Raw genomic sequence first — 143,802 nt, 5'->3', positions numbered from 1 at the left:
AAATACACACACACACACACACACACACACACACACACACACACACACACACACACACACACACACACACACACACACACACACACACACAAACATTCCTACTCTCACCTATGGTCTAGAGTCCAAAAGAATGAGATCGCTAATAAAAGCAGCTGAAATGAGGAGTTGTCTCTGCAGGATGTCCAGGCTTGACTTTAGAAATATGGTGAGTTCAGTTATCCGGGAGAAACTCGGAGTAGAACCACTGCTCCTCTATGTACAGAGAAGCAGGCGGCGCTGGAACAGGTGGCGCTGGAACTGGCGGTGGAGACCCCGTCCGGGACGCAGGAACAGGCGGCGCTGTAACTGGCTGTGGCAACCCCCTCCAGGGCGCTGGATCAGGCGGTGGCGACCCTCTCCGGGGTGCTGGAACTGGCAAATGAGCCCTTCTTGCCTCCAGTGTTATGTAAATGAGGCGTGTGTCAGGTGTGGGTGGTTGCTGCTTACACACCTTTCCTTTCACACCTTGGCTGCCTGCCACATGAGACAAACTCATGCAAGCTCTCTTGCTAGAAGTCTCCTAAAAAGTGGGTAGACTGTTCCTCACACCATGTTATCAAAATGATAGCAACGAAATCCACACGTGTATGCACATGGATATCGGCCTTTAACAGTTTTAACTGTGAATAAGAAGAAAACAGTAAAACTCTCCAGCGAAGTATAAACTTTACTCAAATTGGTGCCTTAGTGCCCTGGTGCCATAGTGCAATATGCACTGATGGGGATTTAAGTTCTGGTGGTAGACGTTAATTTGGGTTAGTTCTGCAAGGCAAATGGACACAGTGGAGTGTTTTAACTGCTGCCAGAATAGAGGAGGAAGCAAAAAGAATTGTTGCCACATTATCTTGCCTGTCATGTCAGAGTTTGATCAGTCTTCTTTCGTGACAACATCTGATTGGCTGGGCTGTTGTGATAAATTCACTGTAACACGGGTTCCTATTTCATTTTGACAGGGAAACAACTGCTCATCCATTTTGATTTAATTTTTTCTGCATCATGAAGTCTAATCCTGATCCAACATCGGCGATTATAATGATGCCAGATGAGCAGGCTACAGAAAATACTGCACCCAACACAGAAGAATGTCTTTATTTATTTCAGGCTTGCCTGAACGCAGTGGGAAATTTTGTAAGGGCACTGTGGCCAACAAATCGCCAACTCAATGCCTTGTTGCAGATATTTGAGGCTGTTTTCAATCTTTATATTGTGTTTAGATAGAATCACTGCTCCTCTATGTAACGCGGTGGGAGTCAGGGTTGGACACAATCGCGGTAAAGAGTGGACTGCTACCTTAACGGAGCTAGTCTCCTTTAAATGAACCGCGCCCACATGGAGAGTGCATGACTTATGAGGCATACCGAACACAACTGAAACACTAACGAGTGAATACAATGGACCACAGCGACTATTAAAGGAAAATATGTTTATGTAAATAAGAATGCTGAAATAATACCAGGCACAGAGAAAACACAGCAGGAACTAAAGTAAATGAGAGAATACAAAACCACAACACAACGACCAATAACGCCACTAAGTACTTATACACAAGGGAAAACCATAGGGAACTAGAACCAGCACCGCCTCCGGTGGTGGCGACCCCCTCCGGGGTGCTGGAACTGGCGGTGGCGACCCCCTCCGGGGTGCTGGAACTGGCGGTGGCGACCCCCTCCGGGGTGCTGGAACTGGCGGTGGCGACCCCCTCTGGGGTGCTGGAACTGGCAGTGGCGACCCCTCCGGGGCGCAGGAACAGGCGTCGCCGAAAGACCTTCAAAAAACAATTCTAGAAAATTACCGTTGGAGCTCATATTTCTTTGGAAAACTAATTCCCGCTGATGTCCAGAGCCAGGCAAATGAGCCCTTCTTGCCTCCAGTCTTATGTAAATGAGTAAATCCTTTACATGTTGCATGTTTCTGTTGTTTATAAACTAATGTGTGATAAACAGGCTAATGCGCTGTATTTTTTGAACATATGGGAGGACTCAGGTCATTGGAAAATACAATTATGCTTGTAACAGTTGAATCAAGAGGAGGTGGATATGATCTGAGCATTCATGAACAAACATTGAAGACGTCTGTGTAACGTTGTGCGAGGGACGTGGCAGCAAAGACAGAAAGAGCATCTTTTAACTTTAGGTTTCATGAAGCAAACAAAGAACAAAACGTGACACAAACTGAAGTATGAGTCATGACAACTGAGAAAAGAGTCACACAACGTTACATGTTGAAATGTAGTGAAGGAGAGTACTTAAACTGCTGCCAGAATAGAGGAGGAAGCAAAAAGAATTGTTGCCACATTATCTTGCCTGTCATGTCAGAGTCTGATCAGTCTTCTTTCGTGACAACATCTGATTGCCTGGGCTGTTGTGATAAATTCACTGTAAATTCACAGAAAATACTGCACCCAACACAGAAGAATGTCTTTATTTATTTCAGGCTTGCCTGAACTCAGTGGGAAATTTTGTAAGGGCACTGTGGCCAACAAATAGCCGACTCAGTGCCATGTTGCAGATATTTGAGGCTGTTGTCAATCTTTATATTGTGTTTAGATTTGGCTAGAAGTTCACTTGCTGGACAAATTTTGTGCTAAATACACACACACACACACACACACACACAAACACACACACATTCCTACTCTCACCTATGGTCTAAAGTCCAAAAGAATGAGATCGCTAATAAAAGCAGCTGAAATGAGGAGTTGTCTCTGCAGGATGTCCAGGCTTGACTTTAGAAATATGGTGAGTTCAGTTATCCGGGAGAAACTCGGAGTAGAACCACTGCTCCTCTATGTACAGAGAAGCAGGCGGCGCAGGAACAGGTGGCGCTGGAACTGGCGGTGGAGACCCCGTCCGGGGCGCAGGAACAGGCGGCGCTGTAACTGGCTGTGGCAACCCCCTCCAGGGCGCTGGATCAGGCGGTGGCGACCCTCTCCGGGGTGCTGGAACTGGCAAATGAGCCCTTCTTGCCTCCAGTGTTATGTAAACGAGGCGTGTGTCAGGTGTGGGTGGTTGCTGCTTACACACCTTTCCTTTCACACCTTGGCTGCCTGCCACATGAGACAAGCTCATGCAAGCTCTCTTGCTAGAAGTCTCCTCAAAAAGTGGGTAGACTGTTCCTCACACCATGTTATCAAAATGATAGCAACGAAATCCACACGTGTATGCACATGGATATCGGCCTTTAACAGTTTTAACTGTGAATAAGAAGAAAACAGTAAAACTCTCCAGCGAAGTATAAACTTTACTCAAATTGGTGCCTTAGTGCCCTGGTGCCATAGTGCAATATGCACTGATGGGGATTTAAGTTCTGGTGGTAGACGTTAATTTGGGTTAGTTCTGCAAGGCAAATGGACACAGTGGAGTGTTTTAACTGCTGCCAGAATAGAGGAGGAAGCAAAAAGAATTGTTGCCACATTATCTTGCCTGTCATGTCAGAGTTTGATCAGTCTTCTTTCGTGACAACATCTGATTGGCTGGGCTGTTGTGATAAATTCACTGTAACACGGGTTCCTATTTCATTTTGACAGGGAAACAACTGCTCATCCATTTTGATTTAATTTTTTCTGCATCATGAAGTCTAATCCTGATCCAACATCGGCGATTATAATGATGCCAGATGAGCAGGCTACAGAAAATACTGCACCCAACACAGAAGAATGTCTTTATTTATTTCAGGCTTGCCTGAACGCAGTGGGAAATTTTGTAAGGGCACTGTGGCCAACAAATCGCCAACTCAATGCCTTGTTGCAGATATTTGAGGCTGTTTTCAATCTTTATATTGTGTTTAGATAGAATCACTGCTCCTCTATGTAACGCGGTGGGAGTCAGGGTTGGACACAATCGCGGTAAAGAGTGGACTACTACCTTAACGGAGCTAGTCTCCTTTAAATGAACCGCGCCCACATGGAGAGTGCATGACTTATGAGGCATACCGAACACAACTGAAACACTAACGAGTGAATACAATGGACCACAGCGACTATTAAAGGAAAATATGTTTATGTAAATAAGAATGCTGAAATAATACCAGGCACAGAGAAAACACAGCAGGAACTAAAGTAAATGAGAGAATACAAAACCACAACACAACGACCAATAACGCCACTAAGTACTTATACACAAGGGAAAACCATAGGGAACTAGAACCAGCACCGCCTCCGGTGGTGGCGACCCCCTCCGGGGCGCTGGAACTGGCGGTGGCGACCCCCTCCGGGGCGCTGGAACTGGCGGTGGCGACCCCCTCTGGGGTGCTGGAACTGGCGGTGGCGACCCCTCCGGGGCGCAGGAACAGGCGTCGCCGAAAGACCTTCAAAAAACAATTCTAGAAAATTACCGTTGGAGCTCATATTTCTTTGGAAAACTAATTCCCGCTGATGTCCAGAGCCAGGCAAATGAGCCCTTCTTGCCTCCAGTCTTATGTAAATGAGTAAATCCTTTACATGTTGCATGTTTCTGTTGTTTATAAACTAATGTGTGATAAACAGGCTAATGCGCTGTATTTTTTGAACATATGGGAGGACTCAGGTCATTGGAAAATACAATTATGCTTGTAACAGTTGAATCAAGAGGAGGTGGATATGATCAGAGCAATCATGAACAAACCTTGAAGACGTCTGTGTAACGTTGTGCGAGGGACGTGGCAGCAAAGACAGAAAGAGCATCTTTTAACTTTAGGTTTCATGAAGCAAACAAAGAACAAAACGTGACACAAACTGAAGTATGAGTCATGACAACTGAGAAAAGAGGCACACAACGTTACATGTTGAAATGTAGTGAAGGAGAGTACTTAAACTGCTGCCAGAATAGAGGAGGAAGCAAAAAGAATTGCTGCCACATTATCTTGCCTGTCATGTCAGAGTCTGATCAGTCTTCTTTCGTGACAACATCTGATTGCCTGGGCTGTTGTGATAAATTCACTGTAAATTCACAGAAAATACTGCACCCAACACAGAAGAATGTCTTTATTTATTTCAGGCTTGCCTGAACTCAGTGGGAAATTTTGTAAGGGCACTGTGGCCAACAAATAGCCGACTCAGTGCCATGTTGCAGATATTTGAGGCTGTTGTCAATCTTTATATTGTGTTTAGATTTGGCTAGAAGTTCACTTGCTGGACAAATTTTGTGCTAAATACACACACACACACACACACACACACACACACACACACACACACACACAAACACACACACATTCCTACTCTCACCTATGGTCTAAAGTCCAAAAGAATGAGATCGCTAATAAAAGCAGCTGAAATGAGGAGTTGTCTCTGCAGGATGTCCAGGCTTGACTTTAGAAATATGGTGAGTTCAGTTATCCGGGAGAAACTCGGAGTAGAACCACTGCTCCTCTATGTACAGAGAAGCAGGCGGCGCAGGAACAGGTGGCGCTGGAACTGGCGGTGGAGACCCCGTCCGGGGCGCAGGAACAGGCGGCGCTGTAACTGGCTGTGGCAACCCCCTCCAGGGCGCTGGATCAGGCGGTGGCGACCCTCTCCGGGGTGCTGGAACTGGCAAATGAGCCCTTCTTGCCTCCAGTGTTATGTAAACGAGGCGTGTGTCAGGTGTGGGTGGTTGCTGCTTACACACCTTTCCTTTCACACCTTGGCTGCCTGCCACATGAGACAAGCTCATGCAAGCTCTCTTGCTAGAAGTCTCCTCAAAAAGTGGGTAGACTGTTCCTCACACCATGTTATCAAAATGATAGCAACGAAATCCACACGTGTATGCACATGGATATCGGCCTTTAACAGTTTTAACTGTGAATAAGAAGAAAACAGTAAAACTCTCCAGCGAAGTATAAACTTTACTCAAATTGGTGCCTTAGTGCCCTGGTGCCATAGTGCAATATGCACTGATGGGGATTTAAGTTCTGGTGGTAGACGTTAATTTGGGTTAGTTCTGCAAGGCAAATGGACACAGTGGAGTGTTTTAACTGCTGCCAGAATAGAGGAGGAAGCAAAAAGAATTGTTGCCACATTATCTTGCCTGTCATGTCAGAGTTTGATCAGTCTTCTTTCGTGACAACATCTGATTGGCTGGGCTGTTGTGATAAATTCACTGTAACACGGGTTCCTATTTCATTTTGACAGGGAAACAACTGCTCATCCATTTTGATTTAATTTTTTCTGCATCATGAAGTCTAATCCTGATCCAACATCGGCGATTATAATGATGCCAGATGAGCAGGCTACAGAAAATACTGCACCCAACACAGAAGAATGTCTTTATTTATTTCAGGCTTGCCTGAACGCAGTGGGAAATTTTGTAAGGGCACTGTGGCCAACAAATCGCCAACTCAATGCCTTGTTGCAGATATTTGAGGCTGTTTTCAATCTTTATATTGTGTTTAGATAGAATCACTGCTCCTCTATGTAACGCGGTGGGAGTCAGGGTTGGACACAATCGCGGTAAAGAGTGGACTGCTACCTTAACGGAGCTAGTCTCCTTTAAATGAACCGCGCCCACATGGAGAGTGCATGACTTATGAGGCATACCGAACACAACTGAAACACTAACGAGTGAATACAATGGACCACAGCGACTATTAAAGGAAAATATGTTTATGTAAATAAGAATGCTGAAATAATACCAGGCACAGAGAAAACACAGCAGGAACTAAAGTAAATGAGAGAATACAAAACCACAACACAACGACCAATAACGCCACTAAGTACTTATACACAAGGGAAAACCATAGGGAACTAGAACCAGCACCGCCTCCGGTGGTGGCGACCCCCTCCGGGGCGCTGGAACTGGCGGTGGCGACCCCCTCCGGGGCGCTGGAACTGGCGGTGGCGACCCCCTCTGGGGTGCTGGAACTGGCGGTGGCGACCCCCTCTGGGGTGCTGGAACTGGCAGTGGCGACCCCCTCTGGGGTGCTGGAACTGGCAGTGGCGACCCCTCCGGGGCGCAGGAACAGGCATCGCCGAAAGACCTTCAAAAAACAATTCTAGAAAATTACCGTTGGAGCTCATATTTCTTTGGAAAACTAATTCCCGCTGATGTCCAGAGCCAGGCAAATGAGCCCTTCTTGCCTCCAGTCTTATGTAAATGAGTAAATCCTTTACATGTTGCATGTTTCTGTTGTTTATAAACTAATGTGTGATAAACAGGCTAATGCGCTGTATTTTTTGAACATATGGGAGGACTCAGGTCATTGGAAAATACAATTATGCTTGTAACAGTTGAATCAAGAGGAGGTGGATATGATCTGAGCATTCATGAACAAACATTGAAGACGTCTGTGTAACGTTGTGCGAGGGACGTGGCAGCAAAGACAGAAAGAGCATCTTTTAACTTTAGGTTTCATGAAGCAAACAAAGAACAAAACGTGACACAAACTGAAGTATGAGTCATGACAACTGAGAAAAGAGTCACACAACGTTACATGTTGAAATGTAGTGAAGGAGAGTACTTAAACTGCTGCCAGAATAGAGGAGGAAGCAAAAAGAATTGTTGCCACATTATCTTGCCTGTCATGTCAGAGTCTGATCAGTCTTCTTTCGTGACAACATCTGATTGCCTGGGCTGTTGTGATAAATTCACTGTAAATTCACAGAAAATACTGCACCCAACACAGAAGAATGTCTTTATTTATTTCAGGCTTGCCTGAACTCAGTGGGAAATTTTGTAAGGGCACTGTGGCCAACAAATAGCCGACTCAGTGCCATGTTGCAGATATTTGAGGCTGTTGTCAATCTTTATATTGTGTCTATATTTGGCTAGAAGTTCACTTGCTGGACAAATTTTGTGTTAAATACACACACACACACACACACACACACACACACACACACACACACACACACACACACACACACACACACACACAAACATTCCTACTCTCACCTATGGTCTAGAGTCCAAAAGAATGAGATCGCTAATAAAAGCAGCTGAAATGAGAAGTTGTCTCTGCAGGATGTCCAGGCTTGACTTTAGAAATATGGTGAGTTCAGTTATCCGGGAGAAACTCGGAGTAGAACCACTGCTCCTCTATGTACAGAGAAGCAGGCGGCGCTGGAACAGGTGGCACTGGAACTGGCGGTGGAGACCCCGTCCGGGATGCAGGAACAGGCGGCGCTGTAACTGGCTGTGGCAACCCCCTCCAGGGCGCTGGATCAGGCGGTGGCGACCCTCTCCGGGGTGCTGGAACTGGCAAATGAGCCCTTCTTGCCTCCAGTGTTATGTAAACGAGGCGTGTGTCAGGTGTGGGTGGTTGCTGCTTACACACCTTTCCTTTCACACCTTGGCTGCCTGCCACATGAGACAAACTCATGCAAGCTCTCTTGCTAGAAGTCTCCTAAAAAGTGGGTAGACTGTTCCTCACACCATGTTATCAAAATGATAGCAACGAAATCCACACGTGTATGCACATGGATATCGGCCTTTAACAGTTTTAACTGTGAATAAGAAGAAAACAGTAAAACTCTCCAGCGAAGTATAAACTTTACTCAAATTGGTGCCTTAGTGCCCTGGTGCCATAGTGCAATATGCACTGATGGGGATTTAAGTTCTGGTGGTAGACGTTAATTTGGGTTAGTTCTGCAAGGCAAATGGACACAGTGGAGTGTTTTAACTGCTGCCAGAATAGAGGAGGAAGCAAAAAGAATTGTTGCCACATTATCTTGCCTGTCATGTCAGAGTTTGATCAGTCTTCTTTCGTGACAACATCTGATTGGCTGGGCTGTTGTGATAAATTCACTGTAACACGGGTTCCTATTTCATTTTGACAGGGAAACAACTGCTCATCCATTTTGATTTAATTTTTTCTGCATCATGAAGTCTAATCCTGATCCAACATCGGCGATTATAATGATGCCAGATGAGCAGGCTACAGAAAATACTGCACCCAACACAGAAGAATGTCTTTATTTATTTCAGGCTTGCCTGAACGCAGTGGGAAATTTTGTAAGGGCACTGTGGCCAACAAATCGCCAACTCAATGCCTTGTTGCAGATATTTGAGGCTGTTTTCAATCTTTATATTGTGTTTAGATAGAATCACTGCTCCTCTATGTAACGCGGTGGGAGTCAGGGTTGGACACAATCGCGGTAAAGAGTGGACTGCTACCTTAACGGAGCTAGTCTCCTTTAAATGAACCGCGCCCACATGGAGAGTGCATGACTTATGAGGCATACCGAACACAACTGAAACACTAACGAGTGAATACAATGGACCACAGCGACTATTAAAGGAAAATATGTTTATGTAAATAAGAATGCTGAAATAATACCAGGCACAGAGAAAACACAGCAGGAACTAAAGTAAATGAGAGAATACAAAACCACAACACAACGACCAATAACGCCACTAAGTACTTATACACAAGGGAAAACCATAGGGAACTAGAACCAGCACCGCCTCCGGTGGTGGCGACCCCCTCCGGGGCGCTGGAACTGGAGGTGGCGACCCCCTCCGGGGCGCTGGAACTGGCGGTGGCGACCCCCTCCGGGGTGCTGGAACTGGCGGTGGCGACCCCCTCTGGGGTGCTGGAACTGGCAGTGGCGACCCCTCCGGGGCGCAGGAACAGGCGTCGCCGAAAGACCTTCAAAAAACAATTCTAGAAAATTACCGTTGGAGCTCATATTTCTTTGGAAAACTAATTCCCGCTGATGTCCAGAGCCAGGCAAATGAGCCCTTCTTGCCTCCAGTCTTATGTAAATGAGTAAATCCTTTACATGTTGCATGTTTCTGTTGTTTATAAACTAATGTGTGATAAACAGGCTAATGCGCTGTATTTTTTGAACATATGGGAGGACTCAGGTCATTGGAAAATACAATTATGCTTGTAACAGTTGAATCAAGAGGAGGTGGATATGATCTGAGCATTCATGAACAAACATTGAAGACGTCTGTGTAACGTTGTGCGAGGGACGTGGCAGCAAAGACAGAAAGAGCATCTTTTAACTTTAGGTTTCATGAAGCAAACAAAGAACAAAACGTGACACAAACTGAAGTATGAGTCATGACAACTGAGAAAAGAGTCACACAACGTTACATGTTGAAATGTAGTGAAGGAGAGTACTTAAACTGCTGCCAGAATAGAGGAGGAAGCAAAAAGAATTGTTGCCACATTATCTTGCCTGTCATGTCAGAGTCTGATCAGTCTTCTTTCGTGACAACATCTGATTGCCTGGGCTGTTGTGATAAATTCACTGTAAATTCACAGAAAATACTGCACCCAACACAGAAGAATGTCTTTATTTATTTCAGGCTTGCCTGAACTCAGTGGGAAATTTTGTAAGGGCACTGTGGCCAACAAATAGCCGACTCAGTGCCATGTTGCAGATATTTGAGGCTGTTGTCAATCTTTATATTGTGTCTATATTTGGCTAGAAGTTCACTTGCTGGACAAATTTTGTGTTAAATACACACACACACACACACACACACACACACACACACACACACACACACACACACACACACACACACACACACACACACACACACACACAAACATTCCTACTCTCACCTATGGTCTAGAGTCCAAAAGAATGAGATCGCTAATAAAAGCAGCTGAAATGAGAAGTTGTCTCTGCAGGATGTCCAGGCTTGACTTTAGAAATATGGTGAGTTCAGTTATCCGGGAGAAACTCGGAGTAGAACCACTGCTCCTCTATGTACAGAGAAGCAGGCGGCGCTGGAACAGGTGGCACTGGAACTGGCGGTGGAGACCCCGTCCGGGATGCAGGAACAGGCGGCGCTGTAACTGGCTGTGGCAACCCCCTCCAGGGCGCTGGATCAGGCGGTGGCGACCCTCTCCGGGGTGCTGGAACTGGCAAATGAGCCCTTCTTGCCTCCAGTGTTATGTAAACGAGGCGTGTGTCAGGTGTGGGTGGTTGCTGCTTACACACCTTTCCTTTCACACCTTGGCTGCCTGCCACATGAGACAAACTCATGCAAGCTCTCTTGCTAGAAGTCTCCTAAAAAGTGGGTAGACTGTTCCTCACACCATGTTATCAAAATGATAGCAACGAAATCCACACGTGTATGCACATGGATATCGGCCTTTAACAGTTTTAACTGTGAATAAGAAGAAAACAGTAAAACTCTCCAGCGAAGTATAAACTTTACTCAAATTGGTGCCTTAGTGCCCTGGTGCCATAGTGCAATATGCACTGATGGGGATTTAAGTTCTGGTGGTAGACGTTAATTTGGGTTAGTTCTGCAAGGCAAATGGACACAGTGGAGTGTTTTAACTGCTGCCAGAATAGAGGAGGAAGCAAAAAGAATTGTTGCCACATTATCTTGCCTGTCATGTCAGAGTTTGATCAGTCTTCTTTCGTGACAACATCTGATTGGCTGGGCTGTTGTGATAAATTCACTGTAACACGGGTTCCTATTTCATTTTGACAGGGAAACAACTGCTCATCCATTTTGATTTAATTTTTTCTGCATCATGAAGTCTAATCCTGATCCAACATCGGCGATTATAATGATGCCAGATGAGCAGGCTACAGAAAATACTGCACCCAACACAGAAGAATGTCTTTATTTATTTCAGGCTTGCCTGAACGCAGTGGGAAATTTTGTAAGGGCACTGTGGCCAACAAATCGCCAACTCAATGCCTTGTTGCAGATATTTGAGGCTGTTTTCAATCTTTATATTGTGTTTAGATAGAATCACTGCTCCTCTATGTAACGCGGTGGGAGTCAGGGTTGGACACAATCGCGGTAAAGAGTGGACTGCTACCTTAACGGAGCTAGTCTCCTTTAAATGAACCGCGCCCACATGGAGAGTGCATGACTTATGAGGCATACCGAACACAACTGAAACACTAACGAGTGAATACAATGGACCACAGCGACTATTAAAGGAAAATATGTTTATGTAAATAAGAATGCTGAAATAATACCAGGCACAGAGAAAACACAGCAGGAACTAAAGTAAATGAGAGAATACAAAACCACAACACAATGACCAATAACGCCACTAAGTACTTATACACAAGGGAAAACCATAGGGAACTAGAACCAGCACCGCCTCCGGTGGTGGCGACCCCCTCCGGGGCGCTGGAACTGGCGGTGGCGACCCCCTCCGGGGCGCTGGAACTGGCGGTGGCGACCCCCTCCGGGGTGCTGGAACTGGCGGTGGCGACCCCCTCTGGGGTGCTGGAACTGGCAGTGGCGACCCCTCCGGGGCGCAGGAACAGGCGTCGCCGAAAGACCTTCAAAAAACAATTCTAGAAAATTACCGTTGGAGCTCATATTTCTTTGGAAAACTAATTCCCACTGATGTCCAGAGCCAGGCAAATGAGCCCTTCTTGCCTCCAGTCTTATGTAAATGAGTAAATCCTTTACATGTTGCATGTTTCTGTTGTTTATAAACTAATGTGTGATAAACAGGCTAATGCGCTGTATTTTTTGAACATATGGGAGGACTCAGGTCATTGGAAAATACAATTATGCTTGTAACAGTTGAATCAAGAGGAGGTGGATATGATCTGAGCATTCATGAACAAACATTGAAGACGTCTGTGTAACGTTGTGCGAGGGACGTGGCAGCAAAGACAGAAAGAGCATCTTTTAACTTTAGGTTTCATGAAGCAAACAAAGAACAAAACGTGACACAAACTGAAGTATGAGTCATGACAACTGAGAAAAGAGTCACACAACGTTACATGTTGAAATGTAGTGAAGGAGAGTACTTAAACTGCTGCCAGAATAGAGGAGGAAGCAAAAAGAATTGTTGCCACATTATCTTGCCTGTCATGTCAGAGTCTGATCAGTCTTCTTTCGTGACAACATCTGATTGCCTGGGCTGTTGTGATAAATTCACTGTAAATTCACAGAAAATACTGCACCCAACACAGAAGAATGTCTTTATTTATTTCAGGCTTGCCTGAACTCAGTGGGAAATTTTGTAAGGGCACTGTGGCCAACAAATAGCCGACTCAGTGCCATGTTGCAGATATTTGAGGCTGTTGTCAATCTTTATATTGTGTTTAGATTTGGCTAGAAGTTCACTTGCTGGACAAATTTTGTGCTAAATACACACACACACACACACACACACACACACACACACACACACACACACACACACACACACACACACACATTCCTACTCTCACCTATGGTCTAGAGTCCAAAAGAATGAGATCGCTAACAAAAGCAGCTGAAATGAGGAGTTGTCTCTGCAGGATGTCCAGGCTTGACTTTAGAAATATGGTGAGTTCAGTTATCCGGGAGAAACTCGGAGTAGAACCACTGCTCCTCTATGTACAGAGAAGCAGGCGGCGCTGGAACAGGTGGCGCTGGAACTGGCGGTGGAGACCCCGTCCGGGACGCAGGAACAGGCGGCGCTGTAACTGGCTGTGGCAACCCCCTCCAGGGCGCTGGATCAGGCGGTGGCGACCCTCTCCGGGGTGCTGGAACTGGCAAATGAGCCCTTCTTGCCTCCAGTGTTATGTAAACGAGGCGTGTGTCAGGTGTGGGTGGTTGCTGCTTACACACCTTTCCTTTCACACCTTGGCTGCCTGACACATGAGACAAACTCATGCAAGCTCTCTTGCTAGAAGTCTCCTAAAAAGTGGGTAGACTGTTCCTCACACCGTGTTATCAAAATGATAGCAATGAAATCCACACATGTGTAAGCACATGGATATCGGCCTTTAACAGTTTTAACTGTGAATAAGAAGAAAGCAGTAAAACTCTCCAGCGAAGTATAAACTTTACTCAAATTGGTGCCTTAGTGCCCTGGTGCCATAGTGCAATATGCACTGATGGGGATTTAAGTTCTGGTGGTAGACGTTAATTTGGGTTAGTTCTGCAAGGCAAATGGACACAGTGGAGTGTTTTAACTGCTGCCAGAATAGAGGAGGAAGCAAAAAGAATTGTTGCCACATTATCTTGCCTGTCATGTCAGAGTCTGATCAGTCTTCTTTCGTGACAACATCTGATTGCCTGGGCTGTTGTGATAAATTCACTGTAGCACGGGTTCCTATTTCATTTTGACGGGGAAACAACGGCTCATCCATTTTGATTAACTTTTTTCTGCATCATGAATTCTAATTCTGATCCAACAACGGAGATTATAATAATGCCAGATGAGCAGGCTACAGATAATACTGCGCCCAACACAGAACAACGTCTTGATTTATTTCAGTCTTGCCTGAACACAGTGGGAAATTTGCTAAGGGCACTGTGGCCAACAAATCGCCAACTCAGTGCCATGTTGCAGATATTTGAGGCTGTTTTCAATCTTTATTATGTGTTTAGATTTGGCTAGAAGTTCACTTGCTGGACGAATTTTTTTGTGTCAAATATACACGCACACACACACACACAAAATGTTACTCTCACCTATGGTCTTGCATCCGAAAGAATGAGATCGTTAATAAAAGCAGCTGAAATTAGAAGTTTTTTCCGCAGGGTGTCCAAGCTTGACACTAGAAATATGCGGAGGAGTTCAATCATCCGAGAGAAACTCGGATGAACCACTGCTCCTCTATGTACAGAGGAGCCAGTTGAGGTGGTTTGGGCATCGGGTCCGGATGCCCATTGGGCATTTTCATGCATGAATTTGACAAAAAATACAATTCTACAGGAAACTTTCTTTACAACACTATAGCAAGACTCTGAAGATGATCGATCAGATTTTCCAGGATCTGACCAGGATTTCATGGCTGGATCTGATACAGACATATAACTACAAGGATCCATATCATTCTCCAGAAACAACAACTCTAAACCAAGAATCTGCACATCAAGAGCTAAAGACCTTCAAAAGCCAATTCTAGAAAATTAAACAACTCTAAACCAAGAATCTACACATCAAGAACTAAAGGCTTGATTACAGTGGCCTATAAAAGAAATGAAACCTTCTGCTTAATTAAATCCCTGTAACGCAGCATGCGCTGCGGAGCGAAGAGACGGACACAAATGCTGAGGAGAGCGAGATTTATTAAATGGAATTCCAAAGACGTGGTCGTAATGGCAGGCATGGGTCATATCGAGTAGGCAGTCCGAACGGGATAGGTAAACAGGCATGATAAACAAAACAGGCAGGGAACCAGAATGGGAGGAACAAACAGAACAAACTCACCGAACAACACAATACAAAAACTCACAAGGGCACGAATGAACACTATACAAGGAAACGTAAACAGATTAAAGACACAAAACAACCGATAACTGACATGGGAAACACAGGGACTATAAATACATTGAACTAAACTAGACACAGGTGAAGACAATGACGACACGGGCGTGGCAGACAGAGGGAAACAGGGCAACAGACAAGCAGGGCGGGATAACCGAGCAAGGAATAACACTGACACGAGGAACAGGGACACCGGGGTGAATGCTAAGAGAGGGGGGCGTAGCCCTACGTGACAATCCGGATTGATTAAATTTGATTAATTTAAGAAGATGTTTGAAATTGAAACAATAAATAATATTTCTATTTCTATTATTTCTATCATTTCTAGTGTTGTATTTGTTTTGCTTGATTTCCCCCTCAGTGTTCCAGACAGAAAGTGACTTTGCATTCCCCACCTCAGAAGAAGGGGATATCACCCATATCACCCAAACATATTTGCGATCGTGATTTGTTGCATTTGTTGATTGGGGTGGGGGTGGCGGACGTAATTTGTTGACCGGGAGAGCCGGTACAAATTTACACTAGTGGGGCACCCCCCACACTTTGAGAAACGCTGCCTTAGAACAAACCCGTCACATTACCTGCAGTTTCAGGATTTCTAGATGAACACTGCCCCCTTCTGGAGGGTTTACTGAATTACTGTGTATCAGGAGGTAATGTTTATCGTCACACAGCTCCCAATGAATTAATAGTAACAACAACTATTTCCACCACTGCTAAATGACCACTGATCTGATCATTCAAAAATCACATAAACACAGGGATGCTCCACATGTCACATAAGTCTTGTGTTTAGTCTTTTGTGTGTAATCGTGGTCTTCTGTGTCTGTAATATTAGCCTGTTTGTACTCCCTGTTCATTTGTATTCTCTTTTAGTAGTACTTGGTGTGATTTTGGTTTCTCTAGTTGTTTGCTTGTTAATGTCTTTCCTTTTCTTTAGCCATGTAACCATGGAAGACCTTAAGGGTAAAAGAGTATGGTGTTTAATCTATATTATAACCTACAATAAGATAAAGTACTTCCAAAAAAATTTTGATTCTTTTAGAATGGTTGTTATGATGGTAATTTGCATACTGCGTAAGTGTAAGCAGGGCTAAAGCCCCTACACTTCATGTGAGTGACCTCAAACATTTCAGGCCGATACCTTTGTTTGGTCTGATGTTTGCTTTACATTTTGTATGGGATATCTGTGTAGTGGGAGGTTTCTGTACAGTGTATCTGTGTAGTAAGAGGTTTTTGTACAGTGTATCTGGGTTTCTTGTCACTGTGGGCGCCAGGGCACAGTAGTACAGAGCAGAGTCTGATACTGCAGCAGAGGAGATCTTCAGATCCACACGACTTTGGTCTTTATCAAGTGCTGCAGACATACCAGAAATCTCGGACTCTCTGGTGCTTTCACTTTGGAAGATAAAAACTATAAACTCTGGTGTAGATGTGGGATACTGGCGATACCACTGAAGAGCATAACTGAAACCACTCGTATTGTAACTGCAGGAGAGAGTAACAGTATCCCCCTCTGACACATGCTTTACTGTATCAATTGAATCAATTTTCTGTGCTGTACACTTCCCTAGAACAAAAAAAAAGTAAAAATAAAATACATTTGTTTATCTTGAATGGTGAAACAACTGCACTCATATAAGAACAACAAATATTACATCAAATACTTGCGTTATGTATTATGGGACAAATGTGATTATCATGAAGATAAACTCACCTAGCTGTGTGATTAGGAGAGAAAGTGTAAAGAGCAGCATGATAATGGAGATGTGAAGTGAATTAAAGCCAAAGCTAAATGGGATTCATGTAGTTTTATACTGAGATACAGAGTTCCACCCTTACGCCACTTCACACTGCTCCACCCTTACACCACCTCACACTGCTCCACCCTTACACCACTTCACACTGCTCCACCCTTACACCACATCACACTGCTCCACCCTTACACCACATCACACTGCTCCACCTCTACACCACCTCACACTGCTCCACCCTTACACCACCTCACACTGCTCCAAACACTGATAAACATGATAATCCCACTGCTGTAGGTTCTCATGTAGTTTCAAATTCTTCCCTTCTGCTTCCTCTTTAAAATTGCATTTCAAGATCAATGCAAATCTACCTAAAATCTGCCCTCTTCTGTCAGACTGGTGTCTTTACAATGTGTTGATATAAACATCGTCCAGTTCTAATTCACCTTCTAAATGTGCAGTCCAGTTTCAGTACAAATGCAAGTCTTCAGAAAGTCTGCCCTCCTGTGGTAGATTGTAGTCACAGTGTTTTGAAAGTGGAATAATGTTTTGTGTCGATGCATCAAAATGTTCATGATGTCGGTTATTTTCTCTTTTTTTTGTTAAAGTAACTTTTGCATATCTAACTTTATTACATAGACAATTTTGTCAATTAATGAAAGAAATCCAGCTGTTAAATAGACACAGAGAATAAGATGCATAGATGTTACACACATATAATCAGACCATTATGATTCTAAATAATAAAACACAAGATGATCCCATTACTATATATCAAGAGATAATAATACTTTTACTACAGGTCACCCAGCTATCTGACTAGACATTCATTTTACACTAGCCAGACCTCCGTCTTCTGAAAATATCACACCTATTTAACCATGTTTGTAGTAGGAAGTTTTTGTACAGTGTGTCTGGGTTTCCTGTCACTGTGGGCACCAGGGCACAGTAGTACAGAGCAGAGTCTGATACTGCAGCAGAGGAGATCATCAGATCCACACGTTTAAGATTCTGATCAACATCAGCAGACATACGATGTGGGAGAGGTTCACTTTTAATTCCACTTGGATAGATGTAGAGGAGGAATTCAGGTTTGGATTGTGGATACTGTTGGTACCAGTGGAGATTATCCACAGCACCGCTAAACTGTTTGTAGCTGCAGGACAGGTTAACATTATCACCCTGAAGCACAGCATTATGGGATAAAAGTGGTTCTATTGGATCTGGCATAGAGTCACCTGTCATAGAGAAGAGAAGATAAAGTTAACAGGATCATGGCAGAGTTACATAAGTCTACACTCTACACTTTAAAAAAAATCCAATCTTTCAATAACCAAACCACTCAAATTCTGCAAACATACTGATCTCATTAAATAACAAACAAAATTCAGTTTAAACTCACCCACTGAAAACCACAGACACAGGAGAGTAATCGTGAACATGGTGGAATATTCTAAGAGTTTTCTCTACTCTACTATCATTTTAGCTTCCTGACACTTTATGAAGCTCCTCCCCACAACACAGTGTCATTTGTCAAACAATTTCAATTTATTGGTGCACTAAATTACTAAATTACCAACAGAAAACAGGAAACTAATTATCATCTTCCATTTGTCAAAAAAACCCACAGTTTCAGTTCACAATTACAGGTGATTGTTCTAATAAAAACGTGGATTTGTCATGGAAATTCTCCATCACAACTGAGGTCTGTAAGGATAGTTGCAATCGCTCTGAGAGTGTCAGTGAAAATAAAACGAGCAAACAGGTCATGATGCCACCAAACTAATTTATTTCACATTTTGCCAGTCCTTAAATGTGTTGACGGCTGGACCATTTACATACAGAACAGACATTCGTTAATATCAACATGCCTACATAAGCACAATCTTCTTATTATCTACAGGGGAAATTTAGTTTCTGTCAACCTAAACAAACCTCCAGCAGCAGAGCAGGGGGAAGTCCACATACAGCAGCAGGAGATATAAAGTCCTCAGAATTTGTAACAAGGAGAAAAACAATGAGAGACCAGGAATAAGCCGCAGCTCATGTGCGCACAGTGGCTCCCACCGGAACTCGTTGACGCCAATGATGCATTTAGCAGTGTGAATAGGACAAAAAAGAAATATGGAAAGAAAAACATTTATCGGCTATAGGCCTATATGTTATAAATCTAGTATAGAAGGTAGCACTAATACAGAAGGTAACACTATTTTTAGAAGGCAACACTAGTACAGAAGGTAACACTAGTACAGAAGGTAACACTAGGGTTATCGCTACATTTAGGGCATATCTAAGATACTCAGGCAGTATAATGACTAAATGTTCACTCTCTTTGTTCGGATCAAGTACCAGCAGATTATGCTTCTGTTGTTGATATGACACAGTCAGTAACGCACTTGGATGTCATAATAACAGTAACTATCTTTTAGCATCAATTATTATGATTTAATAATATTAATTATAGTTCTTATTACATTTAGTACAACTAAACTGCCTACAGTATAAATGGGATGTAGAATTGTTTTAATCGGACACATTTAGATCATGACGGTTTTAGTCCTCTGCAACATACGGAGAATACGACCCTTCCTTTCACAGGAAGCTACTCAAGTGCTTGTGCAGTCTCTAGTAATCTCTAAGCTGGACTACTGCAATTCTCTACTTGCAGGTCTTCCTCTACGGAGGTCATCAGACCTCTACAACTAATTCAGAATGCTGCAGCACGACTGGTCTTCAATCTACCCAAGTTCTCACATGTGACTCCTCTGCTACGCTCTCTTCACTGGCTTCCAGTAGCGGCACGCATCAGATATAAAACCTTGATGCTTGCTTACAAAGCCAAAAATGGACTGGCCCCTCCCTACATGATGTCCATGGTCAAAAGCTGATCTGTACAGCGAACACTTAGAACCTCAAGCTTGGCTTGACTTGAACCTCCATGCTTAAAGTCTCAAGGAAGACAAAGCTCCAGACTATTCTCCGTCCTGGCTCCAAGATGATGGAACGATCTTCCATTAGCTGCTAGGACTGCAGAGTCTATTGCTATCTTCAAGCGTAGACTGAAGACTCACCTGTTTGTTGAGTTCTTACCAGAGCAATAACTCAGCTGATACCACTTGCCGTGTTCTTAAATTGTATGTCTGTCTATGGTTATTTGTGCTTCTTGGCAAATGCCTAACTTGCAAAACACTAGGTAATGATATTGACTCCTGTAGTTTAGTAGTAGTCTGACTCAATGGTGTCTTGAATTCTGGCCTATCTGTACTATTTCCTAGGATGTATTCTGTGATCAGAAGCAAAGCACTTTGTAAGTCGCTCTGGATAAGAGCATCTGCTAAATGCCGTAAATGTAAATGTAGTGGCTTAGGACAGATTCCTGAAAGGAATCAATTCACTTTTGTGCTATAAATCCATTGCTATACAGCTAAAAAAATATTTAAAATAAGTGATTAGGCAGAAAATCAATTTTGCAAGTTGATGATTTTAGATATTATCATGTTTCTTCAAGACTTTTCTGGATAATGGCAATGAATTGGGACATGGTATTACAATCTTACTGAGAAGGAATTCAAGTTGTCTGGTGTTTTAACAGAGTCGTAATGGACATAAAAAGTGGACCACAAGATGCTGGTTAGAGACTGCAGGTCTGACACAATGACTGAACTGCAGACTCAGTTTGTGATACAGGTTCTTATTTCCTTCATCTTCCCTTAGAACAACCCAGTGTCACATCACCTGCAGTTTCAGGATTTCTAGATGAACTCTGCCCCCTTCTGGAGGGATTACAGAATTACTGTGTATCAGGAGGAAACATTTATCTCTTTACACAGCTACACTAATTGTAGCATCACCTATTTCTATCAGCACCAACTGATCATTGAATTGTTAATTAAGAATCACCAACATACACTACCGTTCAAAAGTTTGGGGTCACCTAGACAATTTTGTGTTTTCCCTGAAATCTCATACTTTTATTTATCAAATGAGTTGCAAAATGAATAGAAATATAGTCCAGACATTGACAAGGTAGAAATAATGTTTTTTTTTTATTTGAAATAATTTTCTACTTTAAACTTTGCTTTCGTCAAAGAATGCTCCCTTAGCAGCAATTACAGCATTGCAGACCTTTGGCATTCTAGCTGTTAATTTGCTGAGGTAATCTGGAGAAATTTCACCCCATGCTTCCAGAAGCCGCTCCCACAAGTTTGATTGGGTTGATGGGCACTTTTTTCGTACCATACGGTCAAGCTGCTCCCACAACAGCTCAATGGGGTTGAGATCTGGTGACTGCGCTGGCCACTTCATTACCGATAAAACACCAGCTGCCTGCTTCTTCTCTAAATAGTTTGTGCATAATTTGGAGGTGTGCTTTGGGTCATTGTCCTGTTGCAGGATGAAATTGGCTCCAATCAAGCACTGTCCACAGGGTATGGCATGGTGTTGCAAAATGGAGTGATTAGCCCTCCTTATTCAAAATCCCTTTTACCTTGTTCATATCTCCCACTTTACCAGCACCAAAGCAACCCCAGACCATCACATTACCTCCACCATGTTTGACAGATGGTGTCAGGCACTCTTCCAGCATCTTTTCAGTTGTTCTGCATCTCACAAATGTTCGTCTGTGTGATCCAAACACCTCAAACTTTGATTAATCTGTCCATAACACTTTTTTCCAATCTTCCTCTGTCCAATGTCTGTGTTCTTTTGCCCATATTAATCTTTTTCTTTTATTAGCCAGATATGGCTTTTTCTTTGCCACTCTGCCCTGAAGGCCAGCATCCCGGAGTCGCCTCTTCACTGTAGACGTTGACACTGGCGTTTTGCGGGTACTATTTAATGAAGCTGCCAATTGAGGACCTGTGAGGCGTCGATTTCTCAAACTGGAGACTCTAATGTACTTGTCTTCTTGCTCAGTTGTGCAGTGGGGTCTTCCACTTCTCCTTCTACTCTGGTTAGAGCCTGTCTGTGCTCTCCTCTGAAGGGAGTTGTACACACCATTGTAGGAAATCTTCAGTTTCTTGGCAATGTCTCGCATGGAATAGACTTCATTTCTCAACAAGAGTAGACTGTGGAGTTTCAATTGAAAGTTGTTTTTTTCTGGCCATTTTGTGAGTTTAATCGAACCAACAATTGTAAAGCTCCAGATTCTCAACTAGGAAGGTCAGTTTTATAGCTTCTCTAATCAGCAAAACTGTTTTCAGCTGTGCTAACCTACTTGCACAAGGGTTTTCAAGGGTTTTCTAAATATACAATAGCCTCCTTACACAGTTAGAAAACACAATGTACCATTAGAAGACTGGAGTGATGGTTGTTGGAAATGGGTCTCCATACATCTATGTAGATATTGCATTAAAAACCAGATGTTTACAGCTAGAATGGTCATTTACCACATTAATAATGTATAGAGTGTATTTTTATGCATTTAAAGTTAGCTAAATTGAAAAAAAACTGCTTTTCTTTCAAAAATAAGAACATTTCTAAGTGACCCCAAAGTTTCGAACGGTAGTGTATGTGTTAAAAAGAATTTTTACATCGTATGGTTGAAGAGATTCAAATTTTCATCATCATTTGTTTTATTTACGAAGGGGCTTTAAGATACTTAGTGTCTCTTTTGTAACAAAGTATCTAACAAAAGCTAAACATTTTGGCTTGCCTATATAGTAGGAGGTTTTTGTACAGTGTATCTATGTTTCCTGTCACTGTGGGCTGCAGGGCACAGTAGTACAGAGCAGAGTCTGATACTGCAGCAGAGGAGATCAGCAGATTCACACGACTTTGGTCTTTGTGATTTTTTGCAGACATACCAGGAATATCAGACTGCTGGCTAGTTTGGCTTGGATAAATAAAAACTATAAACTGTGGTGTAGATGTGGGATACTGGCGATACCACTGAAGAGCATCATTCCCACCACTCGTACTGTAACTGCAGGAGAGAGTAACAGGATCCCCCTCTGACACATGCTTTACTGTATCAAGTGTTGTAATTTCCTTTGTTAAGATTGACCCTGGAAAAGCAAAAATGAGATATTCAGTATTGTAATAGTTAACAGATATGTGCAACCTGTTAGCCACACTTTTACATTGAACAATTTTTTTTATTTATCATGTTTTATTGTAAAATATGATATGATAATATGAAGATAAACTCACCTAAAAGTGTGAGTAGGAGAGAAAGTGTAAAGAGCAGCATGATGATGGAGATGTGAAGTGAGTGAAAGTCAAAGCTGAATGGGATTCATGTAGTTTTATACTGAAATACAGAGCTCCACCCTTACACCACCTCACACTGCTCCACCCTTACACCACCTCACACTGCTCCACCCTTACACATCTTGTCCCAAGTGTGTTTTATATTCTCAAATAGATTAGACTTCTTATCCCATTTAAGCAATTATGCATTTATTTTGCAAATCACTATGACCATTGACATATTCATTATTTCTTTAATTATTGTAACACATTCTTCAGAAATTACTCAAAATCTTGATTGTTTGATATTTGATTCAGATCTTTCATTCTGCCTGTTTGCAGTATTGATAGAACCACATTCATCCACTTGTATAATGTTGCCATATTGTGAAGATGTTGTCCTTAAATTATGCTGAGCAGCTGGATTGTGCTGGGATTATTATTAATAATTTTGTGACATGTTGAAGATGCTCTCCTCTACACACATATACCTTCTTCTCTGTGACCAATCTGTTTTCTGTTATTACACCAGACTGAACTCAGACACTCATAATCCCTGTGTGGTGGGAGAAGACAGTGAGATGAAGATGAGGGTGGGAGATTTTATTTATTTTAATTTTTTATTTAACCCTTGTTTAACCAGGAAAAGTCCCATTGAGCCACAATGGCTCTTCTTCCAGGGAGTCCTGGCTAAGAGTGGCAGGCAGCAAGTTAAACGTTTAAAATAAAAATACAAAGACACAGGACAGAACTGCAAGAGGACTGAAGACAAAAATCAAACTACAAAATCAAATAAAGAAATAAAATATGAATGAAACTAAAACATGCAACATACACTAAGGAAAAAGAAAACTACTAAAACAAGACAATTCTCAAAAACACAACTGACAATACATTTAGAGAAATAGACTCATGGACATCATATTTAAAAACAATGGCAATGCTCTGTAAGAGTAGATTTTAAGAGGTTTTTAAAAATATTGACAGGAGGAAGTGTCTCTAAATGCAATGTGTTCTGGAGTTCATTCCAGGCATATGCCGCATAGTGTGAAAAGGATGTCTTGCCCAAATCAGTCCTTATTGAGGGTACAATTAATAATAACTTATTTGTTGACCATAAACTGTATGTACTAGTGTGTAAAAAAAGCAATGTTGAGATATATTATGGCAGGTTACCCAATAATGCTTTCAAAGTAAAAGTCAGAAAGTGAAACTTTCTTCTAAAAGAGAGAGAGGACCATTGCACCATATCATATAGCAAGCAGTGATGAGTCCTATTTGCTGTTCCTGTAATAAAACGCAGAGCAGAGTGATATAAAACATCCAGCTTTTTCAATAGCAATTGTGAAGAATGCATATAAATTATATCACCATAGTCTAATACTGATAAGAATGTGCTCTCTACTAACCTTTTTCTTGCTTTGTATGGGAAACACTTTCTTTGTCTAAAATAAAATCCTAGTTTAGGTCTAAGTTTTTTTAAGAGGCATTCAATATGTGTATTAAAAGAACATTTTTCATCCAGCCATACTCCTAGATATTTATAAGAGGATACCCTTTCTAACTGTGTTCCATTTGTGGTAAAAATAGACCCATTACATTGTTTGTGTGAACGTGTAAAGACCATGAATTTAGTCTTTTTTGTATTTAGAACCAGCTTAAGCCCTACAAGGGAATTTTGTACCAGATTAAAAGCAGACTGTAAGCAAATCACAGCCTCTTCTACTGATGATGCAGAGGTGTATAAAATTGTGTCATCAGCATAAAGATGTACTTTTGTGGGACTTAAACCCACACCTAAGTTATTTATATAAATAGAAAACAAAATAGGGCCTAGAATTGATCCTTGGGGCACACCCATTTTAACTTCTAAAGAGGATGAGGTGCAGTTATCAATGGTTACACATTGAGATCTACCACTCAAATAATTAGAAAACCAGTTAACGACAGGGGGGCTAAAACCTACACTTTTCAATCTTTGCAATAAAAGATCATGACAGACTGTATCGAATGCTTTAGACAAATCAATAAAAAGAGCAGCACATAAGTTTTTGTTGTCTAAAGCAGAAATAATATCATTTGTCACTGATGTTATCGCAGTAATTGTACTGTGTCCTTGCCTAAAACCAGACTGCATAGGACTTAAAATGCTATGGCTAGCCAAGAAATGTTTTATTTGTTCATTAATAAGTGATTCAAATAATTTAGCCATAACAGATAGACTGGAGATAGGACGATAATTGTCCAAATTAGTAGGGTCACCATCCTTTAACAGTGGGAGGACAAGGGCAGATTTCCAGGAATTTGGAATAGAGCCGCTGATCAAACTAAGATTTAAAATAGCAGAAATGGGGTCAGCTATCAATCTTGCAGCTAGTTTAAGAAAATATGGCTCAATATGATCTGACCCAGCAGACTTTTTACAGTTTAAGTTTAAAAGCAGATATGCATGAAAAATTAAAAGCATCCAAAAGGTTAGTAGAGACAGTTGAGGATTCACTGTCCACATTAGAGGTTGAGAGGGTCGCCTGTGTCACCATTCCTGCCATAATAAAATGCCTATTAAACACCTCTACTAAATTTTGTTTACCCCTCACTTCTCCTTGTTCTGTTTTAACAGCTTCAGGTATGCTGGGGGGTGGCATATCCCTGGAGGTAGATTTAACTAATTTCCAGAATGTTTTAGGGTCATTTAGATTTTCTTGTATTAGGTTTAAATAATGCTCATTTTTTGTATTTTTTATTAATCTTGTACATATATTTCTTAAAGCCCTGTAGATTAACCAGTGTTTATCATCATTAAACCATTTAGCTTTAACCCAAGCCTAATTTCTTTCTCTAATGGCTCCTGCAAGTGTTTCGTTAAACCATGGGAGATGAAGATGAGGGTGGGAGACGCACATCTGTAATACCCCTAGCACACAATAAAATATAAGCAAATGCTGGCAGTGGAAGAAGAGTTCAAAGTGCAGTGTCAGTGAAAACAAATAGCAATACTCAAAGTCTCTGGAGAGCAGTGGTGTAGAGCAGTTGCACACGCAGGTTTGAGAGAAACAGGAACCATCACAGCACTGGACCTGTGTTTTTCTGTATGTTTTGTTCTTGCTGTGGTGTCCACTATCAACCGGAGCATTATGGGTTTGCCTTTGATCCTCAAAGCTTATTTAAACTCTCAAAGATCTTCTGGTACAAGGGTTAAACCATGGGTTAAAGTTCTCCGTCACTACGACGGATTTCCGTCATTTGATTTTTTGGGGGAAAAAATCCGTCAAATCATAATAAACAACACGCACGTGCTATCTGTTTTGTGGCCGAAATATGATTCTCACTGGCGCTCATCAGCGCTAGATGGATGACGGCGGTGTCATTTGATTGACTTGCGGTTCATTCCGCCTTCAGATTTGCGGATGTTACGTAGAAAAGTTTTTACCCCCCTCCTGCCTGGCATGACCGTAGCTCGCGACTCTGTACACCTGCGCGAACGGCGGAGGCTACTTGCTGCGTCACATTCTTTTTTCAGTGTTGTCCGAAGCAATATGATATGTGGTAGTATAAAGAAACACCCCTCAAAAACAGGGGAATGAACATTTACCTGACCAATTGTAATGTTGCATTAGTGATGGAATTTAGGCTAAAGTGCTTGAAAATGTAACTACTACGTTTCACAACAAATATCTGTCTGACTGAACAGTTCTCTTTACGTTAACAAATACGAGCCTCTTGTAATTCCAGGATGAAACATGAGAGAACGTGAAGTCGTTAAGATTGGGCGTTTTGAAAATAAACCACCATTAAATAATGTGATAAAGAGAATTATTTCGAATCATTTCGAGTATATGTATAAATATTTAACTTAATTAAATTTAACGTTGAGAACGCGTTGAAATGGACCTTGAAAGTACAAGTGCTTTAATTCCACCTTATAAAGGTGTATGAACCCGGCAAACATGACTTGGTTCACTGCGCTGAAGCGCGAAGTTACAAAATTCGAGAGGTGCATGACTGCGAGGCTCTCGCGCACGGGTGGAGCCACCGCGATTACGTCATTTTCGGCGTGCGGACCCTCGCGCTGCTCAAGCATAAAGGCTTAAACCAGGCTTTACATGGATGGTGTTGTTCTGTTTGTATTTAAAAGCTCTATCCAGTGGTGTTAATTTTTTTGTAACATACCTACTTAAAGCATGTAATCTTACGGCTTATGTTTATGCGATGGTGAATCTGATAAAAACAAGAGAGCTTCATACCTTTTAAAACTCACCAGGATTCACTAAATTTGACTTGATCTTTAAATAATTTTCTGGAAGAGGACCCCCAGATAACTCCCATTAAATACACATTCATGTACATTTATTGCTCAGGTGTTCATTCTCTCTTCTCTCCTTACACAGGCTGTTTAGATAAATATACTTTATAAATGTGTTTATTGTGTAGAATTAGGCAAAAGAGGCCGTGTCCCAACTACACCACATTTTCAGTAATTGCTGGCATTGTCTTTTGCCAGGAAAAATTTTTCAGTCAAATGAAAATTTCTTGCTTTAACCCATGGGTTAAACCCATACTAGTGGCCAGTGAGTGTTGGTGTAGGGTGGGTGTTTGTAATAAGCGGTATGGTGAATGAATGAATAAATTCTATATTATCTATAATACTTAAAGTCTATGTCTATTTAATTATTTTGGTGTTGTGCTTCTCCTTGTGTCTACTGCTGCCAGTGACTTCACTGATGCAAATTTTTGAAGCAATAAACATTTGTCATTCAAAAACACTTCAAAGTTCAAAGATATTTTAATCTTGTTTAACCCCAAACCACCAGAACCCCTCTTCCAGGTGTTACTACATTCTGTATCAACACTGTCGTTTAGATGCTCCTCAGGTTCAAAGTAAATATTACGTGTATCAGTTTTTGTAAAGCCTCTCAGAGCCTTTGTACCACTGGGTGTGAAGATTGCGAAGAGCACAATAGTAGAGAGCTGTGTCTGCCAGAGTGAGTCCAGCAATAATGAGCTGAGTGGATGTGTGAGTGGTCACTGATGAAAAAAGTTCACCTGATGTTTGCCCACCACCTTGGAATGGCGAACCTTTATATAGTAAATACTGTGGTGCTTGGTTAGGATACTGTCTGTACCAGTAAAGATAAAGATATTGGCTACTTGAGTCATATGAACATTCCAGTGTAACAGACTGTCCCTCGTTGTGAAAAACCTCAGTATCCTGATTCTGGTTTGGACCAATCTGATCAGCACAAAACACACCTGTAAGAAAATACAATAAACATAATAAAGTTGAATTTAGAATCTCTGGTTCTTAAACAGATATTTCAACCAAATTCACATCCAGTACCTGATATCATAATGTAAATCAGGAGGAAGTGTGTCTCCATTGTGAATGTTATCAAACTGAATCAGTAGTGAGTTTAAGATGTTGCTCAGATGTTGATCATTGTCATTGCACCAGAGTTTTGCATCACTGACAGTGTGATTTACAAATACTGGGCGTGTCCAACATCAGCCAATGCACTTCAAACCATAATGTAACACAATCTACAAATAATCCTCACCAAAATATTAAATGTGTCACGGTGGGTCGCTGAGGTTTTCAGCACAACCAAGACAACACAGCTTCCACCACATTGCCCATGGGACAGCATATCACCCTCAATGACAGGACCACACCCCTGAAGGGTATAGAGTCTATCCTCTCTCTCAGGAAGAGGAGAAGGTCATGAGCCAGTACGTCAGGGAGGCTTTAGCGCAGAGCTACATCACTCCATCCACCTCGCCTGCCTCAGCCAGCGTCTTCTTTGTAAAGAAGGATGGTGGTCTGAGGTCTTGCGTAGATTATCGAGGACTCAATTCCCTCTTGGTGAATTATTCCTACCCGCTTCCTCTGGTGCCGTCAGCACTAGAGCAGTTGTGGGCAGTGAAGGTGTTCACCAACCTCGATCTGTGCAGCGCCTACTGTACAATCTCATCCTCATCCGGGAAGGGGATGAGTGGAAAACAGCGTTTAGTACGTCCACTGGACACTACGAGTACCGGGTCTTGCCGTACGGCTTGGCTTCGGCTCCATCGTTTTTCCAGGCGTTTATCAATGAGGTCTTACAGGAGTACTTGAATAGATGCGTCGTCGCTTACATCAACATCCTAATCTATTCGCTCTCCCTTGACCAACATGTGCATGATGTGCGTGCGATCCTGGGCACTCTCCTGCGCAATAAGCTCTACTGCAAGCTCGATCTCTCTCTGAGGTGAACTTCCTTGGTTACATCATTAGGCCAGGCTCCGTGCATATGCAACCAGGCAAGGTGGAGGCTGTGGCAGGATGGAATCATCCTCACACACGATACGAGCTTCAGCGTTTCCTGGGCTTCGCGAACTTTTATAGCCGTTTCATCCGGTCCTACAGCCATATCGCTAAGCCTCTTACTGACCTGCTGTGCAGGAGGGGCAGATGCTGAGGCTGAAGAGGCTTTCAGGAGGTTGAAGCAGGCTTTCGTTTCCACCCCCATTTTACATCAACCCGATCTGAGTAAGCCGTTTTAGTGGATGTAGATGTATTGCACGTGGGAGTGGGAGCAGTTCTATCTCAGCGTTTCAAAAAACACAGCTCAACGAAACTGATAGCCTTCTATTAAAAGAAACTAAGCCCGGCTGAACGCAATTATGGAGTAGGTGACCGCGAGCTGCTAGCCATGCGACTGGCCATTGAGGAGTGGAGGCATTGGCTAGAGGGAGCAAAGCACCCGTTTGCTGTCATTACAGATCACAAGAATCTGGAATATCTGAAGTCGACCAAAAGGATGAACGCGCGTCAGGCATGGTGGTCTTTGCTCTTCTCCAGATTTCGCTTTCAGGTCACCTATCGTCCCAGTGAGAAGGACACACCTGCGGATGCTCTCTCTCGCTCATTTCCCAAGAGCAAGGAATCCACGGAGGAAGAGCCGATTCTCCCAGCGGACTGCTTCCTCAGTGCTGTGGAATGGGAGATCAACAGGGCGATCTCCGCAGCCAATCCGCATCCCCAGTGCCCTCCTCACCGCAGGTACGTTCCCCCGGCTCAGCGTACTCCTAATCAGCTGGGCGCATACGTCTCTAGGCACAGGACATCCAGGCTCTACACGGACATCGCAAGTGCTGGGAAGCGCGCTACTGATAGCCGGGAATGCACCACACATGCGATTTCTCACGCCGAAAAAAAAAATCTAGTTTATTTACCTCTGATCCACATCTATGATTCAATGAGTTACTAGTTCGCTCTGGCGCCAACTACTGGCGATCGATCAATTGCGATATAATACTTAATTTGTGTCCATTTTACCCCCAGTCAACAATTTACATTCGCCAACACCTCCAGGTTCAAATCTCACTCCAAGTGATCTTGAAAAGTTGGCAGCCCTGCCACCATACTCACGGTTATAGACAGGTTTTCCAAGATAGTGCACTCCGTAGCTCTACCAGGGTTGCCTACAGCCTGGGAGACGGTGGAAGTGCTGTTCCGGGAAGTGTTCCAGCAGTTCGATTTACCGGAGGACATCGTCTCTGATCGAGGGCCCCAATTTACATCACGGGTATGGAGAGAGTTTTTAGCTAAGCTCAATATAACTGTCAGTCTTTCTTTTGTTTACCACCCGCAAGAGAATGGGCAGGTGGAATTCGTTAATCAGGAACTGGGGAAATTTTTACATGTGCTTCCGGGAGACTTGGGATGTCTGTGTGAGGGATTCCAGTGAGGCGACCATCAGACTGGGAAGGATTCCAGGTTGAGAGAGCATCGTCCAGGAGCCTCGCGGGAGCTCTGGGTCTTCGACGAGTTTATCCTTTATTTGATTTTGTATTGACTTTTAAGTAAACTGGTAAAAAAATAAATAAATAAATAAAATGAATCAGGAAATGTTGAGATGTTTGATGGACATTCACTAGTGGATGAGGATCGCCATGAACATGACGATGAACATGACAATGGAAACGAACAAGCTGATGTGTTACATGTGTTTTTTTTTCTAAATGTTATGTTTTTTCTAAAATGGATAATAAAGCCTTTCGCTTACAGCCTCTGTTTCCTGCTGCCTCTGTCCCCACATCACAAAATGGGTATGATTTGTAGATTGAGTATGGGCTACTTCTTACATTGATGTGTGCACAATCAATGTGCATTCAAAAAATTCATATGAACTGGTCTGCATCTGTATTTAATCTTCTGAATTACATGGTCATGTATAGAGAAGAGTTTGGGTCTGCAGAGCAAATCAATATGTTCAGGCCTACAACTGAATGAGCATGTTACAATGAATAACTTTGTTGTTAAATAAGGTTTTGTTCAGGTTGTTGAGATTTAACTAATTCAGATGTTTTTGTATAGATCTTAGTTTCATGGCACTGTGGGCTGCAGGGCACAGTAGTACAGAGCAGAGTCTGGAACTGCAGCAGAAGAGATCAGCAGATCCACACGACAAAAGGAGGAATATTTTATACAATAATTTGGTTTAGTAACTATAAACTCTTTATTATATAAAACCTTCTCCAGTTCACTAAATATGTTGTATGTTCATCCAGTGCAGAATGTTTATTTCTGTTCTTGTAATGTCCAGTAATCATGTGCATCTTACCTAAAATGAGAAACAGAAGCCAGTGTCCACTAATACATGCCATGACTGAACTGCAGATTCAGTTTCTGATACAGATTCTCCTTTTCTTCATCTTCCCTTAGAACAGTGGCTCTCAAACTTTTTCTATCATTCCCCACCTCAGAAGAAGGGGAAATACCACGCCCACCTGTCCCATATCACCCAAACAAAATGGAAATAAAATACAAATGGGGGGTGCCGATCGTGATTTGTTGATTTGTTGTAAACATCCGGGGCTTATGCAAAACGAACAGGCATTAAAAAGGTCAATTTCTTCCAATTGCTTGCATCCCACCTGCGCCCCACCTGCGCCCCACACTTTGAGAAAAGCTGCCTTAGAACAACACAATGTTACATTACTTGAAGTTTCAGGATTTCTAGATGAACGCTGCCCACTTCTGGATGAATGACTGAATTTATCGTCACACAGTTCACAATGAATTAATAGTAGCAACAACTATTTCCACCACTGCTAACTGTCCACTGATAATTCAAAAATCATGTAAACACAGGGATGCTCCACATGTGTGCGTGTTCACAGTCTGAGAGCTCTTAAAATTAAAGTCAAAATCAAAATCACCACAAATGTGCTAAACTGATTCTGGAATGAAAAATAGTTTCATCTGACATTTGCCACAAACCAGCAGCAGATGATAGTGCTTCTAGTAAATGCATGCCATACAACACAATTACTAAACTTTTAAAATAAAACTACTACACTTTTTCGTGCAGTAGATTAAATAACCACTAAATACACAGTGCTGTATTTTTTTTTCTAGAATTTTATATTAATTTCATCAATTTTTCAACAATATTTCATAGATTAATCAAAATCTTAGTTGAGTACCTGCATTAGTTCATTCTACAAAAGCTCTCATTTTGTTGAAACACATTTTTGTACAGTGTATCTGTGTAGTAGGAGGTTTTTGTACAGTGTCTCTGGGTTTCCTGTCACTGTGGGCTGCAAGGCACAGTAGTACAGAGCAGAGTCTGATACTGCAGCAGAGGAGATGTTCAGATCCACTTTCTTCAGATTTTTATGATGTTCGATGGATATTCCAGGAACTGAAGGATCAGCTTCAGTAATTTGTCCATAATACTCCAGTATGAGGAACTGTGGAGGAGATCCTGGATACTGCCAATACCAGTGGAGACTATTATCTGTTCCACTGTAGTTACAGGAAAGTTCAACACTTTGACCTTCCACAGCAAAAACTAATTCTGTATTTGGAGTGATGGGATCTTCAGCTCTGGTACCTACACAATGTTAGAAAAAACTGCATGAATAAATTAAGCAGTGACATGTAATCATTTTAAATGTTGGTAATGAAAATCATCAAACATGTTACAGTGCTGTGATCAGTTCCTGTTTGTTCCAGTGATATTTGTAGTTTTGGTCTACAGTTAGTGTCACTGTTACCTGTAAGAGCTGAGAGCAGCAGTAGAGTGAACATGATCATGGTGCTACAGGGAGGAGAGTCACACTGAGTTCAGCTCCTCAGAATGGGCTCCTGGAGAACCATCAGCTCTGTTCTCCATACACACTCAGCTCCTCCTCCTAAATGGAGAACTGCTCCAGGGGTTCAACCAATCAGACAAGAGGAGCCTGGAGAAACACGTTATACAGCAGAAACTTTGCTCTGTAAAACTGCTATTTTTATTACATCAAAGTTGAATGTTGAATATGTAAAATAAGCTAATAGCTACTAAAATAATTTCTATAATAAAATTTCCATCCTTTTAAATTAGATGTTATGGTGGTGATTTACATGCTGGATAAGTGTAAGCAGACTCAACCCTATACACTTCATTTGAGTGACATCACACGTCTCAGGCTGAGAACTTTATTTGGTCTGATATTTGCATGACGTTTTTTGTACTGTGATACAATGAACAGAGCAAGAAAGCAAGGGACTCACGTACAATGACAGACACAGAGGAGTGAAACAGAGGGGTTGATATACACTGAAACAGGGGAGTGAAAACGAGACACAGGTGCGAGTACTGAGGACAGGGGCATGACAGACAGAGGGGAAACGGGGAAAACTAGGTGGAACCAGGGAGGAAGGAGGAGCTGGACGTGACACTCTAATTTATTATCATGAACTATCTTCATTATTCTCTTGATGTGAATGGTGCATATCTAATAATGTCAAACAAAATAAATTGTTACCAAATTAAAGCTCTGTGGAAGTGAGGAACAGGGTAAATGGATTTTGTATAGATGTAGACGTCCTGTAACTTCCACACTACAGGTAGCAGAGCTTGCTGTAGAAATTCAGCATGTGTGTATTATTTAAAATTCTCAGATAAGAAAACAGATTAATTACACCACAAGCCTTTTACCTCCCCACAGAGTTTTTGTAAAGCATTGCTGGGTTTCTTGTCACTGTGGGCCAGAGATGCTCACAAGTCATTTTTTTGCAAGTCCAAGTCAAGTCCAAAATATTTGAGTGACACTGTAGTCGCAAATCACTTTATAGTTGTAATGGTCTGTTATGACACTTATGATGTATAATAGCCTAAACTGGTAAACAGTGTTGCGAATAACGCCGTAAAAAAAAAAACATACCTGCGTGGTCAGAGGGTGGCGCCATCCCCAGGTGCAGAGGTGTTAGAAAGTGTTAGAAAGTACAAAATCCTTTTGCGCACTTTTGGGACAGAGACGGTTGGTGTGAGTGAGTTAGGCTACCTGAACCAATGTTCAAGAAACTCGGTAAGACGTTTCGAGTGTAAGTTATTGAGCGAGGGGGGGGGGGGGGGTGGCAAGGGAATGACTCTTTGCAGAGAACAGGCCAATATCAGAACCCTCTCTGTTTTCTCTCTCTCCTTCACACTCGCGATTATAGAAAAAAAAGTCTGTCGCCTGTGTGAGCGTTTGTGTGGGTCACTCGTTCTGAATTCCGGGAGATTACATGTGACTCGCGGGTATCAGGGAGCCACTACCGAAATGCAGGAGCAAATCATTGAGCGTGCTATAGGCCAATGCCCAATAGTTGACCTAAAACTTAGTGGCGTACCAGCCCATTGTTTACTTGATACTGGCAGTCAAGTTAGTACCATAACAGACAAGTTTTTCAAAGACCACATTGGTGACAGTGAGAGAAACTGGCTGGCTCTGTGACGGGCAGGGAGTGCGAAATAAAATGGAAGTGATCACGCCAAGTCTCAGGGAAAGAGGATGGTTTAATTGAAAGTGCGCAAACCAAAAACCCGTGACATAGATCCAAATTAAGGATATAATGACCAGCGGTCAACTGGTACAAAGACAAGACATATATAGGCAAACAAACGACCCTCAGGTGAGACAGATCACAGGCTCCGCCCACCTGAGGGACGCATACAACGCAACCAAACAACAACAACAACAACAGCCACTGTGGACGGAGGGGACCGGTAGGGGGCCGGTAGGGGGAAAAGGTGAAGCACGAGATTAAGTTGGTTGATGATATCCCTGTCACACAACCATATCGTCGCATACCTCCTAATCAGTACCAAGAAGTACAAGAACACATCTCTAAACTTTTGAGGAAAGGGATCATACAGGAAAGTGAAAGTGCTTACGCCTCACCCATTGTGGTAGTCCGCAAGAGTGATGGTAGCATACGTTTATGCGTAGACTACCGTAAACTGAATCTTAAGACTAAGAAAGATTTCCGTTCCGCATTTCCGTTGCCTCGCATCGATGAGAGTTTTGATGCCTTAAAAGGCGCAAAATACTTCTCCACAGTAGATTTAGCAAGTGGGTATCATCAAGTGGCCATGGATGAGAGAGATAGGCATAAGACTGCCTTCACCACGCCTTTTGGGCTGTTTGAGTATGTTCGCATGCCCATGGGAGTGTGTAATGGCCCTGCGACGTTTCAAAGACTGATGCAGGCAACCATGAACGATTTGATATTTGACATCATGTTGGTCTATCTTGATGATATACTGGTGTATTCACCATCATTTGAGTCTCACTTGGAAAGGCTAGACATTGTCCTTAAACGTTTGAGATACACAGGGCTAAAAGTGAAGTGTGAAAAATGTCACTTTTTGCAGAAGGAAGTTAAATTCCTTGGGCACCAAATTTCTGCAGAGGGCATTGCAACTGATCCCTCTAAGATAGCTGCAGTCAAGGAGTGGTCTAAGCCCACTGCTGTTAAAGAGCTTCAGTCATTTCTAGGTTTATGCAGCTACTACAGAAGGTATGTTGAAGGGTTTTCTAAGATAGCAGCCCCACTGCATAACCTTGTAAATCAATGTCATGGTGCTGTTAGTACAGCCAAGTCTAGTCAAAAACTGAGTGCACTGTGGGATGCTAACAGACAGGATGCATTTGACACACTGAAAGAAAAGCTTGTTACTACACCTGTTCTGGGATATGCAGATTTCACTTGCCCATTCATCTTAGAGACTGATGCGAGTGGTCAGGGCTTAGGAGCTATTCTATGTCAGCAGCAAGGTGACAAGAAATGTGTCATAGCATATGCAAGTAGACGGCTAAGAAATGCAGAGAGAAATGACAAAAACTACAGCAGCATGAAACTGGAGCTAGTTGCCCTTAAGTGAGCAATAGTGGAAAAGTTTCGAGGTTATTTGCTAGGCTCAAATTTCACGGTTATTACAGATAATAACCCCTTATGTCATCTCAAAAATGCAAAACTTGGAGCTATTGAACAAAGATGGGTAGCGCAGTTAGCTGCTTTTGACTTTGATGTGCAGTACCGCCCAGGTCGGTGCAACCCTGCAACTGATGCACTGTCACGGCACCCGTTAGCAGGGGAGCCAGAGCCACATGATGATGAGGAGTTTGATGATTGCATCGCAATTTGCAACCTGACCAGTAGAGGTACCACTCTTGACCCTGAGTTGGTCCCAGCAGGAGTCAAATGTTGTCAGCTAAACCAGATTAGGGCTACAGAAGCTGATCAGTGTGGGTCCCATTCTAAAAAGGCAACACCAACCCTTCCAGGCTATTCCAAGGAACAACTGCAGACCTTTCAGTGTCAAGATCCTGTGATCAGCATTTTTAAACAGTTTTGGGATCGAGACAGTGAGCCAAGTTCACAGGAAAGAAAGAATCTTCCTGTTAAAGTCAAATCATTGTTGAAACAATGGAAACACATTCAGATGCGTGATGGGTTGTTGTACAGAGTAGTGAATGATCATCATTTTTCAGTTTCTTGTTCCCAGTTGTTTACAACAGTCTGTAATGCAGAGTGTACATGACTCTATGGGCCATCAGGGAATAGAGAGGACGTTGAAATTGTTGAGGCAAAGAGCATTTTGGGTAGGGATGCATAAGGATGACATAAGGACATCGAGCACTGGGTCAAAAGTTGTCAGCGCTGTGTTCTCACTAAAATGCCCAATCCAAAAATTCACCCTCCAATGAAATCCTTTTTGGCAACACGGCCTTTAGAAGTGGTGGCAGTGGACTTCACACTTCTCGAACCAGCCTCAGATGGCCGAGAGAATGTTTTAGTCATTACTGATGTGTTCACAAAGTTTACTCAAGCGTTTCCGACACGTGACCAAAAAGCAGAAACCACAGCCAAAATCCTCTTAAAGAAGTGGTTTAAGAAGTACGGCGTACCTGAACGTCTGCATTCAGACCTGGGGCCTCATGTACAAAGACTACATAATTTTTAGACTTACTAAAAATTGGCGTACGTACAAATCCAGAAAATGGCGTACGCATAAAAAAATTTGAATGTACCAAACCGTGCGTACGCCGGAATCCACGCACATTTCTTTTGTACATCCTAATCAATGTGGAATTGATCGCACACGGTGACACGCCCCCCTATAAATATGCAAATTCATTTAAATTTGCCCTGTACCGGAGAAGTTTGCTCTCTGATCTATCACAAACCATGTCTAAACGGGGAAAAAAGAGAAACTTCACTGAATGTGAAAGTAGAGACGCTCCTAAATGAGGTAGAGGTGTGGAAAAAATGTTTGTTTGGCACGTTGTGGTATTACGGCAAAGCACAGAAGGTCTGAGTGGGATAGCGTGTGTGAGCTTTAAATGTTGTGGGGTCAGAATAATGCACACTGGCAGAATAATATAATGCACCTAAAAGTATCAGTGATGCGCTCACTAGCATCAGCGACTCAATAAAATAATTGGTTAAAATCTGCGCATTCATTTGTCCTGGCTCCGGGTTCTCTGGGTGCTCCACCACCTCTAACAATGGCACGGCATACCTGTGCACAACATTGTGCAGGACCCCACATGCCCTCACAATACGACACACCTTCTCTGGCCGATACACGAGCATCCCCCGGTCAGAGAATTGTATCTCCGCTCCCGGTCAGTCTGTGGATTACAAAGGGTCATCAGCCACGTCTTGAGCACGTAGCTGCTGTTTCCTAAGTAATTTAACAATTACCCATGTTTAAAAAATGAATTGTTCTAAGCTGGAAATGCTTACCAAGAAGCCACCCGTCATAGAAATGTGCCTTTATAGAAATGTGTGTGCAGTCGATCGCTCCGATTACATTAGGGAAACCGGCTATCGCTGCAAATAGCGCTTTAATGTTTGCCTGGTCAACCGCTTCATATGGGAACTTTAAATACCTAGCTGACATTCATATGATCCCATCCAAAACAGCTGGCATGGCCCAGCTCAAAGATGACTGGGATATCCCCAACCGGGCTGCCAGTTCTCTTTGAAACGAGCCAGTCGCCAGGAAGCCGAGCATTGTCGCTGGTAATGCGCGACTCCTCGCGTTTCTCTCTCCAAAACTGGACCCAACTCAACGCAAGAAGACAGTTCTTGGAAATCTGAAACGGCTTATAAGCCACTCATCATCATGGGCTAAAGAATCATAATGGTCACGGAAAACACGCTCTCGGCGAATTCGGCCATCAATATCTTGAAGTAATGCCAACGCTGCCATCTCCCAAGAACTCCAGTGCAACATTTAATGCATGTTTATATAATCTAGGCTAAGTAGAAACACGTTGAATGATTATTTCAGTAAGGCAGTGAAATTGTCTGATTAATTTACTGTTTAATTTTCTCACTCATTTACTCTATATTACCCAATAAGGGCTTACTACAATGTGTGCGTGAAGGATATCTTAATAGTTGTAATTTCAATGCATCACCTCTAAGTGTCGCTAATTGACGAAAACACATTAGAAACATGCGTACGCCAGAAGTGAAGTTGTCGTGGGTGTACGCACTTTCTCACGTTCAAATCACATTTCGTACATCTGACCGTTTGCGTGAAACATAGCGTACGTTTTTGTGCGTACGCCCCGTTCGTACATGAGGTCCCAGGGCCGTACCTTTGAATCAGAGGTCATGACAGAGCTTTGAAAAATGTACGGTGTGAAAAAGACACGCACTACACCCCATCATCCCACAGAGAATGCACAGTGTGAGCGTTTTAACCGCACGCTCCATGAACTATTGCGTACACTTCCAGCTGACAAAAAGAAACACTGGCCTGAGCACTTACCCGAGCTTATATATACGTATAATGTCACCCCACACGCAACTACAGGGTATTCCCCTTACTTCTTGCTCTATGGGGTAGATCCGCATCTTCCTGTTGATGCACTGCTCGTAACAAAATACAGGATGCTTGAAGTCCAGTTGCCTACCAAGTTGTAGACATTGTAGGTACAACTTACACAGTACAACCTGCAGAAGGAGGGCCTATCAAGAGAGTGAATAGGGTTGACATTAAACCATGTGTTAATATTCCGGACTTGACCCACAGAAACACTGGAAGAAAGACTGTAACCACATCAGCTGAGACTACTGAAAAGACATTGACTTAGGTGATGAGGGTGAGGATGCAGTGCTCATTGAAGAGGTTTCTTTTCATTTAAACCCTCATTTAGATGTTGCAAACTGCTTAGTTGATGATTGTGTTCAGCAGCCAGAGGACTCTGATTTGATTTCAGACAGTGAACCTCCTGTATTAGAACAGGCAGAGACTGAACATGTTGAGATTGAAACATGTACTACTGACCAACCATGTGAGGTGCAAGCATCTACTCCTTGTGTTAGGAAAGCTCCTGTACCTGCTCCTCGCAGGACTAAGCGTGTAACTGCAGGGAAACATCCAAACCCCTACCATGAACCTAGGTCAGTGTTGGAGCCAGAACTGAGTCCATCAATGGTCTCCCAGATCATTGCAAGCTTAGGTTCTGTGTTTTTCAGAGAAGCTATAAAAGAAGTTAAAAATAGTTACTTTGTCACCGAGGACGTTGACTGTTAAGCAGGGGAGAATGTAACCATGTGGAAAAGTGGTTAACTGTAAAGTGTTCACTGTAAATCCATTGTATTATCCACATGCTGGTTGAAGTACCTGCGTAGGTCAGAGGGTGGCGCCATCCCCAGGTGCAGAGGTGTTAGAAAGTGTTAGAAAGTACAAAATCCTTTCGCGCACTTTTGGGACAGACGTGACGAGCACATCATTTCAATCAGAGACGGTTGGTGTGAGTGAGTTAGGCTACCTGAACCAATGTTCGAGAAACTCGGTAAGAAATGTTTGTGGAATCAATTATTTACCCTGTTACATGAGCGGCATAGAGATGTTAACAATGTTTTTTTTGTTCTTTTGTCCTTTTGTAAAGAGACCACTGCCGTTTGTTCTTATGTTAATTTTTTCATGTAAACGTGCTGCTGCACGCTAGTACGCCATTTTGAGACCAGAGATAGAGCACGAGTTACATGTTTTTGCTAACTCTTATTCTTTACTAGTTTGGAGAACTTTACTAGTTTGGAGTTTGCTGAGAATAAAGAACCCCTTTTCGTATTTGAAGTCTTGTGTGTTACATTGACCCGGCTTCATAAAATAAAAATTAAAAACAGAATTCAAATTTTACAATAATAATGATTCTGACATAAAAAGCCCTGCAGCAACAACTTTTTGTCTCCTAATGAACTGGATCAAACACAATCTATTTGAACTTCAAGGTGTCTTTCAGTGTCCAACTCAAGGAAAATGTTTATGCAACTAACACATTACATTTTAAAAAGATCAAGATTGACAGGGTACTTGCACTTAGCCTAGCTCAGTGCGGGTGCATTATGAGGCCTCCATGACTGAACACCATCTCTACTGGTGCACTGGTGGCAAGTCAATACCAATATTGCAATATTGCTAATAACCTTTCAGGCAGTGACTAACCTTTCCGGGTGGGTTTTCAGGTGGCGAATAAAATTAGATGTGGTGGAACCAGTGTGCTGTATTTTATGCCACACACGCTGCAGTTTGCTGCTCTTCTATTTGCTACTTGTGCTACGTTTTTGTACCTAAAACGTACAAATGGTGGAACAGAAGCGAGCATCCTCACCAGCACCGCCATGATCCCAATGTTTTGCGGCGCGCACATTTGTGTCACGTTAAGCTAGGTTTGATGCGGCTAGTTTAAACGCCGTTCGTGCAGGTTCACGCGAGGTGTGCGGAGTCACACGCTACGGTCAATCGCAAAAGTATAATCAAGTCTTATACTTGAGGGTCCGCGCGCCGAAAATGGTACGTCAGCGGGAAGTAAAAATCATACACTTAGGCGGAGAAAAGGTTGCCAAATGAAACACAAAAGAACATTATAAATAAAAGATTGTTCAAGAGTCTCAAATAACGAGTCCAAATCAAGTTGCAAGTCTTTTGAATGCTAGTCTAATTCGAGTCTGAAGTCACTGTATATGCGACTTAAGTGCGACTCGAGTACGAGTCCCAATCTCGAGTCCCCATCTCTGCTGTGGGCTGCAGAGCTCAGTTGTAGAGTGCAGAGTCTGAGGAGATCTTCAGATGTAAATGCTTTTTACTGTTGTCAGTTACAGTTGATATACAAGGAAGCAGAGCCGGCGTGGTTAATCGGGAGATTCGGGAGGATTCCCGATGGGCCGGCTCATGTCAATCTCTAGTTTGGGCCGATTGGGAGGGAAAAATCATTTTGGGCCGGATTTGGGCATGAAACTCCTGGGCTGAAAAAGGAGCCCACTCCGGCCCTGCGAGGAAGATGAGAAATTGCAGTAGGTTGAAATGGAGAAATGGAAACTATAAAATCTGGTGCAGAACTGGGATAATGGCGATACCACTGAAGATTTTTTTGTTGTGACACTGTATTTACAAGTTATAATAAACTCTGAGACCAGAGTTGTTGGGTGTGAGTGGCTCAATTGTCTGTACTGATGTCTCTTCTGTGGAAGACAATAGTAAGAAAATTCTTTAGAAATAGCTGTTGATTTTTGCAAAGTTGAAGAACTCTGCACGTTTTCACTCATTTGAATAAACATTCAAAATGATCTCAGATATTCATAAAACATTAGGATGAGAGCTGAAATTGTTCTGAACATTTTGATATGAGATATGTGGGTAAAATGCTATAATTACGTATGTTTAGAGACAAATTTATGAAACCATGCTTAAACAGAAAAAAGTCCTCCACCTGGAAGGGTTAAAAAATTCAAACATTGTATGAATTTAACAAATTGATTGAGAATGTGCTGATGTAAAGTACGACACAATGAAGAACTTTGTTGCTAAATAAGTTTTATGGCAGGTTGTTGAGATTTGACTCATTCAGATGTTTTTGTGCAGATGATCATAGTTTCCTGTCACTGTGGGTTGCAGGGCACAGTAGTACAGAGCAGAGTCTGATACTGCAGCAGAGGAGATCTGCAGATCCACACGATTTTTATCTTCATTTACTACTGCAGACACTCCTGGTACTGGAGGATCAGCCTTTAGTTCATGTTTACCTTCATCAACCAGGTAAAGAAACTGTGGTCTGGATCTTGAATACTGACGATACCACAGCAGAGAATCAGTTGCATAAGATCCATTGTACTGACAGGAGAGGGTAACAGGATTTCCTTGTAGGACATTTACAGTGGAGGAGTTTGGTCCTATTCCCTCTCCAGAACTATAACCTGCTGATGAGATTCAAAGAGACAAGAGGGGAATATTTCAGAATAAGTTTGGTTTAGTAAGTGTAAACTCTTCTTTATTGTATAAAATCTTACCCAGTTACTAAGTTCATCCAGTGCAGAATGTTTTATTTCTGTTCTTGTAATGTTCAGTAATCATGTGCATCTTACCTAAAATGAGAAACAGAAGCCAGTGTCCACTAACACCTGCCATGACTGAACTGCAGACTCCGTTTCTGATACAGATTCTCCTGTTCTTCATCTTCCCTTAGAACAACCCAGAGTTACATCACCTGCTGTTTCTGGATTTCTAGATGAACACTGCCCCCTTCTGGAGGGATTACTGCATGACTGTGTATCAGGAGGAAACGTTTATCGTCACACAGTTCACAATGAATTGATAGTAGAAATAACTATTTCCACCACTGCTGACTGACCACTGAACTGATCATTCAAAAATCATGTAAACACAGGGATGCTCCACATGTGTGCGTGTCCACAGTCTGAGAGCTCTTAAAATTAAAGTCAAAATCAAAATTACTGTTATTTCTTCTCACCACAAATGTGCTAAATTAATTGTGGAATGAAACACAGTTTCATCTGACATTTGCCACAAACCAGCAGCAGATAATAGTGCTTCTAGTAAATACATGCCACAACACTATTAATAAACTTTACACATTTTCGTGCAGTAGACGCAATGCTGTATTCCATTTTTTCTAGAATTTTATCTTCATTTCATCAATGTTTCAACAATATTTCATAGACTAATCCAAATCTTAGTTGAGTACCTGCAATAGTTCATTCTACAAAAACTCTCATTTTGTTGAAACACATTTTTGTACAGTGTATCTGTGTAGTAGGAGGTTTTTGTACAGTGTTTCTGGGTTTCCTGTCACTGTGGGCTGCAGGGCACAGTAGTACAGAGCAGAGTCTGATACTGCAGCAGAGGAGATGTTCAGATCCACTTTCTTCAGATTTTTATGATGTTCGATGGATATTCCAGGAACTGGAGGATCAGCTTCAGTAATTTGTCCATAAGACTCCAGTTTGAGGAACTGTGGAGGAGATCCTGGATACTGCCGATACCAGTGGAGACTATTATATGTTCCACTGTATTTACAGGAAAGTTCAACACTTTGACCTTCCACAGCAAAAACAAATTCTGTATTTGGAGTGATGAGATCTTCAGCTCTGGTACCTACACAATGTTAGAGAAAACTGCATGAATAAATTAAGCAGAGACATGTAATCATTTTAAATGTTGGTAATGAAAATCATCAAACATGTTACAGTGCTGTGATCAGTTCCTGTTTGTTCCAGTGATATTTGTAGTTTTGGTCTACAGTTAGTGTCACTGTTACCTGTAAGTGCTGAGAGCAGCAGTAGAGTGAACATGATCATGGTGCTACAGGGAGGAGAATCACACTGAGTTCAGCTCCTCAGAATGGGCTCCTGGAGAACCATCAGCTCTGTTCTCCACACACACTCAGCTCCTCCTCCTAAATGGAGAACTGCTCCAGGGGTTCAACCAATCAGACAAGAGGAGCCTGGAGAAACACCATGTCCCTTTACAGACTGATAACACATTGATAATTGTATTACTGATAATTACAGAACACACTTTTTAGGGGTGACAATATCATCTTACTTTGCACATCACCAATTTTAACTCAAGACTTCTAATGTTCATTTATTGTTTTCACAATCATTTATTAATTACAATTACAAACTGACTAATCAGGTTCAGATCCTAAACTAAGAAAGGGCTTTTCCTGTGACCCCGTTAAGGTTTTCAAGTCTGTTTTGTAGGAGAGTTTGAGCCACAGTACACTATCAAATGCAGCAGTCAAATCAAGCAGAACACACACATAAGAAATCTATAATTATAGAGGCACATGGAGGAACATGGAGCACATGGAGGTACATGGAGGTATATGGAGCACATGTAGGTACATGGAGGTCAGTGGGGAACCGTCAGGGCCCTCTACGCCCTCTCAGAGGGCCTAAAATATTAATAAAACATAAATATATATATAATTTATCAAAATTTTTAATCTACTTACAGTTTGACAATTGACATCTAAACAGTTACAAAAATATAAGCAAATAAATTAATCAACCGTGTCTATTCAATCTGTGTTGGACTGTGAGGGGTTAAGTGGAAGCCTGTGAGCCTGTGTCTCCCCCTATCAGCACCATGGACGTAATTTGGGGGGGGGGACATGTCCCCCCCACTTTTTCAAAAGTCCCCTCCAGTTTTTACGGTTAAAACCAAATATTTATATAGCGACGAATCCATGTCCCCCCCACTTTTGAAATCAAAATTACGTCCATGATCAGCACTGTGATGCCCGCTGTTTGTTTACAGAGGGCCTGACCAATCATATCTTCCCTCTTAGTGGGCGGGCTTAACTGTATGATAATTTCCGCCCGCTGTGGCGACGCTAGCTGTCGTTAGCACCACCGCTAGCTAGTTTCGATTCGTGCACGTTGTTTACATATTCCGCTTCGGAATACGGAGCTGTGAACCTTATTTTGTTGGAACCTTATTTTGCTAAAGAAGTTATCTAGTACAGATATTATTGTTTATTGCGTTTTTAAAGCTGTACTGTCGTCTCATTTAAAACATTTTTTTTATTGCAGTTAATTAGGAGATGAAATTTTTTTAGGGGGCGGGGGGGGGGGGGGGGGGAGTGATGGGAGCGGGCCCAGGTTTAATGGTCACGGTTCGCTGGTTCGCTGGTTCACTGATGGAGGTACATGGAGGTACATGGAGTACATGGAGCACATGGAGGTACATGGAGGCACATGGAGGAACATAGAGCACATAGAGGAACATGGAGCATATGGAGGAACATGGAGCACATGGAGGAACCCGAAGGCACATGTAGGCACATGGAGGCCTGGTGTAATGGCATCTTCTGTGGCAGTCATGCTTCTGAAATGTTAATTTATCCTCTGTGTATATCTGTAATGTTTAATGCAAGTAGATACATTATCTGTCACACCCGAGGGAGGAGGCACGACGAGATATGATGGTGCAACACAGAACATTTAATAAACTTGAACAGACGTGTAAGCTCCAAGCGGAGAGTGAGCATAACAGAGAGACACTCACACTGGCATGAAACTTTAGACAAAGACGAGCACAAGACACTGCGCGAACGCACATTAAATAGGTGATTAACACCTATTAACAAACAGGGCGGGCAAAGCAGGCGGCGGAGTCCCTCCGGTCCTCGGCCCTGCGCATCCAGCGCGCGTTGCGCTGTTCGGTGCGCCTGTGGACCTTGCGCCCGGTGGCCTCCTACGAGGAGCATCGGCCGCCTTCTTGGGCGCCTCTGGAGTCAAGACTCGGCGCCGCGCGCTGACGGGTCTCCGCGGCGTCTCCAGAGGCTCGCCGAATCCCCACCTCGGGCCGCTGGCTGCGCCGAATCCCACTCGCGCTCCTGGGGTCACTGCTGCTTCACCCCTCGAGGTGTCCATCACCTCTTCCTCCACCGAGACACTCCGGCTCAGGGACATTGGCTCCTCGGCGGTCGTGCAGCGGGAACAGTCCATGCTGCTCCCTGCCGATGGGGACCGAGGAGCTTCCTTCCCCGAGTAGGCGGTGTCTCCCTCCTCGCTCTCATCGTCGCGCTCCGAGGGCGAGGAGCAAACGGACGGAGGGCGGCTGACGTCTTCCTCCGCACCGTGATGTTTGCCGGGCTCCGAGTAGACTGACGGAGGTGGACTGGCCTCCTCCCCTCCCTCCCCGTAATACTCGGTTGGAGCCGAGTAAACGGAAGGGGAAGGGCTGACCTCCTCCTCCTCCTCCTCTTCACTGGAGCGCTCGGTGTGCGCTGGGTGGACGGATGGGATGGGGCTGCCTTCCTCTTCCTCAGGCGTCTTGGGAGCTACCGACCCGGAGAGGCAGTAGCTGGACTCCTCTCCGTCCGAGCACCCGGAGGAGGGGAGACTCTCCTCTTCTCCGGAGTCCTCACTCCCGAACTCGACCTCGGGGGGAGAAAGGGCAAAGGTGACCACCCCCATCGTTATGGGCTCCCCGTATTCCTCCTCGGGGAGAGCCAGGGTTGGAGCGTGGGGACTCTTGCTCGTCTTTCTGTCACACCCGAGGGAGGAGGCACGACGAGATATGACGGTGCAACACAGAACGTTTATTAAACTTGAACAGACGTGTAAGCTCCAAGCGGAGAGTGAGCATAACACAGAGACACTCACACTGGCATGAAACTTTAGACAAAGACGAGCACAAGACACTGCGCGAACACACATTAAATAGGTGATTAACACAGACCCTCGTGATCTCGAGACAAGGCACAGGTGTGACTACGAACACGCTCAGAGACAACCCACACCCACGGAAGTACATACATGGACAGCCCGTCAATATTTTCCAGCACGTTAAACTTAATTATTAAGTTAAATATTTATACATCTATTCGAAATTATTCGCTTTTTATTCACATTATTTAATGGTTGTTTATTTTCAAAACGCACGATCTTAACGTCTTCACGTTCTCTCATGTTTCGTCCTGGAATTACAAGAGGCTCGTATTTGTTAACGTAATACAAGAGAACTGTTCAGTCAGATATTTGTTGTGAAACAAAGTAGTTACAATTTCAAGCATTTTGAAGTACTTTAGCCTAAATTCCAGCACTTTTCAAACCTGGAACACAATGCTGACAGATCCATAAGAAAATATTGATTTATTCATTTAAGCATTAAATAATATACACTGTGTTAGGTCTTGGTTTAATAGGCTATGTGCAATCATTTCAATATGTTTTAATAAACATTGAACCAGTCCGGCCCTCGGCTTGTAGCAAATTTGGTTTTTTGGCCCTCGGTGTATTTGACTTTGACATCCCTGACTTACAGTAACTCTGCTGACATTGAGACAGCAGTTATAGAGCTCTAATACTTGTTAAACTTTCACCCTTGTTGGTGATAATAATATAATTTTTTTTTGTATATTGAAATTTGTAAAAGTTCATTAAAAATACTTCAGCAATGCCTTTGCAAGAAGAATGGTATCTAATTTAAAAGATTACCCTTATACAAATGGATTGCTTTTTGTACAGTGTAGCTGGGTTTCCTGTCACTGTGGGTTTCAGGGCGCAGTAGTAGATTGCAGAGTCTGATACTGCAGCAGAGGAGATATTCAGATGCACACTGGTTGATTCTTTTCTGTGAGCGATTGATATTCCTGGAACTGGGGGGTTCGCATGTACTATGGACCCTGAATATTCCAGTATGAGGAACTGAGGAGGTGCCCCTGGATACTGCCGGTACCAGTGAAGACTGCTCACAAAAGTTCTGTAATTACAGGACAGTATCACACCGGCACCCTCGCTGACAAACACTGCTGCACTGTGTGGGGTGATTTCATCTGAAGCACTGTGGCCTGTTGGAGAAAATACAACATTAGAAATTTGTGGTCCACAATATTTTTTACACTATATTAGAAACCTCTATTCTTAATCCAAATATTTTTATTATTTATTATTATATATGGAATATAATTATTTTCCGTTATTTCTTCAATGACCAGGTTACTAATTACCTTCAACTGATGATAATAAAATTAGTGCAAACAGCAGCATGTTGTCAGGTACGTTGGCAGGTAAACACAGACCCATGTGTTTATGAGAGAGTCTTCGTCAGGTTGATTGCTGCTTCAGTCTGAGCTACACTGCGCTAAGCCCCTCCTTTTAACATACATGACAGATCTGGATATTCTCATTAATCCTTGCGGTTGTCTGTAGACCAGATAGAAGGTCTTTACACGGTTCTATCTGGAGGCTGCAAAAGCTCAAAACCTGCTGCAAAAAGGTTTAATATGCATTGCATTTCAAATTAGTTCATGTTTCATTAAAGGATGCATAACAGAGAGTCTGCTAAGATTCTGTAAAGAGCCTGCAAATTTGTCTTAACTGCACCTATTAATATGAACTCTGACCTCTAGGCCACACTAGATTTTGCCGGGCTAAGGTGTAATCTCATGTTAGACACTTAAGGTCATGTTCACTTAGAATCCGACATCATTTGTACCCAAAATATGCAAAGACTGCTTTGCTGCTAAGCAGCCACCAGATGGTACTCTAATCAAACGTACAGGGAGATGTTGCTAGTAATGTGTCGTCTTAAACCAGATATCAAAATTATATATAAATGTGTATCTTAAACTAGATATAAATGTCTCTATCTAATCAAACGTATGTGAACTTTTCTGACTTTGTAATGTTTCATCTTAAACCAGATATCAAAATTATATATAAATGCAGGCCCGTTGACAGTCTTGCTGGGGCCCGGGACAAGAAAGTTACGTGTAGGGTCTGGCTACTGGCAGATAGTTGTAGATGATGGAGACCCTGAGAAGACGGCGTTCATCACCAAATGGGGGCTATATGAGTACACCCGTATGCCATTCGGGCTCTGCAATGCTCCAGGTACATTCCAAAGGGCGATGGAGCTCGTCCTTAGAGGACTTCAGTGGGACGCCTTGCTGATCTACCTTGATGTAATTGTCCTCGGTAGGGGGGTGGAGGAGAGCCTGAGCCGGCTTGCACAGGTCTTCCAGCGGTTCCACAGCTATGGACTGAAACTGAAGCCATCCAAGTGCCACTTGCTTCAGGAAGAAGTCCTCTTCCTAGGCCATGTTGTGAGTGGCGACGGAATCCGCCCAAACCCCGCTCTGGTCAAGGATGTACAGATCTGGGAGCCCCCCAGCAACCTGCGAGAGCTCCAAGCCTTTCTTGGGCTATGTAATTACTATCGTAAGTTTGTCCCAGCTTTTGCAGAACTGGCGAGCTCACTCCACAACCTGCTAAAGAAGAGTGCTACATTCCTGTGGACGGATGAGCACCAGCATGCTTTCACACAACTAAAGCAAAAACTAACGACTGCACCAGTACTGGGATACCCCATTGTTGGAGGCGAGTACATTCTTGACACTGACGCATCAAGCCACAGTATTGGAGCAGTCCTGTCACAACTACAGTGGGGAGAGGAGCGGGTTCTGGCATATGCCAGTAGCCAACTCACACCAGCTCAGCACAGGTACTGCGTCACCAGACGGGAGTTACTGGCTGTTGTTTGTTACACCCGCCAATTCCACTACTACCTACTGGGCAGAAAGTTCCTGTTGCGAACAGATCATGGCAGTCTCGCCTGGCTCTTCCGGTTCAAATATCCCTAAGGCCAGTTGGCTCGCTGGCTGGAGGAGTTGAGCCAGTATGACTTCCACATCGAGCACAGAGAAGGCCGCAAACACTATAATGCTGACGCTTTGTCGAGGCGAACAGAGGGAGGCCTGTATCAGTGTGACTGCTATCAAGCTGGAAAGAACTCGTCAGACCTTCCATGCCAAGGATGCAAGTACTGTCAAAGACTTCATGAGCAGTGGACAAGGTTTGAGGATGATGTCGATGATGTGGTGCCGCTGGTGGTGAGATATGTCCAGTCTGGTGGTGAGACCGCTGGTGACAACATTCAATTGATGGAAGCAAGCCAAGTGTCTGAACCTATGCCAGAGACTCCAGTCATTAACTGGCTCCACTCAGTCAGCTCTGAAGAGTTGGCCAGACTCCAGAAAGCTGGCCCTGTCCTCTCTACCCTCCACATGTGGAAAGAGTCGGGAACGCTCCCTACAAAAGATCAGGTGATGCTTGAGAGCCCTGCAGTGATGAAGTTCTGGCTCTGTTGGCCTCAGGTTGTGTTGCAGGGAGGAGTTCTCCATTATTCCTGGGACAGGGTAGGAGCTCAACATTCAGTCTTGCTACTGCTCATCCCTGCTTCCATGCAAGAAGAGGTCCTACAGGCTTGTCACAGCCCTCCCTATTCTGGTCACCTTGGGGAAGTGAAAACTCTCGAGCGCCTATGTCAGAGCTACCACTGGTATGGAATGAGTGAGGATGTGCATCTGTTCGTAAGGAGATGCCAACATTGCAGTGCACGCAAAGCCCCAGGGCCGCTGAAACAAGCCAAGCTACAAAGCTATCAGGCTGGAGCACCCCTCAACCGTCTCCACTTAGACGTCCTTGGTCCATTTCCAGTATCCAGCTCTGGGAATAAGTACATTCTGGTCATAATTGACCAGTTCACCTGATGGGTCGAAGCCTTCCCCGTCCCTGACCAAGGGGCAGAGACCACAGCTAGGAAGCTTGTGTACGAGTTTGTTGCTCGATTTGGAGCCCCCCTTGAGTTGCACACTGACCAGGGCCGCAATTTTGAAAGCTCCCTGTTCCAAAGTGTATGCAAGCTTCTGCAGATCACCAAGACCAGAACCACCCTGTACCATCCGGCATGTAACGGACAGGTGGAGCGGTTCAACAGAACCTTACTCCAGATGATCCGATGTTATGTAGACCAAAACCAAAAGAACTGGGACGAGCACCTGCCGTTGCTCACCTCAGCCTACCGCAGTTCCCGGCATGCAGTCACTGGGTTCACGCCTAATCGGCTTATGTTCGGCCGAGAGGTTCACCAACCCCAGGATATCCAGTTGGGAGCTGCAGAACTCAAATCTTCCCGAATGGAGGTGACTGATTTCCTCTACAACCTGGAAGAGGGACTCAATGAGGCACAGACCACAGCCAGGGAACACCTCCGCACTGCACAGGAACGACAGAAGAAGGTGTACAATGTTCGAGGGTTGAAACGCAGCCAGATAATGCATCACAATCGGCTGAAACCTTATGATGGCGAAGTGGTTCCTGTGTGGGTTGGACGACGAAGGAGCCAAGTGCTACAGCAGCGCCAGGGCCTAGCTATACAGATGGCTGAAGAGGGTGCCCCGTTGGTGCCAGAGCTGCCGTTACAAGAGAGCAATGGTGACAACCTAGTGGAGAAAGGAGTTTCTAAAGAGTCATGTGATCGAGAGAGAGCACCTCACCTGGAAGCCTTGGGATGTGAGCCAAAGGAAAGACCAGGGCTCCAAGGCCTCCCAGGAAAGACCGTTAAGACGTCCAGCAGACGTGTAGTTCAGAAACCGGAGAGGTTCCGGAATTAGTTCTAACAGGTGGACTGTTAAGTGAATCTTTGAGTTTGTATGTCATTTGAGTTAGTGCTCGTTATATAAAAAAAAATTTGAACTTGAAGAAATTGCAGAATCAAAGAATGTGTTATACTGCCATCGAGTTATGTGGTTTAAGTTTAAGTAATTCTGTGTTGTAAACTGACAGTGATAAATTGGTTCACTAATAGGTTCATTGTTCTTGTACTTCACTTGTACTGAAGGGACTCAGTGCTCCTGGAGGGGGGTAGTGTAAGTTCACATTTGAGGAATTTGTTCCCTCCTCTCTCCTTGCTGATGTGTGTGTAGCGCATGTAGGATGCTGATTGGTTAGAAATGGTTGCCATGGTAATGTAAACAGGCGGCGCTCACGGCTCATCGCATGGACAGTGCAAACTGCTGTTCTGTGCTCGAGCTCAAGCCTGTACATCTGACAATCTGTTCTTATTGCTGTAATGCTGAATGTTCTGTACTGACCTGCCGAGGTTTCAGTAAAAATGGTAAACTGAAGATTCCTTGTCGTGCGAAGTTTTTCCACTCACGTCATCCACACAAGTGCCACAGCTCACCTACGGAGGAGCACAAGCGCGACAATATATACTGTATATGAACCTATACATGGCACGCAGTGTATATGACTGCTTTTATTGTCATATAAACTGTCACGTTGAGGACCCCGGCCCCTCCCTTTTGGGCGTGTGTTTACGTTGTCCACGTGTACTCGTCTGTGTCTGTGGATATCTGTGGGTGCGGTTATGTCTTGTGATAATACGTCTCACCTGTGGATCGTCTCGTAATCACGCGGGGATCGTGTGGTTTGTCTATTTAATGTGCGCTCGCGCAGTGTCCTGTGCTCGTCATTGTCTATAGTCTGCACGTTGTGTGCTTTGTCAGTCCCACCAGGATTTCGCGGGCCTTTTTTGTGATTGTTGCGGGCTAAAATGTTTGATGTTGCGGGTGTTTTTCAAAAAAATTGCGATGGAAGTTGCGGTGTGTTTTTGCTTTTTTGTGAGTACATTACAATAGGGAGTAAATGTTGTATGGTTTCCTCTATTTAGTAGTACATTTTAATTATCTATTTACCTATTTATTCAGGGTTGCCAACTTTTCAAGATCGCTTGAAGTGAGATTTGAACCTGGAGGGGGTGGCGAACATTAATTGTTGACGGGGGGGCGGGGTTAGCGAACTTAAGTTGTTACCGGGCGGCCTGTAAAATGGACACAAATGAAGTATTATATCGAGATCGATCGCCAGTGGTTGTGCCAGAGCGAACTAGTAACTCACAGATATGGATCAGAGATAAATAAACTTTATCTCAGTTTAAAGTTTAAACTTATAAACTTTATCTCAGACCCTCGCCACTTGCGTGCGCTGCAGTGACTTCGCGGGCTACCGTTGCATTGTGGGGAATGTAGTGTTTGTGCGTGCAAAACACCATCGGGCGGCTGTGGCCTGCGGGCCGGTTCTAATAGTAATTAAATATCATCCAGGGGGCCATAGATAATCAATTCGCGGGTCGGAACTGGACAGTTTATCCCCGCTTTCATGTAGTGTACTGGGATACTGCTTTTCCCGATCTTTTTGCCGTTATTTTCGTCGCTCATGCTGCTTTCAGTCTGCTCCTCTTGAACGTATATACAGAAGTAAGGCGGGAGTTTGTCGACGTCACATCAATACGACATCAGTGATTGGTCAAATTTGCGGGAAAGTTGCGGTGATTGGCTGAAGTTGCAACACCGCCCTGAATTCGCGGGGTTTGCTTGAAGTTGCGTTGAAGTTGCAAATCGCAACATCGCGACTTTCTGGAGGGTCTGCTTTGTGTTTGTTCATCGTGCGCTGATCGCGCAATATCTGTAAACGTGAATAAAGTGACTGTGAATGAACCACCGGACTCGTGTCTCGTCCATCTCTCCGGCGCCACCGTCACAGAACGACAAGCCGTTTTCGAGACACCAAGAACAATGCCAGGCTACACAACCCGGCCAAAGAAGAGCCAGCGCCCCAGCAAGCGGCATCACCACGCTCCTTCCTTGCCACCGCGCCATGAAGCTACGCCAACCTTGGAACAGCTGGAACAGGACCCGGTCTGCGCGTTCCAGCTGGCTTCAGCACGGGAAACGCCCGACCCCGAGATAGCGGAGATGATCCGTGAGGGGGCGGTACAGACATGGCGAGAGCGACAGAGAAAACCTCCTCCATCCCACGCTCTCTCTCCTCTGCGGGTGGGATCCTACGTGTTCTGTGCCACAGACACTACCCCAGAGAGCGAGTTTTTTTATGTGCCATATTTTGTCAGTTGTGATTTTTACACCCCAATCGAAATTTGTCCTCCGCTTTTAACCCATCTGTGCAGTCAGAACACACACACACACTAGTGATTACTAGGGGCTGTGGTGCACACGTGCCCAGAGCGGTGGGCAGCCCTAGCCCGGCGCCCGGGGAGCAGTTGGGGTTAGGTGCCTTGCTCAAGGGCACCTCAGTCATGACGGAGGGTCTGGGAATCGAACCCACGACCCTCCGGTCACAAGTCCAGTTCCCTAACCGCCAGGCCATGACTGCCCTTTGGGGAGGAGGACTCTGAGGAGGAGGGTGATGCGAAGGAGGAAGACCTCCCTCCTTCCGTGTGCCCATCTCTCACCGCAGAGGACGGTGAGGAGGAGGAGGAGGAAGGCTATCCTCCGTCGTTATGCGATGCCTCCACCGTCGACTACGGTGGGGAAGGGGAGGAGGACTATCCCCCGTCGGTGAGCGATACGTCCACCGTCGACTACGGTGAAGAGGAGGAGTCGGAAGAAGAGGACTACCTCCCTCCACCCGTAGGTCCCTCTCCCACCGTAGAGGAAGGCGGGGAAGAAGGGGAGGACTACCCTCCATCCGCGTGCTTGGGTGGCTCCGGGCGCATGGACGATGGGTCCTACACGGAGGAGGAAGAGGACGAGAGTCCACCCCCTTTGGAGCTCTCCGCCGGGACGGTGAAGAGGAGGAAGAGTCCAGAGGCAGGGTCATCCCCCGAGCGCTCCCCAGCTAGCGACATGGACTGTTCCCAAGGTGGCAGCTCGGAGCAGCCCATGAGCTGGAGCCCTGGCAGTGAGGAGGCGATGGAAGAAGAGGAAGCCGCTCCCACTGCCGGGGTCAGAGGGAGATCGCAGGGCGAGGAGGGACTCCCATATGGTCCACCAAGGGGTGGGTCTAGCTGCGCTGCACCGGGCGCGTACGCCAGCCGCGCTGCACCCGGTGGAGGGTTTGCAGCAGGGGCAGGAGGAGGACCGCCCACCGCAGCGCCTGCAGCACCAGCAGCTCCCGGTCTCTCTCCCCTGATTGCCCTCCTCCTGGCGCGCAGCCTGGCGCCACTGTCGTGTGTGTCTGTTCCTGTTTTCGTGTGTCTTCACGTATGTTTGCCAAACCCCCTTTTCCCGTTTGTGCCTATTTGTGTAAGTGTACCAGTTTGTGTGTTTGTAACTGTCCCGTTAAATGTGTCTAACGTCTTTTCCCCTGTATTCCTAGGGAGGGTGTTCTAGGCGGTCCGTGGCAGACGCTTCTCCAAGGGCGGTCACCTCCCAGACGCAGGACTGAGCACGCCGGATCCGCCCATCGTCGTGGGTTCGGGGCACTCGGTCCTGTTGGCACCCCGGGACGGGTAGTGCCCTTGGAGGGGGCATCTGTCACGTTGAGGACCCCGGCCCCTCCCTTTTGGGCGTGTGTTTACGTTGTCCACGTGTACTCGTCTGCGTCTGTGGATATCTGTGGGTGCGGTTATGTCTTGTGATAATACGTCTCACCTGTGGATCGTCTCGTAATCACGCGGGGATCATGTGGTTTGTCTATTTAATGTGCACTCGCGCAGTGTCCTGTGCTCGTCGTTGTCTATAGTCTGCACGTTGTGTGCTTTGTGTTTGTTCATCGTGCGCTGATTGCGCAATATCTGTAAACGTGAATAAAGTGACTGTGAGTGAACCACCGGACTCGTGTCTCGTACATCTCTCCGGCGCCACCGTCAGATAAACAATATTAATTCCAGCAATAATATTATTACAAAGCCACATAGTAGCATAACAAAATAACTAACAAACTTAACAACTTGACCCTGACAAAATACAGGGGAAAAACAACTGGAAAGGTACTGAAACCTACATTGTTCACTCAGTGAGTAACCTCTACAGCTTTTCTTTTTTTCTCTCTCAGCTTCTCAGCGTCACCTTTACGTTTTGTAGTTTGTTTAGACCCTGGCTTAGACTGCTCCATCTTTACGGCAATGCGGACCTATTTTTCACGTTTCAGTAGCGTCAACCGTGTCGCGGAGGGATCACATGATGAGTTAGACCTCCAGCAGTGTCAGTGTGCAACTGGCATCTCTCTCTCTTGACTTGTCACTCGTGGGATACAAACAGGGAGATATATTTAATGTGGCATTAGTATGGACGAGGCTTTTCCAGTTCGTGACTACTTGTATTAATAAGTGACACAGCGGCTGTATGTTTTCGTAGTCCGAAACAAAGTCTCTGGGACTAGTTGGTTTTTTTTTTCATGTGTTTACAGGATCAGTCTGCAGCCACGCGCTGAGCAGGTTAGTCTGACTGGAGCGGGGGAGGTAATAGGCACCGTTAAACAGCAGTGTGACTACGGGCCGGGGCCGCATTCCACCGGCGGCCCACTAGCCCATCGGCCCACCGGGGAAATCCCCGGTAGTAATGTATGCCAGTCCGCCCTTGCCAGTGTCCACTTAAGGCCCATTCACACCCTACGGTAATTACGGATACGGACCCTTTCGTCCGGTTCCGGGGGTCGTTTCATCCGTGTTGTGATTATTGTGCATTTATGTGATCCAGACTTGTCTTCTGCTGTCATTGACTTCCTTAATACAAATTTTTGAAGTTCAAAGACGTTTTGATCTTAACCTCCAACCACCAGAACCCTTTTTCCAGGTGTTCTACAGTACATTCAGTATCAGCAGTATCAGTGGTTAAGATGCTCCTCAAGTTCAAAGTAAATATTACATTTATCAGTTTTTGTAAAGCCTTTCAGAGACTTTGTACCACTGTGTCAGTGTTTCAAGAGCACAATAGTAGAGAGCTGTGTCTGCCAGAGTGAGTCCACTAATATTGAGCTGAGTGGATGTGTGAGAGGCAGCTGATGAAAAACGTGGATTTGATGTGTCCTCTGTATTATATTCTCGAGCACCTTTAAACAGTAAATACTGTGGTGCTCTGTTAGGATACTGTCTGTACCAGTACAGATAAACATTTTGGCTACTTGAGTCATATGAGCATCTCAGTGTAACAGATTCCTCCTCATTGTGAAAAACCTCAATATCCTGATCTGGTCCAATCTGATCAGCACAAAACACACCTGTAAGAATGAACATAATTAATTGAATTTAAAACCTGTGGTTCTCAAACAGTTTGTTCAAAAACAATTGGTAGCCAGTACCTGATATCATAATGTAAATCAGGAGGAAGTGTGTCTCCATTGTGAATGTGATCAAACTGAATCAGTAGTGGGTTTAAGATGTTGCTGCTCAAATGTTAGTCCACCCCAATGACAGTGGCTGTGTTCGAAATAGACTACTACATACTGGATACTGCATACTGGACTCAGTATATACTGGATACTGCATACTGGTCCTCGTAGTAGTATGCAGTACAGTTTCCAGTATGCGACAAAAGCAAAGCATACTACGGGGTCACGTGAACGTAGCGTTGCATGATGGGATGCAGTACACCACGAAGATAGCTCTTTTCGCGTACTGGAATATTTTGCGGAAGTAGTAGGTCATCCGGGTATGTTTCGCGTACTGGAAATTTTCATTTTGGTCACATACTGCATACGACATACTGATTTGGGGCTCGATCAGTATGCCAGTAGTATGTAGTAGACTATTTCGAACACAGCCAGTGTGATTTACAAAAACTGGGCGTGTCCAACATCAGTACTAACAGTTACTCACATTACATTAGTGTGCTGTTATGAACGAGTGTTACATGTGAGGGTTTTGGATGTGAGTTTGGGTATTTTTTCATCTCCCCTTTATTTTGTGTTTTTGTTGCTGTGTTTTGAATGACAATGCCAGGTGAAGCCACTCACATGCTGCAATCAGAGGGACTCAAGATACTTACACCCACATGTAAGCCCAAGGCGTAACAGTGCATTCGCATATTCAAATCAGCTGCAGTACACGTGCATTTGAGCTGCAGCGGAACACACAAATGCTGGACTGCAGTGTCATATGACTGAAACACAGCTGGAGTTTCCTCTGCAGGTTTAAACTCTTCAACTCTGCTTCTCTTTCTAACCATCCAGTTGCAAATCTACATAAAGTCTGCCCTCTAGTGGTAGATATCTGTCATTATTGTGCAAAGGGGAGAAAATGTTTTGTGTGAATGCATCAAAATGTTTATTAGATAATTATATAAATGAAAGAGCTACACATTTTCTTCTTCAGAGAAAAGCAAATGAAATCAGGGGACAGAGTACCACAAAATAATTGATTATTCGTTGCTAAGGTGTAAAAATACCCATTCTGTGACGCTCGAGATATGAAGCACGACGAACGTCAACTGTGCAACACTGAACGTTTAATGAAAACAAACACGTGAAGCTCCGTGCGGAGTGCAAACAGACAACACACCTCTCACACAGGCACGAAAGACGAGCACAAGACACTGCACGAACGCACATTAAATAGGTGAATAACACAAACCCTCGTGATCTCGAGACAAGGCACAGGTGCGACTACGAACACGCTCACGAACAACCCACACCCACGGAAGTACATACATGGGCATAACGACACGCAGACGACATAGTGGCACGCCCACAGGGAAGGGTCCGGAGCTGTGACCGTGACACATTCAAAATCAGATTGGTAAGGAAATCAGCAATATGCTTTAATCTTATTATTTAGAATATTTAAATAACACACAACTACAAAGCTTAAATTTATGAACATATAATCATACCTCTTTAAGCTTACCATAGTGGGAGGTTTTTGTAAAGTGTATCTGTGTAGTAGGAGGTTTTTGTACAGTGTATCTGAGTTTCCTGTCACTGTGGGCACCAGGGCACAGTAGTAGAGAGCAGAGTCTGATACTGCAGCAGAGGAGATCAGCAGATCCACACGTTTAAGATTCTGATTAACATCAGCAGACATACGATGTGGGAGAGGTTCACTTTTAGCTCCACTTGGAAGGATGTAGAGGAGGAATTCTGGTCTGGATTGTGGATACTGTCTGTACCAGTAAAGATTCTCAACAGTACCACTGAACTGTTTGTAGCTGCAGGACAGGGTAACATTATCACCCTGAAGCACAGCATTATGGGATAAAAGTGTTTCTATTGGATCTGCCATAGAGTCACCTGTCATAGAGAATAGAACATAAAGTTAACATGATCATGTCAAGAGTTACAAAAGTCTGAGTCTCACTCTGAACTATTAAAACAGACACATATTTTGTCCTAATTGCACCTTTTGCAAACAAATTGTGCAAACAAACATCTCATTAAATAACATAAACAAAATTCAGTCTAAACTCACCCACTGAAAGCCACAGACACAGGAGAGTAATCGTGAACATGGTGGAATATTCTGAGAGTTTTCTCCACTCTACTATCATTTTAGCTTTCTGACACTTTATGAAGCTCCTCCCCACAACACAGTGTCATTTGTCAAACAATACATTTCAATTTACTGGTGCACTAAATTACTAAATTACCAGCAGAAAACAGTAAACTAATTACTATCTTCCATTTGTCAAAAAAAAACCCAGTTTTCAGTTCACAGTTACAGGTGATTATTCTAATGAAAACATGGATTTGTACACTGTCGTGGAAATTCTCCATAACAACAACTGAGGTCTCTCTGTAAGGAAAGTTGCAATCGCTCTGAGAGTGTCAGTGAAAATAAAACAAGCAAACAGCCACCAAACTGATTTATTTCACATTTTTCCTGTCCTTATATGTGTTGATGACTGGGTAATTTACATACAGAACAGATATTTGTTAATATCAACATGTCTGCATAAGCACAATCTTCTTATTATCTAGAGGGGATATTTAGTTCCTGTCGAGAACATGTCTTCATTCTCGTCTTTGTCTTTCTCCCCCTCTCGTCTGGTCCCTTGACCTGAGGATGAACTAAGATTTCCTCATTCAGTTGCAGATTTTTTTCATGTTGGTAATCTCACAACCACCAGAACATGGTTGAGAACATGTTAATGAAAAATATGGCATGTTGAATTTTTTATGTTTTTAAATTTATTTGGGTTGATGTATACTGCAGAAGAGGAGATCAGCAGATCCACACAACTTTTATCTTCATTTACTTCTGCAGACACTCCTGGTACTGGGGGATCAGCTTTTAGTTCAAATTTAGCTTCACTGACCAGGAAAAGAAACTGTGGTCTGGATCTGGAATACTGACGATACCACAGCAGAGATTCTGTTAATGAAGATCCATGTACTGACAGGAGAGGGTAACAGGATTTCCTTATAGGACATTATAGTGGAGGAGACTGGTCCTATTCCCTCTCCAGAACTATAACCTGCTGATTAACATTTTAGGATTAATTTGATTTAGTAAGTGTAAACTCTTATTTATTATATAAAATCTTCTGTTCTTGTAATGTCCAGTAATCATGTGCATCTTACCTAAAATGAGAAACAGAAGCCAGTGTCCACTAACACATGCCATGACTGAAGTGCAGACTCAGTTTCTGATACAGATTCTCATTTTCTTCATCTTCCTTTAGAACAGCCCAGAGTCTCACAACCTGCAGTTTCAGGGTTTCTAGTTGAACACTGCCCCCTTCTGGGGGGATTACTGCATGACTGTGTATCAGTCACACAGCTCCCAATGAATTAATAGTAGCAACAATTATTTCCACCACTGCTAACTGACCACTGATCTGATCATTCAAAAATCATGTAAACACAGGGATGCTCCACATGTTTGCTTGTTCACAGTCTGAGAGCTCTTAAAATCAAAGTCAAAATCAAAATGACTGTTATTCCTTCTCACCACAAATGTGCTAAATTGAATGAAAAATTGTTTCATCTGGCATTTGCCACAAACCAGCAGCAGATGATAGTGCTTCTAGTAAATACATGCCATACAACACAATTAATAAACTTTACACATTTTTGTGCAGTAGATTAAATAACCACTAAACACAGGACACAACGCTGTATTCCACTTTTTCTAGAATTTGATCTTCCTTTCATCAATGTTTCAACTATTTTTCATAGACTAATCCAAATCTTAGTTGAGTACCTGCATTAGTTCATTCTACAAAAACTCTCATTTTGTTGAAACACATTTTGGTACATTGTATCTGTGTAGTAGAATGTTTTTGTACAGTGTATCTGGGTTTCCTGTCACTGTGGGCTGCAGGGCACAGTAGTACAGAGCAGAGTCTGATACTGCAGCAGAGGAGATGTTCAGATACACTTTCTTCAGATCTTTATGATGTTTCATGGTTATTCCAGGAACTGGAGGATCAGCTTCAGTAATTTTCCCATAATACTCCAGTATGAGGAACTGTGGAGGAGATCCTGGATACTGCCGATACCAGTGGAGACCATCATCACTACCTCTGTAGTTACAGGAAAGTTCAACACTTTGACCTTCCACAGCAAAAACTAATTCTGTATTTGGAGTGATGGGATCTTCAGCTCTGGTACCTACACAATGTTAGAGAAAACTGCATTAATAAATTAAGCAGTGACATGTAATCATTTAAAATGTTGGTAATGAAAATCATCAAACATGTTACAGTGCTGTGATCAGTTCCTGTTTGTTCCAGTGATATTTGTAGTTTTGGTCTACAGTTAGTGCCACTGTTACCTGTAAGAGCTGAGAGCAGCAGTAGAGTGAACATGATCATGGTGCTACAGGGAGGAGAGTCACACTGAGTTCAGCTCCTCAGAATGGGCTCCTGGAGAACCATCAGCTCTGTTCTCCACACACACTCAGCTCCTCCTCCTAAATGGAGAACTGCTCCAGGGGTTCAACCAATCAGACAAGAGGAATCTGGAGAAACTTCTCATGTTCATGTATTGTTTTCCAAATCATTTATTAATTACAATTACAAACTGACTAATCAGGTTCAAGTCCTAAACTAAGAATTTCATGTCTGTGATTCTTAAGAAAACTGCCAAGTAGTTACTCCGACATCTTGGATGTAAAAGCAAATTTGTCTTAATTGCACCTATTAATATGAACTCTGACCTCTAGACCACACTAGATTTTGCCGGACTAAGGTATAATCTCATGTTAGACAGTTTTAAGGTCATGTTCACTTAGAATCCGACATCATTTGTACTCAAAATTTGCAAAGCTTTGCTGCTAAGCAGCCACCAGGTGGCACTCTAATCAAACGTACAGGGAGATGTTGCTAGTAATGTGTCGTCTTAAACCAGATATCAAAATTATATATAAATGTTTATCTTAAACTAGATATAAATGTCTCTAATGGAAATGTTAGATGTGGGGGATTTTTCAATAGTGGTTGAATTTATTCATAGCCATACTAACATGCAGCTGACTGTAGAATAGGTTTCAAATCAACTGAGAAAATGCAGCATGTTGAAGGTAAATGTAATGTAAAAAATGTTAGTTTTCAGGGATTTTTTTTACAATTTCTTCAGTTCTCCAGCCCCAGTCATATAGGAATGAACATCATCACCTAATATGAGGGCTTTATTGCTAATGACACCGTGAGACAAGTCTCCTTTGCTGTTTCTCGTCATTATATTCAACATACGTTCACTTAGATACAGGAAAGATTTATGTACAGTGTATCTGTGTAGTAGGAGGTTTTTGTACAGTGTATCTGGGTTTCCTGTCACTGTGGGCTCCAGGGCACAGTAGTACAGAGCAGAGTCTGATACTGCAGCAGAGGAGATCAGCAGATCCACTTGATCTTTCTTAGCACTTAGTTTTCCAGAGATTTGAGTCTCTGCAGCTCTCATTATAATGTTTCCAGTACTGTGTGAAATCATTAGCAGAAACTCAGGAGCAGATTCTGGATACTGGCGATACCAGTGTAGATTGTATGCTGAGGAGTAGCTACAAGACACAGTTATGTTGGAGAGCTCTAGACCAAACACCTCAGTCTGGAGTGGGTTGATGTCATTCCCAAGACTGGCCCCTTCAGAAAAGGAGACAGAAAACGTCATCAAAAAAGGAACAGAAAATGAAATATCAACATGAATAAAATAACATTTTAGGCATGGTATGCAAATTCCTACTGTTGAACATAAAAGCAGCACAACTGAACAGAATACTCACATGCCAGTGTTGAGAGTAAAATAGCAGAGATAATCAGCATTGCTCAGGACAGCGTATTTAAACAGTAGGCTACACTTCAGATGCTCAGCTGAGCACTTTCAGAGACAGAGGGCGTCTTATGTCTGTTGAAGCTCCTCCCCTTATCTTTATGTTGAGAACATACAGAGCTAAAAAGTTTAGGTGATGTATAACATCACCAGACTCTGATGTGTCCCAGAGGTCATCAGCCCCACTGGCTACAGACAGGCTGGTCTGTGTTACGTAGAGTGACATGACTCCATCATTCTACAAAGTGAAACTTAAATGACCCCATAATTCCACACAATGATGTAAATGAAAGTGATTATGAATAATTATTAATATTAATACTAAAAATATTGTCACAATATGCAGGTGTTATCATATAAAGCATTGATGTTGTTTTTGGTTGTGGTTGGATCTACGCAGACTCCAAACTCTCTGTTTTGTTTTTGTACAGCCACTTAGGAACTTTGTGTCACAGTGCATCTCTCTAAGAGCACAGTAGTACAGAGATGAATATGACAAAGTTGGTTTGTAATTGTGAGTCCAATGGAGGTTCTAGAAGTTGTCTGAAATTGGGGGTCAGTATTATCACTTGCTTTACGGACTCGTTCTGTTTGACAGTGATAATTAAGTCCACATGATCTGGTCCAGTTCAATCCTCTCCAACTACAACTACAGACACCTACAGACGTAACAGCACAGGAACTTGGGATCATTCACATTTGCCTCATTTGGAAGAAATTCTTTTACAACAGACCTGCAAAAGTCCTTGCCATCTCCTCTAGCGCTAAAACAATGAAGCTAAAGTCTACGGCTAATGTTGAAAAGATTTTTCTTTAAATCCAGTCACATCTCCTGCAATTCCAGCCATAAAAACACACACAGATGCGTCTGGCAGTGGCATAACTGATTCTGAGTGATTACTGAAATGGTGTGGCAGGAGTCCTGTTCCAAAAGCCCGTGTAGATGCACCCAATTCGAAGAGCTCAGCACCCTCTCAGAATTACTGAAACGGTGCGTGTATATCGCCATCTTCTGATTGTCAAATGTCAAAACATCTCTTCACATTTTCCGTCGAATAAAATTATTTATTTTATAATCATTTTCACCAACAAACAATTTTCTTCCTTTACAATCATTTGCAATTAAGTGCACTGCACCATGCCTATCATGGTGTAATGTAATTATGTATCAAGCTTTAATGTATTTGTTAATAGCACTACCATTTTCAGTCACCAGAGGTCCTCATCTCCTAAATAATCAAAGCAACGCTCATTATACACGTGATTCCCATTACCTGTTTTAACATACTGTATAAGTTTTCCCACCAAAGTGAGACATTAGCAGTGTTGTCACTATGACCCTCTGTTCTGACCTTTGACACGTGTGCTGTGATTGCTGTTTTCTGGTCTTTTTGCATTGGGTTCTTCTATCTCTCCCGTAATGTTTTTTTATTTGTTTTGCACATCTGTCATATTTTGTCTTGGTCTTGGATATATTTGACTTATTGATCTGAACTGAACATCTCTGTTTTCTTCAAAACCAAAACTTTAAGTATTGTATTTAAGTAGTTTATTTTTGCGTAGCCTACATCAATAATCTTCACTTCACCCCTCCGTAGAAGACTGGTTTAGAGGATTAAACCTGCTCCAGAATGTTCTCTGAAGTAGGCTGATATCAAATGAAGAAAGGTTCAATTTTTATAGTAATTAAGAATTTGAAGAAAAAAAACCCAATAATACCAGCGCAGACACAAACAGAAGCAGAATCTTCACATATGGACCATAACACTTTCCTCACCACTTTCGGTTTCAGCACGTCAGGATGTAATGTGATGGCCCACCAGAAGGTGGCGCAAAGAACAAGCGAAACGCAGCATCAGCCTGTTATGAACTACACATTTGAACAGTGATAGTAATGCATCAGAAGTGGCCTATAATCACTTGAGTAATAATTTACAACATGGCTTTTCATCTCCAGGCCTTGGACTCCAGGTTCTTTAACCGAACACACCTGGTCCAACTCACCAGCTGTTCTATAAGCCTGTATCAACTCCACAGATCCACTCAGCAAGCCCTGTCTGAGGTTTCCTGATGTAGAGTATTAGGGGGCTGCAGGATGGTGTCTACCATTGTAGAAGGAATTTTAGATGGGAGAATGAAAAAATAAAAGTGTCTACTACAAGCACCTATTAGGTTTCATTAAAGGATGCTTAATACTGGTCTTCCATGAGTCTTAAAGTATGGCGGATACTTGAGTTGATCATTACCATCAAATAAGAGAGAGCAGGTCCATAACTGTACCTTAATCACAACTTCACGGATGAAGCTTGTGTATCCAGCAATCAGCAATCTAATAAACATATTGTGCAGGTGGTAGGAGCTTCTCCACCTCAGGAAATGACATCACTGTGGCTGAGGGATTTTTGCAACACTGAGCACTTCATTCAAGTCAAGAGTTAAAACTCGAGCAGTTTGTAAAAATATTTGGTTTTAATTAAGAACTGAATAAGAATGCATTTGCACATGTGTATGGGTATCCTCATCTTGATGCAAGGTAAGAACTACATTGAACCCAATATAAAATAAATATTGCAATGACTGACAATAAGATTCATTTGTGAGCTGTACAGCAAAATAACAAAAAAATACCCTGATTCATTTTCAGTGTTGACCACAGATGTTCTGGGACAGACAGTGGAACAAAGTGAACTCTCCATGGTGAAGGCAGAAGGCAAAAGTGCCTTTATTAGATGCAAAGTGACTGATCTGCAGAGTGGCAGACATGTCCACTGGTACCAAAAGAAAGATGGTGAAGCTTTTAAAAGGATCTTGTACATTGAGAAAGGAGGCAATAGCTTCACCCCAGATCCTAACCACCCTGAGCGAGACTTCAGTGTGCTCAAAGGGTCCTACGATCTGAAGGTGTATCCAGTGAAGAAGAACCATGCAGGAGTTTATTACTGTGCCTGCTGGGACACAAGCAGCCACAGTGACGGGTAATACTCACATCCTGTACAGAAACTCACACACTAGTCAAAGCAGCACTTTGCCGTACCTGAAACATAAGCACAGAGCGGCCAGGGGTTCTTACAAAGATCTGCAATATGTCTGACACAGGAGAAAAGACAGTCCAACTGTTCATTATGTAGGTTGAGTCAGGACAATCACCACTATCGTCTTATTGAGAGTAACCAGTGTTTGCCAAACAATTCTGAGTCTTGTATTAAAATCTGTTTTCCATGTCTGCCACATTCAAAAATAAAGTGTTTATTACAAGCATCTATTAGGTTTCATTAAAAGACATCAAATAATTGTCTTCAGCTGGGCCCTAAAGACAGTGAGACACTCTGCTGTATGGACAGTCAGTGAGAGTTTGTTCTACCAACAGAGTGCTAGGATGGAGCAGAGTCTTAATTCTGGTCTTCCATGAGTCTTAAAGCATGGTGGATACTTGAGTTGATCATTACCATCAAATAAGAGAGAGCAGGTGTCAGGGCTGACTCTAGTGCGGTTCCTCCGGCTGCCACTAGAAGGAGCCCACGGGTCGGTTCCAGACAGAGTCCCTGCAATCAGCGGTGATCTGCTGCAGCTGTTTTCCTCCCTACTTTAGGGAGAGAGCTGTAGAAGGTCACTGCTGAATCATTTGGTCCCCATGCTATGCGATCTCAGTCAGTTTTATCTTCACGTTGATCTCGTGCTATGTTGCTGGTGTTTAGTCTCCATTTTCTAGTGATTGCAAAAGAGTGGCTTTTGGGAGATCGAATCAAATGAACCAATTGATTAGGAAAATGATTTGATCTTGTGAAACGTTCGAATCATCACATGCCACAGTGACATCTAGTGGGCAACCAGGGCCTAAATCCACAACTTTTTCTTAACAGAAACAGAAGTAATGTGTTTTTTTATGGAAAATGACATGAAATATTCCCCCATAGCATATCGTGTCCCTAAATACATTTTTGTCATGAAAACATATAATTTTGCAGAGAACAGAGTTGTTTTAATTATGTCATTAAGATGTATTTTTCATTATGATACACTGCTCGTCAGTGGATTGATATAGTAGCTGATATTATTCATTTTATATTGCAAGGTATGGAAATGCTTGGGTAATCCTTTATTTATTAAACATCGCAAGTAATCAGTTGTAATCACAACAGATTACAAGTAATCTGTAAACATTCTGATCTCAGACTAGCTGCTTGAAGTTGAGTGCAGACTAAAACGCGCGAAAAGATTTGAAACGTATCGAAACTGCGTGACGTACGAAACCCATTTTTGTAACAGTCACGTGGCTTTCCCCTTTCAATACAGACTTCGAAACAGTGGCTCTGTTCAAAATAGCCTACTACATACTGGATACTGCATACTGGACTCAGTATATACTGGATACTGCATACTGGTCCTCGTAGTAGTATGCAGTACAGTTTCCAGTATGCGACAAAAGCAAAACATACTACGGGGTCACGTGAACGTAGCGTTGCATGATGGGATGCAGTACACCACGAAGATAGCTCTGTTCGCGCACTGGAATATTTTGCGGAAGTAGTAGGTCATCCGGGTATGTTTCGCATACTGGAAAATTTCATTTTGGTCACATACTGCATACGGCATACTGATTTGGGGCTCGATCAGTATGCCAGTAATATGTAGTAGGCTATTTTGAACAGAGCCAGTGTTTCGTAACACCGTGATTCAAATGAATCGATTCAGTTCGATTCCGCGTTTCGAGTTTGACATCACTACCATTTTCTCCTGCTCTCTCTTGATCTCTTTACTTATTAAAGTACTTACATTCTGCACTGCTTTCTGGCCTCCCTCAATTTTTCCTCCCGCTGTTATTTTCCTGTTCAAATCTGCTTTTGTTTGGGAAGGGTTTTTTGTTCTTTGTGGCATTTGCCAGCCAGCCAGTTACTTCCCCTGGTGTCTTTTGTTTCTGATTTTGCGGTTGAGTTTATTTTACACTGAGTTGTCCGCATCCTTTGTGTTTGCATTTATTATTTTCTCCAGTAATTTTTGCACTTGAGTTTATTACCCATTAATTTTTGTGTTTTGGGTTTTCTTTCTTTTTTCTTTTTAGTGTCTGCCTGCCTCTCTCTTCTACGGTTTTAGTTGTCTGCTTCTTTAATTTGGGCCGGCACTTGGGTCCACGCATCTTTCTTTAAACCACATGGTGGTTTCATTTATTGAACCCCACTGCATCACATCAGGTCCATAACTGTACCTTAATCACAACTTCATGGATGAAGCTTGTGTAACCAGCTGATTAGCAATCTAATAAACATATTGTGCAGGTGGTAGGTGTAACGCGGCGGGTATGGTGACGTAACCACCGCGTGAATATACTTGAGAGGCGGACCCAAGTGCCGGCTCGGTCTGGCACAATAATATGCGAGAGAAGTAAATGTGGAGTTAATGCATACACACACAGTGTGGCAAAAACACCAACACAAAACGACGCGGAAAAACAACGCGCAAAATGAAACTAAACCGTAGATACTCGGTAGAAAAAGGAAACAAAAACAACGCGGAAGACTGACGCATGAAAAGCAAAACTCACTCGTAGCGAGAGGGTGGAAAAAATAATAAAGGCAACTAAAAGGACGCGGAAAAAACTCGTCGCGTAAAACCGAAATAAGAACACCAGGAGAAGAATCTGGCTACTGGCAAAAATGCCGCAACAAAACAAAACCTTCCCAAAATAAATGAATAACGGATAGGAAGAGAAACAGATGGAGGAAAACTTGAGATTGGCTAGAAAGCAGCGCAGGAGACAGAGACTCGAATAAGTGAAAGAACAAGAGAGAGGGAGAGAGAAAGAATAAGGTGGCGAGACACCTTTAACTTGAGAATGAGACAAGAGAAAGGGCTGAGAACGTACCGGCATAACCAAAACGAATCAGCAATGATCCGTCTCCAAAAGCTTCCTTAAAAAGCCATGGCAACAGGTGAGACGGATCATTGCTGATTGCGTGGATGTAGTCTAGGGCTGACTCAGGTGCCCCTAGTGGAGGTAGATGGTGTGGAATCCGAGCCAGCCCTGACAGAGCCCCCCCCTCTAGGCCCGAGACCCCGCGGGCCCAGAGCGACTGCCCTGTCACGACGGAAGTCGCGTATAAGAGAACGGTCGACAATGCGAGAGGCGGGGACCCAGGAACGTTCCTCGGGACCGTAACCCGCCCAGTCAACGAGGTATTGGTCCCGACCACGAACACCGCGGTGGTCCAATAACCGGGTAACCGTGTACACCGGACCACCGTCAACCATGCGGGGAGGCGGCGGGGCCGGAGCACGGGGCATGTGACACAAAACCGGGCGGAGACGCGAGACGTGGAACACCGGATGGACACGCATGGAAGGAGGAAGCAGCAGCCGGTAGGAAACGGGGTTGATCCGCCTATCCACCTTGAAGGGACCCAAGTACCGAGGGGCCAACTTCTTGGTCCCGCCACGGACCGGCAGATCCTTGGCGGAAAGCCAGACTCGTTGCCCGGGGCGGAAAGACAAGGCCGGAAGACGGTGCTTGTCAGCACTGCGACGGTAACCGGCCGAGGCAGACAAAAGGGCCTTACGGGCCTTACGCCATGCCAACCGGCACCGCCGCACCAAGGCACGAGCTCCTGGAACTGCCACCTCCTCTTCCTGGTCTGCAAACATAGGAGGGGCATAGCCATAAAGGCACTCAAAGGGTGACATCCCTAGAGCGGAGTGCCACAAGGTATTGTGGGCATACTCAGCCCAGAGGAGTTGGTCAGCCCAGGAGGAGGGATTGGTGGAGGCCAGACACCGAAGCGTCTGCTCCAAGTCCTGGTTAGTTCGCTCGGTTTGACCGTTGGTCTGGGGATGAAAGCCCGAGGATAGACTGGCCTTGGCTCCCAGGAGACCCAGGAAGGCCCCCCAAAAGCGGCTGGTAAATTGCGGTCCCCTGTCAGACACCACGTCGGAGGGGAAGCCGTGGTACCGGACAATGTGACAGAGAAACAGGGAGGCAGTATCACGGGCCGAGGGGAGCTTAGGCAAGGCCAAAAACCTGGCGGTCTTAGAGAACCGGTCAACAATAACCAATATAGTGGTGTTGCCACGAGAGGGAGGTAAGCCCGTCACAAAGTCCAGGGCAACGTGCGTCCATGGTCTGGACGGGATAGGAAGTGGACGCAACAACCCAGCGGGTTTAGAATGGGAGGCTTTGTTTTTTGCACATGTCTCACAAGCAGCAACAAACCTGCCCACCTCCTGGTCCATCCCAGGCCACCAAAATCTCCTTTTCAGGAGCTCAAGAGTACGACGGACTCCGGGATGGGCTGCGAAAGGTGAGTCATGCCCCCAACTCATAACTTTTTTCCTTAAATTAGGATGAACATATAAGCGACCAGGGGGAGTCCCGCTAGGCCCAGGATTGCCCGTAAGAGCTTGCTTAACCTCGGTTTCGATACCCCATTGTATGGGTGCTACAATCTTGGAAGCCGGTATTACCGTACCGGCTTCTGAGATGTCAGCAGGTGGTTCCCACTGACGGGAGAGGGCATCTGGCTTTACATTCTTGGTGCCAGGTCTGTACGAAAGTGTAAAATCAAACCGCCCAAAGAATAAGGACCATCTAGCCTGCCTGGGGTTAAGTCGTTTAGCCTGCTGGAGGTAGGCTAAGTTCTTGTGGTCCGTCCACACGAGGAACGGATGTTTAGCCCCCTCCAGCCAGTGCCTCCATTCCTCTAGTGCCAGCTTGACAGCCAGCAGCTCTTTGTCCCCCACATCGTAATTACGCTCGGCGGGTGTCATGCGGTGAGAGAAGTAGGCACAAGGATGGAGTTTCTGAGGAGTGCCTGTTCTCTGAGAGAGCACGGCGCCCACTCCGTAATCGGAGGCGTCGACCTCGACGATGAATGGGAGGTCAGGGTCAGGCATGCACAAAACGGGTTCAGATGTGAACTGTTTTTTGAGTTTGTCAAAGGCTTGCTGGGCCTCAGGAGACCAGACAAAAGGACCGGGAATTTTCCTAGTGAGAGCAATAAGGGGGGCTGCCAGGGTGCTGAACCCCTTAATGAAGCGCCGGTAAAAATTAGCAAACCCCAGGAAGCGTTGAATTAAACGAAGTGAGGTAGGAGTCGGCCATTGAGCCACGGCCCAGATCTTAGAGGGATCCATGGCCAAGGTATTCTGAGCTATACGATACCCCAAAAATCCTACTTCCTGGACGTGGAAGAGGGACTTCTCCAGCTTTATGTAGAGGTGGTTTTCCAATAGGAGCTGGAGTACCCGTCTTACATGTGTAACGTGTTCTGCTACGGTACGGCTATAAATGAGGATGTCGTCCAAGTAAACAAAAGCATACCTGTCTAACGTTTCTCTCAAAACCTCATTAATAAAACGTTGGAACACTGCCGGGGCATTCATGAGGCCGAACGGCATAACCAGGTACTCATAGTGACCCGAAGGTGTGATGAAGGCGGTCTTCCACTCATCACCCTCACGGACTCTAACCAGGTTGTAGGCACTCCGGAGGTCAAGCTTGGTGAAGATAGTGGCCTGTTGGAGTGCCTCAAAAGCAGAGGCCATGAGGGGTAGAGGATGACGATCCTTAACAGTTACTTTATTGAGCCCTCGGTAATCAATACAGGGCCTTAACCCTCCATCTTTCTTGCCCACAAAAAAGAAGCCGGCTCCAGGAGGAGACGTGGAGGGTCTGATGAACCCTGCGGCCAGGGCCTCACGGATATACTCCTCCATGGCCTTACGTTCTGGGGCGGCTAAAGAAAAGAGACGGCCCCTGGGAGGGCTGGAACCGGGAAGCAGGTCGATGGCTATGTCGTATGATCTGTGAGGAGGAAGGAAGCTAGCCTTTTCTTTATTAAACACCTCTCCGAGGTCGTGGTACTCAGAGGGAACCTTGGTCAGATCCACCGGGTCAAGGGAGCGTTTGGTAGGGGACTCAAAGCGTCTCTGGAGACAGGTCTCCCTGCACACAGGGCCCCAACCCCGCACAGTACGGGAAAGCCAGTCTACCTCAGGATTGTGGCGTTGTAGCCAAGGGAACCCCAGTATGAGTCGCATGTGAGGGGCACAGATGACATAAAGCGTGATCTGTTCTTTGTGACCCCCTATGTCCATGTTGATGGGTATGGTTTGCCTAGCTACTTCTCCTGAGGCTATAATGCGTCCGTCCACTGCAGCCACAGTGAGGGGTTTTTCCAGATTGACCAGGGGTATGTCTAGCTCCTTCACTAGTGAGGCGTCGATAAAATTGGCGGTGGCACCAGAATCGATAAAAGCCAACAGGCGTTTTTCATCAGAACCGCGCCAGGTTAATGACACGTGGACGTAGAGTCCATTATTGGGAGGACTTGAAACTGGGCCCGCCAGAGCCTCCTTACTTACTGGCGGGCTGGTCCTTTTTCCCTGTAATTCAGGGCATCGGGTACGCTGATGCCCTTCACCCCCACAGTAGAGGCATCTGCCTCCTCGGAGACGAGACTGTCTCTCCTGACGTGACAGGCGGGTGTGACCTAGGTGCATGGGTTGTGGGTCATCGGTGGCTTCTCGTGGTTCGGCAGTGAGTTTACTCCCTATGGTAGGTGTGTACTGTTGCATCGATGCAGCCCTCTGGCCTGCTTTCGCTCACGACGGCGGTTATCAAGACGCACTGTGAACGCAATTAGGGCATCTAGGTCGGATGGTGGATCACGGAGCGCTAACTCATCCTTGAGCCCTTCTGAAAGGCCTTCTTGGTATATGGCCATGAGCGCATCAGACCCCCACCCACTCTCTGAAGCGAGCGTTCTGAAGTCTAGTGAGTACTCTGCTACGGACATTCTACCCTGGCGAAGGCGCAACAGGCGCGGACCCACCACCCCACCTGACGACGGGTGGTAAAACGCATGCTTCATGGCAGCAGAAAACAGTGAATATGTGGAGCACACGTCAGCCCGTGATTCCCACAGAGGAGTAGCCCATGCTAAAGCTTTGTCATGCAACAAGGCCACTACGTAGGCTACTTTAGATCGTTCGGTTGGGAAACGTGATGGTTGCTGTTCAAACACCAGTGCGCACTGTAACAAGAAACCCCTACACCCTTCAGGGTCTCCTGAATAACGAGCAGGAGGAGGGAGAGCAGGTTCAAGACGAGCCACGGCAGCGGGTGTTCCAACAGAGACATGGGTATCACTGATCATAGCCTGGATGGCGGTTGTGAGGTTGCCGAGCTGCTCTGTTATCTGTTGGAGCGCCTGGTCGTGACCACTAAGTAGCTGCCCCTGAGCAGTGAGAGCAGCCCTGAGCTCAGCTGCCTCGCGAGTCGCGGCTGGGTCCATGTTTAAGGCTGATTCGTTCTGTAACGCGGCGGGTATGGTGACGTAACCACCGCGTGAATATACTTGAGAGGCGGACCCAAGTGCCGGCTCGGTCTGGCACAATAATATGCGAGAGAAGTAAATGTGGAGTTAATGCATACACACACAGTGTGGCAAAAACACCAACACAAAACGACGCGGAAAATGAAACTAAACCGTAGATACTCGGTAGAAAAAGGAAACAAAAACAACGCGGAAGACTGACGCATGAAAAGCAAAACTCACTCGTAGCGAGAGGGTGGAAAAAATAATAAAGGCAACTAAAAGGACGCGGAAAAAACTCGTCGCGTAAAACCGAAATAAGAACACCAGGAGAAGAATCTGGCTACTGGCAAAAATGCCGCAACAAAACAAAACCTTCCCAAAATAAATGAATAACGGATAGGAAGAGAAACAGATGGAGGAAAACTTGAGATTGGCTAGAAAGCAGCGCAGGAGACAGAGACTCGAATAAGTGAAAGAACAAGAGAGAGGGAGAGAGAAAGAATAAGGTGGCGAGACACCTTTAACTTGAGAATGAGACAAGAGAAAGGGCTGAGAACGTACCGGCGTAACCAAAACGAATCAGCAATGATCCGTCTCCAAAAGCTTCCTTAAAAAGCCATGGCAACAGGTGAGACGGATCATTGCTGATTGCGTGGATGTAGTCTAGGGCTGACTCGGGTGCCCCTAGTGGAGGTAGATGGTGTGGAATCCGAGCCAGCCCTGACAGTAGGAGCTTCTCCACCTCAGGAAATGACATCACTGTGTAGCTGAGGGATTTTTGCAACACTGAGCACTTCATTCAAGTCAAGAGTTAAAACTCGAGCAGTTTGTAAAAATATTTGGTTTTAATTAAGAACTGAATAAGAATGCATTTACACATGTGTATGGGTATCCTCATCTTGATGCAAGGTAAGAATTACATTAAGCACAAAATAAAGTAAATATTACAATGACTGATATTCAATAAGATTCATTTGTGAGCTGTACAGCAAAAAATAAGCTGATTTATTTTCAGTGTTGACCACAGATGTTCTGGGACAGACAGTGGAACAAAGTGAACTCTCCATGGTAAAGGCAGAAAGGAAAAGTGCATTTATTGAATGCAAAGTGACTGATCTGCAGAGTGGCCATTATGTTCACTGGTACCAAAAGAAAGATGGTGAAGCTTTTAAAAGGATCCTGTACATCAATGAAGGAGGCAATATTTTCACCCCAGATCCTAACCACCCTGAGCGAGAAGACTTCAGTGTTCTCAGAGGCTCCTACGATCTGAAGGTGTATCCAGTGAAGAAGAACCATGCAGCAGTGTATTACTGTGCCTGCTGGGCTGGCCACAGTGACGGTTAATACTCACATCCTGTACAGAAACTCACACACTAGTCAAAACTGCACTTTGCTGTACCTGAAACATAAGCACAGAGCGGCCAGGGATCCTTACAAAAGATCTGCAATATGTCTGACACAGGAGAAAAGACAATCCAACTGTTCATTATGTAGGTTGAGTCAGGACAATCACCACTATCGTCTTATTGAGAGTAACCAGTGTTTGCCTAACAATTCTGAGAGTCTTGTATTAAGATCTGTTTTCCATGTCTGCCACATTTTGTCTGAATCTTTTATATAGCCTTTTCTTGATCAATAGAACATCTCTATTGTTTTTTATTCAAAAGTAAAACTTGAAGTTATGAGTTAGTACAGGTATCTCTTTTGTGTACATTATTTATTTTTACTTTACACCTTCTTAGAAGACTTGAGGCTTGCTTAGAAGAATCAATCAATGTGTTAAATCAATCGCTCTGTTAAATAATAAAAAACAATAGAAGCAAAATCTTAACATCTGGACCATAAAACACAGTGGCGCAAAAAGGGGGTATGTAGCGTATGCGACGCATAGGGGCGCTGCACTAGAGGGGGCGCCAAATAGATGGGATATAATACTTAATTTGTGTCCATCTTACGTTCCCCCCCCCCCCCCCGGTCAACAAATTTCGTTCAGGGGGCGCCGATAGTAGGTTTGCATACACCTCAGAAAGTAAGTAATTGCAACCCTGATAAAACATATGGTCTATAATATAACACAACTTTTCCCCCTTCAGTTACAGTACGTCAGGATGTAATGTGATGGCCCACCAGAAGGTGGCGCAAACAGCAAGCGAAATGCTACATCAGCCTGTTATGAACTACATGTCTGAACAGTCACTGTAGTGTATTGGAATATACAGTGAGCTATTATCACATGAGTTATCATTTACAGCATGACTTCTCTTCTCCAGGCCTTGGACTCCAGATCTTCAGGAGTTCGCTAGCCCAACACACCTGGTCCAACTCATCAGCTGTTCAAGAAGCCTGTATCCATTCAGCAAGCCCCGTCTGAGGTTCCCTGATGTAATGTGCCACGTGAAACATGAAACGAAACGTGTCATATTTGTCAATTGTGATTTTCACCTCATTTGAAATTTGTCCTCCACATTTACCCATCTGTGCAATTAGAGCACACACATAAACACACACTAGTGACTTAAAGGGAGCTGTAGTGCACACATGCCCAGAGCAGTGGCAGCTCAGCCCGGCGCCCGGGGAGCAGTTGGGGTTAGGTGCCTTGCTCAAGGCTAGGCATGGCTAGGATGGAGCAGAGTCTTAATTCTGGTCTTCCATGAGTCTTAAAGCATGGTGGATACTTGAGTTGATCATTACCATCAAATAAGAGAGAGCAGGTACATAACAGTACCATAATCACATGAAGCTTGTGTAACCAGCAATCAGCAATCTAATAAACATATCGTGCAGGTGGTAGGAGCTTCTCCAACTCAGGAAATGACATCACTGTGGCTGAGGGATTTGTGCAGCACAGAGGACTTCATTCAAATCAGGTTTTAAAGCTTGAGCAGTTTATAAAAATATTTAGTTTAAGAACTGAATAGAAATGCATTTACACACATGTATGGCTATCCTCATTTTGATTCATGGTAAGAACTACATTGAGAATTGTCATTAAATATGAACTCAGCAATATAAAATGAATATTACAAAGACCATGGTTTTCAACAAGATTTATTTGCGAGTTGTACAACAAACTAACAAAAAAATACCCTGATTCATTTTCAGTGTTGACCACAGATGTTCTGGGACAGACAGTGGAACAAAGTGAACTCTCCATGGTGAAGGCAGAAGGCAAAAGTGCCGTTATTACATGCAAAGTGACTGATCTGCAGAGTGGCAATTATGTTCACTGGTACCAAAAGAAAGACGGTGAAGCTTTTAAAAGGATCCTGTACATCAATGAAGGAGGCAATAGCTTCACTCTTGATCCTAACCACCCTGAGCGAGAAGATTTCAGTGTTCTCAGAGGCTCCTATGATCTGAAGGTGTATCCAGTGAAGAAGAACCATGCAGCAGTGTATTACTGTGCCTGCTGGCACCTAAGCAGCCACAGTGACAGGAATGACTCACATCCTGTACAGAAACCCTTACACTATTAAACCACAACAAGAGGCATAGATGTTCTAAACATAATGTTATGAAGAGGACAGGTAAGACAGCTGAGTGTATTTAATCTGACCTTTAATGCATTTAATCCTGACCCACAATGCTTCAGTTTGCCTGTATCACGCTTACAACATACACCAAAAGTAAAAGACTGTTTTCTGAGTCACAGAGACACAGAAACACCATAAACATTTACAGCACTGAAAAATCACCCAAGAGCACTTAGTAGACTCCACAGTCACCGTGATCAAAAAATAAAGCAAAGTGATTTGCTGTATAATGGAATAATCTGAAAATATGTGGTGGAATGAACTTTGTAGCAAGTCAAGAAGTAAAAAACCATTTAAAGAACAGATCACACACACACACACACACACACACACACAAACACACACACACACACATACACTCTTCTGAGTCACAACGCCCTCAGGACATGACATCATGCTATAACTGTTATGTTTTCTTAAATATCTTTTATTTAGTAAGAACTCATGGAAGATGCTTGTCCACATATATATGGTTGTTCTGGCTTTGACACAAGGTAAGTATCATATCAAGCAAGGACAGTAAAATTGCATTCTGCAAATAGTAAGATATGATTGAATTGTAATAATAATTCCAGGGGCTGTGTGTAGAGTGATGGTGGATCAGAGTGAACTCTCCTTGACGAAGTCAGAGGGTAAAACTGTGTTTATCAGCTGCAAAGTAACTGGTCTGTCCAGGAGTGATTATGTCCACTGGTACCAAAGAAAAGATGGTGGACCTTTCACTAGAATCCTGTATGTTAAGGAAGACGGTTCCGGCCTGGTCACCGAGCCCAACCATCCTGATTCAAAGGATTTCACATTAAAGACAGACAGACAGTCCAGTGATTACCAGCTGAAGGTGTATCCAGTGAAGACGAGTCATTCAGCAGTTTATTACTGTGCTTACTGGGACACAAGCAGCCACAGTGACAGGAATGACTCGCACTCTGTACAGAAACCCTCACACTATTAAACCACAACCAGAGGCCACTACTGGAACAGACATTAACAGAACAGTTTAAGCAAAACAACTACACACACACACACACACACACACACACATTCTATAGTGTAAACCAGGTATTTATATTTTGCATGATAATTCATCATCTTAATCCACTTGAGTTGCACATGAAAGATACACAATTTCAATCACTTTTAAGCAAAGTTACCAGAAAAATCCCCAGTACCAAACATAAATTTGCAACTGGAGATCAACATTATTATACAATATCTATTTTGGAAAACATTTACATAACTAATGTAAGTTTAACATTGATGAATGGACATTCAAGATTAGCTTCATAGTTTATTTTATAGGTGTGAAAAGCACATGTTGTACCCTAAGATCAGTAAGTTACAGTAAACAGACAATGATGTTGCTCTGACATATCATTTTTGCTTTTCAGTAACCACCCACAATTCAAACTTCACTAAGAACTGAATTATTCAAATTTGTGGTCGTGAACCTGTTGAGTGTCTCTGCGTCCTAATGCACAAAACAATGTTTTTGTTTTGGAGTAGTATTGATATAGAAATGATCGGATTTGTCATAAGCATGACATCTGTGAAAATGTGTAAGATGTCACAGAATTACCAGCAATTCAACGAGCAGGACTTTATTCTCCTCCTCAGGAAATGACATCATTTGAAAGTGTGAAAATTTTCACCATGCTGCAACGGTGAGCACACAAATTCATTTTAGTTGATAGTGGAAAGGTGAGAAATTAAAAAAATATCTTTCATATACAACTAAGGAAAGATGCTAATATACATGTACATGAGTCTTCTTTCTTTGACACAAGGTAAGTATTATATCAAGCAGAATGTTTAAAGAATTAACCAACCAAACAAAAAAGACTTAAGTGACTTATTTTGTGTGTTACTCACAGTTTCTGTACTGGGACAGACAGTGGAACAAAGTGAACTCTCCTTTACAAAGTCAGAAGGCAAAAGTGTCTACATCAGCTGCAAAGTAACTGGGAGCAGTTATGTTCACTGGTACCAAAAGAAAGATGGTGAACCTTTCAGAAGGATCCTGTACACAACTAGTGCTGACAGCTTCACTCGTGATCCTAACCACCCTGAGCGAGGAGACTTCAGTGTGCCCAAAAGCTCATATGACCTGAAAGTAGACACAGTGAAGAAAAGTCATGCAGGAGTTTATTACTGTGCCTGCTGGGACACAAGCAGCCACAGTGACAGTTAATACTCACATCCTGTACATAAACCCTCACTCTGTTAAACCATAACCAGAGAGCTAGAGGCCCTTAGGTATGTCAGCTGAGGTATGTCTTAATGTGCATGTGAAGAATTCCTATACATATTTGGAGGATGGAATTTTTTTTTATCAACAGCCTAAACAACAAACAAAGAAACAAACAAATGCATTTGGTCTAATACAGCTCAGTCAGAACTGAAGTCTGAACATTTTTGCTAAGTGATAAGTGATAAGGTGATGTCAGCAGCAGTTAGATGATCAGATCAAAGTCAAAGTAAAATTGTCAATGTCAAAGATCACACAGATTGCTGTGACTGCTGCACCTCTTTCTGAGAGATTATCTGGGAAATTATCTGGGAGATTATCTGGGAGATTATCTGGGAGATTATGAGATTATCTGGGAGATTTGGGCAATCTCAATCAGTTCTGAAATGTACTAAGGTTGAGTCTGAAGGTCTGCAGGTTCTCATCTCTGTTCCAGCTAAGCTGTGGTTTATACAGTCCTCAGACCCAGATTCAAAAAGACCTGAATTAGAAATGCATGTATGACTACATCTTCCTGGATCTAATTGTGGAGAGTTATAGAAGGAATCATAGGTGGGTAATGGGGGCCTGTCTCTGTTAATACTCACTAGAATCTGGTAAGACACATTGTTATACCATTATCATAATAATGAATTCTTGATGTTCTGTACTGAACTAAATGAAAGCTAAAGAAAACAAAATGGCACAATGCAAAGAAATACTGCCCTCTAGTGTCACATAGTGTCACATACCTTGACTATTGCGGACTTTCAGGACATGTGGGACCTACTGTGATAACACCATAGGGGCAAGTGTTCACAGTCAATGTCAACACATGAAAAACACTCAGTAAATGTCTTAAAAGTACTAATTGTGAGCTGCAGTAGGTTACAGTTAAATGATAATCTATCCTCAACCAGAAAACTGTCATTCTTTCTCATCCTACTAGTAGAAGGTCAACTAATAATATTTATTAATATTATTATAATGGTGTAATGACCCTCTGTGTGTCTGTTATTCATTCTGCTGCAGATATAGACAATCCCCATTCCAGATGTGTTCCTGCCTCCTTGTCACACCTAGACGAACAGAAACAATGAGAATAACAACAAACACTATGAATATTTTGGGTCACAAACACACTACTGAAAGTAGTGAATCTCTGCCCATTTCCATTAAGGTGTTTAGTAGATGCTCTCATCCAGAGCTCCTCTAGTTCTCTACTCGTAGCACAAAATGGGTCAAAAACCAATAAAACCTCTTCTTACAAGTGTCTATTAGGTTACTTCCACCAATAGAGTGATAGCATGGAGAAGAGTCTGAATCCGTGTCTTCCATGAAGCTTGACGGCTCAAGTTAAAACAGTACTTGAAGTTTGAATGGGTTGGGGTACAAATCAGGTGTTGACCATTACCATCAAGAAGAAGGGAACATGTCCAGTTATGATCTTGTAGGCAAGAATTAGTTTAGAATCTGACACAAGCAGCTACAGGAAAGCAGTGAAGTGAACAGGGTGGTGGACACGAGAAAGCTGAGCACCCCAGGTGACCTTCCTGGAGAGAAAGGGGTGAAATTCTCTGAATATTGAAGGGAACAAACCTGTATAACTGAGTCACATGTGTAGCGAGTGTAGTGGAGAAAGCTGAAGTTGACCACTCCCTTGTTCTGAGGACACACAGATCACAGAAAGGAAATCCCCTCAGAAAGTTTGAGAAACTGACCATCTCTGGTCCTTTTAGGTTCCTGCAGCATGAAGTGGAAAATGCAAGGAAAGGCTTTCTGCCCAGCACCTTTCCGCTAGAGACCCCAAAATTCACAACCCAGGAAGGACAGTTCCTCATAAACTTAAGGAGCCAAGTTTATCTGACTCTCCAAGGTTCCACTACCATCACTTGCCATCTCTCTGAAATTCACGAACTGACCTATATCCAAGAATGCCAAATTGACCATGAGTCTCATAACTCTAGATGCCGAGATACGTACTGGATTCTATCCCCTTCTAGAAGAAGCAGCTCTTTAAGACCAGTCCAAAGACACCAAATTTGGAATTATTCTAATAAAGGAAATGATAACTTAAAAATAAAGAACAGGATCATCAGATCATGAAGCCCAGCCGTATTCGGTGTCTGGAACACAACCAGTTAATCATACACTGTGCAATCAGGACTGGTGTTTGAACATGAAGAATAAATCCTGTATCATTATTATTGAAATGCTATGCAAACTGTGTGTTCCTGTGATGGGCAGAGAGTGCGAAATAAAATGGAAGCGATCACGCCAAGTCTCAGGGAAAAAGTATGGTTTAATGGAGAAAGTGCGCAAACCAAAAACCTGTGACATGCTCCGAATTAAAGATACAATGACCAGCGGTCAATTGGTACAAAGACAAGACATATATAGACAAACAAACGACCCTCAGGTGAGACAGATCGCGGGCTCCACCCACCTGAGGGACGAACACAACACAACAACAACAACGACAACTGCCTCTGTAGACGGAGGCGACCGGTAGGGGGCCCGCCGTACCGTGACAGTTCCATGTTGATGCATATATACTATTGATCATATTTCCCCTGTTGTGGCATGTTATTCACTTATGAGACTATTATCACATCTCTGTTATTCTTATTAGTGTAATGTGTATGTATTAATCTGAATATTGTTACTATTAAGTTGATTACCTCCTCAGTTACAGTATGGCGAGTTAAGGAAGACTGATAAGTCATATATGACTGTAAAGAAGTTAATGCCACTGAAATGCCTTAACGTTAATGAATCCTGATGGTTTGGCAAACCAATTCTTATTTATTCCTAAATTATACAACCACAAGAAAAGTGTCTGTGGATATAAAAGTACACTCTTCAAGGTCTGTGGATATAAAAGTATACAATCTTCAGTGTCTGTTCAGGTAGGAGTTCTAGAGGCATTCTAGAGGCTCAGTCTCGCTGGGGTTCAACATTAGGTGGTGGGCAACCATTCATGATGAAGTGTCAATCAGATATGCTGAGATGCAGGAAATGACATCATTGTTTTATAGCTGAAACATTTCTTCACATGCCCATGAGAACACACAGAAACAGAGTGTAACAGTGTGTAACAGAGCATATATTTTATTTTGCAACCAAAGTAAAATGACTATAGCTGTATTTGCTGTTATCTTATGTTTGAGCTTAGGTAAGTATAATGTCAGTCTGAGTCCTATAAAAATGAATAATAATAATCCAGAATGATGTAAAAATGCAAAAATAGTAAGTAACTTTTTTATGTTAATTACAGTGGAAGTACTGGGAGTGACAATTGAACAAAACATACTCTCCTTAACAAAGGCTGAGGGCAAAAGTGCCTTCATCAGCTGCAAAGTAACTGATCTCTCCAGCAACAATTATCTCCACTGGTACCAAAAGAAAGATGGAGAAGCTTTCAAAAGGATACTGTTCGTCAAGCAGGGTGGTGACAGCTTCACCCCAGATCCTAACCACCCTGAGCGAGGGGACTTCAGTGTTCTCAGAGGATCCTACGATCTGAAGGTGGATCCAGTAAAGAAGAGTCATTCAGCAGTGTATTACTGTGCCTGCTGGGACACAAGCAGCCACAGTGAAAGCAATGACTCACACCCTGTACAGAAACCCTCACACAGCACTAAGAGCTTGGCAACAGAATGTTACATTAACTAAAAATTAAAGCTCACTGCCTAAAATGATAAGGCCAATTCTTATACTGGGATTTAAAATACGCTTATCCTAATTTGTAGAACCAGAAGGTTAAAGTTAAAATAAGTTGCAGCCTGTTTATCCTGAAAGAAAAAATTCGTCCTGGACATTAATCAGAACTTCACAGTGGAAGTGTGTTACATGTCAAACCACGGAGGTGGTAGGAGCTTCTCCACCTTCAGGAAATGACATCATTGTGTAGCTGAGGAATTTTTGCAACACAGAGAACTTCATTCAAGTCAGGAGTTAAAGTTCGAGCAGTTTATAAAAAATATTTAGTTTAAGATCTGAATTAAAATGTATTTACACACATGTATGGGTATCCTCATCTTGGTGCAAGGTAAGTACTACATTGAGCATTGTCATAAAAAATGAACTCAACATTATAAAATTAATATTACAATAACTCACAATGACAATGGTTATAAATAAAGTTCATTTTCAAGCTGTTCAACAAACTAACAAAAACTACTTTCACTCATTTTCAGTGATCACGTATGTTCTGGGACAGACAGTGGAACAAACTGAACTCTCCATGGTGAAGGCAGAAGCTAAAAGTGCCTTTATTAAATGCAAAGTGACTGATCTGCAGAGTGGCAATTATGTCCACTGGTACCAAAAGAAAGATGGAGAAGCTTTTAAAAGGATCCTGTATGTTAAGCAAGACGGGTCCAACCCTGTCACCGATCCCAACCATCCCGATTCAGCGGATTTCACAGTAAAGATAGACAGACAGTCCAGTGATTACCAGCTGAAGGTGTATCCAGTGAGGAAAAGCCATTCAGCAGTTTATTACTGTGCCTGCTGGCACCAAAGCAGCCACAGTGACAGGAATGATACACGCCCTGTACAGAAACCCTCACACTATTAAACCACAACCAGAGGCCACTGCAGGAACAGACATTAACAGTTTAAGCAAAGCACCAACACACACAGGTAACACAGAATACACCCTTAAAAAAGTCTTTATGTTTACATTACTAATCGAGCTGTACCCCCAGGATATACTCAATTAATGACAAAAAATAATGCTCCACTTTCAACCAAATTAACAGAATAATCACTAGGACCAAACACAAACTTGCAATTGCACATCAACATTATACAAGATATATTGTCATATGCTTCACAGTGAATGGACCATTGGAATGGACTCTTGGATAAGAGAGCTAAATGGCCTTTATTAGATGCAAAGTGACTGGTGTGGTAATTGACCATTATGTTCACTGGTCCGTTTTAATAAACTCTCCTAGTACTACATCCTGTTTCCTGACTTGTTCCTGAAGAAGGTTACAAACTCTCACTCTGTTAAAACCGTATGAAATCTGTGAACCAATGTGAAGCCTCACAGAATAACCATCAATATATGAATACGGTTAGGTGTTCTACCCCCTCAGGAAATGACATCATTTAAAAGCTTGAATTTTTTCTTGTTGCAACAGAGAGCACACAAATAAATTTTAGCTGAGAGAATACAAGTGAGAAATTAATAAAATATCTGATATAATAAAACAACTAGAGAAAGATGCTTTTATACGTGTACATGGGTCTTCTATCTTTGATTCAAGGTAAGTGCTGTATCAATCAGAATGTTTTTTTTATTACAATTAATTAAAAAAATAACTGACTTATTTTGCATTTTGTTTGCAGTTTCTGTACTGGGACAGACAGTGGAACAAAGTGAACTCTCCTTTACAAAGTCAGAAGGCAAAAGTGCCTACATCAGCTGCAAAGTAACCGGGACCAATTATGTTCACTGGTACCAAAAGAAAGAAGGTGAACCTTTCAGAAGGATCCTGTACACAACTAGTGCTGGCAGCTTCACTCTTGATCCTAACCACCCTGAGCGAGAAGACTTCAGTGTTCTCAGAGGCTCCTACGATCTGAAGGTGTATCCAGTGAAGAAGAACCATGCAGCAGTGTATTACTGTGCCTGCTGGGACACAAGCAGCCACAGTGACAGTTAATACTCACATCCTGTACAGAAACTCTCAATCTATTAAACCACAACCAGGGGCCACTGCAGGAAGAGACATTAACTAAACAGTTTAAGCAAGGCAACTACACATGGTGATATAGAGACACCTTCAAGTCTTTATGTTTTGTTACATAATAATGTAACAATTTTGTGCACACCCAAGATACACACATTAGTGACACTGGGATCAAACACACACTAATTATTAACATCTGGACATAATTATTATTCTGGACAATGTTGATAAAATTGGTTTGTCAGATTTCACGGTGAATGGACCATTGGAGACTTTCTGGTGTCACGGTACGATGGTCTCATAGCGTGAGGGACACGCCCACACACACACACACACACACACACACACACACACACACACACACACACACACACACACACACACACACACACACACAGAGAGACTCTGCCCAGCTCACAATCACCCACTTATTAATACTTCTTTCACCTGTTCCTCGTTTACCTCCATTTGTTACTGCTCACTCTGTAAGCCCCCATCCTGCCATCAGCACTGACCGCTGTCTGTTCAGCCAATCAAGCAGAAGAGCCTGCGACTGCTCCACTGCTGTAGACCAATCACTGTCCACCCAGCAGTAACAGGACAGCCTGCGTCTGCTCAGTACTAACAGCTGCCACAGCAGCTTATGTTCTCAAAGCATCAAACTTGAACTTGAAAACAAAGATTCTCTGAGCGTTCCTCTTGCTTCCTCTATGCTGCCCATGGCACATCTGGATTAACTTTAAGATTTATTGTATCTGTATGAAACCAAATGAAGATCAGTAAGTAGAAGCACTGTTACTCTAACATTGTGGTTATGACCATCCACACACAGTTTGAACTTCACTGTGAACTGAATTATTTCGTTTTTGCTGTGTGTTAAACGTATTCACTACACACCAAAATGTTCTGGAGTTTGCAATAAAAATACTAGACCAATGTAACAGAGACTCTATAACACATATATGTTTCTAGATCAGTGTAACACAGACTACAACACATAGATGTTTCTAGATCAGTGTAACAGAGACTGTAACACATAGATGTTTCTAGACCAGTGTAGCAGATATTATAACACATACATGTCTCTGCAATGCAGTGTAAGCAGGTTTTGAGATATCATAGCATGAAATCTGACAAATGGTGTGTGAGATGTCACAGAATAACCAGCAACATAACGCAAACCTTAAGGTGTTGTCCTCCACAGGAAATGACATCATTTAAAAGCTTCATGATTTTTTTCTTTTTACAACAGAGACCATCAATTTAAGCTGAGTGTGTAACGTAGAGCAATTTATTAAAGATAATTTGCATACAACTAATGAAAAATGCTGATATATATGTACATGGGTCTTCTTTCTTTCACACAAGGTAAGTGCTATCTCAAGCAGAATGTTTAAAGCTGAATTAATCAAAATAAAAAAACAACAGTTCCTTGTGTCTTTTTCACAGTTTCAGTACTGGGACTCACAGTGGAACAAAGTGAGCTCTCCTTTACCAAGTTACAAGGCAAAAGTGCCTTCATCAGCTGCAAAGTAACTGGGAGCAGTTATGTTCACTGGTACCAAAAGAAAGATGGTGAACCTTTCAAAAGGATCCTGTACACAACTAGTACTGACAGCTTCACTCGTGATCCTAACCACCCTGAGCGAGGAGACTTCAGTGTGCCCAAAGGCTCATATGACCTGAAAGTAGACACAGTGAAGAAGAGCCATGCAGCAGTGTATTACTGTGCCTGCTGGGACACAAGCAGCCACAGTGACAGTTAATACTCACATCCTGTACAGAAACTCTCAATCTGTTAAATAAACCTCAGTGTTCTGACAGCAGCAATATCTCTCACAGTGGCTCAAATGGTCAATAATGTCTTTGCAGTCTGGAATGCCTGCAGCTCTTATGACAAACTTTACAGTTAGCAATTCTGGATGTCATATTTCAACGTCTGCAAATTAAGAGGATGTTCCTAATCTGTCTGGTCTCAGCACTAAATGCACCAACTGCTACCAACAGAAAGACACTGAATCTGTCAAAAGAACGTGATAGCTTCACTCCTCACCCTAAACCAAACATGGGTAGACAAACAAACAATCCAAACTATTTGTTAATGTCTATATTCCAGTCACAGCATACATGTTTGCAGCATATATCACAGTATAGAGTATCCAAATGAAAAAAAATACTACAGGAAATGACATCATTTCCAATCTCAGGAAATGACATCATTTTATAGTTGAGCAATATTTACAAGAATGTGCTAGAAATGATTTCACTCATTTTAGCATGTTAGTTAGCTGCTTATTAAATCTTGTGTTTAAAATTTTAGAAAAGATGTTTAAGCACATGTGCATGGTTCTCCTCTCTTTGACACAAGGTGAGTGCCATTAAAAAGTTAATTGACAAATAATTCAATATTACAGTAATTTAGTTTAAATGTTAAATATGCAAGACATTCCAAAACAAGCCAGTGATACATTATGAGTGTTGATGGCAGTGACAGTACTGGGGGTGACAGTGGATCAGAAGGACGTCTCCTTGACAAAGGCACCTGGGAAAAGTGCGTTCATCAACTGCAGGATCACTGGTCTGCTCTGGGGTGATTACGTCCACTGGTACCAGAAGAAAGAAGGTGAACCTTTCACTAGAGTTCTCCACATTATGGAAGATGGCACTGAACTCACCAATGGACCGAACCACCCCAAGGAGGACTTCATGGTGAAGGTGAACAGGAGATCTAGTGCTTATGATCTTAAAGTGGAAACCCTGAAGAAGAGCCATTCAGCAGTGTATTATTGTGCCTACTGGGACACAAGCAGCCACAGTGACAGGAATTACTCACATCCTGTACAGAAACCCTCACATAAACCATAAGCAATGAAAGGTCTGCAACACCAAACACCAGACGTACTGTATTTCACAATATAAAACTCCAATCACTCCTATAGTGAGGTACAGGGTTTTTTTCATCTAAACTGATTATATCAACACTCTGATCCTTCTTTCAACAAAATGCGATCTGGTCAGTACCCAGCCAGCAGGACACGGTCACATCCTCACACACATCACAAATCCACGGTGCCTCACTTGATCCAAGATGTCACATAGGGCTACGCCCCCCTATTCTAGCTGTCACTCCAGTCCCCTGTTCCTCGTGCCTGTGTTGTCGATCCCTCCTTGCTATCTGTTTCCATGGTTTCCCTCTGTCTGTCATGCCCGTGTCGTCAGTGTTTCCACCTGTGTCGTGTTAGTCCTGTGCATTTATAGTCCCTGTGTTTCCCTAGCCCATTGTCAGTTATTTTGTGAGTATTGTTCTTTGATCATTCATGTATTCTTTCTAGTGTTCTTCCCGTTGCGAGTGTAAAATGGAGTCAAATTAAGTATTATATCGCGATCGATTCTTAGTGTTGACTTGTAACTCCCGCGGTAGCCCCACTCAAAAGTAGCCCAAAAGCAACACTTTTGGTTCGTCGTTCAAATTCAGGCACGAAGCCAGAAGGCGGGCCAAATTATTTATCAACTGGCGGGCCGCAACGGAAGCGCCGGCGGGCTGCAAATGGCCCGCGGGCCGTATGTTGTGCACCCCTGCTCTAGTGCTTTAGATATGTGTTTATCTAGACATTTCTTTTCTCAAACTGCTAGACCTCAGTGCTGATTTTGACACCATTGATCATAATATGCTAGGCTGGAGACTGGTCCTACCTGACAGATCGTTACACATTTTTACTAGTAAATAACAAATGCTCAGAGCATTCTAAGGTAAAACAAGGATCTACTGGGCCCCATATTATTCTCATTATATATGCTACCACTGGGCACCATAATTTGTAGGCATGGTATTAGCTTCCATTGCTACGCAGATGATACTCAGCTGTATATATCTTCCAATCTGGATGATATCACTACTACTCTCAAGATTGAGAACTGCGTCCAGGACATTAAAAACTGGATGGCGTATAATTTTCTTCAACTAAATTCCGATAAGACTGAGGCGCTGATTCTTGGGCCTAAAGCTGCTAGAAGCAATTGGCCTGATATTCCCCTTACCCTAGATGGTTTTTCAGTAACACCTAAATCTACTGCAAAACGTTTAGGTGTCACTATTGATTCTGATCTTTCATTTGACACACATATATGCAGTGTCACTAAGGGTGCCTTTTTCCGTTTACGTAATATCGCCAAGCTGAGACACTTACTTTCATTAGCTGATGCAGAGAAGTTCTTGTCTCATCAAGATTGGACTACTGTAATAGTCTTCTAATTGGATGCTCTAAACAGTCCATAAAGAAGCTACAACTTGTTCAAAATGCTGCAGCTAGAGTCCTAAGTAAGGCTAGAAAATTTGATAATATTAGTCCCACTCTCGTGGCATTACACTGGCTTCTGATTAAATATCGAATTGAATACAAAATTCTTCTGTTAACCTTTAAGGCATTAAATGGTCTTGCCACACAATATCTGAGTGAACTCATTGCTTACTACATCCCATCTCGCCCTTTGCGCTCCCAAAATGCTGGATTTCTCCTAGTTCCAAAAATGTTTAAGACTACAGCCAGAGGCGGAGCTTTCTCCTTTAGAGCACCTCAGTTATGGAATAGCCTTCCAGCTCCAATCCGAGATTCTGACACAGTTCCAATCTTTAAATCTAGACTTAAGATTCACCTATTTAATCAAGCCTTCAGCTAATATTCCCCTTGTAATGTGTAGGGGCTCGGGGGTCCCCAGACGGTGAGAGATTTCTGGTAATCTGAGATGTTGATGCTGTCATCCAGCTGTGTCTTGGCATCACTCTATTTGTGACAATGACTTTACTGGAAAGCAATGTCTCAGTGAGCCCTCATGCCTGTGGTCACCTCTGAACTCCTCCCTTTGTTTTGCTGCTATAGATTAGCCTGCCGGAGCCACATGCTAATCACTGGCACGTGAGCTATGTACGTTTAAATCAATGATGGTTTAAATTGATGTCCACAAACTCAGTCTGTATTGTTTATCTTTTTGCATGCTTCTACCCAAGACGATTCCATTCAAGCACCTACAAGCACCTGGGAGATGGTCTGGCTTGCCGGTGTATGTACTGATGTCAGGGTTGGATGTGCCATTTCTGCAAGAGGACGTGCTGATGCTAGCTCCTACCTGAGGCTCACCATCTTCAACGAAGAGACTGTGACTACTTGGCCGGGGAACAAGGACCTTAACCTTATCTGTAGAATCATCCTGCACACCACGGACTTGTGCTTATGAGCCGCCCAATGAAGGATGGGTTCCCTTTTGAGTCTTGGTCCTCCCGAGGTTTCTTCCTAATCCCCACCATCATAGGGAGTTTTTCCTTGCCACTGTCGCCTTTGGCTTGCTCATTAGGGATCTGGACTCATACGATTGTAAAGCTGCTTTGTGACAACATGTGTTGTGAAAAGCGTTATATAAATAAATTTGACTTTGACTTTGACAGCAACAGTCAGCCATGTTGGCAGCAGATGAGCCACAGAAACTTGCAATAGTGTTTCAAGAATTTGTCATCTTATCACCTACAGAATGGATAGAAATGGTGTTAATGCATCAATATACATTCGATTGTTAAGGTACATATCATAGTCTTCACCTTCATGAAGAAATTGAATCCAGTATCCCTCAGTCACCACTAGAGGTGCTACAAATCACAGTGTGCATGTAGTGATCACATACTGCACATGAAATATGATATATAATATATAACCTAATACATAATTTAATAATATGTAACCAAATATAACAGTATATAACCTAAATAACAAATCATGTAGCTTCTCAGAGGTTCTCTATCCTTAGGAAATTACATCATTTTATAACTGAAGGTTTTTTTTTCAACTGTAAAGTGATTGGAACATACAACTTCAATTATGTCCAATGAAAGACCCCTCACATGTGATCATGGGAGATAGCTCCTTATGTCCCCAACCATGCAGGAAAGAACATTAACTGAAGGTTTTAATCTGGTTGACTACACAAAACAAAAGCGATTTCAGTGTGACAGTTGAGAAACATTGCAAGTTTTTTTGAAGGTGTTCCCAGCATTGAAGAGTGAATTATTGCAGTGCAGAATGTAATATACACACTGTCAGTAAGAAAATCGCTATACAGAGCAGCTAATACTCTACAGTAGGAAGTTATATTCCTGAAAGGGTTAACCAATCACACTACACAAAGGCCACAAACAGCTCAAATAGTGAATATATTATAAATCCTATAGTGGAAAGCAAGCCTGTCTAATGCTTTGGCTGTACTAGTTTGGATGCAAATGAATGTGAGGAGTGTTAATGCCAGAGGAACGTGAATGTCTTCTACCAAATATAACTGTAGAGCAAATCTACCATGCAAATTTCAGAGAAAGTTTCTTTGATCTGGAAACAGCTGATCACAGTTCTGTTCTGATAGTGTAGTTTATGCTTTAACTACAGATCTTAAGGATGTATGCATGTCCTACAAAAAAATATCCAAGCGATGCCTAAAATAATGTGCAATAAAACAAACAAGCCCCTTTTTCTTTTCTCTGGAGGAGGATGAAGGCCACAGGTCTTCATCCACAGGTCTTTGGTGGGAAACCAGCAGATCGCAGCGTCAATGTGGATATTTGTGATGTGTTTTAACAAACCAGGAAGACGCAACTGAATGAGCTAAAGAAGAAGCCTCTCTACCCACAGGAAATGACATCACTTTATAGCTCAGAAGTGTTTCCCACAGGCAGCACTGAAGCTCAGTTGTGTGAAAGAGCATTTTATGAATGTTATTTTACTTATCAACATATTAAAGATGCTTGTGCATGTGTGCATGGTCCTCCTCTCTTTGACACACGGTAAGTACCTTTTCAATCATGCATATTGAATTTTAGATATATAAAGATTAATTATAATGTTTCTGACAGCAGGTGTACTGGGACTGACGGTGGACCAGAGTGAACTGTCCTTGACCAAAGAAGCAGGAAAGAGTGCGTTTATCAGCTGCACAGTGACCGATTTGTCTGACAGCAATTACGTCCACTGGTACCAACACAAAGACGGTGAAGTTTTTAAACGGATCCTGTATGTGAATAAAGGAGGCAACATCGTCACTCCTGATCCTAACCACCCCGAGGGCCGAGACTTCACTGTGAAGTCAAATAAGCAGAAAGGTTCTTATGTTCTGAAGGTGGACACGGTGAAGAAGAGCCATTCAGCAGTTTATTACTGTGCCTGCTGGGACACAAGCAGCCACAGTGACAGGAATGACTCGCGCCCTGTACAGAAACCCTCTCTTTAAAGTACAACCATCCCCCAACAGGAAAGAACACAGAGAACATTAATTGAGCAGAACACATAAACACAATGGCAATTATGAGCTCAAAAGGACATTAATGTTGTTACATTGCTGACCTGGAATGCTCTGCATTTTGAAGTAAAGAAAACAAGTTAGAAACTATTAAAAGCTGTAAAAATCTTCTGACAAACGTTACATAAGCAAATACAAATTTTATAAACTTTATTTAAAATTACATTCATTTTATCTGTAAATGAGATTTTGCAGATCTATGTTTAGATTTAGCTGCAAAGTGTTGCACTTCTATTAAACACCACAAATCTTTTAATTATAATAAGCATAAAAAAACTTCAAACTAAAAATCCTACAGCCATGTAAAAACATTTGTGTATCCCCAGAACACTGCACATCTTGGGTTGTAAAATGGTTCAAGCACAGCTACAAGAAAGAAATTCTGATATAAGTGGTAAAAAAAAGTTTGAAGCAATTTAAGAAGCCAATCAAGGAAATGTTGGTGACACTCCACCCATTCAGGAAATTACATCATTTTATAAGTGGGACTTTTTTTATTACCCTGAAGGTGATGTTGTGTGAGACATATTCACTCATAATGTTTTCATAATCTTGTGAATTTTTGTAAAAAAATTAAAATGCCTTTACATACATACATTGTTCTCCTGTCTTTGGCACATGGTGAGTACAATTTCAAATAGATATTATACATTTTAGAAATGAAGGAATATAAAAAACCATAAAGGTGTATTAAAATGACTGGATTATAATGTTGCTGACAGCAGGTGTACTGGGACTGACGGTGGACCAGAGTGAACTGTCCTTGACCAAAGAAGCAGGAAAGAGTGCGTTTATCAGCTGCAAAGTCACCGATTTGTCTGACAGCAATTACGTCCACTGGTACCAACACAAAGACGGTGAAGCATTTAAACGGATCCTGTATGTGAATGCAGAAGGCAACAGCATCACTCCTGATCCTAACCACCCCGAGGCCAATGAGTTCACCGTGAAGATAGATAAGAAGAAAGGTTATTATGATCTGAAGGTGAAAACGCTAAGGAAGAGTCATTCAGCAGTGTATTACTGTGCCTGCTGGGATGGCCACGGTGAGAGGAATTACTCACATCCTGTACACAAACCCTCACAATGTTTAACCCTAAACACACAACAGAACTGGAAGATTTAATCACAGTGATTACATGTAAACATAATAAACAAAATGTCATTATACATGTGTTTAATGAGAATAAAAGGCTTTATCTTATCTAAATGGTTCTTTTTGTGGGCTTAAATAAAATTATATTAAAATGTAAGGTTTTTATATGTTCTGGGGAGATCTGGATTTGAAGGGTTAAGTGAATGCAAAAAAAATGATTTGCATGAATTGTATTTACCAGCAATTGGAAATGACGTCCAAATACTTTTGGTCATACAGTGTAATTTTAGCTACAAAGTCAGAGCTGGACTTTGAAACACACCATTTAATTATCATTTAATTACCATTTAATTACCATTTAATTTAATTATTATTAATAGCATTAGTCAAACCCTAAAGACTTTCCTCATTGTCTCAGAGTGTTAAGGAGGGCTAAGTGCCCATCTGTGGTTTACATTCAATTTCATTATTACATCCAGCACAACATATTCTCAAAATGCAAACCTTATATTCAAATTATAAAAATAAAAAACTATAATCAAATGGAAACCTTTCTGAAACCAGGTAAAGAATGAAAGTAGGAGGGTTTCTGGTCTAGAAATTCAAAATCATCATTAGGACCTCAATCTGAAAATGTATTGCATGAGTTGTAATAAAACAGTAAGCAACTAAATAGCAAATTATACGGTCTGTTAGGACATCCCCCAGGAAATGACATCATTTTATAGCAGAGAAATGTTTACCACAGACAATGCTGAAATTCAGTGAAGTCAAATATTTGAGAGGAGTTTAATATTGTTCAATTAACAATTATATTAACTAATGAAAGATGGCTAAACCCTTTTATATGGTTCTCATTACTCTGACTAAAGGTGAGTACATCATGTAAGATAATTAAAGATGCGGTCAACAAATAAAAATACTTTTTTCTAACTGATTTTCAATGTTGATCCCAGTGGCTGTACTGGGAGTGAGAGTGGACCAGAGTGATGTCTCTTTGACCAAAGAAGAGGGCAAAAGTGCATTTATCAGTTGCAGAGTGAGTGATCTCAGAACCACTTACATCCACTGGTACCAGCAGAAAGATGGTGAACCTTTAAAAAGGATCCTGTACATCAGCGAAGCAGGCGGTGGTGTCATCACTGATCCGAACCACCCCGAGGCCAACGAGTTCACGGTGAAGCCAGATAAACGGATCAGTGCGTTTGACCTCAGGGTGAAGACGGTGAAGAAGAGTCTTGCTGCCGTGTATTACTGTGCCTGCTGGGAGAGTGGTGGCACAGTGACGGAGATGATTCACCTCCTGCACACAAACTCTAACATCATCAAATCTGACATGACCAGGACTACACTACTTACATTCGCAAAGATCTATCTATCTATCTATCTATCTATCTATCTATCTATCTATCTATCTATCTATAGATTACATGGACACATTAACTGTGAAGAGCAACATTCAATAGGGGAAAATCCATAAGAAGTGTTGTAATAACAGTCCAGGAACTAGAAATTCCAATACTATAACAGACTAAACATACACTACTATATATATATATATATATATATATATATATATATATATATATATATATATATATAGTAGTATAGTATAGTATAGTATAGTACAGTATCTATATTTTGATCATATACATCATATACTCCCTGCAGATCTTCTACAGGTGGTGGTAGTGGTGGACGCATTTCATTTTATTCAGGTATATAAAGGGATTCTGATAGCAGCAAGGCAGACATCAAAGCTTTAAGGTCAATGTGTTCTTATATGAATGTACTGTGCTTCCTTAATCTCCTAAGACTCCCGTGAAACGTGCAGGGGAATTGTAGAATTTATTGTGGAATTTACATTTTGTCACTTTTTTTTTCTATAAAAGACATCGAATCCAGCAGCACCACGGAATCCAGCAGCATCACTGAATCCAGCAGAAATACTGAATCCAGCAGCACCACTGAATCCAGCAGCATCACTGAATCCAGCAACACCACTGAATCCAACAGAAACACTGAATCCAGCAACACCACTGAATCCAGCAGAAACACTGAATCCAGCAACACCACTGAATCCAGCAGAAACACTGAATCCAGCAACACCACTGAATCCAGCAGAAACACTGAATCCAGCAGCACCACTGAATCCAGCTGCACCACTGAATCCAGCATCACTGAATCCAGCAGCATCACTGAATCCAGCAGAAGCACTGAATCCAGCAACACCACTGAATCCATCAGAAACACTGAATCCAGCAACACTGAATCCAGCAGCATCACTGAATCCAGCAGAAACACTGAATCCAGCAACACCACTGAATCAAGCAGAAACACTGAATCCAGCAACACCACTGAATCCAGCTGCACCACTGAATCCAGCAGAAACACTGAATCCAGCAGCACCACTGAATCCAGCTGCACCACTGAATCCAGCATCACTGAATCCAGCAGCATCACTGAATCCAGCAGAAACACTAAATCCAGCAACACCACTGAATCCAGCTGCACCACTGAATCCAGCAGCATCACTGAATCCAGCAGCATCACTGAATCCAGCAGCACCATTCTGGCTGTATGAGGTTGAGGGCTAGTGTTTTTGTCTCTGAGTGATACAGTGTGGGAAACTGGATCAAGGTGTTTGGCTCAGGCACAAGACTTGTGGTGACAGGTAAGAAAAAAGACTTTTTAAAACTCTCTGAAATTGTGGAACAATTTTAAGTAGTTGCATGTCAGAAATATAAAATAATCTAGTTGACCATGTAGTACAGAAAGGATTCTACATTAAAGACAGAAAAAAAAACTTGGTGTTTGTGATTGAAATCTAGATGCTGATGAGCTGTTGTTAGTATTCGGTGTAGTTTGTTTCTAAGTGTGACTCTAGATACTATGACTACAAAGTGTTTGGATCGGGAACAAGGCTAATCGTCACTGGTATGAACACATCACACATTGTTTACTGCTGAAAAGTATTTTTAGCATTTGGTGAACAAATTTGCAACTGTAGGATTATTTCAATTAACCTGAAAGTAACAGCTGAAAATTCATTGTGAAATAAAATAACCAAATTATTTGTTTCTATTAGATTTCTTGTAAAGTATTTTAAAAATGCCTCAAAAACTTAAAAACTCAACATAGCATTAGATAGTATATGATATAGAATATCCAAATGAAATGTGTAGTCTAAGTATTCATGATCATATATCATAAATGTGTAGTCTAATATTCGTGATCATATATCATAAATGTGGTGTAATTAACCAGAATCGTTGAGTATCAGATCCTCCAGTTTTTTTTTGCACCAGACTGATTAATGTTCGGCTAAATGTAAACCTGTAAATATTTTACTGCCCTGTTTACAATTGAAAGTCTTAGTCCAAGTCCATGTAAATGCTTTTAGGAATTCAAAGATTATTATATATTATATTACACATAATATTTTTACATTTTAAGCATTTATAGGTTACGATTTACTAAAACGATGGAATTATTCTGGTTTATTGGTTTTACATTCTCAAATTCTCAAACACTTCCAACTGGTGTTTAATGCTCTTGGCTCTCATCAAGTGTTGGTGCAGGAACATGAATTTAATCTCTCTGAAATCTGCCCTCATGCTCCAAACTAAGTTAATGCCAACAACACCAAACCAATCTGGTGTGCAGTCGTCACACTCCAGATGTATAAATCCAGCTTGTTCAATGTTATGAAAAATAAGGAACAATTGCTCCCAGATCACCCCAAGGGCAGTGGAATGTTTCCAGATCACCCCAAGGGCAGTGAAATGTTTCCAGATTGCCCAGAGAGCAGTGGAATCCATGTACCAAGTGCCAAACGATAAGATTTAAGAATATGTGCTGTTGAAAGGCCAGTGTGAACATACACAGTATTGCATTAATACAGATGATGAAAGTATACCATTCGAGTATATTTGAGTATTATTTTCAAAATATTTGGAAAACTAAGTAAAACATCCACTTTATTATTGTTTATATAATTTAGATTTACACTGTTGTTAGTGAATAAAATTTTGGTTGTGAATAAATTATAGAGTTTGTGCTATATCTAAATTCCTATTCAACAAAGATGCAACAAAGTGTTGGTATAGACCGCGGCTATTCAACTATATATTTCTGCGGGCCAGATTTGGAAGAGAACTCTGACCTGTGGGCCAGACAATTTTCAGACCTATACCAATACTGTCATGGTGGATGTAAAATTGAAGCGAACGTAACTTTTTGACGGGGAGGGGTTGCGAACGTAATTTGTTGTTGGGGAGATGGACCGCGAGCTGCCAGTTGAATAGCCCTGGTATAGACTGTGAACTTTACAAAACACTATCAACAACATGTTCCATGGTGTCTGAATGCATGATTCATGAACAGCAAACACAGTTCAAAGGAGCCAATGGAGCAGATCAATAGTTTTGGTAGTTTTGGTCACAACATAAGAAAAAAAATTATAATTTAGTTACAAATACAATAAAGGTTTTACAACAAAATTTTGTCATTCTAAAATATGTTTATGTCTGCTATATTGACAGATACTAAGCCGACGATGCCTGTTGTATCGGCATATCCAGTATCTACCTCACAAGGAGATGGAAAACACACCCTGCTGTGCCAAGCCAGTGGCATGTTCCCAGACCTGGTGAGGTTCACGTGGATAAAAAATGGTGAAGAAAACACGAAGGTGCCGGAGACAGACGATGAGCTGTTGGAGCAGAGAGACGAGGGTCAGAAGGTCAGAGTCACCAGCATGCTCATCATTAACCAGAGGAAAGCAGCGGGCAATAAATACACCTGCAAGGTCAAACACGAGGTGAAAGAACTGACGTCTGAGGTCCCAGGTGAGTTGAGAGCACCATCACTAAACCATTACCCCATTTTCATTATCGACTCATTATAATTTTTTGTAATTCTTTAGAATTGTAAGCAATTCTTTGTTCTGTAATTTGTTCTCAATGCTGTATGTTATTTAGAAATAAGCAGAATTATTTTCTGATAATAACTGATTTAAGGTCACTCAAGGATTCAGTTTATGATCCCCTATAATGTTGAATCTTCTTAGTTGACGTGGCAGAGAGAGCTGACGAGACTGACACAGGGCCGGTCTCCACCTGTGCACCCCCACAAAGAGACGAACAAAACCATGTCCCAGGTCAAATAAATTAACAGAATATATATAGTCACTTTTGTTGCAGTGTGTGTGTATTAAGTACAGAGTGTGTGATCTTCAGTGTGAGGGAAGGTTAAACACTGGATCCCAGCGATGTTCTTCTCTCTGTCTGTGCTGCAGGGTCGTTGGGTCGGAGCCAAAGTCTGAACCTGCTCAGACTGACGTATGTGGTGCTGGTGCTGAAGAACCTGCTGTACTTCTGTTTTGTCTCCGTGTTGCTGTATAAGAGAAGCGCTGGCAACAAGGAGTCCTCATGAGACAGTCCATCACCATGACAACAACAGTCCACACATCTGCAGCGCATTCCACGTTTATTTTCTGATTTCCTTAATTACCAGAATTTACAAAGAATTTTGTCTCAACAGTCAATTATTTTACTAATATTACTTTACTGATTATGTTCAGTACTTCAGTGTAAATAAGTCAGTGGGAAAAAATGTATTTCATTTATTTTCTGTAGAGTTCTGTTTTAATAGGTCTACGTACTGTCAAAATACTCTTGCGTTATCTTTTGCGGATCATAAACATAAAATAAAAGTCTTCTGTTTACTACAGAAACAACTTGTCTTTTGTTTGTCTTTTGTTGTCTTTTAACACTGATAGGTACTGGTAGATAAGATGCCACATAGCCCATCCCAAATGGTCAATTAACCATTTACATAATTTGCATAATGTGTGAGTGGTTTGTAAGTGTAGGCTATGCTATATACATGTGGGCACAGTCTTGTGTGTGTATGTTTTGCATGACACCTGTACCCTAGGATGCCACTGTTATATGATCCATCCCTGTAACCATGAGTAGACCCTCCTGCAGGGTTCTGAAGCCACGTGTTAAGATCCCCAGTGCAACAGCCACATGTTTCTGTGCAGTGGTTCTGTCTACGTACACAGAGAACAACCCTGACTCAAGAGACGAGAGGGGTGTGTGTGTGTGTGTGTGTGTGTGTGTGTGTGTGTGTGTGTGTGTGTGTGTGTGTGTGTGTGTGTGTGTGTGTGTGTGTGTGTGTGTGTGTGCGTGTGTGTGTATGTGTGTGGAGATCAGCCAGCTAGCGGTGATCTGACAAAAAGAGGCAGTTAAATCATCAGAGTACAGGAGCCATGGCCAGTCCACACCTACAGAACTAGAACATCTTCCTCCTGGACTAACAGAGGGATTGTTTTCCAACATAAGAACTGGATTCTTACACCTAGTGTGGTAGACACACATCAGCACCGACGCGTCTCTCTGAAATTTATCACATTAACGTTCTCTCTGCTGCTGCCTTTTGATTTCCCACCTGGTGTCAGCCACAGTGCTAATATCATCACTATGTCACCATCACCATCTGTCCAAGCTTACACCACCTCATTATGCACAGGGTGATGTTTTGTGACTCAACCTAAATTTTGTTTACCCACAGTGTTAGCTATCAAACGTTTGAATTTTCCATTGCCTTCACTTGTATTAGACAGTGACAGAGAGTTCAAAAGAGTTTGATATATGGAAATTAATGATGAAACCACTCAGAATGTTCTTAACATTGACCACATTTTTCCTCAAAAAATTACATAATCAGTAATATTTTATTCTTTTATGTATGTTCTCTTCCTTTCTTGGTGCAGAACTTCCATTTGTAGTTTTTTTTTTGTTGACAGAACTTATCCCCTCTGGCCCCTGTTTTATTAACTTTGCTACCTGTGCTTTATCAATCTAAAGAAGATTCCAGGGTGTAAATGCAGAGTAACAGAGTGAACGACACTATGGGTAAGACAGGTATGGGTTAGAGAGGTATGGGTAAGACAGGTATGGGTAATACAGTTATGTGCAAGACAGGTATGGGTAAGACAGGTATGGGTAAGACAGGTATGGGTAAGATAGGTATGGGTAAGACAGGTATAGGGAAGACAGATGGGTATCTTCATTTGTACTGGCCCTGTCAGCTCCTACCCCAGTGATGAATGTCAGAATGACCATCACAGATCTGATAGGCCCCTAGGGCAAATTAAATTAACCTTAGACGAGCCTTCAGAAATGCAGTGGATACACATAAGTGCAGTGGATACACATAAGTGTTTACAATAAGCAAATAGGGGATGCAGCTCCTGTCAGTGTCTGACATGCAAATGATTAAACTCAGTAAGGTATCTATCACAGCTGCTAGTGGTAAAGTGAACATATTTACATGAGACAGTGCTAGATTTCATGATAAAATTCATATCTTCATTTACTTAGTTTCCTTTCTATAGAAGCTGTTTGTGGGTGTTTTTGCTGAATGCAGGAGGAATAATGACAAGACTTGTGAAGATCGGTGCTAATGTTTTTGCCTCTGAATGATGCACTGTGGGAAGGAAAATCTTTGGTTCAGGCACCAGACTCTACGTGGAAGGTAAGAAAAGATCCATATAAGCAGTTTCAGGAAACTGGATACTCACCGTTTGGCAAATAAATTAATTCTTGATTTTAGGTTCCCAAATGTTCATGACAGTGAACTAGTTCACATTTGTGAATACGTGGTAAATGCTAAATTGTACTCACACTTTGCACCAGTTTCTGTTTGGTCCGTTTTTTTATATATACGTAGACTCGTAGCTGTTCAGAAATATTTGCCCTAGTCTGTATCTAAGTGTGACTCAAGATATGCCTACAAAGTTTTTGGATCTGGAACCCGGTTAATTGTGACTGGTATGAAAACATTTTACAGTTCATTTTCAGTTTAATGTAATTTAAAATTCAATGTTGATTTAAGGTTGTATTCAGTAATGTTTGAAGAAAATGGTGGTGCCGACATTGGTTTTTCTGAAACACCAAAGCAAAGGTGACGATTCCAGCCTCCTTATTGTAAATACCAGAAACTCTATACACTTCTACACTCTAGGTTATTATTGTTGTTGTCGGTGGTGGTGTCATTGTTGTTGATGTTAGTAGTAATAATAGTAATATTACTTTTGTGTTAATCGTGGCTATTGAAGTCAAAATCGTTTGAACTGGCTTAATGTGGAGCAGGATATGGATAATGCTGCAAGCAGTGTATGATCTCAGAGAATACATACAGTATGTACATAAGTGGATCTGTCTTCAAAATGAACCTGAATCCACAAGTTCAGCTTTCAATTCAGCTTAGCAATTTAACACCAATGTAGGCTGATTATTATATAACCCAGTAAATATATATCAAACAGTTTTACATCTTAGGTCTAAGCAGTTCTGATCCATATTCATTAGACATGTAAATTAGTACTGATTGAGTACTGATTGTATATTATACAAATACTCATTTGTTCCCAGGCAGTTTATTTACAAAATGGCGCTTGTGAAGGCTGGTATTTAGTGTTGGTGAAATATGAATATTAATTAATATATATTATTAATATTAATATTTGTATTGATATTAATATATAAAAGGCCAAAATCATCAGCAGGGACTTGCAATCAAAATTAAGCTAACATTTAATCATCAAACTAACATTGCTTAAGAAATTTATAATTATTATAATTATTTTTGACACGAGAAATTCTTATGAACAAATTGCAAAAGGTTTTTTTTCACATTTGCCTTTTGCTTATTCAAAGTTATCTTAATATCTAGGATTCTTCATGTAGCCATCCATGTCTTTGTATTTCACCATGTTTACTGGTGTGACACCACTGTTAAATATTCTTGCTTCTTTAGCCTCTGAACCCATTTTTTCTTGGTCAGTGAGTCTTCACTTGTGTCTGAGGTACTTCAGTAGTCAGTAGGTCTTCATTTGTGTTCACTTGTGTTTGAGGTACTTCAGTGGTCAGTAGGTCTTCATTTGTGTTCACTTGTGTTTGAGGTACTTCAGTGGTCAGTAGGTCTTCATTCCCCTTGTCAAATCTATTCTTGTGCCTCAATAATCCTCCCGTGTCATCAAAGCAAAAATGCAAACATGCAGAGTTTCAGAAATGTTTGTGGCAATTTAAATAAAACAGCTCTGAATGAATGATCCCTACTGAATTAGCAATACTGACTGAAAAAGGTGATGTTTTTATGAAATACATTAAATTCTCTGTCCCTCAGAAATTTGGTATAACATAAATTTTATTTATTTATTTGGAGATGCTTATATAAAATAATTCTAATGTGATACTAGCATGGACGTAATTTTGATTTCAAAAGTGGGGGGGACATGGATTCGTCCCTATTTAAATATTTGGTTTTAACTGGGGGGGACCAAACCCGGCTTTTGAAAAAGTGGGGGGGACATGTCCCCCCCGTCCCCCCCCCCCCCCAAATTACGTCCGTGGATACTAGTACTGTGCAACTTCTGTTGTTAAATAATATTTTTAAATGAGATTCAGTATGCTGTCCAGTGTAGTGTATCATCAGAAGCAGCTGTTGCGTGATCTTAGGGTTCAGGTGTGTTGGGAAAGAGCTGAGCCAGAATGGTGGGTACATTCATTTTTACAATGCATTAATTGCATTAACAGTCCATCAATTAATAAGCTGATTCTTTCTCTTCCTGCTTCCTGGTTAATATTATTTAGACCTTGCAAATACAATAGTGAGTGTTATGAATGAACGTTGACACATAATTTCTATATAAATAAAGTATATACATTTTAAATCATGTCATGGGAAGAAGTCATGGGTCCCAAAATATGAACACCAGAAATCCAGCTGTGTATTTCTAATGTATTCCTAATCCTTCTAATCCCAAAGAGACACGCCCCTAGAACTGTATCCCTTACACCATCTATAATGGGTCTAGATTGAAATCGGGCACATGGTTTATTTCTGTATAAAGCTATTTTAAACAATGTTACAACAAACTGTTAATTTACAGTAGATGTTATAAGTGAACATCTGTAAAGACTACATCTTGTAGCCTCCTGAATGTATGAAACTATAACACAGTGAATTATGTTTAAAAGCTTTAAACTCAGTAGTGCCAATATTAGTCGCCCAGAACAAAATAAACGCACTCAAAATGTAAAAATTTTGTAATCGTTATTATTACAGCCCATATTATGTGGGTATGCCAATAATTTTGGAAGGTGAAACAAATACAAACATTTATTTTAAAGCAAAATGCTGTTTTTTTTTAATAAAGGTTTACAAATGCATTAAAGGTTTTACAACAAAATCTTCTAAAATGTGTTTATGTCTGCTAAATTGACAGATGCTAAGCCGAAGAAGCCTGTTGTGTTAGCATATCCGATAGTCAGCTCAAAAGAAGATGGCAAACGCATCCTGCTGTGTCAGGCCAGTGGCATGTTCCCAGACCTGGTGAGGTGGGAATGGAAGAGAAAGGGCAAAACGGGTGGAGGAAACGCCATGGTGGTGCCGGAGGCAGACGATGAGCTGTTGGAGCAGAAGGACGAGGGTCAGGAGAACAGAGTCACCAGCATGCTCATCATTAACCAGCAGAAAGCAGCGGACAATAATTACACCTGCAAGGCCAAACATGAGGCGGTGTTGGGGGAGGAATCTACTGTGCAAGGTGAGTTGAAAGCACCATCACTAAACCATTTTCCCATTGTCATTTTTGTAAATTCTTTGTTCTGTAATTTGTTCTCAATGCTGTATGTTATTTAGAAATAAGCTGAATTATTTTCTGATAATAATTGATTTAAGGTCACTGAAGGATTCAGTTTATGATCACCTATAATGTTGAATCTTCTTAGTTGACATGGCCAAGATACAAGAGGTTGACACAGGGCCGGCCTCCACCTGTGCACCCCCACAAGGAGACCAGCACAACCATGTCCAAGGTCAAATAAATGAACAGAATATATATAGTCACTTTTGTTGCAGTGTGTGTGTATTAAGTACAGAGTGTGTGATCTTCAGTGTGAGGGAAGGTTAAACACTGGATCCCAGCGATGTTCTTCTCTCTGTCTGTGCTGCAGGGTCGTTGGGTCGGAGCCAAAGTCTGAACCTGCTCAGACTGACGTATGTGGTGCTGGTGCTGAAGAACCTGCTGTACTTCTGTTTTGTCTCCGTGTTGCTGTATAAGAGAAGCGCTGGCAACAAGGAGTCCTCATGAGACAGTCCATCACCATGACAACAACAGTCCACACATCAGCAGTAACAGATAGATAATGTCAATTGAAAACAGACATTTTTTTTGTATAGATTGCAAATATTTTCTTATTACCAGAACGACGTAAATGTTTTAAAAGAATTAGTTCTTAATTTCTTTAATCCTATTGATGATACTCTTCAGTCAAAGACAGATTACTCATGCTTTTTATATTCCATTCATTACATTAATAATGCCTATTTCATTGTTTTATAATGTCTCATACTTTTTGTCACGTTATCAGTTATTACATTGCAGTGTTGGTTCTTTAGCTTAGGAGATTTCTTTCTATGAAAATGTTAGTTTAAAGTTTTCTTGATCTTGAATAATAAAAATTTAATGTACTTTCACTGTTACTACATGTACTTTTACAGTGTTTTTAGAAAGTTGAGCTGTAATTGAGATTAACCTGTTCATGCTTAAACTGAGCTGGTCTGCTGGCTTCCAACAGGAATCCAACTGCGTTTCCTTAATACCTATTTGTTTTAAATGTGAATTCAAAATCCCATTTTCCAGTTTAAGATGTGATTAGGAGGAAACCTATAGGAGAGAATACAGGCAGTGCAGCTGAGTTTGCAGAGTGGAAAAACTCTCAGCCACAAGCCCACAGTGAGCGGGGGCTGATCAGCTATTAGCAGAAGCTGGTCGTGTAGGACTCTCGGCTCTTATATGTGGGTTTGGTGGGTACGGTTAGGCGTCATGAGCATGAACCATAAACACAGAAAAACTACATGGCCTCCCACGAACCTTCCTATCCTTTTTTAAATGCCTTATTTATTTTGGTAAAAGGAAAATATTAATAGGGTTTGAACACTGGGTAAAGGTTTATTCATTCTCCGTTCTGTTATCAAGTGGCTGATTTCTTTCTGAATACTCATATCGGATATATTATGACTTGAATGATATACAGGGACAGACAAAATAACGGAAATGTCACATGATGTCTTTGATGCAGTTTAACTAAATTAAAACGGCACCAACAGGAATGAACAGCATTACGCCTAATGCCGATCATTAGCTCGAAAATAGATTTACACTGTCATCATCTTTCAAACTAACTGCATGGGACAGTTCAGGACCCGTGACATTTCAATGACTGGACCTGTTTTAAAGACGGGACAACTCATACAGAACGCGCATATACGTTTGAACAAATATTTAAATAGGCTACAGAAGGCCTGTGTCTGAAGGTAAAGTAAAATTAATATATAGCCTACAGCACTTTTCACAGACACAAGCCACAAAGTGATTTACAAAGACATAATACAACATGAACTATACAACACACTACAGTACAAAAATATATAAATAATAACAAGAATATCAATGACATTGCCATCACCTGAACGCCCGCTTATAAACATGGGTATTTAGTTGCTTTTTAAGAGTCAACAGAATCAATGATCTTTATAAAGAGGTTAATGTGTTCCACAGTCGGAGCAACGACCTCAAATACTCGATCTCCATGATTAATGTACATTACTCGACCTATGAGAGCGTGCTGATACTTAAGGGTAAAACACAACTATGCAATGTTCTGTAAATATTAGAATCCTATACTCAACAGGAAGCCAGTGTAAATAAATTAACAATGTGAGTCTGTCTATTTGACAGTAATCTTGCTGCAGCATTCTGAAACGTGAAGAATAAAGAACGTTAGAAAAATCAAAAGGAGACGAAGGTAGCAACATTTCTTCCTATTCATAATTTATTATTCATTCTATAATATTCATATTTTTATAATATAATACATTTTAATGCTTCCAGACTAATTATTTTTATTAAAGACAATGTATTATGTTGCCCTTTTGTGATATTAAAGATGTAAACAGAGCTTATGGGCTCCGGTGTAGTCTTCAAACTGCATACACCAGTATCAAAGCTGAAGACAGCCAACGCCCAGAGTAAGAGATAGCACAGTGTGTCGAGACAAAATATGCTTGTGAAGTATATAAAGTGAACTGAAGTTCCTGAATATTTTGATATTTCACATAAGTACATGTTAACTGTCAATAAAGAGGTTAAAACGATTTTCGATGGTGTTTGAGTTGAGCTGGAGAGTTAAAACATAGTTTGCAAAAACTAAAAAATTAATAAAAAATAAAAAAAAGTTAATGCAGCTCTGGACTAAAGTTCTAGTTAGTAGACCTTTTGGTTGGCTATAGTAAAGCTTTCTCTGGTGTTTATAATAGAATAACACTATTGTATTTTAATACCAACAACATAATACTATTGTGTTCAGTGACAGTCTTAGACTCCTGTGTGTAGGCTACCAGAAAGCCTCATATGCGTTGTATAAACTGAACACAGAACAGGCTTACCTAGATATTTTCAATATATATTTTCACTATAAATATGAATATATTTATATATAAATAATAATAAATATATTTATTTATTTATTGTTAATACATTCACTTGGAAATAAGCATAAACCCATAAGCACACATTTTGGAATACCTCAGTCAGATTAAATAAATAAGTAAAACAAAATAAAATCAGATCTCTGAAAAGTTGTCTGTAAGGTTATAATGTCTGGTTGAATAACTGTCTCTGTAATAACCTTTTTATGTTTTTTTATCAGTTTATGAAGGGAACATTTGCGTGACTGAAATATGGCAGCCACAGCAAAACCCTGCAGGTAACTTTGCACTATATTTGGTTAGTCCAGAGAAAACTTCACATTCATGTTGACTGCCTGCAAAAACAGCTCCACATGGATGTTTATGGTGACCTTCTGGTCAGGTCACCATGTCCTAGAATGAAAGGGGTAATCGGAGGAATTTCCTCAGATCCAGGAGAAGACCTCACATAACAGGTAAGACACAAACTCTGTTTTTCTAAACACTTTTTGAAATGTGGATTAATTATTATATGTGGCATTATTATTAAACTAACCATGTAATATATGAAATTTTGACTGTAGAATGTATAATATGGAGATAAAACTAGCCTCTGTATTAAAAAGGTAAAGACTGCATAACAAACATTATCTGCCAGATTAGAAAATTATCTTATGTATAATTTGTTGCACATGCTCATCATTAACCAGAGGAAAGCAGCGGACAATAAATACACCTGCACTGTCCAAGATGACAGCAGAGAGGATGAAGACCACAGCTGCCAATTTGAAAGAGGTAGCTACTCTGCTCCGGTTATATCTCACTCAAAACCCATGATGCAACATTCTGTACTACACACTGTAGTGCAGTAATGCTGTCATGGACATTTTAGAGCCATAAAAACAAAATTTGTCATTCTGTTCTCTTTCGTTGCAGTTTCAGACTGGTTTTCTTTAGTCTTGAGCCTGTATCTGTTCTATTACAGCAAAATTTTATTTTTGAGTGTGCAAGCAAAACCCTTTAAACTTTTAAATATATGTTTTTTTTTAAGTCTGCAACAATTTTACAAACGATTTCATTTTCATGATTTGGGGTCATTTCAGGTGAGGGGAGCTTGATCAATGCAAGCCTGATTTTGGAAGCTTTCAAACTTTGCGTGGAAGAAGTACAAACTACATATAAATACATTGCAATCAGAATTACTTCTACACCGACACACTAAATAGTGAGCAGGTGTAAGTCGTGTTATGTGTTAACTAAAGCTTTTAATAGGCAGGACTAGTGAGTTCACTTTAGTGTTTAGTGTTCATTTTGTTGGCATTGCCCATGTTTTCTTCCCAAAAATCCCCCGGAGCTGTTTGATTCCACTGTTCCCAGTGCAACACACTCTTTAAAGATCTGGACCAGCCTACATCCTACTATGCAGTCCAAATTCTTTATCATGTATTTGCAGCTCATTTTACCACATGCATGCTATTCTCATTCTAATTAATGAAGTAATGTGGGATTATGATGAAAACTGTGGCATACAGGGTGGGATTATCATGCACCTCATGGCATCAACGTCATGGCAGTTCTCTCTGGTTTACAGTTATCAGCGGTGGCAGGATGTTTGTGAGGTTCTCAGCTGTTAACTGGGTTTGGTTTCAAATACCGTTTGCGCAGGAGAGATATGAAAAAATTAGGGCCTGTTTGTAACTTTGTGTATTTATTATTGTGTATTAATTATATAAAAATCTTTTTTCATCTGCTAAATCATGTATATTATGCTCGGTAGATTTGGAGAATGTCCTATTGTTGTAAGAGGGATTACGCTGAACGTCTGTCTGCTCACATTCTGCTGTACACGCTGATGGTGTTGTGAGCTCCGCACACAGATTAACATTTCTGCTGGTGATTTTCCTAATCCATGCAGATTAACTGGATTAAATCTTGACAGATTAATATTTCAGTAGGTTTCATTTGTCATATCAAACTTTTCTCTGCTGTCTCAAAATGTCTTTAAAAATTCTTCTATTGGATGTGCCTTTGTCACTGAATTGATTGACATTGTCCTTTTGCATTGGTTTGAGTTTATTTTAGTTGACAGTTTGTCTTCTACATTTAAAGCATCCACTGTGACTCTGTGGTCTTCCTGGTATCAGAAGAAAATTAACCCTTCAAGATTGTTCAGTACATGGACATCGATGATGGATTCATCACAAACGATTTAGGTTTGGACTTCTTAAAATCTGAGAAATTAGGAAATAATATGATTGTTTTGAAAATCCCCAATTTTAAGACAGAGTACTCAGAGACGTATTAATGTGTCTGCTTGATCTGGAGCAGCACAGTCAGTACACAGTTCACAGGCCTGTGCTTCAGTCAGAAGCACATCTCCTTACCAAAGTGCTTCATTTGCATAATGAATGGTCATTTACTATATCATTTACGTAACACTTTAAATAATGAGCAGAGAGACAAAGGTCAGGAGGTCAGTCACCAACATGCGCATCATAAACCAGCCAAAAGCAACAGCCAATTGCTACACTAACATAGCAGCAGCATGAATAATGAAGACCAATGATAGAAACCTCTTTAGAAAAGATCGTTTTACCTGCTTATTTAAACCATCTTTTTTATCCATTTACATGATTGTTACTTTGATATTGTTTTTCTCTTCAATATCAATTAAATACAATGGAGTTGTAAATTAATTAATCTAAATTAATTTAATTCAATTAAATCTGACTCTAAACCTAATATTAGCCCTAATTCTAATCTCAACCCAAATCCTAAACTTAATCTTGTTTAGAATCACTTTTCCACTGATTTGTGGAACAGTGTGTGCATCCATGTATAATTTATAGACATTAAAATACAGTGTAAACAGCAATGTGTATTGTTTACTCTCTGCTTTGGAATTTATGAGTTTACAAAATGTCTTTAGTGCAACTGAATAAAATCAATGAAGAAGTTTATTTATGCAAATGAAAAATAATTTGCATAAAAAACATAAATCCACTTGATCATCTGACATAATACCATTTCAGAATTGGGTTTCCATGAAGGACTGTAACAAAAAGATCATATGATACAGTTTTACTTTGGTTTTTATTTATCATATTAATAGCAGATCTTAATGAGCTTGGGATGCTTTACCCAGATATGAAGAATTAAATAGATATAAAAGCTTTTTATGAATAATCGATTACATCCACTATATTATAGATTTCTTGGGTTGAGTTTAGCAACATACTTAGTATCTTAGTCATTTCCTGAACATAAGCAGAATCTGTCAGTCCCTGTCTGAGAAATCCTCGTTTTTATTTATTTATATGAATATGCAAATATACTTCTACTTTCACATCTACATTTACTATATATATATAATACATATGTATTTATGTGCATTATATATACAAACACACACACCTGCCCTAATAAATGGCCCCATCAAAAATGTTCCCAGCCACATTATCCCCAGACCACCAAAAAACATGCAAGACATGAAAATAATAAACCTACTGAAAGCAGCAATGCTAGCAGGCAGTTAAAGCTTAAAGCTGGAAGCCTTCAGAGGTGCGAGATCTTCACATTTAGAAGCTCCCCCTGTGTCACCGTGCTGTCTCCTCCACGTCTTCTCACCTACTTAACCATCTGCCTTATTTGGTATTAGTTTGATCACCAAAACCATCATCTTGCTTCAAAGATGTGATTAAGATGGAAAGTGCTGTGGCAGGAAAGCGTGGTTGAGGGTTAGCAGGTGAATATGTAGAGAGGAGAAAAACACAAATACAAACACACAAACAAACACAGTGTGCAGGGTCGGTCGGCTATTAGTTTCTACAGGATGTGTGCAATATCTGTGGGTATCATCAGAAAAAACAAAGTCTCTGCAACGCTTTGCAAAACTCAGTAAACTATATATCAGTAAACACCAGTCTGAACTAGTTTACTCTGTGAAAGTTCAGTCCTCTACCATAACCATTACATTATAGAAATTCATATTCAGAACACACATACAATCGAGTGTTCTTCTATCAGAGCAAGTAAACAAACTTTAATTAAAACAAATTACATTTGCCATGAACAATAACCTTCATAAATTTCCATGCGGGTAAGAGCCCGAAGGTGGAGGATCCAAACACAATCAGATAATTCAGCCCTTACCTGTAAGCTAACGAATTAGTCTGGCTAAAAAGATAATAATAAAATAAAATTAAACCAATGATGGTTAAAGTCATTTTGGAATGAATGTAGTCCACATATTTAAGGATATGCTAATGTACATGCCCCATGACGGTAATATGCTCACTTTAAAATCATGCAAAATTAGGTGAGCCCTTTATTTTGCAAGATAATTTGCAGGTTAAAAAACTGCTTATAGGTAATACATGTAAATTCAAACTCTTCTATACAAACTAATGGCTAGAATGTTAAAAGAGACTGAATGAAGAAGACAGAATTAACAGAAATAAACCCTTAACAAGCTTGTCATATGCACAGCAGTAGTCCTAATCTTCACTAAGCCAATGCAAGTCACGTTTGGAACCTGTATATATAATTTAGGACACATAGAAGTCACAGAATTTATGTTTCCAATGGAAGACATTTGGCTACAGTGCAGTCACAGGGCAGTGGAGGCGATCTATGCCTGCATCCTTTTGCTAGCTGAACACGACGTGAAAGTGTAATACAGGCGGGAAAGCACAGGCGACCGTTCCTCATTCTCAACTACGATATCGGTCCAATTTAAAAAACGTGTAAACATCTGGGCCGTACGCACAAGTGGCACAGTGTCGGCAGAGCAGAGGACGATGGAGAACCCGCGGGAGTCCGAACGGACCGCGGCGGGCGAGTGGCAGTGCAGACACCCCGCTGACGGAGGAGAGGAGGCAGGCTGGGGGCGTCCGTCACGTCAGCCACACGGAGACCCAGCGTCACGCGAGTCTCCAACACCGAGCCTGTAACACCACCATTCGTCCCCCCCATTAACCTGCTGAGAAAGGCGGAGATCGCCGACGATGAAATAATACTACAAATACTGGGGGAGGTTGTTTGTTTTTAAAAAGAGAATAATTCAGTTTCGATGACGCGTGGTCCGTGAATTACCTGCTAGACTAAAGGCTTCTCAAGGTCGTGTTTATCCTCAGGATCTTCATCTGAATCTGAAAAATATGCAAGTGGATTTACTAGCAAAAAGGTGCAAAAAAATGTACAAAACCATCAAAAAGGAACCTCAGTGAGATTTGAGAGTGCTGCGTTCTGACATGATCGTATTTTATGTAGTGCACATGCATATCAGACTTACGCACGTACACTTAAACTCACATACAATATGCAATCACTCAAGTGCAATAAACTGCAGACAGTGAGTTAACACTGAGCATAAACTTGTGAAAACGGTGAAATAGGTTTTATTGTGAGCAACATTTCTACATAATAACTCGTCTGAATGTCTCTGGATGAATGACGACCGCGTCTACACTCTCTCAGTGGCTTTTCCAGGAAACATTTTCTGTGGTTCAACAGCTAATAATTATGTGAACTCAGTCACACAGAACATAAGTGACACAACTACACAAAGGCAAACTAAGGAATAAATCAATCATGAGGGACTTTACCCAAATGTATTTACTCATTAAAACATCACCTTCCTGTGAATAAAGCTTTGGTATTAAGCCCTTTCAACATGTTGAGAGCTGCTGTTGTGTCCTGTCTTCTGATTGGTCATGATCAGTCTCTTACCTGCCACAGACTCTGGTGGAGAGTAGAACTGGCCGTCTGATTGGGCCCCTGGGTATATTAGTGGAGTTCTGTCTGGAGCGCTCTGGACCGTCAGATACCCTGCCAGGCAAAACACAGGCATCAGATAGAGCTACACACTATAGAGCAGCGTCTCAGACCAGTCCTTGGGCGCTAACAGTTGTTCCCACCAAGGGCAGTAGGCCTTCAAACAGGTCTGCCAAGAGCTTGGTTACAACAGAAACGCAGACTGTGCTAGAGCACAAACAGAAAAAAAAACAGCCAACACAAATTCAGTAAGAGAAGCCAAACTCCTCGAACTGACGACAAGTTGAACAGCAAACTCACGGTTCTCATCAGTGGCTTCCTGAGGCAGCACCTTAAAGTCCAGGAACCACGTCTCGATCCAGGCCAGGATGAAGGAGATGATGGGCAGCAGGTAGCCAAACGCTCCCTGGGAGAGCAGCTGCACACACACAAGACCCGACAGGCCAGACAGTAAGACGCACCACTCACACTGACCTGAGGTTTGAGAATCCACTGCTGAAAGGTCCTAGCTGCCTGGTTCTCTTTCCAAGACAGGTTCATGACAAAGCAACAAATATGCTATTTGCACTATTGTAAGGCTGAATTACAGTGCAATATAATTCTAACTGTACACAAATGCACAGCTTAAACTGGGCTGTAGTATAATGTGGCCAGAAACAACAGCTTGTAGTAAAGTTATTCATATACAGGAATGAAAAAAAGAAAAAGTGAAATAAAAAATACCTTTGATATAATAACTTTTGCAATCAAAAACGCACTGGTGATTAATGTAGTAATCTGTAAAGAAACACAACAGTTTTTATTACTCTGTAGAAAATAATTATGCACTGAACAAAATCACAAACAATTATCAATATGCGTTTGTATATCAGACTAGCGTTGAATTCTAGACCCTTTAAAATGATTGTTTACAGAATTGAAAAAAAAGTTCTTACATTTCACCAACAAGACAGAGCACTACCGCCCCCTTGTGTTAACAAAATCAAGCGCAGCCTTGTGCATTACCGTAGGACTAGTGGGAGTGAACGTACCGCGATGGCCCACCAGTGGCGCAGTCGGCACACCGCATAAGCCAGTATCAACACTGTGAAACGGAACACGGCCAGCACCTGCACAGGGACCACAGCATGTCATTAGAGCTGGGCCTGAGGGAAAATGTGGCATGCTTTGGCTACAGAGGACACACAGCACTTACAAAAATATCAAAAAAGGATTTATGGTAGTCATATTCCAACACCTCCTTTTTCAGTTGGTCTTGGATTCCTCCGCTGACCTGAGACAAGGACAATATGGAGGACATGAGCTCGATCATTAAATGCAGACTGTGTATAACTCACAAAGGCCTTAAAAAGTATTTTCTTCTTCCTTATTGGATTACTCAGCAAAGTTTACAAGCACGTGAAGCTGCTGTAACAGGTTATCAAGAAACTGGCAATCAAACAGCAATACACAAATACACCAAGAATGAGGGAAATCTCTAAGCAAGCATGCTCTATGACTATGAACGCAGAGTCTGTCCTGAAGGGGCCACGCCACTGATACAGCACTCCTCTTCCCTTTAGTGAGAACCGTGATTGAAAGAGGTTGTGATATGCTACACCAAAACCCACATTGAGCTCGATGATCCAGAGAAGAGTGATAAAGAGGAGGTCAAAGGTCACAAACAGACAGAAAGTCCTTCTGACGTCAGAGATGCATTTCTTCTCCAGTCCTTCATAAGACTCGACTCGAGCAGACAAGGCGGTGGAGTTAATGGAGCCCAACCCCCTTAGTGTGGCTCTGGAGTCCACGCTACTGCATTGGCTCGCCATGACCAGTCACACTCGCCAGCCACGCCCACCGCTTCAGCCACGCCCACTGCTTCCTCTCAGCAGGGCTCAGCAGTCATGTCTGCACACACTGCAACAAAAGAGGCAGACATGATTGAGACAGTTTCCCACAACTGTGGAGGAACTATTTTTGGGTTAAAGCCACAAGTGTAACCCCTCTGAGTGCGTCAACATGTGTCTGACAGAACTACAGTTGATTGGGGGGGGGGGGGGGGGGTGTTTGCATAATGATGAAGCTTTTATCGGTGTATTTAATCCAAAAAGAAGCTTCAGATTAAATCACAAATGCAAGATCAAATCATCATCAAGTACTGCAGTTACACAGCAGAAGAACCATTATATTCCACATTATTTGAAGTGGGGTTTGTCATAGACCTAAATAAGGCTACAGCAGTCAGGTTAAGCAAAATCATTTAGCTAGTTAGGAATGACAAACAGGTATTTTAGGGTCCCCACCGGCAGTGATAATGGTAAGATTGGCATCACATGCGGTTACACTACAACCCTGTTACTGCTTAAAAGCAGCACACTCTGCGGGTGGATCCAAAACGTTTTACTGATATTTATGTGCATCAGAAATAAAGCGATGTGATGGAATAAATATATTTTTGTTATGCATGTTGCATTTATCACAGTAAACACAACGAGTCCTTATCACAGCGACTTCTTATCATTCCTCATCAAGGAAGTAAAACTAGTTTGTTAGCATTTTACTGACTTTGCAAAATTTCCAGTCATTAGACCAAGTTCCGCATATTTTTGCCATTTGGCATTTAACTAACCGTCAGGAACTACAGAAACTTAGTTTTAGGTATGTAGAAAGTGGCGTTATTTCTCAATCGGACAACAGGTACATCCAGCTTGCCGAGCTGACCTGTAAAATTACATCTTATCGTGAAATACTACGTCTAATGACGGACAACGTTAGACTAACAGAAGAAAGAAAGGACGAAAGGCTGTAATTAAATGATTAATAAGGTGACAATAATAATGTGATGGCAGGATAAACAGCTAGCGACCCACCTGGCGTGTGGTGAGACGTTAACACGAGCGCTAGCGCTAGTTAGCCAGCCAGCTATCAAAACAAACACGGTCACCGAGTCACCAGGGTAAAGTCAGCTACCTGTTTATTACCCAGCCTTCCTCGGCGGTGTTAGGTCCACGGTGCGACATTAGCGGCGCGGCAGGTCAGATAAACAGTCGCGTGGTGGTCGGTCTCACCTGAGGCGACGGTACGGTCTCTCCTGCCACTTTAGGTGTTGTTACACCGACCAAAGATTCGGGTAAAGCAGCTCAGCTAGGTGCCAAAATGCGGCGTTTCCGGTTAGGTTAGCTCAGCCCGGCCGTCCGTGTCGGTGGAGGTTTGTCGTAACTGCTGATCTGGTGCCGGTTTGTCGTGTTGTTTTCCATTGGTTCGCGGGCCTCGGTGGGACGGGAGCTGGTCCTAGATCAGCACGAAAGCGAAACTTCGTTCGTGAGCGTGCAGAAACGGGAAATGACGTCAACGTGTTTCGGAAATAGGAATTGTGGGAAGTGTAGTAGCTGTACACCAAGTATTGGTTTATTTGCGCCTACTCACAGAGAATATGTAAATGTACCATTTTAAGCTACATTACACTGCTTGCTGCCTGCAACCATGAACTAAATAATTACCAATGCTTAGTACCTTTCTTTTTGTTATTTTATTTTTGGTTTCAGTGTGTCAAACAGTTTTGCATTAAAACAAACAGTACAAGATAATATAAGTAAACATTAGTATCAGTGCTTCAGAAACAAAAAAGCTTTCTGTGCTTTGCACTATGACCAAAGTGTGCTTCCAGGTTTTAAATTGAAACACAATTTTAAAACAAAAATAAAAACAAAATAACGTAGTAGTTTACATTAGAACATAGCAACTGTGCATACTGTCACATTCATTATTGTAAATCATGTGGATAAGAGCTGCTGTAAAATGCATTTATGTGTGCATGTAGGTTTCTTGTTGCAAACATTAAGTAGGTAGATAGTAGATATAAGTATATAGGTCTACATTCTATTTAAATTCTTAGTTTAATGTGCAGCTATGCTTCTTATATTCTATATTCTTCTCCCTATGCAGATTGCTAAATACTGATTGAGTGCAGAAACCAGATTCAGCAGTCAGAGACCATAGGTTCCGGTGTAGCAGACAGACAGGTGCTCGGCGGGTCGAACACCCCAGGGTCACTGATACCAAGCTGCAGGTCAAAGAAGCGTGTGGAGGTGGTGACACTACTGTTCTTGGTGTAAGTCTCCTGCACAGGGTAACAGTCTTTCAAGGTGTACACACCCACCCAGTTCTCATCTGTGGGGGAGACACAGACCAGAGATCTCACTTCTGGCAGGAAGCACAATCATAGGTCTTACGTCGCATATAAAACATTCTGACCCTCCTTTGTCAATATCTGGGTCAAATTGTTGCTAAAAGGGACCTGATACACAACAATGAAACCCCACCAATGAAAGCCCACCCATGAATCAAGCCAATTTCTGGCCTCAGAAATTCTGTTCCATTTGATCAGACTGCCCTTACTTTTGCGAGCTGGTTTTCTGTCAGACCACTCCTGAACTTCAATCATGTCTCCAGGCCCACCAATGAAGTACTGGTCTTCATAAGTGGAGTTCAGTGGGATGTCGTATGGATCCCAAACATCACTCAAATTAAGTTTAGCACACTTCTTGGTAACTTGCTCAATCTGGAAAAGCACCCCACTATTAAACAGGTAGATGTACTCAAAGTACCTGGAGGAGGTTAGACAGTGATAGTTACACAATGCAGCAATAGTTGTATTTATTAACATTTATTTTGAAAAGCTAGAACAGCTATGCAGCAGCTTCAGTGTAGGAAAAAATCAATATAAAAATGTATATTGATGAGTCATTGTATATGTCGATACTTAATCCTGCCAGCAGTTTGTCCAGGTTGAACAATGGCAGATTCGTAATTTGTGTTCTTAATGCACACAAGCATATTTGCGGTACCGCATTACGGTACCACAATAACTTTACTCGAAAGGTCAAATAACTAGCAATAACGTTTGCTTTTCCAGAATAATCGACACGGGATTATAAATTACATATATATTTAGTTAATTTCTTAGACAATACTCCTTTAAAAAAATACCAGCACTGTTGACCACGTAATGCTCAAAAAGCAACAGGCCACTTACTTCTTGCAAGGGACGTGTCCTCTCTTCTCCTCCCACACCCTTATTCGTTGATTCTGTGCATCATATGAGACCGTCGCCCGTGAATTTCTCCCTGTGCCGTGGTCGTATTCAACGGTCCGTCCTTCCCACTGTACCGGAGCGATGCAGGGCTGCGTCAGGACGGGCGACGGATGGCCCAGCTGGATGAGTGCTGCAGTCACGCAGTATGCGATAACAAAACTAGACATTGTGTTTACTACTCCAAAAGAAGACAAACGCATGCTGCTCTGTACCACAGTCAGGTGCAGGTCAAACTGGGCCTGATACAGCACCAAATATGTTCGGAAGGTTGTCTGTGACTCTGATTGGTTGAACTGCGTCGAAAACCACAGGCTGGTCTATGTTCTGTAGCGGATGTTTACCAGCCGTATAACCGTATTCTATTGGTAGGGTGTTAATATATTTATTTAAAGATAAATGTTAAATCATTGTTTTTACATTATGCAAATTCAATTATTGTCTGTCAGGGATAGAATAACAGAGCTGCATAGACTATAATTACTCCACCAGTAACCTGTTTTTTTTTCTTTAAGTATTTGTACTTTAACTGATTATTTTATTATTTAATTTGTTTTGCTACTTAAGTGCTGTTATTTGAATAGAACCAATTCCATTAAGTTAAGACACTGTTATATTTTTTATTACTTTTTTCTTTGCTTTTAATTTATGTTTTTTTAAGGATAAGATTACATTAAATTCTAGACCTCCCTATAACATTATGGAAGTTAACGAGACATAGCAATACTCTATATTTCTAAGGACTAAGAACACAGCCAGTACCCTTCTTAATAAAGCTATGAGCGAAACGTGAAAGGTTGTACGATCAAACCACCAGCAGGTTATACAGTGGGTTATAATAAACGTCAAGATCTCGTCCCTTATCGAGATTTACCAACTGGATTTACCACAGTTAAAGGAAAACCAACGTGCCTCAGCCAGCTAATGTTTTAGGACCCGATCATTCCACATGCAGTATGTTTAGCACCTTGTTTACAAGTTAAGACGACATCCCACTCCCAAGCGCAAGGTGGCGACACTTTTCTCTGTTTCACGTTTGCTTTGTCTTTATTATTTACGTAGAGTTGTCGGCTTAAAATGGCGATACCTCAACGTGGGATATCACACTCCAGACCAGAAAAATTAGTTAGCGGAGAAATGTCTGGGTCCAGTGAAGATGAAGGGCCGGAGGAAGTCGCCTTTGGTGAATCTAAGACTGTCGCACTCAAGGACATGAAGGACGCGTTAGACTCGGTCAAAAGGTGTTGATTTATGATCACGTTGGCTAACTGGTTAGCACAGCTCACTTCCTGTTTTATCGCTGCTTGAGCCACCACACAAGTTTATTCTCGTTATTTATCATCAGGGGAAAGGAGCTGTTGAAGGAGAAGAGAAGAAAAAGACAGATGTTTTTCCTGAAACAGAAGGTACACAGCTTAGCATAATAAGATATTACATGCCGGGGGGGGTGGATTAACTACAATGGAAGGAATTCTGATGAGAAATGAAATCAAAGTTTCACTTAATTTCTCACAAAAATGTTTAATGTTTTCCAGGAAAAAAGGCTTCCACAAACTCTTTTAGAAGAATTTGAAACACTGCCTGAGAAGTACGTGTCCATATTGTACAGAATATATTTACACGAACACATTTATACACGTTCACACTAACCGTTGGTTATCTGCCCGTTATAGACAACTGAAGCCATCAGATGACACAGGTAAACCGTTAGTTCCTTTGCTTGAAACATTGACTTTTAGATTTCAAGTTGCAAAAGGCGTGTATTCTGACTAAATGCCTCCTCACATCTTCTGTAGATGAAGACAAAGAGGAGAAAACAGAAATGAAGAAGTCGGTCAAAGTCAAAAGGTAGGCTCAGGTTGTCTGATATGAACTATTTAATAGTCCACGCGTGGATTCACAAGTTGGAAACGGGGCAAAGTAAATGCTTACTCTTCAACTTCTTACTCTTCCATAAGCAGTAAAGTGTACCACGAGGTACATCAAGTGACCGCTCGAGTGTACATACTAATAACAAGTCTGCGTCCTGCGGCGCCCTCTAGCTTGCAGGGCAACAGCAGTGTGACGCGGCTAAAGGACGGCGTCCCCACGCCTTCACTCCAGCAGTCAGCCAAGGACTTCGTTCACGCACGCCTGTATGGCCCGGGAACGCAGAGAACGACCAGTAAGATGACACGAAGCCGCCTGGCCATTACAAACAATACGCATTTGTTTAATGTGCCGTACAGCAGAGAAGTTATTTTGGCCACAACACAATGCCTTTGACCATTGCCAGTGTAGGTGTTTTTCAACAATGCAATGTCACTCAGATGCTGAAGTCCTGTCCCTGGAGAAGAAACGCGGTGTCAACCAAGGAGCAGCGGTTCAGTTCGTGAATAAGACGTGGGGTGAGTTGGAGGTTTGGCATAGTGAGCAGCCCCTCCTAAAAGAAAATGTCGAGTTAAAAGCATGACTGTTGCCGTGTCCTCCTAGGAGCTGAACAGAAGGCTAAGGCAGAGAAGTCCAATAAGAAGTTCGTTCGAAAAATGAAGCTGATTCCCAGCTGAGAGCTGCGGTGTAGTCGTGGCTGTGCGGAGGTGACGGAGGACCAACACTCGCCCACCTGCCGCACGTCTAAGGGCGGGGGTCTGCGGCCCAGCCGGACGGAGCCGCGTCACGGCCCCTGCCGACCCCACGTCGCTCCGCGGCTGGTTCTTTGTGGCTGAACGAGAGCCTCGCTGATCTTTGAGAGCACACACTGGGACAAACCAATTTACAAACATTTCTTTTCCTGTCACACGAGACATTCTAAGTTGCTCTGGTAACGAGTCGCCCACCTCACCCCAGTTCAGTTGTTCATGTGTCTGAAGACACATGCTAAATGTATTTTGTCATGTGAGTTAATTTTACAGTGTGTAAGGGAAAAAATAAATGGCAGTAACACTTCGTAGTGAATCTGAATACCTGGCATGAATATTCATGGGGTTGGAAAATCCGTCAGTCACAACAGTTTTAATGTGCGCAGCCAGTAATGGTATTTACAATTCATCATGAGGTCATTGCACCAGTGGAAGTGGTACTTGTGGAGGTTACTGTATAATTACAGAATTATCCATAAACAGCCTTTGTTGTAACATGCATCCACATTAAAATCAGTCCACAACCAGTGACATGCAAAACCGACATATCGTAACTCCAATATGCAATGAAATTAACAAATGCAGTTTGGGGAGTCTGGAAGAACTCAGCCCTTAGACATGACTTGTCCACCTGGGTATTTATATTTTTATTACTGAAAAATGATAAGACAGTGCTGTTGAACAATACTGTATCATTCTCCTTGTTTTGAAAGTACTGATGGTCAATAGTGCTGGTTGGCAAACCACGGTGGAAAACCAGATACTCGCCACTTTTGGCCCAAACATGCCATATTTATCACTCTTCGACACCGCTGATGTAGGAACAGTTTTTTTTCCCCTTGTGAACGTATGCAAGGGGCGCTGAGCTGACATCGGCGCCGTCGCTCGGTGACGGCTGATAAACGCGGCCGGCCGTCGCCGAGCCGTTGCTATAGGGAGACGGTTCCGACGGCGCCAGCGGACTGATGGGAAGATCCACAGACATCCAACACGGCTACAAACCGAAGGGGCCAAAGGTCGCGTCAGTCCTGCGGTGCAGTTGGCAGAGGGGGGGTGTACTTGCACGAAGAATGGTGTAACTCATACACAGCTCACACTAACTCTCTACGCTAATACCACCACTATAGAGGAGTCCTGCGGTGTTGCACTGCAGTTCGGTTTTTTGACTTTTTTTTGTTTTCGTTTAGGTAACTAAAATATTCCACTCTGCATGTTAATATAATTTAAAAAAATGGTTAATGGTAACAAGTACACAAGCCGACACCTCACAAACAGCAGGGTCTTTCTGTACTGGGACCGTGGTGCTTACTCAGCCAGCTTTCACTCAAGAACAAATATATATGCAAGTTTAATGATAAACATTCATTATAATCAGAATAATTTGCCTCATGCCTTGTAAACTAGGAACCAATCAGAGCCTGCAACACTCACCCACCCAAAACAACCTCCCTCTCCCCTCCCAGCCCTCTAAAATGAAAAATGAACAAAGCAAAACGGTATAATGGTTTGGGAACCGGGTCGGCCCGAGGGACCCTCCCCCTAACGTGTCTTTAGGAGCAGGCGGCCTGTTCCGTGGAGGATCCGGTCACGTGGAGAGAGCCGTGATGTGTGGGGTGTGTGGAGACCGGGAAAGGGGGGGGGGGGGAGGGTGGGGCTGGGCCCCAGGCTGAGGTTCAGGGCCGGGCCCGTCGCTCCGGGCGGAGCGAGCGAAGCCGGCGCGGCCGCGGGGACCACGGCCGCCTCTCCTCCACCGTTAGTGCAGGTAGTCGTCCACGGAAGCGAAGGCGCACGAGCCGATGCCCGTGCGGGCCATGAGGGCCAGACATTGGGCCGCCTGGCCCACCGCCTGGGCCAAGGGCGGCTGCTTCGGCAGGTTATGAGTCTCTGAAACACACACGCACAAAGAAGAGCGTTTCACGTTTGACTCTCCCATCCTTTAATCGATGCCAATTTTTGCTTGACTGCTTTCCTTTTCCTCTGTCCAATTCTAGGAATGCAATTCGCCGTTCTCCCACACACAGGATATTCTTAGCCCTGGCCTATAAAAAGTGTGTCTGTTGGGATAATATGGATGCGATCAGCAAGAACAAAAGCATTTTTAAACCACAGACTCATGCGACTAGGTCCAAGAAAGCCATTTTAAAAGTGAATGGATTGAGATTTTACCAGACCACTTTCAGTTAGAGTTAAGAGAGCCTTCAGCTCTGCCTAAACAGGCTGAATCCAGAATAATATACTTCTGGAATTCCTGGGACAGATGTATTCAACTTCCTGTATCCTGTTCCTTCCCGTTTTGGGCTGTGCATGTTGTTTTGTAGTTTCGCTCCTGTGGTCTTTGCTACACGTGAGGTAACAGCGGTCAGTTTGTGCCAGTTTGTTCCACCATCAGCCAATAGGACTATGTTGGTAAAGTTTGTGCCGAGTACTTATTGTGTGTGTGAAAAAATTCACGACCACAATTGTTGGATATTGACCAATAGGACAGGGGGGTGGGGCTACTAACCCTCTTTAAAAGCCTGTTCAGAAACAATCGGCCATTTAGAAACTAATGAGCTCCAGTGTCTTCTCACAAAGAGCATCTGATGGAGATTAGGGCTTTTAAACCAAACCAAAACACACCCCTTTGTTGTGTGAGCGGGCTTCGTGTGCGTGTACCTAGTATTGCACTGTTGAGCGTGGAGCAGACAGGCTCTCTCTGGATGGAGTCCAGCTGGTACCCCACGGGGCTGCTCCAGGGGTCGGAGTAAGCCAGCAGGCTGAACGCGTCCTGCAAACGGAGGGGAGAGACGGTCACCCCGGTCCCGAAAACGCCCCAACACCACCACACCAGCAGAGGCCCTCCCTCTTAAATCCCTTAATGCACGCTAATCAAAATACACGACCTGATTAAACCGTTTCTCAAAGGTTTTCATTTTTTGGCCTTGACAGCACATAGTTGTAATGAATCCCGTTTAAGCTGGTGAGAGCAGAGGTGTGTTGTGGATGCGTTTTTACCATTTCCATTTACCTCTGTGCAATCTAAACATGCGCTACTGCGGCACCCAGACGGAGCGGTCAGTACACGGGGATTCGTTAGCTGGGAAAACGGACGGCAGCGCTACCTTGAGCATCTTCTTGTTGGCCGAGTTCTTGCCGCGTTCCCGGCGCAGGTGTTCGCTCATGCTCTGCAGGTCCCGGCCGAAGTGGATCATCCTCTCGATGGCGGCCTGACTCCCCCCGCACAGCTGCCGCTTGGACTGGACCGACTCCACTTCTGCGGGCGAAGCCCTGAGGTGAGGCGCTAACGACAACGTACGGGGGCACGTCTCAAAGCGCTGCTCGCTTGCGGCCGCGTGCAGCGCTCCCATCACGGGGTTGTACTTTAAACACCACAGAACTGCCAGTAAAATGGGGTTTAGCGTCGGTGGTCTCACCCATCTCCCCCTCGCAGTCCTCCAGGGCTCCGTGCGTGGATCCTCCGTTCAGGAAGCCGTTGGAGGACTCGGACACCCCGTTGGAGATGTGATCCACCTCCATCTCCACTTCACTACTGAAACACAAAGCCCCGTTAGCAGGCGCGGAAATGAGCGGCTTCGCCCGTCAGCTCACCGATGCGGAGTAATCCGAAACACGGGGTTAATATTACAATGCTAACAGCACACCGAGTGCAAAAATCTCCTTTTTATAATCTCATCCGCCCCCCGTCAGCTATATCAAAGGTGAATCATGAAGCGTGCGCCAGTGTCCGTGCACAGGGGTGCGGGCGGTGATGACGTTGTACCTCAGTCCGGCCTGCTGGGTGCGGCTGCCGTTCAGGACACTGAGGTCAGCGGCGGTTACGGGACACGGCTTGTGGCTGTGAGCTGAGGTGTGGCCTTTACTTGAGGACACGCCGTTACAGCAGTTGCCATCAAAACCTGGTGATGGAGCACATACAAGTATTCACATCTGCAGACAGGGTTACGTCTCACGCTCCTAATTTTCAACTTGGGTACCTATCCTTTCATTTAAATTCCTTCACCGTTTTACTGGTTGAGCGGCGTTTTGAATGAAAGAAAGTGTATGAAAGGGACAAAAATACAGTCATTTTAATTACCATTATGATATGTGGCATTTTAAACCATCTTAAGAATGTCTTATGTAGCAGCAAAAGGTCAGAGGTCATCCCTGCCATATATACATATATTTCTTTGTTCATTGCGTAATACCCGTTAGGTAGGCCTGGGAGCCAGTGGGTTTGTGGGCGGGGCTATTGAAGAGTCTGGGTGAGCCAGGGTAGCTGTCCTGGGATTTAGGGCTCCGCCCCCCAAGACAACGCACCTCACTGTCTGTCCCATTCACCATCTCTATGAACTGCCTGACTCTGTGAAGAGAGGGAGGGAGAGGGAGAGAGGGAGAGGGGAAGGAGAGATTCACATATTTCCCCATCTTCCCATCTACCAGTGGTATGCAAACCCCTTCTGTATACACCCTTCCCAACGCTTTGAAAGAGTCACATTTATGAAACGTTTATCTTATTTTCCCCTCCACCATCTTGTTACTCCCTCCCTGACGGGTCAGAGGGGCCTGACCGCTCCTCGCTGGTCTCTGGCACTTACTTCAGCATGAACAACAGGTCGGGGTTGTGCTCCAGCAGGCTGGGGTAGAGCTGCTGGGTGGTCTCTATGGCCTCCCCCATCCGGCCGGACAGCACCAGCTTCTGGATCCCTGCAACATGGCACGGCGTTGAGGCCAAATACCAGCAGTGCACCATCTGTTCCGCGCCGAGTCAGCTGGGAAGAGAATGTGTGTGTGTGTGTGTGTGTGTGTGTGTGTGTGTGTGTGTGTGTGTGTGTGTGTGCGTGCGTAGAGACACTCACTCTGTCTGTTTTTGATGGAGGCCAGCTCCTCGTGGACGGCCTGTTCGGTGGATTTGGCGAAGGCTTCAGCTGTGGCGCAGTAGCTGTGGTGAACCAGGTAGGAGGCCACCATCCTGCAAACACAGAGCAGAGGTCACATCAGGGTCAATCACCTCACCCTGGGCCTGCGCACCGCCACCCAGCCTCTGAAGGCTTGGTACATGTGTCCGTTTCCTTTTCTCCCTCTCTTCTCTTTTAATACATTTTGTTTATTTTTTATAGAACAACGACTTATAAGCGGCGATAAAAACAGCTGCGCGTTCCGCCCCTGGGGTCACGAGAGCCGCACACGAAGACCCACTTCTGGATCATAGCCTGCCACTCGCCCTCCCGCTCGCCGATGGGGAAGCGCTCGATCTGGGCCTGGATCTTGGTTCTCCATTCGCGCATGTAGTCCTCGATGTCGAAGACAAAGGGGTGTTGACCAAAGTTTGCGTCCACCACCTCCCCCGGGGTCTGCAGGCCCACCGTCGGGTACAGGTTCGGCTGAGGAAGGAACACATCGCGCAGAGGAAACACGTTCAGCGTGCTACAGACATTACAGTAAGGCCCCCAAGTTGATTTGTGGGTAAAAGTGGAACATAGATGGTTCTAAACTGGCTGTTATGTGATATCCTCAGCAGATATATCCCTGGGGGCCAGTGTTCGTGGTAGAGTAAAACTAAAGGCCAAGGCTGGGAAATCAACACGTCTGGAAGCCACACTCAGGGAAACATGAATGCTGGAACCGTGCCAGCTCTGTTTTCTCCTCGGCCGTCTCAATGGGTTATTGTTTTCAACCCAAACGGAGCTCTGTTCTGGTGGCCAGTGAAAGGCAGGAGGCCCACGACTGCCGTAGTCAAATCTAAGTCTCCTTGAAAGAACGGGCTCGAAACATCTGATGACATGCACATATTATCGGAAAGTTCACTGCCACTACAGACTCGGTGTTCATCACAGACTGGTAAATGATATGGTAAATGGAAACAAACTCAATGTCAACATTTAGGAAAGTATAGAACACACTGAAATACTTTTAAAATCAAACATTTACAAAAAGGGTTCAAAATAGACACTTACTGGTAAATCTGTAAAAGCGATTCCTGGGAAAAAAAAGACAATATATTAATAAAATTTTACATATATAATAATTATCAATCCCATATGAAATAAGATTATATTATTCAACAAAATATCCCTCTGCACACATTTACAACAATATGATCTGTCTTGAATTTATGATTTTTTTATTTGCAATACTTTTGACTACAAGAACAACAATACCTTCATCATAAAAAATGCACCAAGCTGTCCCAAGGTGTCCTTTCTCTCAGAATTAGTTTTGCACACTCATGTTACTTATTTTGTAGATTTAGGTTGTGGGTTGATCCCAGATTCAGACAAGAAGTTTATTGACATATTATTCTTAACCTAGAATACGTACTTTTACTTTGTTGTACGTTTGAGTGCAACATTTGAAGTGAATGTTTGTGTGGCATGGAGTTGAAGACTGTCGGCAAGGTAGGTCTATAATTACACGAAGACTCGCAGGAACACAATGCGCAGTCAGGAAAGAGCAGCAGAGGTCTGTCTGAGGTCAACGCTCGGAGTCTGCACTGGCGGAAGCGAGCATCACACACACACTCGTCGTCGTCCTAACCTAGACTGTGGCCGTTCTTTGTGTAGAAACAGGTGTTGTTGATGAGGTTGACGCAGCAGCCAATCACGTCGCCCGTCGTGAACGTGGGCCCGTAGGGCTGCCCCGTGCCCGAGGAGCAGAAAGAGTGCCCGTCGTCACCGTGGTAACCATACGAGTGTTTGTCCCAGCCTGGAAGTATAGAGTGACAGGCAGATAGTTTAGCGTGTGAGGAAGCTCAATGAAGGGGGGGGAGCAGTAACGAGGCCCCCGGGCAGGGCCACGAAAGCGCTTATCTCCCCCACAGACTGCCGGGGATCCACCCTGCGTCCTGCGATTGTAGAACAGTGGCTGGGTGTCACCGCAAAGTGCCAAGTAGCTCCCATCTGAACATATGATCCTGACGCACGAGTCTCACTTCAGCACAGGGTTGGGGTGTTCCAGTGGGACACACCCATATAGGCACAATGTAGTCAGCAGCGCTAACCACAGAGGGACATCCAGTGTGGGACCAGCCAGCTTTGGGCTACAGTATTCAAAAACAATCAGGCTTCCTTCTAATTGGTAGCCAATTGGAAAACACAAACAGTCATGGACATGCTGACCAGGCTCTAGGACCCAGGAGGCAGAATACAAACATATTGATAAATATTTCTAAACAGATGTATCCTCCAGTGCAGCATTACACCTTAAATTCTTAATTGGCATGCCAAAAGAACAGAAGATGCATCACAAGTTTGCATCTTTACTTATGCCGCACAGGTCCTATAAAACACCTTTGTGTTTGGGATCAGCTCCAGAAACACATGCATTCTAAAGGTTTCCCGCTGGTGGTTTTCTTTCTCCACCAGGAAGGGCCTTCACACGGCTCGGGGTCACGCTTTAATCAAGTGCCAGGTTGACTAAATTTCAATGCCCGATTTCAAGAAGGTTCCAATTATTCCAATTCTATTTCCATTTAAAAAATAACCAAACTTCAGATTTTGTTGTCATTGTGTGATGGAAGAAAATCAAAAACAAGTGACCATGTTTGAGTCAGACAAAGACAACCATCTCCTTCAAGCAGCCAAACATTCTTGACATGAAAACATTTTTTGCTTTGGTTTGTTTTACCTGGAAGTCTGTTCATGTTGACCCCTTGGGCTGAGAGACCAATTCCCATGTACCTGATAAGTAACAAAAAGACAATTATACATGTATGAAGGGTTAAATTGGACAGAAAAAAACTGGACAGCACTGGACAAATTTAACATAAAGTAAGCTCTTAATTTGATCATCATTTCTTACCCATCTCGTCCTTTACTGATAATTTTCACCTCAAAGTAGTAGACCCCACACGCTGCTGGAATAGGGTGTGTGGCACGGACAGATGCTGCATCTTTAGGGGTCTTTCCATGACCTGGCAACCAAAGAAACACACCTTCAAAACCTGCTGCACAAGGATTTTACTCAGTGTAAATTCACTATATGGATATTACATAAACATTACATCAATTATTTGTGTACTTTATCATTAGTGTCTTTATACTTACATAAAGGAAATAAAAAATGTAGGTGCAGTCATAAAATGTATTGTTAACTGACTATAAAATATCTTTAAAGTTTTGCTGGGAGATTTTAAATGCTAAACATAATAGTAATTTCTAGTAATAAATCTCACTAGACCGCCATTAATTATACCCTCCTGACCCATAAACATGCAGTGGTTCCCCATCCCAACATAATGTTTACCAAGAAAATGTTCTCTTGCTGTTGCTAGAGTTATTTTAGGTTGTCCAGCTTCCAACAATAGGTTTTCATTTACCAAATGGCAAACATAATCCCAAAGGTCAACTACCTAGAATGATCAAATCAGCACTAAACCCGTAAATTTAGCAGCAGCTTGTAACCAAAGTATTCATGCTCACCAAGGGAAGCTCCAAACTATATTACCATTAGACAAACAAATACAAACGTCCTGCCAAATTACAGCTAATGAACATACTATATATTTGATGCACTGGACATATTGAGCAGCTAAACAAACTGAGTTAACTTTTTTGTGGCCTGTCTTTCTGTCTTACAAAGGTAATTAAAATTGCTACAAGGTATATGACACTTGAGCAAGTGTGTCTGTTAGAACTCGTTGAGCTAGTAAGCCACCCTGCTGCTGTGGACCAGCTAACGCCTTTAACACCACAGGGCCCACAACACCAACCACCATGTCTGTGGACCAGCCAACACCTTCAACACCACAGGGCCCACAACACCAACCACCATGTCTGTGGACCAGCCAACACCTTCAACACCACAGGGCCCACAACACCAACCACCATGTCTGTGGACCAGCCAACACCTTCAACACCACAGGGCCCACAACACCAACCAACATGTCTGTGGACCAGCTAATGCCTTCAACACCACAGGGCCCACAACACCAACCAAAATGTCTGTGGACCAGCTACCACCTTCAATACCACAGGGCCCACAACACCAACCAAAATGTCTGTGAACCAGCTAACACCTTCAATACCACAGGGCCCACAACACCAACCAAAATGTCTGTGAATCAGCTAATGCCTTCAACACCAACCACCATGTCTGTGAACCAGCTAACACCTTCAACACCACAGGGGCCACAGCACCAACCAAAATGTCTGTGAACCAACTACCGCCTTCAATACCACAGGGCCCACAACACCAACCAAAATGTCTGTGGACCAGCTAACACCTTCAACACCACAGGGGCCACAACACCAGCCAAAATGTCTGTGAACCAGCTAACGCCTTCAACACCAACCAAAATGTCTGTGAACCAGCTAACACCTTCAACAACACAGGGCCCACAACACCAACCAAAATGTCTGTGGACCAGCTAACACCTTCAACCCCACAGGGCCCACAACACCAACCAAAATGTCTGTGAACCAGCTAACGCCTTCAACACCAACCACCATGTCTGTGAACCAGCTAATGCCCACAACACCAACCAAAATGTATTTGAACCAGCTAACGCCTTCAACACCACAGGGCCCACAACACCAACCACCATGTCTGTGAACCAGCTAATGCCCACAACACCAACCAAAATGTCTGTGAACCAGCTAACGCCTTCAACACCACAGGGCCCACAACACCAACCACCATGTCTGCACAAAACTCTTACGTCTCGTCAGCACATTAGCATGCTAAGCTAAGCTAGGCTACAAACACGGGCCTTGTTGAGCTGCTGTGTTTAATCAGCTGCTCCAGCCATGTCACGTCTTACAAGAGGACCCAGACCTCAAGACGACCGCGGATAAATAACCATCTAGATATAATTATTATGTCAGGAAATGTGAACTTGTCTCGCTACTGCTGTGGTCGGCTAACACGACCACAAAGAAGCTGGCCAGTTACTTCCGGACTTTGTTGGGGAGTTTTTTGTAGCTAGGTTAGCCGTGTTTCCCCCAGCTGGTTAGCCCGTTTAGCTCCCCGAACAGCTAACTCTGAACCTCGGGTCCAACGAGAAGGAGCTGTCGTCATTAATTTGTGTTTTTTTACAATCATTTACACACACGACGGACGGGGCTGACAGGCTAGTTAGCCGCTAGCCGTTTAGCAAACACGACTTTAACGGTCAAAACACGAAGACTGCCACTTTAACGCTGGCTAGCGGCTAGGCTAGGCTAGGCTAGGCTAGCCGACGCTAACGTACCTTTATAGTGCACTCTGAGGTTGTTCTGGGAGAGGCCGATGTAGCTGAATTTGTCCTTCGGACTCCACGATCTGGGCAGCGGGGTTTCTTGTTCGTTGACGGCCGGGTAGAGGCGCCTGAGCCGCTGGCTGAGCTCCTTCTCCTGCTCGTTGAGAGCCAAGTCCCCGTGAACGACGACCGACATCAGAAACCCGCAGCCCGATGACGGTCCTGACATTGCGACGAGGTGCCTTCGCGGAGCGGCTTAACCAGCCACCCTCAGCCGGACAGCTATCGGGTCAATACCCACTCGTCGGTTATAACGCGCCGTCAGGTTCCACACGACACACAATTGTAAATAATTTAATAATTTGCTTCTGTTTTTATTATTTTTTTAGCTAGCTCGCTAGCCACAAACAGCTCCCTAACTGGGTTTAGCAGAGCGCAGGGGCTACTTGACGTTAACTATTACCAGCACGTCGATGCAAACGGACACTAAATAAATCCCAAAGTTAAATTGTGAAATCTAAGAACACATATAACTAGTTAATCGGATAATGTAATCCGAAATAAGGCATCGACAAAGCGCAGTAGAGGTTACCCCGATCTTTTGTTTGTTGTTGGTGAGAGATCCACTAATGTGATTGGTTGGTGCGGAGTCCAGTCATACTTCCCCAGGACTTGATACATGAAGAGACACAGCCTATCAATATGTCCTCTTTTCATGTTGTGCAATGTTGGTGTACGTGGAAATGGATTTAAAGCACATTTTATTTTTGGGGAATGTTTTTATTTTCTGTGCAGATCAGAACCTAGAACCTAGTTTTAACTAACTAACACACACACACACACACACACACACACACACACACACACACACACACACACACACACACACACACACACACACACACACACAGCATTCTTGTCTCTATTGTTTTCTCAGAAGGCTTTCTTATGAGTTAAACATTTACATAAGATTGGTACGGTTTACATCACCCTCTGTATTCTACATGAATACAATTACAGTCTAAACCTAATAAAAAAAAAAACTGTCTTTTATACACAATGTTGATACATGGGCAGTTCATCGTAATTCTTCCACAATATTAAGACAATGTAACTATTCAATATCTGATACTTTTATTTATTTGTTTAATTTACTAAATACTTGAATATGAGTGAGCATATTTATTTACAAAACACAATAAATCCAGCATTGCATTGCAATTTTTCAGTACGAAATGAAGTTATGAAGTGAAGCCATTAGATTGAAGTGTTAAATCTTTTTTGCACACTCACTAGTTTCCTGCAATCAAAAGCAAGAACAGAATTTTCTTAAGATCAACAAAATTAATAAAGGTCTCATTGAACAGTTGAACAGTCAAACAGGATGTCTTTCATGTCAGTGAATATGTCCTTTCCTGGCAGTAGCCTGAACTCTATCAAGGTTCAGGAGGTGAAGACAACTCTCAGACATTATTTTCAGAACATGATTAATTCAAAAGAGTGCAGGCTATTTGCCAAAGACATGACACATGATAATATGGTCAAATCTGTAACTTTCAGGCTAGTCTGCAAAGTTAACCACAGTTTTACACAACTGATTTGTGACTAGCACATACCTTTCTCACACAAGACATGATAGTATTGTAGAGAAACCAGTACGGTGTACATGAAGCTAAATCACCAGCTCAATGATTTACATTGGCATGTATTCATTTTTTCAGACAAGAGAAAGAAACACAGAAAAACTAAACTACACAAAGCATACTAGAGATGAATGTTAGCAGTTCTTTTTCGAATTATTCTTTAAGACAAAAATGAAACCTTTAACGGCTGCATGGATTGCTTTGGTCCTCTGTACATTTATGTACATTGCTCTCCTTCCTTGAAAACCTAGAATGACATTTCAGAAACTATCTGGTGTTTATAGGTTTGCACAAACCTGTCATGCTGCTGGCAAATCCAAAACAATGCTGGAATGTTTTAGGCAGACAACCTTTCTGTGGTTGCTAAGGCAACACCCAGTTCCAGAACCCACGGCACATACAGTAGCAGAGCCCGTACAACATGGCCAGAAGCAGGCTGACAGGCACGAGACAGACGAGCAGCACACCCAGTGAGGTCTCCTGTAGGGTCAGCATGTAGACACCGAGGGGCAGCGAGCCCAAGTACAGCACTGCTAGGAGCCACACCAAAGCTTGGGCCAAGTTCTGGCACAGCCGGGCCACGCACCGCCACACCACCCAGTACCACGTCACTGACACCACAGAGCCCAGGCTGTAAGCTCTCGAGGAGCGCCCCTCTCTGGACGGGAGGATATCGGGGTCCCATGGCGGACGCACGGTGGTGATTACCGCACCGACAGACCGTGCGGACCAAGTGGACACGAAACCACCTGTCACATGCCCAGAGGTGGCCAGGATCTCAGGTTGGCTCGCATCCGGACGACAGTCCTGAGTAGACAGCTCCATCAACAGGTTGTAGTGGTTGGGCAGGCTGCCCACGGACCCAGCGGGGAGGTTTGTAACACACCGGCAGAACGGACAGACCACGGCACGCGGGGAGGACTCACTCAGGTCGACCATCTTGGCCAGGCATTTGGCACACATGCGGTGGTGGCACTCGAGAACCCTGGGCTGCCCGTCTGTTGGGCTGTAGGCACAGTAGCAGATTTTACACTCCAGCTCCTCCAAGCCAACGTCGTCTGCTGGTTCCTCCAGCGCCTGTTGCATCATGGGCCAATTCTCACGGCGGACACGGACGTCAGCTGCATCACAGCCGGGCTGCACGGTGACCGCCACGAAGGCCCTGGACTGAGTAGAGAGGTACCTGTGCGAGACAGTGGCGTGCCGGGACACTATTTCTCACTCTGTGTGGAGCAGTGGGCAGAGGTGACTGTTAACACAGCACTGGTGATGCACAGATAGAAATCGGGTGCGGAAACACAATGGCTGGAATTTTCCAGCTAAGTCTTTTGTTGCCAGCAAAATCCAGTCCAATTAGTGTCTGCATATCCCTTTCAACACTGACAACAGGCTTATGTTCCTTTTGAATTTTGCTTCTGTGGGACAGTTAATATTCAGAGTGATAATTTTAGGCACTGTGGCTGTAGTCATACCTGTATGTGATGTGATCTCTGAAACATGTTGCCCTATATCTACAGCAATGGTTCTTTCAATAAATAGTTGTTATGCATTTTGTTATCAAAGCATAGTGTTGTTATTTTTGTTCCTGTATGCAACCGATTATTGTGGATTATTGTGTATGCAAATTATGTGTATGGAAAACCAGATTGTTGGGACACTGTTGGAAGCTTGACTTTATCAATTAATCAAACATCTATATACATAAAATAAACTATAAAATAAACATAAAGCAGTATCCCTGACAATGTTGCCCCTAAACACGCATATAGCGGTCCGAAAATCACGATACTTTAAACATTAATCAGTGGAGTCCCTTCGTAAATCAGGAGAAATGCAAAAGTGTCGTCAGCTGTCAGTTCATTCCTGCACATGTGTCATCTCCAAGACCTGCTAACCGATGGACTATTCATGCGCTACAGACGGACAGCTGGGGGGGGGGGGGGGGGGGGGACACGGGACGATGACGTCACAGTCCCCAAGATCAAGCAGGGCAGGCTCCGAATGACGTCAGCGGCAGAGCAACAACAACATCGACGGCAGCACCGAGCGCGCGCGGCGTCGCGACGTGGACCCGGTCGCTTTCTGCCATGGCCAGCGTAGAGGATGCCACAGAGGCGGGGCTGTCGGAACCGGCTGCAGGATCACGTCCTCCCCGGGTGGGGAACTCAGGTAGCGTGATGGCGGAAAAAGAAGAGCAGACGTTCGGCACTCGGCTGCGTTCAGTGGCGTCTCCACTGCGTCGCGTGGAAAAGCTGATTAACTGGAAAAGGCCGCTGAGGACTTGCACGCTCTTCGCAGCAGCGAATATTGTGTTCTGGTGAGAGACGTGACGCTGCGTTTTTTTCCGCCCTTGTTTGCTATGCGATTTATACTGTTACTGTCTCTAGAATCTGTACTGAATTGTGCATTTCAAATTCATCGGGGTGTCTCTCTGAAGTTGCACGCTGGTAATTATGTCCCGAACTTTATCTGTAGTCCAGGATATATACGCCTGTGCGTTATCCTAATAAACGTCAAAAAGCCGGCATGAATGTAATGTTTGTGGTTTAGTTTTCTTTGCCTGCATGCTGTTGGACAGGCTTAGTCAGAATCTGCTAAGCTCTGACAACACATTTGTGACTCATGTCAAATGATGTCAATGTTAGCTCCCCTGATTTTTTAAAAGTTATTTAAATCATGCATGATCTGCCAGTGCGCATAGTCACATACACGTGCATGTAAGCCTACCATTTGTTTTCTTACACGTGTTAGGCAGACGATTGACCGTGTACAGGCCGTGTCTTTAGGCTGACTAAACCTATAAGAAAGTGAGCGTTCCCCTTCGGAATGATATAAATACCCAGCACAGGTTATTTCCTGTGTGTAAGTATGCTGCGGCCTGGATTTCAATCTCTGGAGATTATACATTCGGCCCACACTATCAGGAGTGGGCTTGGTTCAGCTACAGCTGGCAAATGTGATTATGTGAGTTCTGGTTGTCCACCAGGAATCCTGAAGAGTTTTCACCGTAAGGAGCTTTGGGTTCTCCACATGTCGTAGACGATGCTCTCAAAGCGGCAATACTGTGCTTTCCAGCAGATGATGGTTTGCAGAAGAGGTGTGAGGCTGTTTTCTGTTGATTGAGTCAAATGGAACAATGCACTTTGTCTCCCTCCACACCCAGGACTGTGTCCTTCAGCGCCTGTAGGACGGCTTGTCTTCTCTGCCTGTGCCTGGCTGCCTTGCTGCTGGTACAAGGCATGAAGGATGTGGTGTTCTCCAGGTCAAGAGGTGAGGGTCACCGTCTAAGGCAGGTAGACAGTTGTAATATCAAGCGGTAATATCAAAATTACTATGTAACCACGTGTAATGACTAGTTAATAGATTGTTGTGTGCAGAGCCGGAGTGGCTAATCGGGAGATTCGGGAGGATTCCCGATGGGCCGGCTCATGTCAATCTCTAGTTTGGGCCGATTGGGAGGGGAAAATAATTTTGGGCCGGATTTGGGCATGAAACTCCCGGGCTGAAAAAGTGTCCCACTCCGGCCCTGGTTGTGTGATTTCATCATGCCTATGGTATTGTACAGCCTATATATGTACATCGTGGACACCAGATTTGGATGGATTAGCTCGACTGAAATAATCTGAAAAGCATACATTATTACACACGTTATTACATGTTATTACAATAATAATGCGTTGTTGGTATGATGTTCTTAGACTGATGTTGAATTCTTCGTTTGATTGTTTATTCAATGCGTTTAATTTATATACATGTATAACCGACAGATTGGTTGACGTGATTTATGTTTTGTTCTTTTGTTCGATAGGGGCACGTTTATGGCGAAGTATGACTGGCAGGTATGTGTAAATCTCATGCAAGGTTTGGTTTACATCACTTAACTTGTCTGGCCGGTTTTTCCTTCTGATCCATTTCAAATATGTGCACGTTAACGTCTAACCACTAGAGGGAGCTTCACCCGTTACTGAAAAGATGAAGCAAGTCATAAGCTCTGAACTGGTGAACGTAATAGTGCTGTTGACATATCTGGAGTCTGTGTAATGCCTGTCCTCGAGTTACACCCTCGGCTACCTCAGATTTTATATGCTAACGATATAGCTGAACTCGTACTGTACTTGTCATATTAGTGAGAGAGTATGATTGATCAAACATCCAGGCTGTCTGTAATTGTCAGTAATCAGTTCACACGTTCCGCAGGATACTTAAGCTCGTTAAAGTACTTTATAATGGCTTGACGTCTCCTTTATTGTCGATACCGTTGCCTGGGCCTGTGCTGTAAACGGTCAAACCCTCACATTGCCTCACATTGTTATGTATTTATGGTTGAAACGTGCCCAATGGCACCGTTGTGCTCCATAGTGGGGGCGGGAATGCAGTAATCCCCGTTGTTCTGTTGACGTGGGTCAACCTCGCTGAAGCTGCTCACGTCCACGCAGTTGGCGCTTTGCGCTCCCACTTAACCCTCGTACACGCGACCAACACACTCGAGCCTGTGTTCTGTGTTAAAATACACTGTTTTAGTTAGTGTTCCAGGTGATGGAGGGTTTTGTTTTGTGTGTGTGTGTGTGTGTGTGTGTGTGTGTGTGTGTGTGTGTGTGTGTGTGCTTTCTAAAATGTGTTTTTGTTTTCTTTTGAGGGGATGTTTAGACCTCAGAAATCTCCATGGTCTCAGAACTCACATCTGATGAACATATTTAAAACAGTTGGTTAATGTTTGTAGTAAATTGGATAACAAGCTTGCTACATCGTTATTATAATTGTATTCAACGATTCCGATAACATTTCTTGTTATTGACACTCTTGGGAGTTGTGGATGGTTGTTTGTGTTGTTTGTTCCAGAATCCCAGGTGTCCTGTGTTGTGTTGTGAAACTTGAGTTAGATGTCGTGACTCTGCCTGTATCAGCATGGCATGTGTGACGGATCAGAAGATGACACTGTGCTCCAGGAACTACTCACCCCCCCCCCCCCCCCCCCCCCCCCCGATAACCTCATTGGACAACAGTCTCTCGACTCACCCACCGATTCCCCCAGTACGATGTATGGATGCTAAATAGCAAGGGGTGTACCCGCGTAATGCAGCCTTCAATTCGCCGGGATCTGGCAGAGAGGACCGTGACTGACATCGTCGGCTTGATCTTGCTCACATCAGCCATACCTCGTGTCATAGTCACATGATCAGTTTGTCAGGCTCTCTCCTGCTCTGTGTTAAGACACATATTGTGTCACAGACACATTTGAACTTTCCTGGTCAACATTTTACGTAATCATACTATAAACTGATACAGCAGCTGCGGAATAACTTTAATAACACACAGCTTACACAGTTATTCCATCTAAAAGAAAGTCGCACAATAATCCTATGAGACCTTTAGTCAGAATATACTGAGGAGACTCATAAACGTCTACAAATAGTTTTCTGCCCTGATTATGATGCACACGCCATTAATAAACACAGCATAATATAAGCCTTATAAGATAATATTTGCATGTTGTTAAGGTGCGGGTTGTTGTAAGAGAAGTTATACTCGGCTTGTGTGTCATACTCCTACCAAGTGAATGTGTGTGTGTGTGTGTGTGTGTGTGTGTGTGTTCCACGCTGGCCTGTGCACGTCTCCCTCAGTCTGGTGTCTGCTTGTGGAATGCCGTGCGGTTCTGGTATTTTTAGACCAGGCTGGTTGAAATATTGAAGCGGGGTGATCTGCCCAGCAAAACAGCAGTGGCCACGGGTCCGTGTGGCATGTGACCTGTAGGATTGAGGGCAGGACTCTGGACAATAAACGCAAACCTCACAACTGAGACACTCATCCTGAGCATTTTCTGCACGGCTCTGTGCTCAAAGCCTTTGAGATGCTGGCGGAAGACAGCGGCTCGGGGTTCAGGTAAAGATCTCCTCACCGCCATATGGAGACCTGCATATCATGTTTGGTTATGGGATATATTTTTTATCGGGATGGAGAGAAGAGGAGTTCAAATAATCTAGTCAAATATGTCACACCGTAGAGGGGGAGGAAGTTTGGAAAGGGGAGAGAGATGCATGGTTGGAGAGCTTCGTAATTGAACTTTATTGATCCTGAGAGAAATTACAGATCTCCAGGGAAATTGTGTTTATTGAATAATCCTTCTGTTTTGGAATTTAATGGTGGTTTTGAGCAATTATTCAGGCCCTTAGCAGGAGAGTCATGTTACTGATAGTCAGAAGGCGCTAACCATGAATGATTTTATTTCCTGTGATGAGGACAAGTGCTCTGTCTATGAAAGCCCTTCCTGGAATCTTCTGATGGGCAGCAGAGTTCAGAGTTGTCACATACGCTTTATGGAGGTCCAAACAGCAAAGGAACTTTAGTTTCTGGGGTTCCTTTGGTTGACGTTATGGGGGCATGTAGCCTTGCGTGGCTATAGCTCTGGCCTGAGGTGATTTAGTGGAGGGATTCAGGGACATTCTGACACTTGCGAGGCTCAACATTTCTCTGCCTGATCCGTGAGGAAGGGAGAGGTCCTAATTTCTTCACTGTCATTCGTCACATTGTTCAGCTGTTGGTTCTGAGCTATTTTGGGGTCCTGTCACTAGGCTTGTTACATTCCTGTTGCTTTAAGTGTTGGTTTAAAGATTAGTGTAGGAGTCAAAAAGAGCAGCTGTCTGGACATTGGTCTCTCAGGACAACTGTTGTCAGAGTTAAACAAGACACAGTGCACCTTCTCATATTTTAACTGTAATTCTAACTGGATATTAAAGTTTCAAACAGATACTGATATCATATTGTGATATTACACAACACACTACTGTGTAATAGCTCGTCTGTTTGGACGTAGGTCTACACCGTGGTCCATGTCTGAGTTTCAGATTTGTCCATGTGTGTAATATAAATCACCATGTGGCAGCCGAGGACAAACATCTTTCCTCAGCTGCCGTTTCCTTGTAACGGAGATGAACCCAGTTAATGTTTTTACAGGCTGCACATGATCGTTTGGACACCTCGTTGAAGCCCGACCACCTGCTTCTGCCACATGTTGGGCCAGCGAGGTTCCTGAGGCGCAGTATCAGCCTCGGCTCACGTGACGAAATACTAACGTGAGCCCTGTTGCCTCATAGTCACATGCGTGGCTTCGTCTCACGTGATTCGTTTCTTAAGGAGGTGTCTCCGTGTGGTGCAATGCACGAAGAACTTGATAGGCATGTTACCATTCATGGAAATGTCTCCTAGACATACGCGTTGACTAACGTAAGCCGATGTTATCCAGTGGTTGGCGTCCCATGGTTGGCGTCCCTGGTTGGCATTCCAGGTCTTGTGTCCCGGGGCGGTTGTGAGAGTCAGTGCTAGCACCGCTAGCTCTCCGAGGTCACAAGATCATGGTTGATCTGTTATGGGATCCTAGAGAGCTGTAGGTGAGCTGTGTGAGGGAGCTTAATAGTCACTTAAAGGGCATTGGAATGACAGGACATCTGCTAATAGATGCTCATCTCTTGCCAAAGAATCCCAAGATGCCCTCTTCTGAAAGCCAGGCTAATTTATGGTAAGCTAAACTAGTGTCACCATGAGGAGCACTGACCTGAGGGACATGTCTTTTTTCTGTTGTTCTGGCTACCTCTGACTTAGTAATTAAAATACAGCCCATACAGTTATCAAGCGCCATAACTCGGGGATCGTTCAGTGGCGGTATCTCTCTATTCCACCTGCTCTTGTTTGTAGTTTTGGGGGCTGCTAGATTAATGGACTGCAGACTTCTGAAGACGAAAGTGTTCCTTCGCTGCTGTGGGTGTTTAGAGGCCGCATTGCCACTGTAATCTCATTGCCAGTTCTCCACTGCACCTCGCACATGTGATTACGAACATACTCTTTGAAGACTGGGGGGGGGGGGGGGGGGCTGTGATCTGGAGGAGCGGAAAGCGTGAGATATCCGATCTGGGCGGCGCTCCGAGCGGGTCTCAAGCAGCTCAGCTTTGACCTCGTTTCCTGCTCCTCCTGCGATGCCGCGCTAACTGAGAGGAGTCCTCTTCTGCATCGCTGGAGATGAACGGCGTCTGAGATTGTGAACTGCGCCGCACTTCTAGAGGACGGCGACCGCAGGGGACGAAACATCCTCGTGCTGCTGGGGTTTCAATAAAGGAAAAGGCGTCGCCTCCGTCCCTCCCTGCACACGCTGATTCTGAACTGCACTGTTTTTACTCACTCGGTGGATGCCATTTTATGTGTGTGTATGGGACATGACACGGTATTTCAGCAAACACAGGCGTGTAGCCCGCAGCGCTACGAAGCAAACGCGGTAAGGGGGGCTCATTAACGGCTCTCAGCTCAAGGCGGGGAGCCCCGGGCCTCTTTCCCCCCCTCATTATACGACAGCCATTAACTGTCTCTTTACAACTGGCCTGAGAGAAAGTACATGGTATTCCTCTCTAAACAAGAACATTTGCTTCTAAAAACATCTGTGATTCCTTTGAGTGTTTCAAAGACAGTTTTATGAACTGTATGCACAAGAAAAGGCTGTGTCTGCCATACAGGCATAACCTGACATGCATCACCTGACATGCATAACTTGACATGCATAACCTGATATGCATGTACTGTAGTTTCATTATGCAGAACAAGCTTCAAAGTGACATGATCAATGTCACTGTTTACTAAGCTAATAGCTTCCCTGGAAGTATTTAACTATGACTGCAGCTAGTCTGGAAGTTAGTTGTGACAACAAAGCTTTCACAGAAGGAAATGTAAATAAGCAGATTTAAAAGAAATAAAAGAAACACTGAAACTTTGAAACTTCATGATTTGCTAAATAAACAAAACACTACAGCTGAAGGAGACGCTACTCTCTAACAGTATTGAATACTTTGAGTAGCCTAATAGAAACATTAGCAGTGTACAAATGTACAAAACCTACCTTAGCAATTCAGTAACACGATTCATACACTGGTCAGGAGCCCACACCTCACATTCACGACTCTCACAGTGTTTGGGGCCCACACCTCACATTCACGACTCTCACAGTGTTTGGGGCCCACACCTCACATTCATAACTCTCACTGTGTTTGGGGCCCACACCTCACATTCATAACTCTCACTGTGTTTGGGGCCCACACCTCACATTCACGACTCACACTGTGTTTGGGGCCCACACCTCACATTCACGACTCTCACTGTGTTTGGGGCCCACACCTCACATTCACGACTCTCACAGTGTTTGGGGCCCACACCTCACATTCACGACTCTCACAGTGTTTGGGGTCCACACCTCACATTCATAACTCTCACTGTGTTTGGGGCCCACACCTCACATTCACGACTCACACTGTGTTTGGGGCCCACACCTCACCTTCACGACTCACACTGTGTTTGGGGCCCACACCTCACCTTCACGACTCTCACTGTGTTTGGGGCCCACACCTCACATTCACGACTCTCACAGTGTTTGGGGTCCACACCTCACATTCACGACTCACAGTGATTTCAGTCGTAAGTCATGTGACTCACGGGTCCTTCCGTCTCGCCACAGCTGGCAGATTGTCGACTCCAATCCGGAGGATGAGTCTGGAAAGGAGGCCCAGCTCCCAGACTCCTGGCTCAGCTTCAAGCTTCTCCTTGAGGAGACTTCTTCGTTTAAGCAGCAGAACCCAGGCAAGGTACTGTACAACTGATGGGCTAAAATGAGACTCACTGAATCCAGAGTGAGCCTGCGTGCTGTACGTGAAGCTTGTGTTTTGTTTCTGGTTGTAGTTCTGTCTGCTGGTGTGCAGTGTGTGTTCTTTCTTGGCGGTGTTGGGACGATACATTCCAGGAGTCGTTATTTCCTACGTTATAGGTAAGTATGGTGCTCTTCTAATCAATGAATGCCAAATTACTGATTTGTTGATTCACCTGTCTGCACAGTTTGCTCTTCAAAAGATTGTAGATTACAATTTAGATTTCAGAGATTCTATAATTCTAATATCCACATTTCAACCACCAGCAGGTCATGTGAGAACAGATACCTAGTAACCATGACGACATTTCTCACTGAGTCTGTGGTTTCTCCAGTTCCTTGAAGTCAGCATGTTCAGAACCCTGCTGGCACAGCGTGGCGGTAATGAGTCGTTCGTCTGTTTGTCCTAGTGCTGGGTATTTTCCTGTGGCCTCTCCTCTCCTCACATGAGTTTGGCATATGGCTGGAGCCAGTTCTGCAGAAACTGGACTTCGGTCTGGGAGACTTCCTTCAGAAGATGAAGGAGAATCATGGTAGTGTAACTAGACACACCGGCACATATACTTTACACAGTACACATGCATCATTTCATAGTGTTGTATCACAGTGTGAGAGACGAATGTGACCCCTCTTGTTTATCCCCAGAGAAGAGATTACTCCAGGCACAGACTGAGAAGGAGAGCGTTGAAGCTGATCTCTCCTCGCTGTTTCCCAGGGTAAGTCTATGCGCTTTGCCTCAGAAAGGAACCAGAGGCGTTGGGGTGAGAGGGAGACTGACAGCAGTGTTCTGTTGCAGCTGGACTCCACGGCGTGCAGGGAGCTGTCTGTATCAGACACGGAGGTGTCGGAGGTGACGTGGACGGACAACGGCACCTTTAACTTGTCGGAGGGACACACGCCGCAGACGGAGAACTCAGAAGGTGAGTTCATCCACTGTTCTCAGTTTGGTGGTGCTGGGTGATGCTGTGCCGTGGGGGCTCTCTGGAGGGTGGGGTCATGTCAGCATGGCTTGGGCTGTATTTGATTGGCTCGGTCCTTCCTATCGGGCAGAGTTGGACCGGCGCAGCGAGGAAGAGGTGTTCTCCGGGGGACTCCCGGACTTTCCTTCCCTGGACAACGGCCTAGGCACTAACGGTGATGATGACGATGACCTGAGCATCGGCCTCCCCGGCCCGCTCCTCCAGGCCGGCACGACCCAGCAGGGAGCGCACACGGAGGCGGACGTGGTGGCCCGAGCTCTGGAACTAGTCCAGAGAACGGCCGGGGAGGCCATTGCGGAGGCCGTTGCCTCAGCCGTGCAAGAGCGACTGGAGGCGGCGGGCGTACCGACGCTCTCCCGGACCCTGGACACGGACACGGACAGCGAGGCGGAGGAGTTTGAGCTGCTGGACCAGGCTGAGCTGGAGCATCTGGGAGGGGATCTGGGCCTGGAGAAGGCTGGCAGGGTGGCCCAGATCGAAGGCTCTAAACCCACCGGCTTCTTCTCCAAACTGCTGGGGCGCCCCTGAGGAACCGGGGGGGAGGGGTGGGGGGTGAGACGGATGTCGGGGGGTCTTCCTCCCACGGCACACAGAGCGGGGACAGAAATGACGTGGGGCACTGGGAAAGGTGCAAACTAATGGTGGCGTTCCATTGTTTTGTTTTTATGTTAAAACCAAATCACATTGCAATAAATGTGAGATCTGTGGCATCTGGTGGGCAAGGGCAGGAAGAAGGATGCATTTAGTCTGCCTTTTATTGTGATGTGATGCTCAAACTATATTCATCATGTTTGATATTACCTACATTTATCCACCTTATAATCACCAAGGGGTGTGGACCAGAGTAGTGGTTTAGCTGTTAAAGGGCTAAAAGATGTACACCTTACACTGCTGCCAAACTAACCTCTTATTAAACCCACAGAACAATGTGTAGATTCTCTCCTGTTAGCTTCTTCCTGGTCTTGTACACAGCTAAATGGCCAAAGGATCGAAGCCTCGTAAACAATGACAATCAACAATCACTTGGAATGGTATTTCATAGCCCCGCCCACAAAAACCACATTCATCTGCAACGTTCATCTCTTACAGATAATCGAGAAGTATCATCTTTTTATGCTACATTTTTTCCCTATTTTGTCATTTGTTTAAGCTGGATACCTCAGTACAGTGTTTAGCATGTCGCATTTTG

The 143,802-nt window shown here is 43.1% G+C and overlaps 8 protein-coding genes and 1 long non-coding RNA gene across 18 annotated transcripts; 4 read left to right on the top strand and 5 right to left on the bottom strand.

Moving 5' to 3' along the window:
- Positions 1 to 42,247: 42,247 nt before the first annotated feature.
- On the bottom strand, positions 42,248 to 44,190 carry LOC143474585 (uncharacterized). The gene is made up of 5 exons (XM_076972092.1): positions 43,959 to 44,190; positions 43,506 to 43,795; positions 43,032 to 43,038; positions 42,766 to 42,861; positions 42,248 to 42,600 (listed from the first exon to the last, which is right to left on the bottom strand). The coding sequence occupies exons 1-5, from the start codon at positions 43,996 to 43,998 to the stop codon at positions 42,248 to 42,250; spliced, it is 786 nt and encodes a 261-aa protein (XP_076828207.1). The 5' UTR covers positions 43,999 to 44,190.
- A 41,214-nt stretch (positions 44,191 to 85,404) lies between these two features.
- Positions 85,405 to 86,630, top strand: LOC143475303 (uncharacterized). The gene is made up of 3 exons (XR_013120973.1): positions 85,405 to 85,497; positions 85,971 to 86,086; positions 86,168 to 86,630. It is a non-coding gene; the product is annotated as an uncharacterized LOC143475303 (long non-coding RNA).
- A 4,775-nt stretch (positions 86,631 to 91,405) lies between these two features.
- On the top strand, positions 91,406 to 105,459 carry LOC143474584 (uncharacterized). The gene is made up of 11 exons (XM_076972091.1): positions 91,406 to 91,538; positions 91,608 to 91,976; positions 92,776 to 93,096; positions 94,103 to 94,420; positions 97,691 to 97,996; positions 98,218 to 98,307; positions 98,446 to 98,579; positions 100,918 to 100,987; positions 103,447 to 103,767; positions 103,952 to 104,038; positions 104,177 to 105,459. Exons 1-11 carry the CDS (start codon positions 91,463 to 91,465, stop codon positions 104,311 to 104,313), a joined length of 2,229 nt encoding a protein of 742 aa, XP_076828206.1. The 5' UTR covers positions 91,406 to 91,462; the 3' UTR covers positions 104,314 to 105,459.
- A 4,171-nt stretch (positions 105,460 to 109,630) lies between these two features.
- On the bottom strand, positions 109,631 to 115,715 carry stard3nl (STARD3 N-terminal like). 4 transcript variants are annotated; one of them, XM_076972839.1, is made up of 9 exons: positions 115,419 to 115,715; positions 114,077 to 114,365; positions 113,662 to 113,739; positions 113,498 to 113,575; positions 113,190 to 113,243; positions 112,767 to 112,884; positions 112,422 to 112,520; positions 111,786 to 111,841; positions 109,631 to 111,672 (listed from the first exon to the last, which is right to left on the bottom strand). In XM_076972839.1, the coding sequence occupies exons 2-8, from the start codon at positions 114,275 to 114,277 to the stop codon at positions 111,789 to 111,791; spliced, it is 681 nt and encodes a 226-aa protein (XP_076828954.1). In that variant the 5' UTR covers positions 114,278 to 114,365; positions 115,419 to 115,715; the 3' UTR covers positions 109,631 to 111,672; positions 111,786 to 111,788. The 4 variants fall into 4 exon arrangements, with proteins under 4 accessions (XP_076828954.1, XP_076828956.1, XP_076828953.1 ...); XM_076972841.1 differs by having other exon boundaries at positions 109,631 to 111,669; positions 115,517 to 115,715; XM_076972838.1 differs by having other exon boundaries at positions 115,517 to 115,712.
- Positions 115,716 to 115,958: 243 nt separating this feature from the next.
- epdr1 (ependymin related 1) lies at positions 115,959 to 117,743 on the bottom strand. Its single transcript, XM_076972842.1, has 3 exons — positions 117,484 to 117,743; positions 116,847 to 117,055; positions 115,959 to 116,618 (listed from the first exon to the last, which is right to left on the bottom strand). The coding sequence occupies exons 1-3, from the start codon at positions 117,741 to 117,743 to the stop codon at positions 116,428 to 116,430; spliced, it is 660 nt and encodes a 219-aa protein (XP_076828957.1). The 3' UTR covers positions 115,959 to 116,427.
- Positions 117,744 to 117,767: 24 nt separating this feature from the next.
- On the top strand, positions 117,768 to 120,480 carry nol7 (nucleolar protein 7). Of its 2 annotated transcripts, XM_076972843.1 has the most exons (9): positions 117,768 to 117,908; positions 118,603 to 118,781; positions 118,886 to 118,946; positions 119,076 to 119,128; positions 119,214 to 119,239; positions 119,337 to 119,388; positions 119,583 to 119,704; positions 119,850 to 119,927; positions 120,013 to 120,480. In XM_076972843.1, exons 2-9 carry the CDS (start codon positions 118,618 to 118,620, stop codon positions 120,084 to 120,086), a joined length of 630 nt encoding a protein of 209 aa, XP_076828958.1. In that variant the 5' UTR covers positions 117,768 to 117,908; positions 118,603 to 118,617; the 3' UTR covers positions 120,087 to 120,480. The 2 variants fall into 2 exon arrangements, with proteins under 2 accessions (XP_076828958.1, XP_076828959.1); XM_076972844.1 differs by lacking the exon at positions 117,768 to 117,908 and having other exon boundaries at positions 118,574 to 118,781.
- A 301-nt stretch (positions 120,481 to 120,781) lies between these two features.
- Positions 120,782 to 130,973, bottom strand: ranbp9 (RAN binding protein 9). Of its 5 annotated transcripts, XM_076972832.1 has the most exons (15): positions 130,907 to 130,973; positions 130,327 to 130,596; positions 127,938 to 128,049; positions 127,764 to 127,816; positions 126,675 to 126,842; positions 126,095 to 126,117; positions 125,337 to 125,521; positions 124,997 to 125,109; positions 124,736 to 124,844; positions 124,346 to 124,500; positions 123,919 to 124,054; positions 123,572 to 123,687; positions 123,260 to 123,438; positions 122,814 to 122,925; positions 120,782 to 122,042 (listed from the first exon to the last, which is right to left on the bottom strand). In XM_076972832.1, exons 2-15 carry the CDS (start codon positions 130,541 to 130,543, stop codon positions 121,912 to 121,914), a joined length of 1,809 nt encoding a protein of 602 aa, XP_076828947.1. In that variant the 5' UTR covers positions 130,544 to 130,596; positions 130,907 to 130,973; the 3' UTR covers positions 120,782 to 121,911. The 5 variants fall into 5 exon arrangements, with proteins under 5 accessions (XP_076828947.1, XP_076828948.1, XP_076828946.1 ...); XM_076972833.1 differs by having other exon boundaries at positions 123,572 to 123,684; positions 130,327 to 130,970; XM_076972831.1 differs by having other exon boundaries at positions 130,327 to 130,969.
- A 1,279-nt stretch (positions 130,974 to 132,252) lies between these two features.
- rnf182 (ring finger protein 182) lies at positions 132,253 to 133,043 on the bottom strand. The gene has a single exon (XM_076972090.1). It carries the CDS (start codon positions 133,041 to 133,043, stop codon positions 132,321 to 132,323), a length of 723 nt encoding a protein of 240 aa, XP_076828205.1. The 3' UTR covers positions 132,253 to 132,320.
- A 926-nt stretch (positions 133,044 to 133,969) lies between these two features.
- Positions 133,970 to 143,161, top strand: retreg1 (reticulophagy regulator 1). Of its 2 annotated transcripts, XM_076972836.1 has the most exons (9): positions 133,970 to 134,274; positions 135,121 to 135,227; positions 135,766 to 135,796; positions 141,448 to 141,574; positions 141,669 to 141,753; positions 142,044 to 142,166; positions 142,279 to 142,349; positions 142,430 to 142,553; positions 142,684 to 143,161. In XM_076972836.1, exons 1-9 carry the CDS (start codon positions 134,045 to 134,047, stop codon positions 143,139 to 143,141), a joined length of 1,356 nt encoding a protein of 451 aa, XP_076828951.1. In that variant the 5' UTR covers positions 133,970 to 134,044; the 3' UTR covers positions 143,142 to 143,161. The 2 variants fall into 2 exon arrangements, with proteins under 2 accessions (XP_076828951.1, XP_076828952.1); XM_076972837.1 differs by lacking the exons at positions 133,970 to 134,274; positions 135,121 to 135,227; positions 135,766 to 135,796 and adding an exon at positions 136,973 to 137,837 and having other exon boundaries at positions 142,684 to 143,160.
- The last annotated feature ends 641 nt before the right edge of the window (positions 143,162 to 143,802 follow it).

The sequence above is a fragment of the Brachyhypopomus gauderio genome, chromosome 14 (assembly GCF_052324685.1).
Source record: "Brachyhypopomus gauderio isolate BG-103 chromosome 14, BGAUD_0.2, whole genome shotgun sequence".
In the NCBI taxonomy this organism is placed as follows: Eukaryota; Metazoa; Chordata; class Actinopteri; order Gymnotiformes; family Hypopomidae; genus Brachyhypopomus; species Brachyhypopomus gauderio.
This window is presented reverse-complemented; position numbering and strand designations above follow the sequence as displayed.

Coding starts and splice junctions, on each gene's coding strand:
- LOC143474585 (XM_076972092.1), bottom strand. CDS start 43,998: ATGATCATGTTCACTCTACTGCTGCTCTCAGCACTTACAG. Junction 43,796..43,958: donor GCTGCTCTCAGCACTTACAG/GTAACAGTGACA, acceptor AACATTGTGTAG/GTACCAGAGCTGAAGATCTC. Junction 42,601..42,765: donor GCTTCTGTTTCTCATTTTAG/GTAAGATGCACA, acceptor GAATCTCATCAG/CAGGTTATAGTTCTGGAGAG.
- LOC143474584 (XM_076972091.1), top strand. CDS start 91,463: ATGAATGTTATTTTACTTATCAACATATTAAAGATGCTTGTGCATGTG. Junction 91,977..92,775: donor CCCTGTACAGAAACCCTCTC/TTTAAAGTACAA, acceptor TGCTGACAGCAG/GTGTACTGGGACTGACGGTG. Junction 100,988..103,446: donor AACCCGGTTAATTGTGACTG/GTATGAAAACAT, acceptor CTAAATTGACAG/ATGCTAAGCCGAAGAAGCCT.
- stard3nl (XM_076972839.1), bottom strand. CDS start 114,277: ATGGCGAGCCAATGCAGTAGCGTGGACTCCAGAGCCACACTAAGGGGG. Junction 112,521..112,766: donor GGAAGCCACTGATGAGAACC/GTGAGTTTGCTG, acceptor TTTGCCTGGCAG/GGTATCTGACGGTCCAGAGC. Junction 111,842..112,421: donor TCCACCAGAGTCTGTGGCAG/GTAAGAGACTGA, acceptor CATATTTTTCAG/ATTCAGATGAAGATCCTGAG.
- epdr1 (XM_076972842.1), bottom strand. CDS start 117,743: ATGCGTTTGTCTTCTTTTGGAGTAGTAAACACAATGTCTAGTTTTGTT. Junction 117,056..117,483: donor GGACACGTCCCTTGCAAGAA/GTAAGTGGCCTG, acceptor AACCTCCTCCAG/GTACTTTGAGTACATCTACC. Junction 116,619..116,846: donor CAGAAAACCAGCTCGCAAAA/GTAAGGGCAGTC, acceptor TCTCCCCCACAG/ATGAGAACTGGGTGGGTGTG.
- nol7 (XM_076972843.1), top strand. CDS start 118,618: ATGGCGATACCTCAACGTGGGATATCACACTCCAGACCAGAAAAATTA. Junction 118,782..118,885: donor GCGTTAGACTCGGTCAAAAG/GTGTTGATTTAT, acceptor ATTTATCATCAG/GGGAAAGGAGCTGTTGAAGG. Junction 118,947..119,075: donor TGTTTTTCCTGAAACAGAAG/GTACACAGCTTA, acceptor AATGTTTTCCAG/GAAAAAAGGCTTCCACAAAC.
- ranbp9 (XM_076972832.1), bottom strand. CDS start 130,543: ATGTCAGGACCGTCATCGGGCTGCGGGTTTCTGATGTCGGTCGTCGTT. Junction 125,110..125,336: donor TGGCAGGCTATGATCCAGAA/GTGGGTCTTCGT, acceptor CTGTGTTTGCAG/GATGGTGGCCTCCTACCTGG. Junction 123,688..123,918: donor ACCCAGCAGGCCGGACTGAG/GTACAACGTCAT, acceptor TTTGTGTTTCAG/TAGTGAAGTGGAGATGGAGG.
- rnf182 (XM_076972090.1), bottom strand. CDS start 133,043: ATGCAACAGGCGCTGGAGGAACCAGCAGACGACGTTGGCTTGGAGGAG.
- retreg1 (XM_076972836.1), top strand. CDS start 134,045: ATGGCCAGCGTAGAGGATGCCACAGAGGCGGGGCTGTCGGAACCGGCT. Junction 135,228..135,765: donor GGTGTTCTCCAGGTCAAGAG/GTGAGGGTCACC, acceptor TTTGTTCGATAG/GGGCACGTTTATGGCGAAGT. Junction 141,754..142,043: donor CGTTATTTCCTACGTTATAG/GTAAGTATGGTG, acceptor TGTTTGTCCTAG/TGCTGGGTATTTTCCTGTGG.